We start from the raw sequence: 144,179 nt of genomic DNA, 5'->3' as shown, positions 1-144,179 counted from the left end.
ATTATTATGCCATATCGTTATAAATCGGCCCACTAAAGTAACCGGTCTTACTTAGGCCAACACGTATCAATATATCAAACGTATCAATATATCCAAACCACAGCTTGTATCAATATAAACGTATCAATATATCCAAACCACAGCTTGTATCAATATAAACGTATCAATATATCCAAACCACAGCTTGTATCAATATAAACGTATCAATATATCCAAACCACAGCTTGTTTTAGTGTTATTTAGACGTCTGTTCAGCCGTACTGGACGTTTTTAAACTAGACTGACGAATGTGTGTTTAAAAGAAGGCAGGAAAAAAGGTAACGTCCTGCATGTGAATAGCACGAAAGCTTTTTTGAAGTCACTCCACCCTGTCAACATCAGCTCTAGCTGTGTGTTTAGCTCATGCGCAGTAACCCAGGAATAGTTGAGTCCTGACACATCACAGCTGCTGGATGTTTATGGGTTCATTGCTCTCGTGTTAGCTGGCTAATGAAAACTCTAAACTAATGCATTTGGACATACTGTCAAATGTATTCCATGTTTGGACTGGATTTGTTTACCATGGGTTGTAATGTGACCGTTACGAGTATCTCTGGGTTTTAAGAAAATATACAGTGTATATATTGGAAAAGACTCCATTATATCGAGTGGGAGAAAAGAGGTTTTGTGCTTCTTCTCCAGTATTAAGACACGTTCCGGTCGTCTCCCGTCACCACCCGTACATACATGGTACGGTCAAGTGAGCCACGAATCACAACGCCACAAGGTCAAAACAATTCATGTGGATTAAAATGAGAAGACGTGTAGTACACGTTGAGTTTTTCCATGAAGACTTCTACAGAGATCACGTATCCAACATGAATCGATCATAATTACATAACAGACGTACGGTACACGTGTGTCCCAAGAACTTGAATAGTCCTACATGTATTTTCCTGAACTTCAGATGGTGGATGAAAGGGCTGTCTTGATGTTTGTTGGATCTAGAAGGATCCACTATGACACTGCCTTACATCTGTTAATATCTAGTAGTGGTCAGATAAGAGTGTGTGTGTGTGTGTGTGTGTGTGTGTGTGTGTGTGTGTGTGCTGCCCTGACCATTGTAGGGTCAGATGGGGCTTGGTATGTGCAGAGGCGGAACATTATCTCCTCCTGTTCTCAGACCTGAAGGCCTAAAGGTCACCTGACCTCATAATGCCAGGTCCCCTTACTCCATCTCTCACACTTAACAACCAGAGAACTGGACACACTGCTCTCACACACTTACCTGACTCCCAGAATCTCATAATTGAGCGAAAAGCAGGACCTAGTCTGTGCTTATTATTTTCGTCTAAACACCACCTGTGCCCTTCACTCTGTCACATCTCTGCTCTTGCTCACCTCTAATGGAAGGCTATGAGATGGTAATTGTACTGGTTAGGGCAACACGAATGGTGACAATCGCTGTATTAATACCGGCCTACCTCTTTGTGGGTGAGCATGACCTTTTTCTCTTTTTTTCTTTTTCGATTTGTATTTTTACACTCTCCCACACGTATTTGCATGCAAACATATACAGGCGACCACACACACACACACACACACACACACACACACACACACACACACAGACGATACTGTTGGTTCCAGGATGTGGCCTGTTGTGCTGTGTGTACAAAGATGGGCTTTCCCTTTTCACCGCTGCTGCATTTCCATCTCTGATCAGTGTTTTCATGTGTGTTTGAGACACAGATGAAGTCAGTGAATGAAATTGCCCTAGAGGTTTAACCGCTTCTAATTCGGTCATCTTATTAACAGCATCTTTTTATCTTTGTTCTGTTGGAGGGGAAATTTAAATGCACGCCACTGCTTAACATTTTCCAGATAAAGGCTATTAGAAATCACCTTTTATGCTATAAATATTTCATTCAGACCTGAATAAACATTTAGCTCATATTGTAAGGGTTCGTTTTATATGTGATTGTGTGTGTGTGTGTGTGTGTGTGTGTGTGTGTGTGTGTGTGCAGTTAGCCGCTAAAGAAGAGGAAGATCAGGATAAGATATTGTCATAGCAGCCGGAGCTGCGACTGGTATTTACCCGCTCGTCCTGCCAAAAAGCTCGCGTTCGCCTGTTGCCACCTCCAGCACCATAACAGCCTGAGCATTTATTTTAGACATGAGATGATCACAGTGTTTTAGGGCCCAGAGAATCACAGCGACACCCTCCAAATAAAATCAGGAAGAAAAAAACAAAAAACAAAAAGAAAGTTCCATCTTTCAATTTGGTATTTATCAAACAACAGCGTGTAGAGAAAAAGAGGTGGCTTTTCAGACCCAACCAGGCCAAAATACGTCTAGTATCAGCTTAGCAACAAAGGTGGGTTCTCTCAAAAAGTCAACAATAAAGTTCTGAGCTAGCGATCGAAAGATCGCGAGCTCTGTTTCTCTTTAAAACCTCTCCGCCGTCATCGTGATTGTTGTCATGATCCGCTTCTCAAATCGAAAACCCTGACCATACATTCAAAAGCATTTACTAGTCTAGAAAATCCAGATGACTGGTACGAAAAAAACAGACCTTTTGGTAGGTTTGGTGTTTTTCTTTTTTTCAATTCAAACACTAACTCTAATAGGAAAGCCGGTCAGTGTTAGTACTCAATAATGGTCTAGAAAAGTATACGAGTAGATGATTTGAGACACGGTGCTAGTCTGTTTAGTCAGTTGTTGGCACAGTGTCACGTGGTGCTTATACCGCCCCCGCTATTTACGTCGGGATACGTGATATGCTAAGCAAACAATATTGCGTACGTGTGCTTAATTGAGCCTGTGACCGTGTTAGCTAGCTAGCTACATTATGCGAAGTAAGGAAGTTTATCTCAGCTGTATGTACAGTATTGCTAACATTAGCAATCTTTTACCCACCCTGACATGAATAGCCACTGGAGCTTTAAGCCTCTCCAGAACAGAGTGCGGGGTTGTGTGTGAGATAAATATATCTCAAGAAAACACAAATTTGGCCTATTTCCAGGTTTAAGTGGAATTAGCAGTTCTGGGGAAGTACATCGTTATCACGGTCTATTTTATCAGCTCTGTCAAAGCGATGTGGTGTTTATAGCGTTTTATTCTGATGTAAGATGAGTCATTTTAGCCATCTTTCACCCCAGTTATGTACACCCTGTACGGAGAAATTCAGTTCCAAATACGGTGACCACGACAGAACAGTCATGTGACTGAAAAATTACGACATCGTATAGTGTGTCTAAAATCTAAATCACGTCGGATAAAAAAAAGGTGGATTCACCTAACGCCAAACGACACTTATACAGGGTCTAAATATATGAATATGAAATGATGAATTGTTTGTGTATCTCAAGCTTAACACTTTGAGACAGGAAGTTATATTTATTACAGTGTGTGTTTGTTTTTATTGTTGTTTTTTTCTCACTCTCTTTAGGAAACTGGGATCCTCAAGCGTTCGTGAAGAAGTTTGGACTTGTTGATCCAGTCGCCTCGGTCCAGTTCCTTACTCAGAACTTTAAAGATTAGATGACACCACACACCTGAATCATACCTTACACCTTATGCAACTATTCTACAATCAGGGAAACTTGTTAAAACGGGAAAAAAAAAACAAATTGTAATCGTTTTTCTCCAAGGTTTAACGTAAGGTAATGTATTTGCTTCACACTGTTGTGTATAGAATATTAAAATAGATATTTTAAATAGGGTTTCATTACTCGATGAACGAACAGAACTGTATTTTAGAGTATTTGCCCTGCCAGTGGGATTTTAAAACTGTACCTAACTGTATCCTTAAAGGCATGTTGACAAAACTTGGTCCTTGGTCTCATCACTTCCTTAAAGAGTGTATAGTAGTCAGAAATGTGGAAACTACACAGCCACAGAATGTATTTATACACATGTCTGAGGCGGTGGATTTTACACTTATTTGCATGCAGTACTAATTATATAAGAGGTTGAGTATTCACACACACACACACTACTTTTTTTTAACTATTCTGCCACTCTTGCATAATCCACCCCTCACTTCCAGGCCACTGCAGCGGTGCATTAATGCTTTCTTGGCAGTCAAACTCCTCCGGTTGCATTCAGCAGCGCTGCCTCGAGCCCGGGTTCGGGGCTTTTTCAGCTCTGGGGATTTCAGCTTTGTGTTTGAGACATCCAAAGAGATAAACAAAACAGCTCGAGGAATGGGGAATAGTGGCTAGTAGCACACTTTGGAGAGGGTGTGTGGAAATATCTGAGCTGGAGAGGAAGTACGTCAGGGCCAATAGAGGAAGAAGGGGGTGAAACCAACACCGCAAGTCAGCCGGAAGCCACAATGGAACTACGACTAAAATACTCTCACAGCTACTTTCGGCCAGACGGTCCTAGAGTGACAGGAGGGGCACAAGTTCACATCTTTTTTAACCAGTACGGTGAAGTTTTGTGGGGGGCCTTTTTATTTGTTTGTTTGTTTGTATGGTTGTGTTTTTTTTTCGTAATGGGAGAGAAACATGTCATAGTTGTGAATCTGACGGGCAAGTTTCCACTGTGCAGTTTCTGTCTTACATGCCTGAATAATTTTACGTTTATATTCGGCAACAAATTTACATGAAGCACTATTTCAAGGTGAATTTGTCTAATAATGTACAGTCACTTCGTATTCAGATGCAAAGGTTTCCAAACCGTCTGGATTTATTTTTACAACGTTAATAACGACTGGTTGTGGGGTTTTTTTTTTGTTGTTGTTTTTTTTTTTTCTTTTCTTTTTCAATCGCACCTGTGCCTGTACATATTATATTCCATTACAGAAGATTACCGAGTTCTCATTTACAAAAGATAAAGATGATTTCCCCACCAGCTTCATGAATAAAAAGTGTCTCGGTAAATGCCCCCGTTTTAACCATTTAGTGTATGTGCGTAGTCAACAAGATCTTTGGAGGTCGTGAGCTAAACCAGTCAGGCTGCACTGCTGTAAATCTCAATCCCAATCCATTATGTTATTTGGCTTTTCTTGTTCAAGGTTTAATGCTTTTACGCTGAGAAACCTTTACGTTCAGGTCACTCGCACCGATGACCTCACTCTTCACTTCCATCAGCTCGAATTTTTTAATCAATTTGTGTTCGATTACAGAATATGTACTAAATGTTAGTATGCCTGTAAGGGTTAATCTTGAAGGTGGACTTGCATTGTGCATGTCCATCTCTGTAGTTTATCCAGAAACATAACTATTTAACCGGGGAGCGTACTGTTTTAGGAAAATAATCAACGATGGAGTTACTGTTGTCAACCCGAAGTTAAAAGCACATCCCAAAATGCTTCGTTCCTTTTATACCAGAACAATTTGCCAATTATTAACTTTTTCTCTCTTTTTTTTATGCATCTGTAGTTCCTGTTATCACGTACATTATAGCAGCTGTTCCCTCATCAGCCTCACATTCTCTCTCGAAGTTAATAAGACAAAACTACCTCTGCAGCTTTATCTCTGACACTGGAGGCTCCTTCCTTCCTTAAATCCATCCATCCATTTTCCATACCTCTTATCCTACACAGGGTCGTAGGAGAACCTGGACCCTATCTCAGGGAACTCAGCGGACAAGGCGGGGGACATCTTGGACGGGAGTACCCGGAGGAGGACGGGAAGAACATGCAAACTCCGCTCATGCAGGGAGGGATTCAAACCCCAAACGCCGGAGGTGCGAGGCAGATTTGCTAACCACTAAGTCAACATTTGTTTAAAATCTGTTTGTAAGGAGCGTCCACCATACAAGTCCCGAGCACATTAATATAAACATAGAGCTGTTCCTAAAACATATATATATATATATATATATATATATATATATATATATATATATTTTTTTTTTTTTATCAACATCAACATTGTGACAAATCAGAATTGAGAATTCAACATAGTGAATGTGGTTTTATTATCAGAAAACAAAAGATATTATTAGGAATTGGCTTTCGTATGGTTAAAATGAGTTTATATACAAAAAACTCATATTTTCTCACAAAGATCTCCTCTCTAGATGTGTAAAAAATAAATAAATAAATGAAAAAAAACACCAACAACAACTGAAGAGCATCACTGGAAATGGAGTATTGGTTTAGATTCTCCTGCTCTGTCTCAGAGGAACATGGCTGTCAATACTCCACATGTTTGGGAACAAAGGGCTGGATCATTGCAGATTAGTGGTGTGTCTGACTTGGTATTGTAGATGCATATACACACACACACACACACACACACACACACACACACAGTTCACCCCGGCTGCATAGCACATGTACATTTGATCGTGCAAATGTATATAGAATGTATATTATTCCCTTTTTGTCTTCATTCCTCTGCCAGTCTTTAGTGAGGAACTTTGTGACCTTGTTGTGTGTTGAACTCAAGACAACAACTCGCTTGGTTTGGTTTATCAAACAGAGATTTCACATTTCAACACAAACGTATACTCATCTTTGTTTTCCTTTGGCTCAGATCAGACTTGTTATTGTTGGGGAGGAATTGTGAGTTCAAATCCAGACGATGTCTCAGCCAGCCATGACCGGGATCCTAAAAGAGCAAAATTGGCCGTGCTCTCTGGGTAGGATTGATGGCATACTCTCTCTCTCTCTCTCTCTCTCTCTCTCTCTCTGTCGTGTCCATCACAGTGACACTAGCCGATCGTGGGCATCTGTGAGCTCATGTATGTGGAAGAGGGCGAATAGCGCCAGTAACTCAGCATGAGCAGCAGTTCGGAAAAATGTTCTTGGCTAGCTTTATGTTTCTCGGAGGAAGCATGCGTTAGCCTTCACCCTCCCTAGGTGGTAGCTGTTATATGATGAGGGAGCTCTGGCTGGTGGGAGTGACTTGGCAGGAGGAACTTAGAACTGACAACAGATCAGGTCTAAACGTTCGCATGTGTGTGAGTGTGTATATGTGGATGTGGGCGTGTTTTTATATCTTGGTGGGGACCAAATATAACTGTGAGTACAATGTGGGGACATTTTGCCCTGTGTGTGTGTGTGTGTGTGTGTGTGTGTGTGTGTGTGTGTACACGAGCACATGTCTGCATGCCTACTCAAATAACTTCTGCCAAACAGCTTCACTGGATTGGTCCATTGGTCATATCCTGACTTCATTCATCTGCATTGAGGCTCCTGTTTGACACGATTTGACCGAATATGACATCTTAAGCATTTATGAAGTGGTCAGTCTCCTGGTTCCACTGTCTCCAATTGACCAATCCCAATGCGGCTCAATGCTCAGACCATCACTGAAGAAAGGTACAAAAATGACTGAAAGGACATTTATTTGTGGTATATACAGTATGATGTACAAATGAAGTAATACATGATAGCTTGTATAGTCAGTATAGAGTTTGTTGAGCCAATCTGTGTAGTTTAATCACCATCATGAGCATTACCGTGACTTGACACAGCTAGAAAAAGTGCAGCACAATATATATATATATATATATATATATATATATATAGAAACACAGCGAACATTCGAAGGTGCAATAAAAAGTGGAGTCTTCAAGAACGTTGTTATTTTTGTGTTAATACAGGTTGCTTTAATAACCCTATTAATGTATTTACGATGTGGCTATAACTTCCATTTGCTGTCATATTAAAGAAAAGTAAGACTGTTTTGACTTTGTATTTTTGTAATGCTAAATTTTTTTAAGAAATAACCCATGAATGAATACTCACCTGTTTTATCCAAACAAGCGGAATAACCAAACATTGTTCTGTTCCTAACATAAGTTGTATTGGAAATGTTTTTTTTGAAACAGTGTATTATGTCTCAGGTCAGCCATTGTTTAACTGTCACACATTGTTCCAAAATGTACATAAATAAACATGTAATCAAGCTTCCAGGGCTTGGCTCCGGGCAACATTAGCAACGAGGAACAGTCATTTGAATTGGCCTGAATGCAGCCTGGAAAGAAACACAACTAATTTGATTATATGCCCATGGTGGCTTTGAATTTTTCCGCCATCTCGCTCAACAGATCTGTGACAGCTGAGCAATTCCATGGAATCCCTGCATGCAAAGTGAGCTGGGGGAACCCTGGAGACAATGATGTAATGACTGAATGGCGCAAACGTTTATACAGCAGCCACCGGAACGGCCGGGCGCTGACTCATCGCTCTACAATAAAGCTAAACGTAATGTCCTGTTTGAGGAAATCAAAAAAAATGTAGCACTTTGCTAGGTGTCGTGTCATCGTTCCATCTCTAACCCTATCAATAAGTTTGCCACGTTAGAAAGTGCCTTGGTATTAATAACATTCCTGTTTGGATGGAATTCCATCACTTGCAGCTACTTTGGGGTGAACAGGGTGTATGTAGGCCAACTTCAATTTCAAGAAGTAACCACTTTATAATGGTCGTAGTGGATCCCGAGACTAGCCCGGGAATACCGGACATGAAGTGGGAATACACCATGGATGGGACAAACGTCCATTGCACCTTGGGGCAATTCAGCATAGCCCACCTAGCATCAATCCACCTACCTGGCATGTTTTTGGGAGCTGGAAGGAAACCAGAGAACCTGAAGGAAACCCGTGAAACGTACAAAACTCCACACAGACAATTTAGCCCAAGCTCAGGAATCGAAATACGATCCTAGAAATATGAGGCAGCAATGTTGTCATGTGACGTCAGAGAAGGAACTCTGGACTACAGTTCCCAGCAGCCACTGCACCACACCATCATGGCACATGACCACCTGCACCTGAATTTCATTCACGTTATCGAGCACTTACAGGTATTTATAGATTACACCGGTTGTCTTTCTTTGCCGTTTTCTCCGTCTGTTGCTGTGTTTATGGTCTTTGTTGCACGGTTATTCTTTGCCTTAGTGTTTTGCCACATGTTCTATAGCTACTGTTTTTTGTTTTTGTTTGTATTTATATTAAATCTAGTCTGCACTTGCATCCGTCTCCGCCTCCAATCATGACAAATGTAATCCACTGTACCCCCATTCCACCGTGATTTACCTTGAACCAGGATGATGTGAACCTAATGTTCTAGGTTCTGTCATCACCTACTGTATCTACATGTAAAGTGTCATGAAAGACCCTACAAGGGCAGGATAATTCAGTAAGCCTCTGCTATTATACACTTCTTTTCTTTGTGTTCGCATGAATGAAAAAGGCGTAAACCTTAGATCGGACAGGGATCTGGCAAAACTAACCTGATTTCCAAAGAAACCTTAATATCACATTTCTGCCTGCAGGACCGGAGAGCACAAGAGAAGATGTTCTTCTCAGGAACACTCAAGACCGATGCTCACAAATGACTAGTTTTAACAAGTAAGAGCCATGCCCAGGAGGGAAAGGCACCCAAGACAAGACTGAAGAATAACATTAGAGCGTAAAGCAGGACTAGAAATGTGTTGCACCTACAGGCAAAAGCCGAGCCTGGAGAAGCAACTCTGATAGGATTTTTGAACTGCACAGGGAAGAATTAAAGACGAGATGGGCACACAAGTGTGAATTTGTTCTCCGCACAGACTGAGTGTTATGGCACGTTTGCCAAGCTGTACACGTCATGGCATCAGGCAGTGGAAGAATCTATTTTTTTTTTTTTTTTTTTTAACGTTCTACTTCCTCTGTTTTGGTCTATAAAAAGTATTATTCAAATGATCAAGTCTCCATTCTCACTTTCAGTGTTTGCTGCCATGCTGCTCCAACTGCCACCCAACTGGTGCTGCCAATGGCCTTCCTTGTTCAATATGAATGAAATATCTGTGAAATGGAAAGAGCTACCAAGACGAGCGTGCATGCATGCCAAGCACTGGATCCTGGCATATCCAGATTCCTTTCTTTTTCTTTTTTTTTTTTTTTTAAATCATCAAAAATACAACCCTATTATTTGATTCTTCTTACTAGCGCTTATGAAAAGATGATAAGCTTAGGAGGAGATGATCATCGCCCACAACAGCAGAACAAATTTCTGGTGCTATTCATCGTTCGTCGTTGCTATCTCGGCTGCATCAAAAAATAGCGTTCATATCCTGATCGGATCATGAGATATTTCCGATCGTGGGGAGATGGAGAACCCATAGGAATCCCCTGATGACAAATCCTGCTGTTTCATGCTATCTTAACGCTATCACCTACACAAGTTACAGCCCGCCCATACTGTGGCAACGAGCCACTGGATTCCCCCGGTGTATGTGCATTTGTCTGTGTGTGTGTGTGTGTGTGTGTGTGTGTGTGTGTTAGCTGTTTCGTGTCTATGTTTACCACGGCCCCTGATACACTCATGATTCAGACCCCTCTCCCACTCACTCTATTTTCGCTTCATTAGGGCCAAGTCTCTAGCGTCTAGTATCTGTATTAGTGTCAATTGCCAAGGCGATTAATTTGAGAGATAGGAACGGTGTATAGTGATTTTGGCAACACTTTGGTTGTGTGGGATTAACTAGGCCAGGTGGAGGTAAAGGTCATTTAAATATAGGATTGTACCATTTAATGTAGTGGGGGATTACAGAATAGATACGCTTTAAATGGCTAGTGGAAAATGCTTTTCACCAAACTAACATTTCTGAAGGTCCAGTTACATAAACTCTGGATGTAGAAAGGTCCAGATAAGCAACTAACATGACTGAATAGTGACCGCAGTTATCTATTAATTGCTTAACCATTATTGATTCGTTTATGGCTATAAATAAGACAGTGCTTATGGTGTGGTTCACATTGCAGCTTTACGTTACCCTTTGGACTCTAAAATAAATATGTGTGCATGACTGTTTATTATGCCACTCAAAACTACTTCCACAGAACGTTTGACCGATCCTGTCACCTCCCACAGCTAGTATTTTTGACTGTGATCTTTTCTAACAACCATCATTGGTTTCATTTCTTAAAATATAAACCAATTAGTCATTTAAACCATCGTGTCTCTGATCTGATTTACTGAAGATGAACGAATGAACGCTCAAAGCCGAGTTAATGAACATGGCCTTTCTTTATCTCCGAGCTTCATATCTTAACACTAGTACTGAAATAAAAACTCTCTGGACAGAGAAGACGCATCTATTTTGAACTTGTACTTGGGGCTATAAATGCTCACTTCTCCGTCCATTCATCTACAGACTTTCTGTTTTCATCATTGACTCTTTTTTTTTTTTTAAACGGGTCACATAGTCACTTCATTAATCACACCAGAAAGTATGAGATAATCGCTTTCTCATTTCCGTACCTGTCCTTTTAGGTAGTTTCTCATCAAATGAGAAAATTTACCTAAATTATTTACATAGAGGCATGTGATTGGTTGAACTGAAACAGAGGATCTGACCAGAAACACCGCTAGGCTGCTGCTCTGGGACCTTGAGCAACGCCCTTAATCTGCAAAAATAAAAAAAAGAGAGAGATAAATATAAGTTGCTCTCGCTAATGGCTTCTGCCATAAATGTAAATGAGTTGGGTCATGATTTAGAAACCGGAGTCATGGAAATACAACCTTTTTTTTTCCAAGTACTGGATTTGTATAAGGGCGCACGGTGGCTTAATGGTTAGTACGTTTGCTTCACACCTCCAGGGTTGGGGGTTCGATTCTTGCCGCTGCCCTGCATATGTTCTCCGAAGTTTGTTCTCCCCGTGGTTTCGTCCGGGTACTCCGGTTTCCTCCCCAATCCAAACACATGCACGGTAAGCTGATTGGCATGTCTAAAGTATCCATAGTGTATGAGTGGGTGTGTGAGTGTGTATGTGATTGTGCACTATGATGGTTGGCACCCCGTCCAGAGTGTACCCCGCCTTGTGCCCCATGCCCCCTGGGATAGGCTCCAGGTTCCCTGCGACCCTGTAGGATAAGCTGCATAGAAAATGGATGGATTTGTATAAGTACTTTGATTTGAAATAATATTTCAAGTACCCTGATCCACATCCAGACCACGGTCTACTTGATGTAGATACACCTTTTGGCTACAGCTCCAAGCTAGGCAAATTGTTAGGAGCAGGCAGATTTGTTTCTCACCTGCTTAAAAATTGATGTATTCTGGGCTAATATCATAGTTCTGTCTGTAAAATGTCAGTGAGCAGAACATTATGGCATGGAGCAGAGTTTGAATATCATCCCAGTTAGATAGTAGATGTTAGTTTGGGAGCACAGGAGCTTGTTGAGGCCCTGCTGAGACACTAGTAGCCTGGGCTCGATGGCAGTGCTCCCAGGCCTCTAGGGGGGAAAAGTAGGAACTTATTATTCTTCTGTGCATTTTTTTGGCCTCTTGGTTGACAGGCTCGTAGCCGGCATGCAGATGTCAGCCTGATTTGCAGTCCAAATTGTAACTTTATCTTTCTCTCTCTCTCTCTCTCTTTCGCTCTCTTTCCATATTGCATCAGCATCCGTTCCAGCGAATGCATGGCAGCCTGGAGTTTTACTCAGTGTCGATAATAAGAGTGGCTCAGTGCCTCACTGATTGGCCAGGCTCAGGAATGAAGAATTTTAGCTGGACACATGAGCGTCCTCGTGGGATTCTCCGGCCCCCTAATTGGACTGTGTAGAGTCAAGTATGTCCATCCTACACACAGCTATATATAATAATGATTATTAGCATTGTGTCATGTACTTTTTTTTTTTTTTTGTTATTTATTTATTTATTTGTTTCTTTCTTTCTTTCTTTGTTTAGCAACAAATAATCAGAGCTATTTTTGTGTGACTTCATTTACCCACCCATACCCTCAATTTCAGTGCTCTTCTTTTATTTTTATTTTATTTTTTTATTCCACTATCCTAACTACTAAAAATAATAATAATAATAATAATGCAACTAGCCAACAAACAATAAAAAAGATTGTTAGTTTGTGTTACTTGAAATGAAAAAAATAAACGTGTCTGATAAGGGTTTTTTTTATTATTTTATTTTATTTTATTTTTTCTCTCCTCGGGACTTTAAGATGAAATATGACCCATGACGTTTGGCCTCTGCGGTTCCTTTAATGGCGGCAGGTTCCGATCTCTTTTCCACCAGGTCGCTCAGGCGGAAATACGCTGACCAAATAAGGGCAGCGAGGAGGGCGGAGCCGGACATGAACGCCTTACATGGACTTTCCACTTCAGCGTAGCGCGCGCGGTCAAAGCCGAGCCCGCTGATTGGCTGGGCGCTCTCGCTGTATTTACAATTGTTTTGGTTTTTTTTTTTTGGTTTTTTTTGTTTTTTTTCACGCCGGTCTTCCGCCAGTGCTACAAGCTCCCTGCGCTTCTCCTCTTCTCCTCACTGATGGGTTTAAGACCCAGAAATGATCTCGCAGTGTGTGTGTGTGTGTGAGAGAGAGAGAGAGAGAGATTAAAATCTGAGGAGTGGAAACTTTTTTTTGAGCAGCAAACATTTCTTCATACTCTTGTTGTGTATAATGAGTGCACTTTGGCACAGCTTGTCACTTTAGAGAAAAGTTTATAAGCGCAAAAGCATCAGATCATTAAAAATTTTTTTTAAAAAGGAGCACGAGGTGTTTGGGGTCTAAATAGCCTTGCCATGGCTTCTCAACCCAGTTTTAACAAATTCATTCATTTGTTAACCCTTTATTAGGTGATATTCACACGCGCGCGTGCGCGTGTCCTTGGATGATTTTTGGAGGAGTTAAAAAAAAAAAGTGCGCTATAAATCTAGAAATGAATTCATTTCTGTTACAACCATAGCCTATAGTGTAACTTTGTTATAGGCTAACTGGTTCAAAATGATCAAACCACATGACAACATCCTGTCAATCTAAAACGGTCATATTTGAATGTTTCCCCTCGAACACTCCATTCATTCATCCGTGCAATCCAACTGAATAAAGTGTTTACAAAACCCCCTGAAGAAAAATCAAAAGACACCTGCGCTTGCTTTGCCTTCGCATATTCCTTTCACCGGGGCTTCGTCCCAAACTGCACACCGCGTCCTAAACAGCGCCCTGGGGTTAGAATAGGACGCCGCCGGAGCGCGCGGTTGATGTTGCGGTTGTGTGTCGCGGTTTGGGACGCGGCCCCCAGGGCTCCGAACGTTCCACTACGAGGTGCTTCCATTGTGACGTCGCGCCGTAGCGGCAACAGTTCCTTTGTGTCTCCATATATGGTCATCTACGTCACGGACTTGTTCCGCCCCCCTGGTTTTAACGAGAAAAAGCGTTGGAGTTCCCTCGGCCGAGCGACACAGCGCGCGAGCAGCCAGTGCACTTGTGCAATCAGCACCAACATCATCGCTCCTTTTGATTCAGAGACTTAAAACTATCCCAGCAAGCAAGCGATGCAGAAATAGCGTACTCATTTATTTGGTTAAAAAATAAACAAACAAACAAGGAAAAAGAAGAAGAAGAAGCTTGAGCCGAGGCATATTCATTTCAACCGGGAACTTGGATACAATCATACTTTAAGGGATTGTTTTGTTGTTGTTGAATTTTTTTTTTTTTTTTTTGCTCGTATTTTGTTCTCGACTTTAGATAAGCGCGGAAGACTGGAGACCGCGGGCGAGTTAAAGCCCGCGCGCTGTCGCCGACACGAGCCACTTGATTGAACTTGCTATGACAGGTAAATTAGCGGAGAAGCTCCCTCTTACCATGAGCAGTTTAATCAACGCCATACCTGACAGCCTTTATCCTGAAGAGGACATTCCCACTTCATCTATGAACATCTTCACCAGCACGGACCCCGTCTCGCACTACTCGCAAATGAACACAGGTAACTTTGGCACTGATCTCTCAGTGTCCGATGTGGAAGGAGTTGGGATTGTCATTGTGTTTGTAGCTTATCCTACTGTGCACGAGCCTCACTCGGTATCACGGTGTGTAGCTCGCGGGTGTGTGGCACGAGCGGTTATAAGGCAGCACGTCTTTATTCCCTGTATAAGCGCACTACTCAGTGTGTGTGTGTGTGTGTGTGTGTGTGTGTGAAAGAGTGGTGTTTGGACCTCATTGTAGCGCACCGTGTGTGTGTGTGTGTTTGGGATGCTACCTGTTCACTGTCCTTAATGATGCTGAGATGGTGTTTAGTAGCCAGTCATTTATTTATCAAACCGAATGAGGTGTTAATCAAGCTAATGTCCTGTTAGAGTCTGATTTATACGAACAAAAGCACTGTCCTCGTCTGGAATAACGTTTTATTATCGATAGGCTATAGGTACACGCGTTAATGTAATCACGTGATAGGAGTCGGAAGAGGCCATCCAGGTGATAGAGTGCACGTGCTGAACAAACACAACTACTGTAATGAATGAACATATACAATGTGTTTATAACCTATAACCTGTTTGTGGGGGGGGGGGGGGATTCGTGCGTGCGTGTGTGTGTGTGTGTGTGTGTGTGTCGTAGTTATGGATCAGTTAGAAAGGCTAGAAATAATTCCCAAAATGTGCTTAATAATTCTACACCGAGTGATGACTGTGTGTAGATTAATTAAACACGATAAATTATGTAAATAAACTAGTTAATTAATCAATTAATTAATATGTAAAGGGTCATTTTCTGTGAAATGCAATTCGGTATAATGTAGCCAAGCACCAGCACCAGCATTATTATTATTATTATTATTATTATTATTATTATTATTATTATTATTATTATTGCTACAGAGTGCAATTTCTTTCTTTCTCTATCTATCTATCTATCTATCTATCTATCTATTTTGTTTTATTCTGGATAAGTCAGTGTTTTGTTATTTCGGGCCCGAGATGGAGTCGAGCTGCCATGGCGCAGGTGGGCGGTTTTGGGTCGGCGCGCGCGCTGCTTTCGAAATATGTCTCGTGCCAAAAAATCGCTTCACACGTGCACGAGGCTCCGCTTCCATGAAAGATTTTTTTTTTTTTTTTAAACCCCTGAGCTAAACATGAAATCCTCTTAGAAACTTATCTGGATATGATAGTCTATATCATATTTAATAAGGCACATTTTAGTGCATTAATTTAATGCGTTCCAGTGGGACGTCATCACTGACCATATAAGGCTCGAGCTCGAGTTGTAAAATTATTTCAGAATGTAGAAATTAGAAATAGAATTAACCCACGCTGTGCGTTTAGTGTTTTGAAATAATTTATCGACAAAAAAAATTCATTCATTTGCCAACAAGGAAAAAAATATATAGAGAGAGAGAGAGAGAGAAAGAAAGAAAATATACAATGTGCAGGAAAGTGATTTTAAATAATAATAATAATAATAAAATACAGAAACAAATAATTTGCATTATTCATCTGTAATAAGTTTCTCAATAATTAGCCTATATAGTTGCAAATTAGAAAATTGGTGATAAATCGAAACTGCTCATTTATATGAATAAAAGTAAAAACGATATGGTTAAAAAATTAAAACAAAGAAAGAAAGAAAAACATCCCGACTGTGATTAATTAGCATCTGCAATCAAAATAAATAAATAAATAAATAAATAATAATAATAAAAAAGGTGCGACGTCTAAAAACCGCAGATGATTTCATTTTCCGCTGTTTACATTTCATTTACATTGAAACGGTTTGAAACGCGTTTTTGAACGCAGCCCGAGTTTCTTGCTCAGCCTGCAAGGATTTCGGCAAAAACAGTGCTGAGTCTAATTTAATAATAACCCGAATAAGACTAAGAGTAGGCTGTATTATGTACACAAACAGTGCTGTATTCGTGGAAATATTAGGTAGAGGTGAAAATAAATCCAAAACATATATATATATATATATATATATATATATATATATATATATATATATATATATATATATATATAAATCTCAACCTGTTATGATTATTAATAATAGCCTCCTAAACTTGTCTCTGTGCTCTGTGCTGCAAATGTGATGGAGGAAATATATTTAGGAAATCCTGAATCAGGGAAAATATCCTCAGGTTTTTGGTTGAGAATAAAGTGCACAGGTTATTTGTGTGTGTATCAGGGGTTCAGTGTATAATTGGGTGGTCTTCTGAATGAGCTCCACTTTGTTACACACATTAACACGAAGCTGCTTTAGTTTTATCACATCTCTCTCTCCCTGTCTCTCTCTCTCTCTCTCTCTCTCTCTCTCTCTCATACACACACACACACACACACACACACACACACAAAACAGAGGAGAAAAAAAAAATCTCCAGTGTTAATTTAACACCTACAGTGTTTCATTCGGGTCCATCTGGACTTATAGAAGCACAATGAGTGTTAATTTGTCCTCGTGTCATCCGTCTCAATGAGGTTAAACGTGACATAAATGACAAATTCACATGAAATTAAATTAGACCTAACTGAAATACATGGTTGATCCGGATTTAGATGTTTTTCAAATACTGGGGGGGGGAAGGCATCTTGTGCCAGCTTGAATTCTTTATGTGTGCTTTATGCTTTTTTTTTGTTTTGTTTTGATTTGTTTGTTCTCACAATGAATCACGATTTGCTGTATTCAATGGAACTATGTATCAGAGCACCAAGACAAATCCAGTGTGAGGTCCTAGGATTGCATAAGTTGGCAGGAAAGATCTGTTTTTGTCCATACGTTAAATCCCATATCTAAAAATACTAGAAAGCGATAAATTCATGTCGAGGATTTGATTTCATTAATACATGACACGAACAAGTTCATTGATGATCTTTATAACTAGATACAGTGTGTGTGTGTGTGTGTGTGTGTGTGTGTGTGTGTGTGTGTGTGTGTGCACGTGCTTGATATGACATATGGTTGTACAGGGAATCCTGTATCTTCTGAAGGACACGTTGTACTTTAGAACCTGAGGGAGGGAGAAAGAGAGAGAAAGAGGAAAAGACTGAGAGGAGGAGCGGATAGTCGCTTCAGTCTCAAGTCAGCCGACAAACTTTTCCTTTTTTTTTGTCCCTCTGACAAAGATCTAATTATTGTTATTCTCGTTTTAACTGTTCGGAGCGAACGATTAGCAGAGGTATGGCGAGACGCAGTGTTCTGTAGCTAAGTCAAAAGCTCTTCTATATTCTCGCTGGAGCAGGACATATTTTCAAGCAGCAACACCCAGTTGACGAACCACTCTCAAAGATAGCAAGAACAGAAGTGCTTTTTGTGTGGCTTTCTCCTCAGTTGACCTTTCCGTTTCTTCCCACAGATAATATCATGGACTTAGGAATGGGAGGTGAGAAGAGCAGCAATGAGATCCCGTATGCTTCCAACAGTTTTCAGTCTAATCGAAGCGGGCAAACAGTGACGTATTTGGGAAAGTTTGCCTTCGACACCCCTCCTTCAGGCGGCATTGGGAGCTCAGGCTGGTGCCCGGACAACAACATCATCAGCCTGGTGAGTGCTGGCATCCTCGGCGTGTCCCCATCGCCGGGTAGCATCACCACGCAGACGTCATCATCGGGCGGCATGAGCGTCCAATCTTCGGACATTGACCAAGTGTATGCCCCGCCCCTTCCCGCTTACTCCGCCTGCGGTGACATGTACCAGGAGCAGGTGGCGTTCCACCACAGCCCTGCAGCGTCGTCATCGCTGTCCTACCCACCCTCCGAGTACCACAGTACCACCAAAGCCGTAGACGCCAGCCTCTTCTCCATGATCCCCGACTACAACCTGTTCCAGCACCAAGGTGGCGCGGGTGAAGCGGGCGCCATGGAACACAAGCCTTTCCAAAGCGTGGAGCCCCTTCGTGTAAACCCACCACCTATCACGCCGCTCGAGACCATCCGGGCGTTTAAGGACAAGCAGCAGCTGCAGCCGGGCTTCCTGGGCTCGCAGCAGCACCACATTTCCCAGCACCACCACCACCACCACCAGCCCCAAACTCTCGCCCTTAAACCCGTCCGCCCTCGAAAGTACCCGAACCGGCCGAGCAAGACGCCGGTGCACGAGCGTCCCCACGCGTGCCCTGCCGAGCACTGCGACCGGCGCTTCTCGCGCTCTGACGAGCTTACGCGCCACTTGCGCATCCACACAGGCCACAAGCCCTTCCAGTGCCGCATCTGCATGCGCTCGTTCAGCCGCAGCGACCACCTGACCACGCACATCCGCACGCACACCGGCGAGAAACCTTTCTCCTGCGACTTCTGCGGACGCAAGTTCGCTCGCAGCGATGAGCGCAAGCGTCACGCCAAGGTGCACCTCAAGCACAAGGACAAGAAACCTGCAGAGAAGGCGGGCAGCTCGAGTGCCACGGCAACGACAGCGACTCGCTCATCTCCACCTGGCTCCTGCGGGAGCAGCGGCGCCAGCGGGGCCAACGTCCTGACTGTTACAACATGCGCATAGGACTGAGAATGACACTAGTGTTTGATAAGAACGAGGGAGGAAGAAACTGAGCTCTTTCCTTTCTTCTGAAAGGCCTAGTCATTGACTCTCACAGACTCTCCCTCTCTTCATGCATTAGTTCTTTGGTTACAATGTTTTTATAAGGTGGTATAGTCACATTCACGTCAACCCTTACCAGGGGGTTGAGGGGACACACTAGTGTTTAATGGCAGGGAGAATAGCAGAGTGGGGTAGCAGCCGGTGGACAGTCAGGTCATCCCAGGAAGAAAACAAAAACAAGGCACTTTTTTTTCGGGGGGTGGGTGGGGGTGGGAGCATTACAGGCTCAGGGAGTCCTAACTTCCGGCTCCGTGGACCTACACACTCCAGTGATATTTCAGTCTATCTCAGATTAGTACGTTTTTAAAATAAGTCTAGAATCCAAGCTCACCAACTCTTGGCGTCGATTATTTTTTTACACCGCATTTCAGTTTGTCGATGGCTCGTCAAATACGAAAAAGTGCAATTTAATTTCCTCAACTTTGTTAATACCTTGTTTGCGCTGCACTTTGGTTCCTGTTGTTTTTGTGTTTAAATAATGCTCGTTAGTTATTTAATTGATGATATTTTTTTTATTTTTTAAAAAACGATGTGCCAAAATCTGTTTTGAAATACTACAGCCAATAATTTTTATTATTATTATTATTATTTTTTAAATTTTGTGTTGTCGTTCTCGTGAGTGTAGCAGGGACTTTTATAGCGAAGCTACCGGACGATCGAGTTTAAGGGAAAGCCTCGAATATTACAGCACTGAAAGGCTCAGCGAGTTTTCAGTATCAAGTGGGTGTTTATTGTGTAATTAGACCGTGTTATCTTAATATCTCAAAATCCCATCAGTACAATTAAGCAGAGCTGGACGCCTTTTGGTAAACAGTAACAGATTGCCTGTACAATACCACGAAAAAAAAAAATAAAAAAAAAAGCAAGTATGTGTCTTGGCATCCGAGCTCACTTAAGTGCAGTTTACTTATATTAGCATGAAATTAAGATAAGATATGATCTGTGGTGTTTACTTCTGCGGAGTGCAGAATCTGGGAAGGACAAAAAGCTACACGTACTCTATTTAACGCCGAGATTTATAATCGTCCTGCCATTTCATTGTTTTTATTTCTGTTACTATAATAGTGATTAATAATTTTATTCAACCAACCACCCCCCCCTCCCTCCCCCCTCCCCCAGTCTGTATGCCTGCATGCATCATGTGTTGGTAGTGTGTCTGGATTAGCACTGAAACAAAAGGACATTCCTGGGAGCAATAGCCTATGTGTGCATCTCAACCCCTCGGAACAGGGAGTTGAATGAAATGATGTGAAATGATGTCATGATGATATTTATGTTTGTGTCATTGTTGTTGCTGTTGTGTTGTTGCTAACGAGTTCCCATTGGTTTATCTTGCTACGTTTCACGCGTCCTGTTTGTTCAGCACACACACACACACACACACACACACACACAGCAAAACGATGGAAATAACAGCTTTAGAGCATTAATCTGGGACGCCGGAAAAACTTCCTGACTGAACTCAGCCATATGCATGCCATTAGAGATGTTTTTGGATAAAAAAAAAAAAAAACAAACAAAAAAAAAAACAGTTTGGACATTTGTTTGTTTGTTTTGTTGGTTTTTTTTTTCTTCTTCTCTCCCTTACAGCTCTGAGGAGCGGCAGCAGTAACGTGGTATCCTCCACGTGTTTTCTTTGTTTTGTTTTTTTTTGTGTTTGTTTTCCTCCTACATGGAACACACTGAGAGATTCTGACTATCCGAGTGTGGATGGTCTTTTGTACAGTCGCCTATATAAACACACGACACACACACACACGTGGTGTTTTCTACTAAAGAATGTACAGTTTAATGGAAAGCAATGCGCTTCAGTATTACAGCGTGTGTCCGTGCGGACGCACGCGCCTCCGCACTCCCAGATCCGACCCGGATGTGTAAAGGGTGTGTTAACGTAGGCTACATTTCTGAAGACTGTGTACATAATGTAGAATGTGTTTTTTTGTTTTTGTTTTTCTTTTTGTTCGTTTCGTTTTTGTTTTTTTTTTTTTTTTAACTGTGAGTGCGTTAAAAAGAAAAAAGAAAAAAAAAAAAGAAAAAAAGAAGAAGCATTGTCCAACAGTGTCAAATCTGATGCATCCTACGTCCTGAAATATTGTTTTTGTGCATAATATACAAAGATGGAGACACACTGAATGATGTGTTTATTAAAGAAATAAACCATAAGGTTATTTGGAACAAAAAAATCCTAATGTGTGTGTGTCAATATGTCAATATGTGCGGTCTTAATTAGCAGTCTTCGCCTCATGAAAATGCTAGATGGTAAATCGATGTACAGTACCAGCATGGCTTGCTGGAGCATTCTGTAATAATGATCACTGTTGTGTATTTGCCCGGGGCGGGGCGTTCATGGCAGGAACTGTGTTCTTATTTGGAAGTGAAACAAACATATACAGGATTATAATTGTTTCGTGTTGTTGAGACATTCTGCTCAGCTCATGATGGAGGGAGTAAAAAAAATACCCCCTTCACATCACACTCCTAATAAACTGACCCCGTTTAGTCCTGAACAAAACCCTACCACTTACAGGCATGCGTGTCCTGGCACTCTGCCATGCGTCCTCCGATTAACACGGCCCCCGACAGCAGCGCGGTTCTGTCTTCTGTCAGTTTCCCCGAATGAATGCGTGCCCGAGACCGTAGGCGTCGGTTGACGTTGGCTAATCTAGCAGCATGGATTTATCAACATGAATGGCGTCTCATTCTTTAACAGCATATGGAACGAAAGACGTGTAGACGTGTGTCTTCTTATTACAGACACAATTACAATTCTGAACCACTTAGACTATATATATATATATATATATATATATATATATATATATATATATATATATATATATTAGCATCGTCGACATGTTGGTCTGTTTTCACGTTGGTGAACAGTTTCCTACCCACAATGCACTTATAATAGTGGTGCAAGTGGGATTTATCCCTAACATCATCTCTACCTTAAGAGAGCAATGCAGCGGCACTTTAGTCTTTTAGATTTTTTTTCTACAGCGCGTGCTGCTCAAACTGATCACCTTCATCACACTCGTCGTCTCATAGATCGCTGACTAGCTGAGCTGAGCGCTATAGCTGCATTGCATTCTGGGACTGTGCTCCGACGTATCCACTACTTCCATCCTGAATTTCTTATTAATATGACGTTGCAGGGAGTCGCACCTCTGGGGTTGGGGTTTCGAAACCCGACTCCGCCCTGTGTGCACAGAGTTTGGATGTTCTCTCAGTGCTTCAGGGGTTTCCCCTGGGTACTCCGGGTTTCCTTGACAAGTCTAAAGTAGGCTGCGTGCATTGTAGGCTGATTGGCATCTCGAAATTGTGCGATTGTGCCCTGCGATGGGTTTGCACCCAGTCCAGGGTGTCCCCTACGACCCTGTGTAGGATAAATGGTACAGAAAATGGATGGAAGGATGATGTTGCTGGAAAATAGTGAGTGAGAAAACGTCCTCTTGCTCTCCTGTTTCTTCAGAACTAGCACCAAAATCTGACGGTTATCACTTGGCATTATAACCGCCGCCAGCTATAGGAACAAAGTCCTTTTTCGAAGACAATGCGGCACAAACTTCTCATGTTTGCAATAATGAAACTACAGCACCAACCAACAGCTTAAACATCTATCCATCTTCTATACTGCTTATCCTTTAGGGTGGCGGGGAACCTGGAGCCTATCCCAGGGGGCATGGGGCACAAGGCGGGGTACACCCTGGACAGGGCACAATCACATACGCATTCACATACACTACGGACATTTTGGACATGCCAATCAGCCTACCACGCATGTCTTTGAACTGGAGGAGGAAACCAGAGTACCCGGATGAAACCCCCGCATCACGGGAAGAACATGCAAACTCCACGCACACAGAGCAGCGGCAGGAATCGAACCCCCGACCCTGAAATTTAATATTAAACAATAGTTCCATGAAAGCGCTCACGTTTTGTATTTAAGGACTGGCAGAAGCTTTCAGAACGTCTCCTAGATGGTGTTAGTAACACAAACACGTAATACATATAAGACAAATACATGGGTGCTTCAAGTGCGTAATTAAAACGGTTCTTCCGATTCGATTTGGAAAATTTCCAATGAAATGTCACAAACATTTCTCAATTCAATTACAGCAGTCCCATTTTTAACCATACAGTAGGGTGTATGCTTCAAAATGCTACCGACACTGTACAGTTTTGCTTCATTTGCTCATGTGCTTGACATTTTAATGTCGAAATGACAATTGTGTTATTGGATGAAGTGAAGGGATGAGGATCGGTTTCGATCCGAAGCAGAGACGGAGAGATTTATGCACTGATGCAAATCATAATGATAACACTACTGGTGTGTGTGTGTGTGTGTGTGTGTGTGTGTGTGTGTGCGTGCGCTCTTGTTGTCTAAAATCTTTGCTGTAAGAGGAAAATCTTAGCATGAATAGGTTACGCGCTCTGATCGAAGAGGCAAACGTTGACGCTCTCTACGGATCTGGCTCCTGCGCTCCTCCACAGCTTCTTGTTCTTTTTGGACTGATATCTTTATTTCTCAGGGATGGTTATAGATGGTATGGGGAAGGGGGAAAAAAAAACAAAACAACTGTTGTTTTCTTTATTGTTACAAAAATAGCTTCTGGCATAAGTGTTCTTTCTTTGATTTGATTTTTATTTATTTATTTTAAAAAATATATATTTATTTATTTATTTGTTCATTGCCAAGAACTGTCAGAAAGCCGGGCCAAACTGAACCAGGAAAACAGAGAAGGTAGTGTTCACAGATTAGATGGAAGTGGAGCCTTTGGGTGTGTGTGTGTGTGTGTGTGTGTGTGTGTGTGTGTGTGTGTGCTGAATCCAGAGATGCTTGGGTGTTCACATGTACTGTATCAAATAGGTCAGCTTTTTGAAGGAAAAATATAGCCGTATCAAAATGGCTGACAAAATTGTGCATTACTATTATTTATATTCATTTATAACACAGCGCTGTTGAATTCTTCGTTCTGATTGGTCAGCAGGCGGTGATGCATTTTCTATAAAAGCAGCTCTGACAATAGTGACGGCTACAAGGTTTATATTAACCCTCTACTGCATGAATTATTATATTTACATAAAAATATATATATAAATTCCCTTTATTTTTATTACTTGAATTAGTTCAAATTATATATATATATATATATATATATATATATATATATATATATATATATATATATATATATATATATATATAATAGATCTCTATTTACAGGGAGTCGTTGGTAAATTGTCGTCATATGGCAACAATGTGCAATGGTGGAAAGTATCATAATATCTCTCATGAATGAATATGATGACAATAAAAATGAAAGCATGTCATCTAAAACGTTGTCGTTTCTTCTACGGTGGAGATTTAAACACGTGTTCATCCGGTGACGTTTTCTCTAAGGAGACGTTTATTTAACGTGTTTGGAAGGAGTCTCCAGTGTCAGAGGTTTGTAAGAGTCAGAGGTAAAGCTCTAACTTTACGGTTTTACGCCAAAGATGTAAATGCAGGTGTTACGTGTTCATTCGTCGCACGTTTGCACATGATGTGCGTACGGCGTACGGTATATCTCGGACGCTTTCGCTTAATACGATTTCTAAGAGAAAGCGGTTATAAAATGCGCCGTGTTGCGTGTTTGTCGATGGAAATAATGAGCACATACAGTCGCTGCTCCTCGGGTGTTTTCTGACCACGACCGCTCGTTGCCCATCTCGAGATCCTCGCCAAGCTGAAAAGCCTCTTTTATGCTCGTATGTGCAGAGCAATATGCCCGGAGGGCGCTGCACCAAATGTAAACGTGACCTTAGTGTCTCGTCCATCGGGGATTACGTTCAGCTGGAGTCCGAGTCCACGTCAGCGGTTTACACCCTCTGAGCCGCTTGCTGTGATTGATCATTAGAAACACTCTTTTGACCATTTTCTGTACGACACGCTACTCTCGCTCACTTTCCTACAGCATGAAGAGTCAACGTTCACCTGTTGATTAGACAAAAGATCAGGAGACCTCTTCAGACCTCTTTTGGTGACCGTCTCTAGCTTCAGATTTGTGTTCCAGTGTGATGTGATCTTCTGCTGTGGTAGGTAGGTAGGAAGCCCAGCCTCCTCAAGGGTTGATGTGTTGTGCATTCTGAGCTGATTTTCTGCTCACTACGGTTGAAAAGAGTGCTTGTTTGAGTGACGGTAGCCTTCCTGTCAGCTCAGACTAGTTTGGCCGTTCTCCTCTGACTTCTCTCAACGAGGCGTGTCCACGAGGCGTGTAAAAATCTCAGGAGATCAGCAGGTTCTGAAATACTCGATCTGTCATCAACAACCGTGCCACGGTGAATGTCGCTGAGATCACATTTTACCCCCGTTCTGACGTTTGACGTCACCGTTAAGAGAAGCTCATGACATGCATGCCTTAATGAAGGAAAAACAAAACACATTCGCACGACTGGTCATACCACTTTAATATTCTGGTCTGATCACTACACGTATCCGTTTCTCACTATAGTATTCATTGTCTTATGGTTTTTTTCCTTTTCGTCAGGGTTAGCACGTTTGTAGCACATTTGGGGTTTGGGATTTGAATCCCGCCTTTGCCCTGTGAGCGCAGAGTTTGCATGTTCTCCCCGTGCTTCGGGGGTTTCCTCCGGGTACTCCGGTTTCCTCCTCCAGTCCAAAGACACACGTCGTATGCTGATTGGCATTTCTAAATTGTCCGTAGTGTGTGAATGTGCCCTGCGATGGATTGGCACCCGATCCAGGGTTCCCCCTGCCTTGTGCCTCGAGTTCCCTGGGATAGGCTCCAGGCTCTCCACGACCCTGTGTAGGACAAGCGGTACAAAAAATGGCTGGCTGGATTGCATCATGTTATAAACATACCGCATCGTGACTAGTTTTCTGAATCATTATAAGTTGCATCACAGTGTCATGCTAATATTACTAACAGCTGCCATAATGTTTGACAGCAGAACAACGTTTACAAAATCACATGTTTATGAAAGATATTAGAACACATACTTTTTGATGTCTGTCATAATGCTTGGCAAAGATTAGTGTCACATTCATCCCAGAAATGTCAAGTTATGAGTTTTAGTGTTGCTGCTTAGTCTTTAGCAGCATCGTAAAAAGGACTAAAAAAAAAATCAATCAAATCAAGGACTAAAAAAAAACAAAACAATGAAACCTGGATATATTTACAAAAATGTATTTTAGGGTTTTTTTTTTTTCTCTCATGTTATTACCACAGTGCTTTTTAATACAAACATTTTGTGCAACATACACAGGAACTCGTACGGTAGGTTCTCCACTTAAACGGTAATTTTTTTATTGTTGATATGGTGCCGTTTTCTGTGAGGAGGTCTTTATTTAACATTAATGAAAGGAGTCTTCAGTGTCAGGGCTTTGTAACACACAGAGGTAACACTGTGACCTGAAAGTTTTCTGAGGCAAAGGGCTTTAGTACAGTTTTATTTTTCCGGTAACATGACAAACTACTTTTTTTTTTTGTCTTATTAATCTCAAGAGAGAGAGAGAGAGAGAGAGAGAGAGAGAGAGAGAGAGAGAGAGAGAAAAGAGAGCTTTCCGAAGTGCTGTTTTTGGTAGTCATGACCTGTCTATTTTATTCCTTATCATATTTCGTTTTCAGACAGGAAGTACATAAAACATACTGTGAGTAGAGTACTCACAGTAAAAATGATCATGTGATAGAATTACTCTTGCTAACAGTAACATGACAGTCACATCACTGGACGTTATCTGTCATGAAAACATATGACTATAGGTTTCTCAATGTATAATGACATGGTTATGACAGTCTTATAATGGAGGTTTTAACGGTTCAGTGTTATTCCCACATAATCACTCCCAAACAGTTAAACTGTTCAAAATGTGAAAGAGTACGCTGCTGAAAAAACCCCCCAAGAAACAATACAAACCCTCACAGAAATTTTAAGGGTTTCCACTACAAATACCATTACAAACCATTACCTAACCATTAAAAACTTTACTATAACCATTATTGGTTCTTAATGATATCCACTAGACAGAATGAAGGCTCTGTGTTACTGATCAGAAGGTCAGGAGTTCAAGCCCCAGCACTGCTAAGTTTCCACTGTTGGGCCCTTGGGCAAGGCCCTTAACCTTCAATTGCTCAGTTGTATAAATGAGACAAATGTAAGCTTTGCCAAATGCCATAAATGTAAAAGGAACAAGTTACCAGTAGAGACCCACAGGGACCATTACAATTCCCATTAAAACCATTAAAAGTGTTTTGTTGTTTTTTTTTTTCTTCCCCCCAGCAGGGTGGAGTGTGAATAAAAGCCAGTGTTTAGACACTGAGCATCTGAACTGGATAAACCGGCTGCCAAATGAATAAATGTACTTCTTTTGTACCAATATATCTATTTCAACTAAACGTTTGGGTTTAAGACATAAGGAAACATTTTTGGAAAAGATTTTTAAAAAAAAAATCTGATTAACTTTAAGAAAGAGAAAAGAAAGAGGCGGATGTGAGAAGACTGTTTACACCTATATAAAAAGGACAATAAGTATAACATTCTTTAACTGAGTAAAGAAAGGGTTGCACTGGACAGCTGCTGGGGTATAAGTGGAATAAAACACTAACAGGCATGCTCTGATTGGAAAATAATCAACTTCCGGGTCGTAGCAGTAGGATTATTTCCCTCAGGATTTTATTCCTTACTTTCGATAATGCCAATAGCAACACTGTTATTAAAATTATGCATTTGTGTTGTTGTTGTTGTTGTTGTTGTTGCTGGACCTCAGAACCCTGTAAAACTCAACCACCTGTTGAAATAACCCCAACTCAGCCACTTTGCTTTCCGTACTTTAAATCCTCTAAACAGCAAAATACCAAATAACTCGTTATTCCCTAACAATGACTACTACTCAGTGCATAAAAGAATGGCTTTCGCACCCTATCTAGTGCACTACTTGGTTGACTTGGCTTCCAATTGGAACGCTAACCCTGTACAACTTCCTCACTTTCTGGGTACAGACTTGTAAATAAGACAGGTAGAAAAGGCGATGTTTTTGGAAATAAACTTGTGTTTCGCGGTTAAACTGGAGTAAACACGACACCATGAGCTGGTATGTATCACGAACAAGCCATTATGAAAGAGATTTCTCGGATGAATAGTGAGCTGTTAGGGTTGTTTTGGCCCGGCTAGTTAGCTAATATTAGCGTTAGCTTGCTAGCATGTAGCTCGCCGGTGTCTTGTGTGTGTGTGTGTGTATATATATATGTGTGTAAAGTTTAGTTTAAAAGTGTTTTTTTTTTCTGAAAATGTAAACCATTTGAAAGGTGTAATATATCTTCCCAGCTTCATATTATTAATAATATTAATAATAATAATAATAAAAAGGCAAAGCGGGACGTTTTAGCTTTGTTGCTAATCCTTTTTTGGTTGTTTTAGCTCGATTAGCATGCTAACATTTCTCACCAAGTTTTAGACTGGTGTTTTGGTTAGAGAATAAATTATGCGTTTTATTTTCCTCTTGCAGATTCAATTTGAGCCTGTATTATCTGACTGTATCTCCTCTTGGACTCATTATTATTATTATTATTATTATTATTATTAATAATAATAATAATAATAACCACCCAGCTTGCAGTTTTATACGCTTGTTTTATGACTGATAGTTTTGTCAAGAAAAAAAGTAAACACATTTTCTTATCTTATCTTCTACACAGATAAGAAATAATGTGTAAAAAATAACCCCCCCCCAAAAATATCTCTCCCTAGGACCCCTGTTTCCTTGTGAGTAAAAGTAATAGAATAAAATATAATTCCTATATTATGTATTGAAAAGGGTATAAGTTTAAATGAACTGGTTAATGTTCTACAGGTCCTGTAAAAAAAAAATCCTGATTACAGAGTATGATTTCTATCGTAAAGGACATTCACATCCTTAAAAATTTTGGATTTCTTTTCGTCCGTTTTCGTGACCGAACATCGGAGAATTTTTCATTAAGATCTCAGCGCAGCACTCGTGTGTGTGTGTGTGTGTGTGTGTGTGTGTGTGTGTGTGTGTGTGTGTGTATATAATCCACGCTGTAAGTTCATGCGGAACAACACAGGTCTATCGGTAGAGGATCTTTATTGTACGACCTAACGTACAGTACGTTTCCATGGGTTTGAGACGTGTAGCAAGCGCTAGCACCGATTCTAATAACCAAAACGTGCTGTTGAAAACAAAAAACCAGAACGAACAGCGGTAAACCGAAGCCCTTTACTAGCGGCTTAATTAAATAAACACTTCGAATAACTAAAGCATAAAGAATTCGCAATGTTGTATTGCGAGGTCTGAATATTCTTTATAATTAAAAATTTGAAAGGGTGTACTTGCATTATTATGCTATTATATTATATCACTATTATATCTGTGAAACAGAATGGTCTTTGAATGACAATAATATCGTTTATCGCAATTATTTCTGGGACGATATATCGTCCAACAGAAGTAGTCATCGCGACAGGTGATGTCTGGAGCGCTGCTCAAAGCAATCACTAAATATCTTATGCCACGCTGTGGTTTACATCCTACAACTGATCTCATAGCTTTGCCAGAGCGATATGTTTTAGTCTGTATAATGCAGCATGTTAAAACGGAGCCTTTCTATGGTAGAAATAAATCAGTATAAAGTTAACCAGTGCAAGCTAAATGGCACATCTGAGAGTGACCTGAGCTTTCTCATTTTTCAGAGGATCTGCATCAGGGATCAGTACCGGCCGAAAAGGTGTCTCGATGGCTCGGTCCTACCGCTCGTGCCTTTTCTAGATCCTGCATCTCTTAATTGCATATGCTTTTGACATATCAGAGTTTGAGAAGTAGGCAGACTTGGCTTTCAGCCGCTCTAGGCGCTGGCGAGTGCAGCCTGAATCTCACCGATCATCAAAACTCTGATTTATTTAAATTATTCTACAAAACAGCAACATAACCATGAGCTAAAATCATGAAACGATGCTGTTTAAAAGCAACCAAGTGTGAAAAATGTCATTCCTGACTGATTCTGTTTTTGTAATTTAAAAAAAAAAAAAAATCTACTTACAGATAATAAGTTCAGCCTCTCTCTTTTTCTTTCTTTTAAAGTTAATGGTACAATAAAACCTCAGTTGGTGCGAAGTGCAAACTCCTGCGGTAATTTTTAAAACGTCTCACGCTCCTCCGAATATTCTGGAGTTTGCTCGATTTTGCGTTGGTTACGGCGAGGAGGAGCCGTAATGACACGATTTTTTTCTTTAATCGTTTAAGGCTCAATCTACCATCAAACACGTACCGTACGTTTCCACGGACGATAATAATCCGATATTAAGACGATACTCTGATTAAGAAACTGGCATGTAAACAGTGATTATTGCTGACCTTAATCCGAATAAAGTCATACTCGAAGTAAACACAAATCGAATTAAGACGTGTGGAGTATTCCTGTTTTAGTCGCATTATCGTGGTGTGTTACAGACGTGTACACACCTTAATCACGCTATTAACGTCGTGTGAGAGTTTTCACCGCATTGTGCGACAGGACACGGCAGTGCTCAACCGTTTGACTGCAAACAAGAGAGCACGGCTGCGTCCGAAACCGCGTACTTACCTACTATATAGTAGGAGAAATACATATATCTTGGCTACTATATAGTAGGTAAGTACGCGGTTTCGGACGCAGCCCACGCTCTCTCGTTGAAAGCACTTGAAGCTCCCGTAAAATTAAAAACTAAACGCCCAAAACTGTATACGGTCCCATAACGAAGATGAACTGTATGTCGATGCGTGAAATTCTGGAGCTACGTCAGACGATGTGGTGCGGTGACATAATGACATGTGCCATTAATCGATCTATGTTCTATAACATGTAAAACGGGAACATGAAAGGAGTATTCTAAAAGCGACTCATGTAAACACCTTAATCAGAATATTATACGTCTTATTCAGAATAAAGTCAATAATTGGATTACTGCTGTCCATGTAAACGTAGTCAGTGTTTCCATAATGTTGCCATAACGTACACGTGTGACAGCGAAAAAGATCAAAATAATGTATTAATAGTCGGGGAAAATTACACCATACGTTATAAACCCTAAAACTGTTCTTACAGTACGACGTGTTGATGCCGCAGTGGTTCAATTTGTTGTGATTTTACAAATGAAACGTATCATTAAAACGTAATATATTTATTTGTGTTAACACAATCATCTCGTGCCCTTGGCTTCAGTGTGCTTCTGACCAATCAAGAACTCAGCACCGTTAAATAATGCATTCTCTGCACCGTACAGTCGAGTGCTTTGTAAATCTGCAAATGTCAAGATTAAGTGAAGTCCTTTTTTTTTTTTTAAATAAAATTCATTGGCAGACGTCATTTAGTCTTTTACATTTTAGATTCTGGGTCTCGGGCTAGGTGACCCTGCTGAACTCGGCCCCTTAGACGTGACCTTTCTTCTTTTAAAATCATAAACGATCCCCCCCTTCTTCCTGTGAAGATGGATGGATGCAAAACTGAATAAATCGGCATCAGCGCATTATCTCTGAATAAGAGCTCCAGTTTTGCAAAAGAAGAGTGCAGACTGAGACGACGCGGACGCGAGCGTGACATCACGGCAGCCAGCTGTGACATCAGCAGCTGGAAGTAGTCGCTTCCCCATCACACACACGGCCAGTGTTGGGGCGCCGGGCGCTGCGGTCACTTGCTGAAAGGATCCTTTATGGTTCGGCGTGATCGCTGCATTCCACGCAAGCCAACCAACTGGACACAGTGACGCGGTCACCGTGACACCAGGGTCACGAGGTCGTGCTCGACATCAACTGAGCCTGTGTGCTGCTTATTGATAAGATCCCTGTGTCGGGGAGTCGGCTCGCCGGCTTTTCCAGCCGTGCTGATGTGGCATAATGCATATCGTGAGTCCAGCTCATCTCTTTACGCAGTCGCTGAAGGAACGCTTTGTTACCGCGTACGAGGAAACGTTTTGTCATCCTTTATGATGTTGGGTGTGTGGAGAAACGGTCCATATACGTGCAGCGCTTGTGGTAATAACTTTACCGGTTCCTGTCTGGACTTGCGTACATCTTGAGAAGCCCTTAGTAACAGATCGGTTAGATTTGGAGAAATACGTATCCCTATCTATGATTTTGAAGTAGAAGTAAAAGCTGCCTGATCAGAACTGTCCGGGCATGTCGGCTCGCGTACTGATTGATAACCGCTTCTCCTTGGCAACGTAAACAACTCGTCACAGCGCTAGTGCTAGGAAAGCTTGTAGGAACGCCTGAGTGGAGAGTTGAATGAAAGAAAAGTTGTGTGGTTAGCAGTCTGCTATCGCCTGGTGGCAACTAGCTTAAGAAATGGTAAATGGTCTGCACTTATATAGTGCTTTTTTCCAAAGCGCTTTACACTGGGTCTCATTCACTTACACACACACACCAATGGTAGCAGAGCTGCCATGCAAGGCGCTAACTTGCCATCAGGAGCAACTTGGGGTGCAGTATGTGGAGTCATGCAGGCCGGGAATCGAACCACCAACCCAACGATTAGTGGACAACCCGCTCTACCACCTGAGCCACAGCCTCCCTAGTTCTAGTTCTAATAAACAGTTATGGTTACGATTCTTAAGTCTTAACTGTTAAGAGAGTTCGCCAGCATGTTTTTAAAGTACTGTGTATGATCCAGTCTCTCCGCTAATTCTGGTCCCTTTCACAGCTTTTTAATAAATAAGATGAAGTGTATAGACCACCGTCGGCACACACTAACTCCCAATATATACGTATATAAAACGATCGACAGTTTAACTCGAAGCAGTTGTGCTCAGAGTCGGACACCGAGAGGACGAGCGAGCAAGTCTCTTCCGTTTCTGTTCTAGCTGATGTAAGGAAACGGCTGATTGTGACCGGTGCTTCACCTTCACCGAACAGGTATAGTCCCGCCCACTTTGAATTGGAAGGGGGGAGGGGGGAGACCAACCAAACAACAACAACATTGTTCTTTCGCTTGTTAATTCCGCACAGAAAATCTAGCTAGAATAATAAGAAGCCAATTATGAAGTGCGTCTATATCCGTGTATTCGAATCGGGGATAATGAAAACAGAAAAATGAGTCAAATTCAGCCTTCGGCATTAGAAGCTGATAACCGGAGCGTAATTCTCAGTTCCACAGATCTGTGTGCTTCATTCATTCTGTGCACCGTGACCGAATTCACTGTAATTCAGCTCCTATTGTGTGGGAGACGATTTTTGTGCATCATTTTTTTTTTCCTTCCTTCCCCTTTGTACGTTCCCCCATTCAGTCACTCGTGGCGTTCATTCATTCATTCATTCATTCATTCTTCTGACTGGATTGTTAAACGCATTCTCGGGGTCACCGGGGCAGTTTCTGTGCTGAAACACATCACCGCCGTACCTCAACAACCCCCGCTGACATTTTTCCCATCTCTCCCTCTCTCGCTCTCTCGCCGTGCCCTCTCTCAGGGCATGGGATCGGTCGTCTCGGTCTGACCGCTCGTCCTGTGTGTGAGGGCGTGTGTAAAAATGGCCCGGCCTGCGAAGACGAACAACCGAGGATTCCCACAGTACAAAAGCGAAGACCTGTCAACGCTGAACACCAACTTGTTATATGTGGGGGGGCAAGGTTTTAGATTTTAAAGCAAGCGTAACATTTTCTTAACGCCATTTAGGCCTACGTGTAACAACGGGTCTCAGAAATATTTAACTTGAGTGTGTATGAAAGAACCAAGCCATTCGAACTTGACTGCGTAATCCGTATATGAAAATGCACTTATCGAATTATAAGATTTGAAACCGATCGGTTGAGATTTGCATTAGTTAGTCTTCTTAAGCGTGTGCTTTACAGGATGAGGATGTGACGGCGTTCCTGAATTTATGGGATTTTCATGAATACCCTATCCGTACGTGAATCCTCATCCTCATCTGAATGATTTCCGTGTAAATCGGTGTGTATCCAGCTTGATAAACGAGGCCCAGTCATCACGGTGTTCCCCAAGCTGAAACGTTGGAAACCCAAATCAGAACCTGGTTCCTGAGCGTAAAGAAGCCCTCGATTTTCTCAATAAGGTTCTGAAAGCTCGGCGGAAGCACACCGATTTTCAGCTCACCGAAAGCCACAAGCCAGAACGTGCCACTTTCATCTTATTGCCAAATCCTTACACAATAACGCTAGTAATTGAGGCTAATGTGCAATTTTACCCTTAACCCACTGCGGAGTATGGATTTGCCCGGTCACGTGATCTCGCTTCTTACTTTTTTTTGTGTGTGAGGATTTAGATTGTGAAACGACTCTCGACATTCAAGTTTGCGATGGTGACGAGCCCGTTTATCTGCAGAAAAGGGAGGAGGGTGAAAAGTCGGTCGTTTATGCAACCTACTGCGTCATCGCTAAAGAGAAACAATCGACTTGAACTTCGGTGACTCTTGGTTCCGTCTCTCCCTCCTCACTAGACAGGCGTGATTGCTGTTTAGATAACATCGGCTTCAGCAATCCGACGAGTTACGCTCATCGCATGACTCAGATTTTGGACTGAAAAAATTTCACGAGTGTGATGATGCAAACTTTTCCATAATGCTGTGTCGAGGTACATGCCTTTTTTTTTTTAGTCTTCCTGTCAATGGGTCCCAGGACTCATCATCATGTCCATTATCGAGACAGACAACCTCCTAACGCTGGCGAGAGAAGAGGAAGTAAAAGCAAGCGCAAAAACCTTGCACGCACACGCACGCACACACACGCGCGAACACGTGTGATCTGTCGGGTCGTTTATTTTTCTGCGAACGAAACCCTTTCAATTAAGACTTCAACTCCGAACTCCTTGATTGAGCCGTCATCATGGAAAGCGCACACACCCCCTAGCTGACGACTCGGCGTACCTGTCACACGAGGCATGCACTAATGTAGCACGCAGCACACACACACACACACGCACACCCTTGTGCACTATTTCACACCCTTCTCTTTCTGTCTCATTAGCGCGCACACCTTTTGCTTTGACGCAGGTGCCGGCTCAGATCGGCTGTCATCACGAACCGTCCGTCGTTCTGCAGGGACGTTATTACTGTCACACCAATAACAGCCTGTGTACGTGTGTGTGTGTGTGTGTGTGTGTGTGTGTGTGTGTGTGTGTATACAGTGCATATGTGACTGTAGCGGTAAAAAATGTTTTCTCCATCACAAGGTCTCCCCGAGTTATAATTAAGCAGCAACTTTGCCGGGAGATTTGGCGTAAATATGTTCTTTTAAAGGCAGCCCCAAATCCTGATTGCTACCTTTCGCCGAACAGAAGTGGAAAATAAATAAATAAGAAAAACTTTGTCCGTAGTGTAGTGGGACTACTGCCTGTATTTGTAAGCGATGATGGTTTATAGTGGAGACTATCGCAGGGGACTCGGGGCACAAGGCGGGGGACACCCTGGACGGGGTGGCAGTCCATCACGGGGCACAACCTCACACACATTCACACACTAGGGACAATATAGAGATATAGGTAGATGCCAGTCAGACTACCGTGCATGTCTTTGGACTAGGGGAGGAAACCGGAGGAAACCCCTGAAGCACGAGGAGAACATACAAACTCCTCGCTCACAGGGCGCTCTGCACACGAATTATTATAAAATGGACTAAAAAGATGCAAGCCATGGATTCATTTTCAACTGTAGAACTCGTTACGAATTGAAATCCAGTTCGTTAAGGAGGACTACCCGCGCTATCCGCCGTCTTCCACATGCTTGAGCTCTCCGACCCCCATGATTGGCTCGTGTTGCTGTGATAGACAGGGGAGAGCGTAACGCGTAACGCCATCCATCCCACATCCAGTTTTGCTTCTTTGGCTCCCGTCAACGGATGGGTGTGATATCGCCTCCGCGTTTCTGTCGCACATGTTATAGAGGCACATTTTCTCATTCCACAGTGTTACAGTCAGGATTTCCGTGTTCATCCTGCCCGGGTTTACCTTCAACTCTTCGTTTTTTCAAATTCTTTTTTTATTTAGCAAATTAGATTTGTTATTGATCTCTGTCGTTTTAGGTCAGGCAGGCTGTACATCCTTTTCATTCACCCTTCATTTATGTAATCAAGAGCACTCAAACCTACAGTCTGTGATGTCCTGACGCTCACCGTTATAAAATACAAAACAGTAGGGATGGGCGATATGGACTTAAAACTATATCGCAATATTTTCTGGTATTTATTGCGATAACGATCAGTGACGATATAAATATAGTACCATTCACCACTGTTTTTAGCTACAAATGACGGTCCCGAGACTGTGACAGTCTTACAATGACGGTCCTGAGACTGCGACGGTCTTACAATGACGGTCCTGAGACTGCGACGGTCTTACAATGACGGTCCTGAGACTGCGACGGTCTTACGGTGACGGTCCTGAGACTGCGACGGTCTTACAATGACGGTCCTGAGACTGCGACGGTCTTACGGTGACGGTCCTGAGACTGCGACGGTCTTATGGTGATGGTCCTGAGACTGCGACGGTCTTACGGTGACGGTCCTGAGACTGCGACGGTCTTACGGTGACGGTCCTGAGACTGCGACGGTCTTACGGTGACGGTCCTGAGACTGCGACGGTCTTACGGTGACGGTCCTGAGACTGCGACGGTCTTACGGTGACGGTCCTGAGACGGCGGCGGTCTTACGGTGACGGTCCTGGGAGCCTCAGAAGCACACTGATCTAAAAGTAAAACTGATTTTCTGTAACCGAACCAGTTCCAGATTGTAGAGGAAGCTCCTCATTTATGTTTAGGATAAACTCCTCCTCACCTTCATGTCCGCCTTTCGCCGTACTCATTTTCGCTCTGCACGTGAGCTGCGAACGGGTCGCAGACCGTCACACACACACATACGTTATCAACAAGGCTTTATCGTTATTATCACGGGAAGACTACTTCTTAAAGTGGGGAGAATTTCTACCAGTATATCGCAAACGATAAGATATCGCCCCATCCCTACAAAGTGCATGTGTTTTGTCCTTTCACTCGTGTAAACCAGCGAGACCCGTACACGCCCACTAACTGACTAAGCCGATATCCCAGCTTTAAAGCGTGGGTGAGTGTGTTTTGACCTTCGTGTACACTTCCTTTTGAAATGTCATACTCTTGTTAGGACTTCTCGGGGTCTTAGTCATCCGAGCACGTAAAATGTTTAGCCTGAACTACCATTTAAAAATATAATGCAGAAAGAGATCGTTAACTCGGTCACGGTGTAGCGTGTTACTACATTACTTCAATGTATGGTGTTACACGTTAATAAGGAATTTTTTTGGTTAATATTTTTAAAGCGTGGGATGAGATGTAAGAGATGATTACACAGCTTCATTCTTCAGGTTGAGTCATGAGTAGCGCTCAGCTGCATATGTGTAAAAGTGTGGCTTCTGCTGACTTCACTCGTGTGTGTGTGTTTGTGGGTGCATTAGGGATGCCAGGATGAATTCACTGAACTAGAGGTGGGCGATATGACAAAAATAAATAAATATATATCACGATTATCAAAAACATTTCTATGATATCATGATACAGTATATAGGTTTAATTACCAGACAAGTCTGTTATTATAATGAACCAATTTATAATAAGTGTATTTTGTATTATATAAAATATATATATATAAAATATATGTATATATAATATGAGAGAGATATATAGAGATATGTCATTGCCTTGTACACCCTTCATAGTATACCTTATTGCCTTGTACACCATTGGAGATTCAGCCACAGGGGAAAACAGCTGTACGTAATGTATTAAAAGTAGATCTGTCTACATTTTAACTTGAGAAAGATCATAAAGTAATCCCCATTAAAATTACTTTTATGAGTATTTTTGATTGCGCTCTTGGATACGTGTGTGTGTGTGTGTGTGTGTGTGTGTGTGTTTGTGCTCTGTGTATACTTCTGCCTTCTCTATAGACCACATGACAGCAGGGATACTACTAATTTGTAAGCATCTGCTTTTGATGGCCTCCATATGGGACCTGTTAGAGCCACATCAGAATGGAAAGTTTTCTTCGTTGTATTTATTTGTTTCCTCTTGCATGAAAATCTCCGACAACGCTTACTAATTGCTTTCCGAGTCTACATCATAGCAACGCACTTTAGTTCAGGATACACAGTCCCATAATTTTGGAGGTTAAGTTGCCCCAAGTGACCTCCAGAGTTTAAATCCCAGTCGTGCCATGCGCCGGCTAAATTCGGAAATTTCCGGCTAAACTCGTGTAGTGGGAATGATGGGGGGGCTTCGCTCACGAAGCAGCACAGCAGCAAATCAGCATCTTCTGCTCATGTAGGGTCTCACGGAGAGTCATAGACCCGGTGTGGTCGCATATCGCAGACCGAATACTCTGCTGTAGTCAGGTGTAGGAGGAGGAGGAGGAATACGGGAAAAGCTCATTGGTTACAATCAAAACAAATGGTGAACGGGTGTGAGTGAATAGGATTGCGTTTACTTCATTAATTCCAGAAAGCACAACCCGTTCTTAGATAATCGACCGTAAGGAAAGCTTAACGGTTTTCGCTCTTTGTTTCTTTTTCCCTAGGATTCCATTTAAGATCGGGCAACCGAAGAAACAGATCGTTTCGAAGACGGTAAGCTCCAGCTCACCATGATGTTAACAGGAACACTTCTAGTCTGTGTTGTGCTTTGTTCTGTGATGGAGTCTGCATCCTGCTGTTCGTTTACACGAGCCGCCGCCTCTTGTCCATCTTATATCATTGGAAGAACCGAAATGGACTGTCCAGTTCACACAGCGACATCGACATGGCCACCCATCACCCTGCTATTCCCAGTGCACAGAAAGAAAAGAAACTTGGTATTTTTACTCTCCTTATGGCCAGACAGTGAACCTTGTCAAACTGGACAGTGGCAGGCAGTCAGGAACTCTCCACTTCAGTCACTGTAAAAGCGTGCTAGAAATGCACACTGGCGTAAAGCCTTCCCAACAAACGTCTACCCGGAACATGACCATACGCAGAGACGCTAGACTAGAAGGCATAGACAAAGCTAAGGGTGTAGTTCTGCCTCTTTTTTTCTTTTCTTTCTTTTTTTTCTCACGCTCTTAGGTTCTCAAACTGCAGTAGCGGAGGGTGAATATTCGCAAAACCCGTACAGCCGATCGGCTAATTACAGAGCCTTGCTTAAATATTCAATTGTCTTGACACCTTCCTGCATCTACCTGGAACGGAAACGGACTTACTTGGGATTATGTCACGGATCTACACAAAATACCACATAATATTGAAGTGGGAAGAATAAAGTTTGCAAGATTATTTACAAAAAAACAACAATGAAAAGTTCTGTACGCTCCCAGTCGCAGTGAAAGTAAATTCTAAATCACATCATTTGTTGACTTTTTAAGCAATTTAAGCCTCTGGTGAGTTCAGTATATATACACCTGCTCCCACGGCATTGAGTTTGTTAAAGAATGTACCTAAACAAACAGAGAGCTGTGAAGGAGCTATCAAAATGAAAAGGATCAAGTTCTGGAGAAGTGTCAATCAGGGTTTGGTTAGTAAAAAAAAACATCCCAAGGAGCACCTTTAAATCTATTATAGAAGAAGGCAGTTGACCGGATAAGGAGGGCGTTAGTCAGAGAAACAACCAAGTGGCCAAGGGTAACGCTCCACATGATGCTGCCACCACCATGCTTCATTGTGAAGATGGTACTCTCACGATAATGAGATTAACGTATTGTGTTTCCAAACGTTGCATTTTATGTCATATGTGAAAGGCTCGTTTCGGTCTCATCATACAAGGGGGGCCTTTTCCACAAACTCCAAAAAGTGTTTTATATGACTCACTACACTTCCATAGAAGCCCAGATTGTGGAGTCAACGGTTGTCCTCTGAACAGCTTATCTCATAACTGCTTATAATGGTACCAATATGGAAAAGCTTAAGAGGGATGAATGCTTGTGCATGACACTGTCGTAGCAGTCTCTTAAACAGTCGCGTCAGCGTTGTGAAAATGTTCCTGCTAATCACTAAACCAGAACGTTTCTTGACTTGGAATTCATTATAGCCCGCTCTTAGTTTGGGCAACTTCACGTAATTTCACATCAGCTTAGAAAATAACTAGAATTTCTCTTGGCATTCTTGGAGACAGACAGGACCTTTTTCACTGAAATTGACCAGAACTCTGTGTGGCATCGGACACGACGTCCTGAAAAGGCTTCCCAGTGCGCTCGCCACAAGGACGGTTCCAGAATCGACAGGACAGCGGCTGTCTCAGCACTCAAAACATCTTCCACAGGAAGTTTAATTATCGTGTGTCTGAACATTCCTACTGTCGCTCCAATAGGGCAAATGTGAGCTGTCTTTTAAGGAGGGGGGGGGGGGGGGAAGAAAAAAGCCGTCATGTTATGAAACGTCGAGCTGAGTTCCATCTCAATAAGCTGACGTCCTGTTCGCGTTTCAGAACGGATCATTTTCAGGGGACGTCAACATCTACTTTGCTTTTTGTGGACCTTGGCATGGACAAAGTATAAATGGTCCATAAACTAGCCCATTGGGCAAGTAACAACTTCAACATAGTGCCCAGGCCCGATGCTTTTGTTGCCAGAAACCTAATAGACTAGATTATCAGAGTGTTTTGTTGCAGATTCGAATGCTAAGGATAAAAACACAACTCTATACCGAATGATCTGTTTAATCAGCATTGTTGATTTTTTTTTTTTAACTTGTGAAAAATCCTAATAATATGAGACTGGTTTAACGTCGTTTTAGTCAAACAGGGCTTCACTGAAACCAGCTTTTTGTGTCTCGGACGCAAATAAAACGGTACAAGCCACGTGTACGGTCGCATCCGAGTCCATGTGTGGGTGCTTCCTGTCTCCCTGTATCGACTGGAGCAAAACCACTTCCTCTCATCACTCTGTTCGTCTGTCCGCCTCGGTCCCTTCCTCGCTCTCCTTTCTGTTATAACACACACGCAACGCAGACCCCACGAGTGGGCAGTTCAGAGGACGGGCATGTCACCGAAGCAGTCTGCATGGCTACCACGACGTACCATCCTGTAAACTGTTTATTTACAGGATGTGCCCACAAAAACCGAAGGACAGGAACCGTAAAACACCACTTCACACACACAATCCAAACACACTCACACCGGCACCGCGGCACAGACGGACAGAGCCAGGATTGCATGACTGCTCCATTTCAAAAAACGGAAAGAGGATGTTGGGGTTTTTTTTCCTTTCTTTTTTTTTTGCTTTGATTGCTTTTTGTGCATGACAGATTTGTTTAATCTTCCATTCTGTTTTCACGTCAACCCAAATACAAGCCGTGATACAAGTTATTAACAAACCTCAGCTTTTCCCGTTGATCCACGGCACTTCGCCGCGTTTACGAAAGCCAAGCATGAAAAACTAGAGCAGTTTGCCGACATATCTCTTTTAAATCTCATCTCTCTCTGCATGTGTGTGTTCTGTTTCTTCCACAGGTTGAAAGAGACTTCGAGCGGGAATATGAGAAGCTCCAGAAGTAAGTTGGCAGGTGTTCAGTGATGTGTTTCGTTAGCACTGCCTGGAAGATTTATTTTACTTTAAAATATGTCCAGTTTCTTGTTCCTGTTTCCCGAACATTTCTTGACGGCAACAAATGATGTATCAAAATAGGCTAGCTGTACTAAAAGGCGGGGGGGGGTAAAAAAAAAAAAAGTTGTGTGTCGAAATAAAATAGAAGTTTTGCTATGATGAATTCTCCTGTGAAAGAACTAACAGGCCCTCAGGCTGGCACTGGGCTTCCAATAGGTCGTGCTTAGCAGATATGTGCTATAATAATAAAGAAATGGAAAAATTCTCCCTGGATGCATACTCGTAACAAGTATAAATATGTATAAAATAAGCAAACTGTCCAGATTCAAGGTTGTAGTATAAGCCCTTTTTCCTTATGTGACATTTTGAACTTTAAACTTCAGTTATTCTCGTGTTTTTTAAGTCCCCATGTAATCAAAATTGTCGTTTTGTGGCTTTTAGTATGAACATGTCAGCCTTAAGGTGATCTATATGCTAGTGAGCTCCAAAACAATGATAAAATTCGCGTTTAGAAGAGATATATGCGTTCAAAATGTACCACCGATACGGACCGACAGTTTTGATGACATCATTCTGCACTCCAGCTGCTCGTCAGATTTTGTGTCCAATCAGACGCTCTCTGGAATCTGTATATGCTCTCTAGAATAAATATCACGTTGCCGTCGTTGAGAGAGAGAGAGAGAGAGAGAGATCATATCAGCGAGCATGGGTCATAAATGCGTCTTTGTTTGAAGTCATGCGTTTTATTCACTTTTCCAGCTGTAAGTCGATTAAGGAAGGAAATGACTTGAAATCATTCACTTTGAAGACGGAGGTATTTGTGCCAGCTCATGGCTTTCCGAGGTGAGCTTAAAAAGGGGGAGGAGCCACTTGAAATGTCCCGCCTTGGCTTCCTGTTTCAGTGGAAATTACATCGAATAACGCTGCGCTACACTAGGACTTTTTAAAGAAAAAAAAAAAAGAAGGGATGAATACTGATATCCGATATCGGTTCAGTACCGTGTTCGTTTACTCCTACTCGTACAAAATGCTCTGACACCACATGATATGTTGTGACATAAGCGTGGTGTACGTTATGGCACTAATGACACGTGATGACACCAGTCCGGACGTATTTAACGATTAGTGATCGTAATCAAGGCAGAGCAGACTGCACGGTGTCCTCCGTGAGAATTTCAAGAACATGTACCACAGCTTCCTCCAATACATGTAACCTAATGAGACATCATCTGGTGTTTTAAACGGTATCTGTAATAGAGAGCGCACAGCAGTACCGGCGCACATGAGAGCAGCTCAACTCTGCGAGCACTGAGACATACGCACACTCTTCCTTTCGTCCCGCTCGGCACTCTGCTTACAGTTCACTGCTCAATTTTTAATGGCCACACTCCCTGATACTGCACCGCTCACACACACTCAATTAAAGAGACCATTTCAACCTTCAACATGAAACTCGGCACGAGGAGTTCATTGCTAGCAGAGGCAAACATAAACAGAAATATATTCGAATGTTCCGTGACACCCCTGATTGCGTAATAATAACTAGGTCAGTCATTTCAGTATCGGTGTCGACTATTCAGTACTGAAACATTGAGTTGGCCCCGCCCCCGTCCTGTCTTTCGTCACGGCACTACACCTCTGTGCTTCAGGTGCTCGAGTAGGAGTGTGAACACACACCGATTGGTTAAGATAAACGGCCGACCCTTATGAGAGGGGATTGCACTGACACGCACAGCGTGGGTGTAAGCATGGAAGAATAAAAATATCTGACTGGAGTCACCAGCTTGGTGGTCTGATGCTTATCTGAATGATATTTAACAGTGCAAACATTTCATAGAAAAGCCAAGCTTTGATGGTAATCTCGGCTACTTGTCACAAAAGTTTACTCTCATAAAATCGTTCCTAAAGTTGTGTTTTGAGTTATGTGACGTGATATTGTGTCTTGAGATTTGGAAATGTATCATCTTGAATTCAAGTGTAGAGATTCTGCGTTGAAGATATTTCGGTCACTTGATTAGCAACTACAGTCACCTTTTAAAAATGAGTTGACAGCATGCTGTTACAGGAAATTAATATCTATAACAGCATGGTGTGATGCGGTCTGACACAAAGCTGAGTTACTCATACAACCAAAATGTGTTCTTTTCCCATTAACAGCACATCCGGGATTGTTTTATCACTCTTACACCACAGCAATTTGCCAACACAAACAGGTTTTTATTTATTACCCAGTTAGACCTTCGTACGTTTTTATCCGTATATAGCTACGCTAATGGGGTCTGCTTTACTGACGAACCGGGAATCTCGTCATCCTCTGTCCTGAAGACTTTCCCATAGCGGCAAACTTTTGTTACAAAAACGCTGACACTGACACTTCCTTTAAAATGATAAAACGTCTCCTTTGAGAAAGTGTCAAAGGTTACGTTTTTCTATTTTCACACCTGGCTCATTTAGCGCGTTCGTCTCGGAACCTGGTGTGTTTTCTCCCTTGGCTCGGTTCGTTTAGACCAGGGGTGTCCAGTCTTACCCGGAAAGGGCCGGTGTAGGTGCAGGTTTTCACTCCAACCAATCAGGAGCCACATCCGAGTCTATTGAAAGACAAGATCAACTGATTTAAGCAGGTGGAGTCAGGTGTGGCTCCTTCTTGTTTGGGATGAAAACCTGCACCCACACCGGCCCTTTGCGGATAAGATCGGACACCCCCTGGTTTAGACGGACGTGAACACGGCAGTCGCGCTCGGATCCGCACCCAAACGGTCGATCCGAATAAAAACACCACGTCGTTCAGGTGTTCTCGGCCCAATTGCGAACAAACTCTGGAGCGGTTTGTTTGTGGTGTAAAAAGCGATCCTTCCCACGAACCAATCCGTAGAGCAGTGCATGATGGGAACTGCGTTAAGTAAATATACGTGTTTGTTTTGCTAATGTCTCGCCGCATGAATCTCGGTTTAACTTGGAACAAAAACAGCGAGGTTTACAAGGTGTTGAGCGAGCGTCTTAAGGAGATGGGCTTTAATCGTTCTGTGGAAAGCCACAAAAAGCTCACGGCGCATAAACAGACGCGCTCGGACCAGCGAGAGGACCGTTTACTCGCGTGTGAGACCTGCATGAACACATTTTTCTCTACGCTTTGAAATGTTGCCTTGTGAAAGCGAACCGAGCCAAGGAAAAAATCCTTGAAAACGTTGTAACAATTTAAGTACGCGTTTCGGAACAAAGCGCAGATCCGCAGGTCTGAAAACGCTTTTAGGGTGCGTTCGCTCGTTTGAGTTGAACCCTGGCGCATTCTTAGGTGCAGGTGAGAAAACAGCAATCAGACTTAAGGTGTGGACCAAACCAACCAACAACCGTGAGGTGGTCTCTGTAGGGTTTCAGTCAAACTCTAGCACGGTCCAATCGCAGTGAGGAAGCGAGTCCATCCTGAATTGGCCCAAATACAGGAAGTGAACCAAGCATGCTGGGTGTTTTGAACAAAAAAGTAAATAAACGGTGGATGGGATACATAATGTTTTAAACCCGCATCAAGTAATACACTGAGCGTGGCTCCACGCTGCGTTTTCATCCCTACACGTCCTTCGACGTTTTTTCACGTTTCGGTTCGTTTAATCACGTGCAGTGACGAACCAAACCGTAAACGAACAAACGTATCAGTTTCAGTCTTTGGACTCCGGAACCAGATTAATAGGTGCAAAAACGCCTTTAGACTCCGCGCCTGCATTTCCAGTCTCTGCAGACCAGCTGTTACTATAGAAACAATAATGTGCTAGGGCATTAACGAGTGCATTCATATATATATATATATATATATATATATATATATATATATATATATATATATATATATATATATATAAATATAAATATAAACCTTTGAATTGAATTACAACCAGCACTACTGTATCCAAACAGTTGTTATTAAAATTTTTTTTTTTTTTTTTTTTTAATCAACCAATAAGAATCGAGAACTCAACAGTGTTGTGGTATAAACTGTTACCTGGCTTTAATCTTGTCTCCTATAAAATTTCTCCTATTTCTCTAGCATATCTAAAGCTAATATGTTAGTCTGTGACCTGTGGTAACACTACATGTCATTCACATGCTGGAATGAAGCCTGGTGTTGGCATGCTAGCGCACAGAATGGAGCAGCTGGGACGCTGGGGCTCGATTAGCACCTATCTTCCTATCTGGTGGTGGGGGGCTTCATCATCTGGCGGTCTTTCTCCTTATTTTTATTTATTTATTTATTTATTTACGTACATACACATCTCTATCTGCTTCTTTTTTGAGTCTTTACGTATCCTTGTTACGTTAAATTGAAAATAAATGTATAATATAATGTATATATATTTTGCTCTGTTTGTTCCATGATGCACTAAAACTGCAATCTCCCTCTGATCTGCATTCTCGCTAAACAAAGCTTTCACATGTGCTGTGATTGGTGTCTCATGGGAGTTTCCCAACCTCTCATTTCCTTCTTAATTGATATAATGAACAGCTCCCTCATGCACAGACGCGCGCACACACACACACACACACACACACACACACACACACACACACACACGCACGTCCGCGCGCGCGCGCACACACGGCAGACAGGCGCAACAGTGTCATAATTGCAGATGTTAGCACCCCGAGTGTGTGTGAATGGGTCACAGTGGGGAACAACCGTGTGAAATGATCTCCTTGGATCTTCTCGGAGTGTTACTGTCATGAAGAAGCATGAATGAGAATTGCTGAACTTTCGCATCAGACTCTCTTGTGTCGTTGAATTTTGTATCAAAAGCTTCCGTGCGAAAGGGTGTCGATGGCGTATTTTAAAAGAACGAAGCGTTAATCATTAGCCCAGATTTCTTTCCGTTATCATTTAGCACACAGTGAAGCTTTTATTCGTGTGAAGTGGTCCGTGTCCGAATTCTGTACGTGTAGATGAACATGTTCTTGTTTTCCGTCCTCAGGTTGGAAGACCAAACGAAGAAGCTGCATAAGGACATGAAGAAAAGCACAGAGGCTGATATAGGTGTGTGGAAACGGTTGTGCAGATATGAAACGATGCGAGGAGGTGTTCATTTAGCTTTGAATTAATTAATTAATTAATTTATTTACTCATTGAGCCCGCCCCATTTCCACCCATGCACATGGAGCTCCACCCCCAAAACTTATGGTGGTTCAAGTAGATTTAGCATTAGCATGGACTGTCATGACCTCACTTACAAGCGCACTCGAAAGCCAAGTTACAACTCGTATTTTTCTCCTCGTTCGATAATTCTTTCTTTTCGCCATGTCCACAGACTAGCTAGGTAGCTGCTCGAATCTGAGCGCGAGAGGTTACCATAGAAACGTGAGTGGTGTTCCGTTGATTTGTGTCGTGACACGTGCGCAGAGCGCCGCATACATGCACTGGCCGGAACATCTTGAAAGAAGTATTATTGTATACTGACTTTTCATTAACTTCGGTAGGCTGTACGACAAAGGAATTGTAATTGAATTAGCATTTTCTGCACGAATCTGACCGCTAGTGATGCGTCTACGTTTTTACCGATGACATGTTGGTGAAGGGTGAGACACCTGGAGAGCCACCAGATTTTTTTGGTCTAACAGCCACATGTTCCCGATCACTGGCCTAAAACTATATATATTTTTTTTTTATTACAATTTTTTTTAAACATAGCTTTCTACATTTGTTTGTGACGGTAAGAAACGACACATATTGCAAAAATATTGCGTAATGAAGAGTCCATCCACTAAACACGCTTCACAAGCAGATGCATGTGAAGTAATAAGAAAGATCGTTGACGGACGCCGATTGTGCAGCGATGCCTCTGTAGTGCCAGCTCCAATTACAGCTCACGCACGTTCCTGCCATGGCCGCTTTAACTCCGGCTGCTCAGATCAGACCCGAGAGTCTACGTCGACCCAAATCAGACTCCTGAAACATCAACCCTCGTCAGAAGCTAACCAAACAGGATCGTTTTTATTATTATTTATCACACGACTCGTCGTTTTTGCCTCCTTTTTTCTATTTCGGTCACTTAATATTGGCCGACTAATATATTAGCTTGGTTTTAGTAGCTTCTTTTAATGAAAAGTTTCAGAGCTAACCGGATCCTACGTTTGTGTATCGTTTTTTTAGCGATGTCTAAAGCGGCCGTGAAGATCGCTGGGGACTTGCTGAGTAACCCGCTGTGCGAGCTGGACCAAGCCTTCCTGGAGTCTATGATGGCTCTGGATACAGCCATGAAACGAATGGAGGCATTCAACCAAGAGAAGGTGAGAGCTGCTCCGTCACTGCTGTTTACACATCTCTTCAACAGTCAGGGTTCTACATAAACACACGCACACTGCTCACACTGCTTGGTCTTCTTCTTGTCGTTGTTGTTGTTCTTCTTCTTCCTCTTCTTCTTTTTGTTCTTCTTGTTCTTCCTCCCCTTCTTTTTCTTGTTCTTCTTCTTCCTCCTCTTTTCTCCTTCTTGTTCTTCTTCTTCCTCTGCTTTTTGTTCTCCTTCTTGTTCTTCTTGTTCTTCTTCCTCCTCTTCTGCTTCTTCTTCTTCCTCTTCTTTTTGTTCTTCTTCTTCTTCCTCTTGGTCTTCTTCTTCCTCTTCTTTTTGTTCTTCCTCTTGTTCTTGTTCTTCTTCCTCTTCTTGTTCTTCTTCTTCCTCTACTTTTTGTTCTCCTTGTTCTTCTTCCTCCTCTTCTTCTTCTTGTTCTTCTCCTTCCTCCTCTTCTTCTTCTTCTTCTTCTTCTTCTTCTTCTTCTTCTTGTTCCTCCTCTTTTTGTTCTTGTTCTTCTTCCTCTTCTTATTTTTGTTCTTCTTGTTCTTCTTCCTCCTCTTCTTGTTCTTATTCTTTTTTCTTTTCTTCTTCCTCTTGTTGTTGTTGTTCTTCTTGTTCTTCTTCCTCTTCTTTTTGTTCTTCCTCCCCTTCTTTTTCTTGTTCTTCTTCTTCTTGTTCTTCCTCTTGTTCTTCTTCCTCTTCTTTTTGTTCTCCTTGTTCTTCTTCTTCCTCTTCTTCTTCCTCTTCTTGTTCTTCTTCCTCTTCTTTTTGTTCTTCTTGTTCTTCTTCTTCCTCTTCTTCTTCTTCCTCTTCTTGTTCTTCTTCCTCTTCTTTTTGTTCTTCTTGTTCTTCTTCTTGTTCTTCTTGTTCTTCCTCTTGTTTTTGTTCTTCTTCTTCCTCTTCTTTTTGTTCTTGTTTTCTTCCTCCTCTACTTGTTCTTATTCTTCTTTTTCTTTTCTTCTTCCTCTTGTTATTGTTGTTGTTGTTGTTCTTCTTCTTCTTCTTCTTCTTCTTATTTAATCGTTTCATTTTCTTTTCAATTTCAACCGTACCTGAAACTGTACCTGTTTTGTGCTTCCTGGTTGATCTTCAAAGTTTTTCTCCTCTTCCTTTAGCATCAGCAGTTGCTCTGAGAAGTAATTACTGACAGTTTGCACCGCCGCTAACGAAGCAGCGACTGTCGTAAAAGTCCCACGCCACTGCGTCTCGCTTTAAATTCTCCAAAACACGAATGGAGTGAACGATAGGAATGTTTAACCTAGTGATCATAGAACAGCTCAGCTCTTGACTAGCTCGTTTCAAGAACGACGAGCGATTCAATATGTTTACTTTTCTGTATGAATTTTTTTTTAATATGCTGAATCCTGTTCCTGTTTAAACGTACTTCACTTAAAGACGGACCGCGATACTGCCTCGCAACATCCTCTTCGCCGTGTACTTCACGGTTGGCAGCGGAAAACATTTTATGCGAATGTTGTTTCTCACTTTGGCTGAAATAAACTCTGTTACCCTCTAGCAGATTGGGTATGAGTAAGGTTTTCTCACAACAGATCCCCCTCCTCCTCCCCACGGCACTCCTTAGGCGTCTAAACCGAAATAAATCTGCACTATTGAAAGATTCCAGCTTCAGTATTTTAAGTCTTTTTTTTCTTCACTGCAAGTGATTAAGCCAGATTTCTACGGCTGTTTATCATCATTGGAGTCCTAAAGCACCCCATATAGCACTGACAAGCACACGGGAGTATAGTAATCGCTCTCCATACAACCTGCTGACCCCGTTCACCCCGGCAGCTCAGCTGAGAGGGGGTTACAGGCCTACTACGGTAGCGGAGAAATTTTTTTTCTTAATGTCTTAAATTGCACAAGATCAGATGCTCAGCCTGCTTCAGGGACCATTGTAGTGTTACGTTTCCTGTTCTCCGGTAATCTCAGAGGAAATTCTGTGGTGTGTGGGCATCTCTTCTCATCTAATGTGGCAAAAATCCAAAAAAATAGGAACATTTCAAGGCACATCAGGTAAGATTAGTCCTTTTTTTTTTGTTTTTTCAAGAGTAGGTCTCTAGCGGTTAGATAGGTTTGACGTATGAACGGTTCACGGCCATGTTCACGAAGATCCGTCCCGAGGATCTACCGTGGCCCGTATTGTAGAGCGTCTATAAAATGACCAACAAGAGGCACGTCCGATTTACAAGCAAGCATTCTAGACCGGAAGTCCGTTTTCCAAACAGGTTTTTTTTTAAATCGTTCTACAGATCTTCCAGGTGTTTGCACAAGTAGGGAATAAAAAAAAAAATTGACGACTGCACCTTTTAAGATTTCCCAGCGTACTTGTGCAGTTTTAATGATTTTAACATTTTTTATTGTCTGATTAGAAGATATTTTGATAGGCTAGCTTGCTGAATACAAGTGATTTATGTACCAACACCTATCAAGAACCAAGGTGCCAGCATCATCTACGGTTTCGTCTTGGCATTTCCTGTTTTCGACCCCTGGCTATGGCGATAAGGGGAACGCCTGAAAACCAACCGCAAATGAAAAATTCAGCCAGTGGAACAGCCAATTCGCTGAAATGAAAAGGACGTAGGACGTGTTCCTTTTAGTTTCACGCCAACTTTCTCTAGGACGTTCTTGTTAGGAAAGTCGGTTCCTCTGCAAGAACATGTCGGATCGAACAGCTGATGGGCTTTTGAGAGCGCGTCCGCGAAAGGTTGACGCGCTTCACACCAGGTGTTGCAGGATACCTCGCAGACTACGTTGGCGTCGCCTTTATCACGTGAACGGTTCTAGTCTAGGACTAAAATTCTTCTTGTTCTCTATTAGTCCCAGCCAAATTTCGGTTTCTGGTTCCGCTCGTGCTTCTGTCAGCCAGCGTAGAGTGCGTTCAAGCACGAAAATTTCCAAAAGATCTTTCAGTTACTCGGTAACTTGTTTGTCTGTTTCTCAAAGCGTGGACGTGATGGGAATATAAAGCTGTACTTTTCCGTCAAACAGCTGAAATATGGAAGTACGTATTTAAATAATAACAGTTGCAAGGCAAGTCTGTCCTGTAGAGCTGGCTGGGATTTGCAGTTAAATGTTCACGGTTTTGTTTGTAGTGTACATCTAAGCGTTCAAGGCCTTTCGGTATGAATTAGCATGCCTGGCCTCGTTTGTATTATTCGTTGAAGACAGAAAAAAATAATAATAATATATTCACTGGGAATATAGCAACCTTTGCGAGCCATGCTATAAGTACAGCTCGATTTAACGCACGCTGCTGCGAAGCAGATCTCTCAGACAACAGATGTGATGCAAATGCGCTCTCGCTGCACTGACCCCACTGTCAGATTCACTAAAGCGAACACTCTCGGCAGCGTTGCTCTCTCCAGCTAAGCTCTGTGGCCTGCTATTCCAGTATATGGGCACTTGGCAGGCGAGTGATGCGTTAGCCGTGGGCGACAAGAGATGTTAGCACAGCTGATTTTTTTTTTTTTTTTTTTTTTTTTTCCCCGGCTCCGTGTTCCTGGCTGCGCCCGTGCGAATTACTACCCCAAGATGCCGGAATGGTTAATGAGACTTCCATGAATCAGAAGCCAAACCTGCACCAAAATCCACTTCCAGTGCAACGGCTAACCAAATCAAGCTAGCTTTAAATAAAGACAATGAAACCTCTCTTCCCTGATTTTTTTTTTTTTTTTTAAATGCGCTCAAGGGCAGGTTGAGAGAGAGAGAGAGCGAGATAGAGAGAGAGATAGAAAGAGAGAGGAGAAATGTGTTATGGTAATGAAGGCAGCTTCAACCCAGGCCTACAGTGTGTATATTTTAAAGTCCGTGTTTTAAAAGGCTTTAAGGCCTGCAAAGCCGAGTGGTTAGTGGTTAACGACTAGCGGCCATGACGGCGAGGGGGGGGGGTTTATCGATTTATTTTCAGGGTTTGTGCTTTTTTTTTTTTTTTTCTTTTCTTTTTTTGGGTTAGCTCTGTGTGTAAAGGAAAGAGAGAGAGGAAAGGGAGAGAAAGAGAGTCGGGCTGATCTTTGCCCTCTGATTCACACGGATGCTGGTGCTTGAGCGACGCCCTCAGGCTTTGCGCTTACCTTATGGAATACTCGCTACACCCTTCACCCAGCTTTCCACATCTTCAACGCTCTCTAGCTCCACCATCAGTCCTCCTGTTTCTTCTCTCTCCACCCCCCATCCCCCCCATAGAGACAGTTCACATTGAATAAAAAGGTTTGCGTGCTAATAAAACAGCTCGTACGTGTTGATTTTACATCATGTTCTGTTTTGGTTCTCTGACACCTCATGAGCTTCACGTGCTCTTCTGGTGTCTCTGCTTGCTTGTTCCTTTCACCAGGCTAAGATGGCTGACGCGGCGACGTCGCATCCTGACGCGTAAACGTAAATCATTTTAATCGTCAACCCGAGTCAGAGACTTTCAAGGCCTCAGGGTCAAGCGAGGCGTTCACCATCCTAACCCCCCCAATCTCCAATTCTTCCTTCGTCTTTAACATCGAAGAGAATCTGAACTGTTATTGTTAAAAATGTTTGTTTGCTAAGAACTTTCATGTTGTCGGGGCGTCCCACCCTCTCCTGCGCTCTCAAATCCAGCCGGGGCTTCGCTTTCATGTCTCATCCCCCGACGGTTCCGTCTTTTTTTTGAATTCGGCGCTTGATGAATATTCACATCCTCGTCCGTCCCCTTAGGGTCTCGAGCGCGATAAAGAGGTGACATCAGCGGCGCTCTCGCACCCTCTCCGTCTCTTTCGGAGGGGGCTCGGCGCTCTTTTGGCAGGCTGTGTTGTATCCTGGTACCAATTAACTTCACTGCAGAGGATGGGCTTATTGTTTTGTTGTGCCGCTCAACTTAATGATCAATGTAATTTGATATGAAGGTTGCCACTTAGCATACTTTTTCCCCCTCTTAGTTTTTTTTTTCATCTTGTTTATTGTTTCTATTCTTGTTGTTTTTTTCCCCCCTTTAGGTCAATCAGATTCAGAAGACCGTGATCGATCCTCTAAAAAAGTGAGTGTCCATTTCTTTCTCTGCCCCTTCATGACTTCATGAACGTTTGGTTCGGATTTCAACCCGATTTATGTTTACAGCGTTTAGCAGACGCCCCTATTCACGAACTCTGGACTCGTCTGAACAAGCTAGTCAGCTAACGTTAGTTAAGTGTCTCATCAGACGTGAACAGTGTTACCGATTTGACCAAATGACGTGTCTGTTTATTGATCTAAAGCAGTGTTTGTCGACCGGGGTTCGAGAGGTGTAATTGCAGGGGGTCGCTGGGAAAGTTTTTTTTAAAAAAATGTTTAATTAATATTCTATATACATATTTTTTTGTTAAATATATCAAAACATATTCAAATATATCATACGCCCATCAAATGTAAGAACAGTTTAAGATACGTTTTTAAAATTAACCAAATAAAACCAATAAAATAAAAGATAATTCAGAGAGTCAAATGAAATATAACACCAACAATAAAATGTAAAGATAATAAAAAGATAAAAAATGTTGAAATGTATAGAAATGACTTGAGTATATAGCCTATAATTGTTGTTGGGGGGGGGGTCAATGTGGATTGTTCGAAACGTGCTAGGGGTCCAGAGCTCACAGAAGTTGAGAACCATTTGAAGGTTGAGTCGGGATCAGAAATTCAGAGTTACAAGCTTTATTCGAACGCAGAACATAGGAGATTTCACGTCTGTTAGTTTGTTTGAATGAACGAATCAGAGCGAAAATTATCCTTTTTTTTTTTTTTTTTTTTTTGGTGGTTATTTATTTATTTATTTTTCCTGCTTTGGTTTCACATTATGCATAATTAGTTGAACCCGAAAAGCATTACAGGTTCACACATTCACACACTCATTCACACCTTAGGGGAAATTTAGATGAGTCAGTCTACCTACCGGTGTCATTTTTGGGATCAAACCCAGACAGATATGGGGAGTTGTGAGACGGTGATACCCTACCCCGTGGAGTTTCCTGGTTTGTTTAACGAATTGTTTGGGAAAACTCGAAGTTTGTGGACCTGACCATCACGCCCATACATGCTTTCTGAACATCCCTTTCCAGATTTAGTCCCGTTCTTCTGTTATAATAACCTCCACTCTTCTGGGAAGGCGTTCCACTAGATTTTGGGGCGTGGCCGTGAAAGGGATTTTGTGTTTCCGTTCAGTTACAGGAGCGTTAGTGAGGTCAGGCACTGATTTCAGGTGAGGGGGTCTGGGGTGCAGTCGGCGTTCCAGTTCATCCTAAAAGTGTTCAGTAGGGTTGAGGTCAGGGCTCTGGGCAGAACACTCGAGTTCTTCTACTCCAAACTTGGCAAACCATGTCTTCATGGATCTCGCTTTGTGCACAGGAGCACTGTCATGCTGGAACAGGTTCGGGCCTCTCAGTTCCAGTGAAGGGAAATTGTAATGCTACAGCACACAGAGACGTCCTGTACAATTGTGTGCTTCCAACGTTGTGGCAACAGTTTGGGGAAGAACCACATATGGGTGTCCACATACTTCTGGCCATTTAGTGTGGAAAAAAGTGCGATTACATGCCAATATGAGTAGGTACAAAAGTTAAGAATTAAGTGTGTGTGTGTGTGTGTGTGAGTGAAGCTGCTGTCCCATACGTAAGTGATCGGATGAGAGAGGAGAGAGAGTGAATGAAAGAGGGCTTCTGGAGGAAAGTTTATTTGGCCGTCCGCCCCTCCACTCCTCTCTCCCGCCCCCGTGAGTGCTATTCCGTTCGTGCCTGCTCTCATGGGAGGGGCCGGAACAGGAAGCAGACCTTAACGAGCCGACAGGAAGAGGAGTGGGAGCGGAGACACTCCTTACAAACGCCTCTGCTCTGGAGCACTCGTGCGCAAGTGTGTGTGTGTGTGTGTGTGTGTGTGTGTGTGTGTGTGTGTGTGTGTGTGTGTGTGTGTGTGGGATTTAGACGGAGAAAGGAGGAATGTTATCTATTTGTTTATAAGGAGCTGCTCGTTGTTGCCTCAGATCTTATAAAAGTTCTAAACTAGTCACTCACTAGTGTGTGTGTGTGTGTGTGTGATTAAAATTGTATTAAACACTCACTTTGTTCCATATTGGTGGAAATCTGTGTGTATGCGCATTTGTGTTATCTGTGACTAAACTCTGCACTGTGTGTGTGTGTGTGTGTGTGTGTGTGTGTGTGTGTGCAGTGGCAGGACGGAATGGTTCTCATTTCCTTTGGCCAGTGGGTGTGTGGTGGACATGTGTGTAGGCTCTTACCATGGCCCCAAGCCCAGACTTACACACACACACACACACACACACACACACACACACTACCACTTACTCATCGACAAACACCAGGTCCATAGAAAAGGCTTTAAAGATCAGGACAGGCCCAGGAAGACAAACCCGAACACACACACACACACACACACACACACACACACACACACACACAAAGAGAGAGAGACATGACCATTTAAAACTGACCACTTTTCCCCCGGTAGGAGAGTGAGAGCTTGTTTTGTGAGGAAGTTACTCCATATATTTAAAAAATAAATAAATAAAATACCGCATGCTGGCTTTTTAAGATGCGCCGCTATCCGTGGCTTTTATCAAAAACTTTCTTTTGCGCTTATGTAGTCAGCGCCATCTCACCTCCCGATCCAACGCGTCCAAACATCAGCTTTGTTTCTGTCCCGAGCCAAAATGCACTTAACCAAACCATATGCTAAGAAACAATGAAAGCCCAGATTCCATTAGTGTACGAAGAACCAGACTCGCTTAATTATTTATATTCCGCTCGCCGTTCATGTATTCAAATGACATCCTTAATGCGAGCCGCAAGAAAAAAGGTGTCGGATCTCTAATGGGTTTAGCCATCTGTTCAGCCATCAAAATCTCTAAATGCAACGATTCATTTGCGGGCTAACAAACTTTCCCTGCGTGTCTCTCAGACTCGGCACTCCATACCGCTGCTGGATCTCTTCACAATGTGCATTACTGACGCCGGCGCTGACCTTTTCCTCGTTTGCTCTTTGTTACATTAGACGGAACAGAAGCTCTCATTGATGGGATTCATACAATAATCTGTGTGTGTGTGTGTGTGTGTGTGTGTGTGTGTGCGCGCGCACACCCGTGGTGTATCCAGACACATTTACACATTGCGTTTGTTTAAAACGGACATTATAGAAGTTGAAGGGGTTGATTTTTAAATGAAACTTTTCTAACACGTAATAAATAACGAGTCTTCACTAGATTGAAAATTCTGTAATCCTGCGGCACTGAAGAAATGTCAACGCCTGACATTTCATCTTCCTGTTTGCAAATCTCTCCTTTTTTTTTTTTCTTTTCTCCCCCCCTCCCCCCCTTGCTCATTCGTTTTATCTATCTTTAATTGTGTATCTAAACCGTAGACGCTGATTACGTGGCTGATAACGAGACGGGATTACGCGATAACACTTCATAATAACTTGCAAACGCGCACATGAAAACTCCCTTCCTATTTCAATGAACGTTTTTGGTTTTTTCTCTCGTTCTTTTCCTTTGTTTTTTAGTTATTTTGTATTAAATTCCATTTTATATAGTGCTAACTAATGATGATGTACATGATGTATTAACCTGTCATTTCTGATTGGAACTTTTTTTAAAAAAACACGAACAAAGATTTCGCTAGGACTCGCCCACAAACAATAACATTCTTGTCAATAGCTTGTGATACGCCCAGTGAGCGTGCTAGTGAACATTCATAAAGAATAAAAGACAGCATAGTGTGCTGTTCTAGGAAATTGATCAGTGACGGAGTGGTGCAGCCCACTGCATGTTGTTTTCCAATAAGTGTTTTTATTGTTAACAGTTGCGATTTTTAAAAAAAAAAGTGCTACTGAACATCATATTTTATCCAGCTATGCAGTCGTTCCGTCACCAGCCCCTCCCTTTTCTCTCGGGTGAAGTTAAAAAGAGGAAAAAAAACCTGCCATGTTGCTGAGAAACCATGAAGTGCAACCCGAGAGGGAAACCGTCCTGTTACAAAGCACCGACACTGGAGACTCCTTCCATTCAGTCTTAAATAAATAAACATCTCATTAGAGAACTTAGAAAACTATATCAACGATAGTATTTCTTCCATTATTTACTAACAAACTTTTTTTTTTTTTTTTTTTTTACCTTAAAGTTAGATTATTATTAGCTTAACACTGCGTTCAAGTCACTTTGGTCGGAACAAGATGGCGGTGTACCTTCTCCTCTTAATTTAACTGCTAAATAAATAAATAAATAAATAAATAAAAGCAGCAAGGTTTTTTTTTTAAACTCCTCGAAAATGAAAAACAAAGAGTGTTTTTGCTTTTTTTTTTTTTTTTTTTTTTTTTTTAAATGTTTTTAATTGATTTATGAAGCCGCTGCAAACTTTATATATGTTTTAAAAATTGTAAATAAAAAAGCAAACGCATAATAATTGAAAACAGCTTCTGGGACGAGTGAGCGTTCAATTTCAACAAATTTACCGTCAACTACAGATGTCGATTCCACCGTGTTTTCTTAATGACACGCCCCCAACTCGGAAACTCGAGCGCGACACGAATCCCAGGCGTCCCGTTCGTAATTACGTCCTTGTGGTAAATACGATCTTTCCGGCATGACTTGAACGCACCGTTAGATTACGTGGTGAATCCCCGTGAATGAGCTGTTACTATAGAAACGATAACCTATCAGAACAAGTGTATTCATATAAACCCCATGGTTTGGATTAAAGTCACCCGTCTGACCGATCTGAATCGGGAACGCAACACTGATGTGGTATAAATTAAATTACTTCGACCTAGAACTTTCTGAACGATTTAATTATCGTATGTGTGATATTTTTGAAACATTGTGTCTGTAAGCGAAATGATCATGAATATGATCATAAATTATGTGCAGATTGAGCGCAGGCAGGATTTACTGGTCCTTGAAATATTTATATATTTTTTTTTCCCCTTAGTTAGCAGAGCTTATTTTTTTATTTTTATGAATATTTTAAATACTAAGCAATAGAAGATGTTGATGTTTATATTTCTAATCTAAAGTGTCTCAACACTGAGATATTCATTAGAGATATCTAATCTAAATCCGCTGAAGGCAATCACATTACCTAAACATGTTTTTTGTAAACAGTAGCAGAAAAAGCTAAACGTTTTCAGTTAATACCCAAGAGCCGAGGTAGAGCTCGCCCTCCTCTGTGCGTTCTCTGTTTCCTGAAACAATCCTTTCTGCCTTTAAAATAGTCAGTAAACTCCCATGGGCGAGGATGAGAATTAAAAAAAAAAAAAGGAGCAAAAACAGAGAAATGTGCGCTCCAACAGGGCGGTGATGAATTGGACCCGCCTTCGTTTTAAAAGAATTAAGCGATTCTGAATCTCACTCATCAGTCCATCCGAACCATAACCATAAGAAAAACTGTAAGCGTTATCATAATCACAATTCCAAGCTGAGAAAAGACACACACACACACACAAAAAAACGCCTTGTCGTGTTTCGTTTGATGAGCGGAAGACGTGAAGGACAAACATGACACTTTTTGACATTCCCGATCCTCACAAGTGGATGAACCGTCCCTCCTGCTCCTCCTCTGGCTCTAGCTGTAGTGGTCACGTTGTCCAGACTGGGGTTCGGGCCAACTTTATTAGGAACACCTGTACACCTGCACGTTTGTGCAATGATCTAATCGGCCAATCACGTGGCAGCAGCGTAATGTATAAAATCATGCAAGTCCAGGTCAAGAGCTTCAGTTAATGTTCACATCAAACATCCGAATGGAGAAAAAGTGCTGCAATAGCAGAAGACCATATCAGGTTCCTCTCCCGTCAGCTCAGAATCCCATGTTTAATCAAATGTTTCATCAGGTTTGATGTATTATTTTCCCAGATTAAGGCGTTTATTGCACTGGGAAGTGTTCTCATCTACTTTTATTTTTTAAAGCGGAACAGCCAGACTCTGTACTGATTTTAAGTACCCAGCCCTAGCTATGATAATACACAAGGTAATGCAAGTGTCTCACAAACGTGTGTGTGTGTGTGTGTGTGCGTGATTGCCCTGATGTTGTCCTTTACACAGCTGCTATTTCAATCTACTCTGACCAGCCACCACACCCTCAGCCAGTGTAAAATTATACACTTGACTGGTGTGTTTGTTGTGTTGTGCTGTGTGTGTGTGTGTTGTGTGTGTGTGTGTGTGTTTTTTTTTTTTTTTTTTTTTTTTTTTTTTGGTTGAACCAACTGATGTCTAGGGAAACATCGAAAGAGAACCAGGACACTTTATTATAAGTTGAGCCCAGTCGTGTGTGTGTGTGTGTGTGTGTGTGTGTGTGTGTGTACGCTGAGTCAGACAGGCCATGCCCTCGCCGGGTTGAACCAGTCTAGCCCAGATTGTTGTCTTTTTCCAGAAAAACAGCAGCAAACCCTGTCTAAGGACGATGACCAAGAAACACCAACGGTTTTGGGTAAAATTTGGGAAGAAAAGCGCCCCGGCCTAGTCCACTCTTACACAGCTCAATTAAACGGTAATAAACTGTGAAGTCACCGCACCAGACTGCCTAAACTCCTCCATCATGTTACTCGTAAAATAATAACACGCACATTGTGAGCCAGCAGTGGCCCGTGGCCATGGAATTTTGTGGGGAAGGACGACGTTTAGTGAAGACGGCCTCCAGCAAAATGAAGTTGAAAGCTGATCACACTTGAATTGCGCTAGAGGCTACGATCTAGTGAATTTTTCGGGTGACCCTGTAATAGGCAGTTGAGAATCAGCAACTTTCAGTCATCCATTATAGGGTCTAGAAGCTGTGTGTTGAACTATTTGAGGATTAATCATTAAGCAGGATTACCAACAACATTTCCAACCCAACATCTCAAATAGACCTGAAACTTGTCCAGAAAATTAGGGATTCGTTTTCTCGCCCAACCCCCCTCCCCCCTGTTTTACATGGGGAAACTGATGTATGTTCTGATGTACGTTTATTATCCCCTACATAATCCACCTTTCCCTCTCTCAATCAACCCAATATATCTTGCAATAGAAATGCTTCTGTACATCATAGACGCACTGTTTGCACTCACACGTTAGTATGGAGTAGGTAGTTAGGAGTATTTTTAATCTGGCAACCCAGTCATTAACTGTCTCGTCTGCTGCACCTCCCATCGAGCATGGGGCAGCTTCATTCCTGTCCCAATGGGCCTCTATAGCACTTGATGCAGTTCCCATTTTTAGTCATTTTTTGTGCAATAATAACTTTATGGAGTTAAAAGAGCCAGTGAGCCAGTGCTCCATGAATGTGCAACACCTAGAAAGTAAATGAAATCATCAGAACATCAGCTTATATCTGTCAAATAGTGACTTCAGAATATATATTATTGGTCTCTCTCAAAAAAATAAAAAAGCTCATTAGTATGTCAGTAGATTTTTGAGTTTTCTGAAGATTAATATTTGTTTAATGTCTTCTTTATAAATGGATGAGCCACCAGTGTTTTCATCCAGAGCTTTGAAAAGTCTCTTGTTCTCTTGTGTTGAAACCACAATTTACCACAACATTTACCACATCATTTACCACAACAGCCAAATGTTGCACTAGAAAATCGAAAAGAAAAAAAAATTGGGGGGCTCCAAATTCTATTCAAGTTGTTTCACCAAAAGAGCAACGCAACGGACGTGTGAAGCTTCACCCAAGGCAGCATTTCGGTTTCATACATCTATGGTTTTCTGCATTAGGTGTGGTGTGGAAGAAAGCATGGTTTTTGTTCATGGTGGAAATGGTGTAACGTCATGGGTCAGACATCCAGTGCGCAACATCTGTACATCATTTTTTTGCATTTTGATGTGGATGGGAAACATTTGGGAAAAGGACTAAAGTTTTACCCATGTTCATGTGGACTAGGCCTGAGATTATTTCGTGTTTGTGTGTCTCGATGTTAATGTCCTTATGTAATTTTCTGGCATTCGAAGATCTGCACATGCAGCAAGTCACGTTCACTTGGTAGGATGAAAATCGTGGGTTTTTTTGGGCTGAGTGTATAAGCCACATTTACTACTTCTGCAAGTAGTGCTAATTACAGGTGGGTGATATTTACAGAAATATGATATTGTGATATATGGAGGCAATTTTTGAAGAATTACTGGACCATCATAATAATAATAATAACAACAACAACTATTATTATTATTATTATTATTATTGTTGTAACACTACTACCAGGGGCAATTTTTTTTTTTTACCAGGGTTAAGTTGGATCTATGGAACAGTATTTTCAGTGTATGTGTTTAGGAGTTTTAAACATTCTCTGGGGAATTTAATAAAAAAAAAAAACACGTTTGTCTCCATCCTAAGAGCTTAATTTAACTACAGTTGTGTGACAAAACCTTAACTTTTCAGGGGTTTTTTTTTCATGTACCAGAAAATTACCAGACGATATTTTTTAAGATTAGGACATAAGTGGTACAGTGGAGGTAGTAAACATTTTTTATTTAAAAAAAAAAAAAAAGAACAAAAATTAACTCCTGATTACTACTATTACTGATGATGATGATGATAACTGTGTTTATAACACGTACAATTTAAAAAAAAAAACAAAAAAAAAACAACTTTTTTTATTTTTACTTTTTAATGTGTTCATTACAGTTAGAGAGAGAGATGGACTGTTTAGCCCCCCCCCATCTCCCCACCCCCCATGACTGAACAGTCGGTTAAGTGGGCCAAGGTGATGTAGTGTTGAAGGGAGTGTGTGGGTTGACGGTGACGTGTTCTGCACGATATTGTGCCGCTCCCTGTTCTAGTTCCTGTGGGAAACAATCCGGGGCTTGTCTTAACAAAACCCAGCGTACTGGGGCCAGGTCTCTCTCTCTCTCTCTCTCTCTCCCTCTCTCTGTCTGTCTGTCGCTGTCTCTCTCTGTCTTCCGCCCTCTCTGCCTCTAGGTGAGCACTTTTTCTGATGTCATAACGATGTGCTCTGTTTACATTACAATTCCTCCTTTGGGTTTGTGGTAGAAACCGCTAAAACCTTCCAGCTATCATTCATCCATTTAAAAAAAAAAAAAAAAAAAAAAGTGCTGAGCAGTCTAATTACCTTTACTCCACTTATAGTCAGGAGGATTACCTCATTATTTATTCGCTATCATTACAAGAGCTAGTCATTAAGTTGAGACAATACCAGGATGATGTTAAAAGTTTAAACAAGCAAACACACACAAAAAGAAGAAGAAGAAGAAGAAAAAAAAAAAAAACTAGTACTGGTTTTTAGTTAGTTCTGTGCTTTTGCTTGGCCACACCTACAACTCTTAAATGTTTTCATAATTACATTTTTTGTGAATTAGGCCCTTAATTCTTTTATCCAGCTTTTTCAAGTGGTGGTGGTGTTAATTGAATAATGAACCACAGCCCCAAACTAGCCCTTACTCTCCGTTCACGTTATTCCTATTGGTCTCCTTTGCACAAATAATAGAAACGCTATTTTTCTCTAGATGTTGGGTTTGTGTTTTTGGCCTGAAAGAGTCTCACGTGTTTGTACTGCTTCCCTGACGGTTCTTGGCAGTGCTAAGCAGGAGCACAGTCAGGCCTCGAACCAAACCACCCGCTCCTGTTGCTAAGTTACAGCCCGAAGTTGTTGGGTTTTTTTTTTTTTTTTTTTTTCTTTCTTTTTTTTTTTTTTCGCCCTATTTTTAGTATCCTGATAGCAGTATTTTCACTCATTTTCTTTTGGAAAAGAAACAATTAATCACACGTCTTCCTCGCTCCTTTAATTAAGCGATAATGCTGAAACAAGGTCAGCAGTGTCTGAGCGTTTTTCCAGGTCAAAGCTCTGTCGAACGATCCTCTATATGCAAGAGCTTGACTTTCAACGATCAGGCAATCGATGTCTGACACGATCGCTGCACGGCTCATCGAAAAATTCAACGTATGTGTGCTCAATTGTATAAGACTTGATGGAAATCAATAAATGAGCTGGAAAACTTTACTGAGGAGTCAACTTGAGGGAGATGTTTGTTTTTTGTAATAGTATTACTTTTTGTGTATATATATAATATATATATATATATATATATATATATATATATATAAATAAATTATGTATGTACACAGTGCTGTGAAAAAGTATTTGCTGATTTCCTCTGTACATCTCATACTAAATTGTTTCAGACATTAAAACAAAATCTAAGAGAAGTTAAAGGGAACCTGAGTAAACACAAAATACAGTCTTTAAATGATGATGTGATTTATTTGACGCAGTAACGTTATCCAATACCAACTGGGCCTGTGTGAAAATGTATTTGCCCCATAGTTACTAACCCCAAATCTATGAAACTGCATTCGCAATGAGGGTTCAGCTGGACTAGACACAACCAGGCCTGATTACTGCAAACCCTGTTCAATCACATCAACACTTAAATAGAGCTTTTTCAACAGCATGAAGCTGGTTAAAAGGTCTTACTCAGTAACACACGATGCCAAAGTTGAAAGAAATTCAACTTTGAAAGAAATGATGAGGAAGAAGGTGATTGAAACACGTCAGTCTGGGAAGAGTTACAAAGCTTTTTCAAAGGCTCTGGGACTCCAAAGAACCACAGTGAGAGACGTTATCTCCAAATGGGAAAACTCGGCACAGTAGTGAACCTTCTCGGAAGTGGCCGACCTTCCAAAATTCCTCCAAGAGCACAGCGACGACTCATCCAGGAAGTCACAAAAGAGCCAAGGACAATCAAAGGACCTACAGGCCTCCCTTGCATCAGTAAAGGTCACTGTTCATGACTCCACTATCAGAAGGACACTGGGCAAAAATGGCATCCATGGAAGAGTGACGAGGTGAAAACCACTGCTAACCCAGAAGAACATTAAATGTTGTCTGAATTTTGCCAAAACACACCTTGATGATCTTAGAATGTTCTGTGGATTGATGGGTCGAAAGTGGAACTGTTTGGAAGACAGGAGTACCATTTACATCTGGTGTAAACCAAACACCGAATTCCACAAAAAGATCATCATACCTACAGTCAAGCATGGTGGTGGTAGTGTGATGGTGTGGGGATGCTTTACTGCTTCAGGGCCTGGGCAACCTGCAATAATTGAGGGAAACATGAATTCTGTTCTCTACCAGAAAATCCTAAAGGAGAATGTCCGGTCTACAGTCTTTGAAATTCAAGCGCAACTGGATTATGAAGCAAGGCAGTGATCCAAAGCGAAGTTTGGTTGCAGTTATTGCTGCTATAGGTGGCACAATCAGATTTTAAGTTTAAGGGGGCAATTAGTTTTTCACAATGGTGATAGGTGTTAGATAGCTTTTTTTTAAATATATGTATATATAATATAGTCCACAATTTGCTCTTGATTCTTTGCAGCTCTGCATAATGTGAACTTTGTGTGTGTGTGTGTATCAGGTACAGCAGTGTGTTCCCTAGTCTCAACATGGCAGTGAAGCGGCGAGAGCAGGCCTTGCAGGATTATAAGAGACTGCAGGCTAAAGTGGAGAAATATGAGGAGAAGGAGAAGACTGGACCCATCATGGTCAAACTTCATCAGGTACAAGCAGCTTCGACTTCCCCAGTACACCACAAACTGTTTGTTTCATTACAAAACGCTTACAGTTTGTTTTTTTTATGGGGCGGGGCATGGTAGCTTAGTGGTTAACATGTTTGCCTCGCACCTCCTGGGTTGGGGGTTCGTTTCTCACTGCGGCCCTGTGTGCGCACAGCTTGCATGTTCTCCCCATGCTTCAGGGGGTTACCTTCAGACGCTACCACGCCATCGTGCACTCGACGAGCCGAGTGTAGTGGCGCTAGTACGGAAGATACCGTGTTTGAAAGACAGTTTTTCTTGGAAACTAAATGTCGTCATGTAAATAAAGTTGTACCTCAAGCATAAATTTCCCGCACAGTTCATCGACGTGACATGTTTACGGTGAAACGATTAAGATGAAGTTTACCTCTTGTCTTGAGGTCACTTTAAGTCTCGAGTGTGAATGAAGCAAGCTGTTAATTAAAATGGCATTTGAACAAATATTTAACGACCACAAAAATGTCAATTAGACCATAGACGTTACTCACGGCGTGTATTTTAACTGGCGCCTACGCTCGCGCTTGACAGTAAGCGATGACGTCACTATAATTTTCACATACCGAGATGGGGGTATCATATAAAAACTGTGTCGTTTTTAAACATATTCTTTTCGTTCTTCTTTTCGAAATTGTTCGATACAAAACCGTCGTGCAAGACGCAACCCTTTAGTTACGACTCACTAGTGTTTTATCCGTGTTTATTTTAGGTTGGTGATGAAATAAAACTCCCGATTTAACACATTTATCACTGGTGACGTCATGAGTGAACAGACACAAGGCACTTTTTTACTGGCAAGAAAAGACGAGTATGTTGAGGATGGCGTCATGGTGCTGTTTGTCACATAAAGCTGAACAGCGCTGTGTAAAGCATTTAAAGTGTCGTGTTCATGTGCTGTTTTAAGGATACAGCGCAGCGGTTCACTGAAGCACGCATCTGCGTTATACCAACTAGTTAATCTGGGCAAACTGATAAAAGCTGAGCCCCATGAAAGTCAGTGTATAATTCGAAGACCGCCCGTGACCCGAAGAAAAGTTGGACCACGCGAGCTGTAGGATTGGCTTAAAGAATCATTCATGTGAATCATTCATGTGAATCATTCATGTGAATCATTTGGATGTGACTCTTTAATTAATAGAATTGAGGAAAGTCTCAGTTCAAATGTCACTTATCCACACAGGAAAATAAACACTCATCCAGCGCTTTATCACTTACCGAGAGTCCATGAGAACACTACGAATATTTGGTTGCATGTATCAGTGTTGCTAATGTATTGTTGATAACCAGATTTCATTAGTGATGATTAGCTACTACTTTGTCTTGCTTTTTTTTTCCCCTCACTCTCTCTAATTATATTGCATATAGTAAGTAATTGGTGACGATTAATTGCAAGCACGCTTTCTTTTTAAATTCCTTTATCGGAAGCTTTAGAGGCCGGTCTCTCTTTTTTTTTTTTTCTTTTTTTTTTCGTTTCAATAGGAAATCTGTATTTTGCGCTACAGGCTCCTCGGCTCGTGTCTTCGTAGAGGTTGTTCTGATCCAGCCGTATCGGTCCTCGTATAGAGCAGGATTCGGTGTGTGTTCTGCCCCATTGTGGCTCTCGAGACCGATACCAGTCTCTGCTGGGCTCCGCTGTGCCGCCGGTGTTTTTTCGGAGCGCAGCGTAACAAGTGCTGACTGGAGCCTTTACAGAAATAGAGCACATGGATGCATTCGAGCACCCACGCAAGAGAAGCAGCTTCTCAACTCCGCTGCTGCACTTTAGAGGCTCCAGCACACGCACAGAGCCAGATAATTAGGTTTAGTGTGTGTGTGTGTGTGTGTGTGTGTGTGCGCGCGCGCATGTAAACACTAACTCGGAGACACTGTAGTAGCGAACGAGCATTTTCTCACCGAGTCGGGTGCCGCGAGGTCACTCTATGTATATGTATGCACTCAGTAGTGTGTCAACACATAGACGCACAAAAGGCTTAGGTGCAGAAAATATATGCGTTGACCACCTACACACACCGAGAAACCGGGCTTCATCAGGGCCGTAGAGTAGCACTAAACAAGCTTCTGATTAAATACCCTGTGTGTGTGTGTGTTTGTGTGCTTCTCGCTTCCAGTAATGTTTTCTCTCATGCACCGTAAAGAACAAAACCTGACTATTATGAGATTCTTTCTCACACTATCCGTCTCTCCTTTCACCACTACATCGTTGCATCACTCGTTTTCTCTCATTTTCACCACCTCCACTTCCTACTCTGTGTCATGGAATCTGTTCAGCAATGTTATTCTAGTGACAAACCACTCCAGAATTCCCCCAAAAACCTGCCTGTCTTTCTTTAGTAAAGCGAGTGCGCGTGTGTGTGTGTGTGTGTGTGTGTGTGTGTGTGTCCCTTTTAGGCAAGGGAAGAGTTGAGGCCGGTCAGGGAAGATTTCGAAGCCAAGAATAAGCAACTGTTGGAAGAGATGCCCAAATTTTACAACAGTCGAATCGACTACTTTCAGCCGAGCTTCGAGGCGCTTATCCGAGCCCAGGTGAGCCCCATACACACACACACACACACACACACACACACACACACACACACACACACACAGATCACCTGCCTTTTAGCTTTCGCTCCTAATAAATTTGGCCGTGATTTTACCGTACAGTACATTATGTTCATTACTTACGTGTGCCATTTTTGGAAAAGCTCTTGGATGTTGCTGTGGGTGAATTCTGGCACCCTGCCAAACATGACACAAAATCTGGTTTGGGCCAAATTTTATTTATTTATTTATTTATTTATTTATTTATTTATTTATTTATTTATTTATTCGCTCCTTCCGCCTTGTAATATAATATAGTTTAAATACTCCGCTTTAAGAAAATTATATTTCTCCAAGACAACATGGAATCGCTCTTTATTTATCTTCCTGCAAAAGCCAAGTGGTACAAACAGTCACTCTGCATAAAGGTGCTTAAAACGTCACTAGCTAAGTGTGATTTCCACACACACACACACACACACACACACACACACACACACACACACTGAATGTCACACTTTGATCAAGTTGTTGGATAGCTGTGTATTGGAGTGGATCAGATATAATCAGATACCAGCTGTCAAAAGCGCCACAGTCGGAGTGAAATGTTTAAATGGAATTCTCTCTCTCTCTTCACATTTGGGGGTAGTAATGTATTTCACCTGTAGCCTTCAGAATTATACCTATATAGTAGAATATGTCCAAATTTGACCATGTGAATGGCATTTTTAGTCATGATACTGCAATATGGTTGCTTTTATAATACAGGGTGTCCCAACTTTTCTTTTAAGAAATATATGGGGGGGAGGAAACATAATTTTATAGTAAATACAACAGGCAGGTGTTCTTGTGTTATTACGTCGTAAATATAAGAGCCAATTTAGCTCCAATATGCAAATAAACGTGACAATAAAAGTGCAACACTGGAGAAAGGGGTCAGGGTGTGTTGGGTTGTGGGGGCATTTACAATTTGAATATTTCATAGTATCTGGATCTGTGTGTGTGTGTATATATATATATATATATATATATATATATATATATATATATATATATATATATATATATATAGATATATATAGATAATATATATGTATGTGTGTATGTATGTATAATATATATAATATGTATAAATGGCCTGCAAAACAAGTTTTGTATTAATTTTAAAATGTCACTTGCTTGCCACTTAGCATAGCAAAGTGTATAATTAGGTACATCTTTAATTAGGAATAAATACGATGCTTAGCTGGAGTTAATTGCTTAACTGTATCACTGTCATCATCTTGGTCGGTTGTTTTTTTTTTGTTTTTTTTTTCCTATTAATTTTCTATCTGACACAATCATCTGCCTGTTTCACTGTACTTACTGGAAAGTAATTAGCTTCTCCTGACAGCATTCTTTATAGACGTACGTTCTGTTCTGGACCATCAAAACATGATGTTTGAATGGCTGATCAGGCTTGTTGGGGAAGACAACACACTCTTGATTTCTGTCCCTTTGAGACACACACACACACACACACACACACACACACACACACACAGAGGCCGTAATCCCCTCTACTGCTCTCTCCACCCAGATCTAATGTGATTAACCTTGACCACCTCGTAGAAATGGTCAAACAAAAACATGTTGCTCATTTTTTTTCCTGTCTTTTACACACACACACACACATACACACATGCACACACACGCACGCACATATACACACTCCCCACCCTCCTCCTGTCTATAACGTGATTAACCCCCACAATCCTGCTTCAGCTCAGTCTGTCACTTCAGGAAGTTCAGAATTATTTGCTTCTTTCCCTATGTGCTGATCTCTCTCTCTCTCTCTCTCTCTCTCTCTCTCTCACACACACACACACACACACACACACACACACACACACACACACACACACACAGTGTTTTGTTTTTACCACTGACTTACTGCCCCACGCACTGATGATGAGCTTTAAGTGGACGGACACATCATGTGGCTTACACAATTGTAACCTTGTGATTGTTGGTGTGTGTATGTGTTTATCTTTGGGTTGGCAGTAGACATAATGTTCCTGAGGCTTTATAAAAGCACAGGGTTTAGATACTGGGGCAGTGGGAACAGCTGTTGTAGTGTGCGCTGAAGGTTACCTCGCACTTCTTTGTTCTTTAACCCCTCATGTTACTAGCACCTTTTGAAGCAGGAACTGGCCCAATTAGGAAACAACAATATTCTAATTGGTGGGGTTGGCTGAGCAGGTGAGGTTTGTTGAGGTGGTAGGGATAGTCGAGATGGGGTGGTGGGGTTAGAATAGGTGAGGTGGTAGGGTTAGTCGAGATGGGGTGGTGGGGATAGATGAGGTTGTGGGGTTAGTTGAAGTTGGGAGGTCAAACTGGGTGGTTGAGGTTAGTCGAGGTGGGGTTAGTTGTGGTTGTGGGGACAGACTGGGTGGTTAGGGTTAGTTGAGGTTGTGGGGTCAGACTGGGTGGTTAGGGTTATTCGAGGTGGGGTGGCTGGGTTAGTTGAGGTTGTGGGGTCAGACTGGGCGGTTAGGGTTAGTCGAGGTGGGGTGGCAGGGTTAGTTGAGGTTGTGGGGTCAGACTGGGTGGTTAGGGTTAGTCGAGGTGGGTTGACGGGGTTAGTTGAGTTTATGGGGTCAGACTGAGTGGTTAGGGTTACTTGAGGTGGGGTGGTGGGTTTACTTGAGGTTGTGGGGTCAGACTGGGTGGTTAGGGTTACTCGAGGTGGGGTGGTGGGTTTACTTGAGGTTGTGGGGTCAGACTGGGTGGTTAGGGTTAGTCAAGGTGGGGTTAGTTGAGGTTGTGGGGTCAGACTGGGTGGTTAGGGTTAGTCGAGGTGGGGTGGCGGGGTTAGTTGAGGTTGTGGGGTCAGACTGGGTGGTTAGGGTTAGTCGAGGTGGGGTTAGTTGAGGTTGTGGGGTCAGACTGGGTGGTTAGGGTTAGTCGAGGTGGGGTGGCGGGGTTAGTTGAGGTTGTGGGGTCAGACTGGGTGGTTAGGGTTAGTCGAGGTGGGGTTAGTTGAGGTTGTGGGGTCAGACTGGGTGGTTAGGGTTAGTCGAGGTGGGGTTAGTTGAGGTTGTGGGGTCAGACTGGGTGGTTAGGGTTAGTCGAGGTGGGGTGGCGGGGTTAGTTGAGGTTGTGGGGTCAGACTGGGTGGTTAGGGTTATTCGAGGTGGGGTGGCAGGGTTAGTTGAGGTTGTGGGGTCAGACTGGGTGGTTAGGGTTAGTCGAGGTGGGGTGGCGGGGTTAGTTGAGGTTGTGGGGTCAGACTGGGTGGTTCGGGTTAGTCGAGGTGGGGTGGCGGGGTTAGTTGAGGTTGTGGGGTCAGACTGGGTGGTTCGGGTTAGTCGAGGTGAGATTATGCCAAGTGGAATCCAAATGAAAGAAACCCCAGGTTAAGCATGCCTAACCCTCATATCCCACTTTCTCATGATAATATACGTGAGAACCTCTATCAGGTCTGTCTGCACTACTTAAACACGTAAACAGGAAAAACAAAAAATGAGAGCAAATACATGTATGAAGGATTGCATGGGGAGACGCAGGCCGCAAGGATCGTCTGTTCTGCGAAGAGATCTCTGCACGTAGCAGTAGATGATAGCATGGGACGAGGGCAGATCCCCAAAATTAGTTTGTGACAGGGAAATCCAGGTTAAAATTAGTGTGTGTTCGACTTTAGATGTGGTGGTGGGGCCAGACTAGGCGGTGGGGTTAACCGAGGTCTCTGTGTGAGTGTAGTGTGATGCAGCCTGTTCTTCTTTCCATCCTGAATTTACTCCAACCGGGCTGAGAGAGAGCAACAAGATCAAGCGCTCCTTTGGAGCTTCTCCTGTATTAGTGTGGATTAGCGTCGTTCCTGTTGCGTCCCCCGTTTGTGTAATCTTATTAGCTGATTACCGAGGAGCCTTAGCATGAATCACTCAGTGTGCATTCAAAATGATTGGCAGAGCCTCCTTCCTGTCAGAGCAGGGAAAGAGTAGGAGGAAGAGAGAGAGGGAGAGGCTTTAAGCGAACTCTGTACATCCGTATCAGTAGAGAAGCAACTGCTTGCAGGACCAGGTTCGATTCCTCAGTTTGGCTCACGAGGAGAAAATTAAAAATTCATTGTAAATGAATAAGACGGTAATGGGGCCTGAGCTGCAGGGCAAGCCACGGTTATTAGCTGCTTTACTGAAGGAGCGATGCTGAGAAAGAGGCCCCTACAGATGACCCTTAACCAGTCAACTAGCTGTATTGGTAGCAATGAATAGCCTCATCCAAACACACACACACACAGTGTGGTGCTTAATCTGAGAGGTATGAATAGTACATCGGTTCGAGAGAGGAGAATCGCTGCGTTAAAGAGGCAGTGTGTAGGTGGACCGCAGAGACTCGCTATCACACATGCTGTATTTAGACTCACTGAGATGTGCAACAGCTATCAAGCCTGATTTCTCAACCAGGAGACTCTTATACTCAGAGATTAGCCTGTGTGTGTGTGTGTGTGTGTGTGTGTGTGTGTGTGTGTGTGTGTGTGTGTGTGTGTGTGTGTGTGTGTGCGCGCGCGTGTGTGTGTGTGCCCGCAGTCCACAATGGACATATCTTAAACACTCTGAGTCATAGATCTGCTGGAACTGAGAGTCCCCTCATCCTGCTGAATCATACACACACAGTTCAGAGATCGCCTCTGCTCAGATAGAAGCAAAACTCAACCGTTTCATTTTAGAGCTCCACCACATCACACACTGTTCCGGAACAAATATATACACACACACACACACACACACACACACACACACACACACACACTTCCCATCGTGTCATGTATGTTTAGGTGGTGTTTAGGACCTCCGTCAAAATTAGAGAGTCGTCATAAGGCCTCCTCCGTCCGCGCAGGGGCTTGATCGTCCACCATGTCTCGGTCGGGGTGTCTTACACTCTTAAGTGTTATTCACTGTCTTTAGGGACTGCGTTCCTGAGCTCCTGCGTCATTCACGTGTGTTTCAATGGTACGTGGAAAAGCCCCAGAAAGCCTGAAAACCTTTTATTAAAACACGTCATTCACTTATATGAAAAGTTTATTCGCGTTTCATCGGCATGTTGGTTTCCTACATTACCCACGATGTTATTCGACTCTTAGGCAGAGGCGTCATCTCTGCCTAAAGAGAGCAGTGCAGCGGCACTTTAGTCCTTTAGTCTGTCCAGCTCTCTCTCTCTCTCTCTCTGTGTATGTCTCTCTCACTTTGTCTTTCTCTCTGTGTCTCTCTCTCTGTGTCTCTCTCTCTTTTTCTGTGTGTCTCTCTCTCTCTCTGTGTCTCTCTCTCTCTCTCTCTCTCTTTCTCTCTGTGTCTCTCTCTCTGTGTGTCTCTCTGTCTCTCTCTCTCTGTGTCTCTCTCTCTGTGTCTCTCTCTCTTTTTCTGTGTGTCTCTCTCTCTCTCTGTGTGTCTCTCTCTCTCTCTCTCTTTCTCTCTGTGTCTCTCTCTCTGTGTGTCTCTCTTTGTCTCTCTCTCTCTGTCTCTCTCTCTCTGTCTCTCTCTTTCTCTCCGTCTCTCTCTCTCTGTGTCTCTCTCTCTGTGTGTCTCTCTCTCTGTCTCTCTCTCTCTCTCACTCTCTCTGTGTCTCTCTCTCTGTGTGTCTCTCTGTCTGTCTCTCTCTCTCAGTGCATTCTGTTCAAACAGATCAGCTTCCGTAGAATCGAATTTCATGCCAAACATCACGCTCATTGTCTTGTAGATCGCTAACTACGTGAGCCAAAAGTCTCTGCCGTACCTCTGCACAGCTCTTCATACAGCTGTGTTTACATTTGGTAACTTTAAGTCTTAACGTTTGCACCGTCGGACTCCAGAACAGGAGTAATGTGATCGCATGTCCTGGTCCCAGTCAGGAGTTTTGTACATATTGGAGCTTATTGAGTGTGGAAACACACACACACACACACACACACACACACACACTACAGATGAACTGTGCAGAGATTAGATTGAAAAGGTGACACGTTCCTTCGAGTTTCGTACTACTCTTTGAATTAAACCTAGAATTAAAAACACCTCTTGACTAAAAGCACTTGAGCGTCCTCAGTACGAGTCTTTGGCTGATTTGAAGTGTTTTCACGGCCCCTTGGACACTGAGGTTTCAGACCCTGTTAGTAAACTCGTGGAGGATGTGGCATTGTTTCAGCAATCCCTGATTGCAGCTAGAATCCTCCTCCAGGAAATGATCGCTGCTGTTGACCACGGCGGTTTAAAAGTCTTTAAGAGCCGACGGTCACATTAACCTGCCACTGTTCCGTTTACAAAAAGTCATTTGCAGAATCTATTACCGTGGCAATTTTGGTTTTAAGCAATCGTGTCTAGGCGTAGACGCACACAAGCGGATGTACGCGTAGGACTGCGCCCGTCCCCCCCACACACACACACCCAGTGGCTCCATGCTTCTTCGACCATCTCTCGGAGTGTGTGCGACGGGAGCCCCTGTGTCTCCACGCTGCTCCCACGTGCTGCATGTAAACGGATCGTCAGGCAGTGCTTGATGTGGCGAAGCTGCCAGTTAGACACATAAACAGGACAGAGCAGTATCCGTTTCCCATGAGCCTCGGGCAGGAACCGGGCTCTCGACATCACAGAATGGCACTGACTCGGATTGATCTTTTAATTAGAGCGCAGGATAATGAGCAGCGACAGAGACCGCTCGACTCCGAGTGAGTCGGGATGAACGATGCCTACTTCCAGCATCAAAAATGTTTATTAGGGGAGGGGGAAAGCCGGGACGCTCGGCCGGCCTCGTGGTCGTCCCGGCTCAGGATAATACTGGACTTGAGGTGGAGGATTGAGGGAGTTTGTTTTGTTTGAGCGTTTAAGGGGTTTTTAAACCGTATAATTCGCTGTACGTTTGTTCATTGAGCAAAATGTCGAGGAGTAATACAGTGGCTAAGAAAATGCGTAGACTGTAAAGAGTGAACATGTAGAGCGTATGTTGTAAATAATAAAATACGAAATTATGTAGTTTTTACTCTCGTTGAGTTCTGACGTCTAGGACACACTGTATAATCCGAATCAGCCGAGAGGGTCAAAAAATATTCGTAGACCCCGAACTTGGTTTGTACTGGCATGAGGGTGAGGACATGTTTTTTGATGGACACTCTGGATAAGGACATCTCCTCCTGAATGTAATGTTTAATGTTGAAAATCACGTTTTAGAGTGCACTGACAAGGCAGCAGGCTCTCTGTGAACTCTGAAGCGTGTGTGTGTAGGTTTCCAGTGGAACGACTGTATTTCCCAGCAGGTTTGCAGACAGCCCACTCCTCCTGGTGTCTTGTAATGTGATTAATGGTCTATTAATGATCTTGATAGCTCAGCCAGGACCCCTGACTCGCAGGAAGAGCAGGATGCTGAAAAACTCTTAAGCTGTGCTTAATAGACAGACACACCAAGAAACCGTCTCGAGTGCGGCTCTTTTCTCACTGCGTGTGTGTGTGTGTGTGTGTGTGTGTGTGTGTGTGTGTGTGTGTGTGTAAGAAAGCAGGACTTTATGTATATAATATGTGCTGTTCCTAAACTTCTGAGTTTTGAACATCTAAGACTAGTCATATGAATGCTTTTTTTTGTTTTTTGTTTTGTTTCAGGTGGTGTACTTCACGGAGATGCACAAGATCTTTAGCGACCTGACGGATCAGATCGATCAAGTCGGCCTGACGGACCAAGAGCGAGAACAGCAGAACGAGGTTAAGCTCAACGAACTGCGCGCTCTGTCTATCGTAGCAGATGACTGAAGAAAAAGCAGGTCTCTCTCTCCCTCTGCCAGGTTTAAAAAAAAATAATAATAATAATAATTTTTAAAAATCTGTTCTATCGTATTGTTTGTGGACGCTCAGACGGCTGTGGTATCTATGGAATACCGGCAGCGTGGATGATGTAGTGAAGATGTAGAGAACGTAACTTTTTTTTTGTTTATTTGTTTTTTGTTTTTTTTCGACCTCCGTTCAGAAGGCTGCTCTTCATCAGTCTGTTTAACTTCTCTTCGTGCTCTGGGTTAGGGTTCGATTTCCAGCTTGTTTCATGATGATGGTAAAACAAGACGAAGGCTTCCTCAGGCAGATGCACTACACTGTATGAACTTATAGGAAGAGAGCTGAATGTTTGAAAAGTGAAGGATCTCACTGGTGAGTAGAGCATCACTGGACTCACGCCTGTTCTTTATGTATAAATCGTAGCGAATGTACAGCAAAGGCATTCGTTCGGTAGGGCTTATCATTAGGAATCACGGCATGTATGTCAACGTCAAACACGTCTAGCTCTGGCCTTTGCTCGGAACACTAAACCCTGTCGTTTGCTCTACCGTCTCCGTCTCGGCGTTTCTACAGTCCTGTCCAAAGTAAAACAAAAAACATCTCTCAGTAAGAGATATCTAGTAACTTAATACTAGCATGAAGTATTTATTCATTGTTTATCGAGTATTTCAATGGTGTCTGAAGTGAATTAAATTGAAAAAAAAAAAGTGTCCGTCGTATTGAAATCTGTTACCCGGTACTGTAGCGCCCTCTACTGACCTAAACAAAACACTGAAGTTGCTTGTTTTTTGTCTAGAGTGCACGTTTTTTTGGCTACAGCCATAGAATCTCTGATTTTGGATGACTTACGATTGTATTCGGGACCAACCGTTGGGGAAGCCACAACTATTTGAAACTAACTACGTTACTTCAAGCCATAATGTTGTATTTTGAAGCGTTTTTTGTTGTTGTTGTTGTTGTTCTTTGTATTCATTCAGTGCTTCATCTCACTCTTTAATTTCTGTTGAAATATGTGCCTTTATCTTCAGGATTTGGATTGTGACTTGTGATTGTCTTGATATCTGATCATCTCTTACAGCATTCATCTCTTTATCATTTGTTTCCCTGATAAAACATGAAGGGTTTTTTGGGGTTTTTTTTTTTTTTTTTGGTGTGCGTGTCTTTCGAGAGTTGCGTTTTGCTTCTTTGATTTGTAATCCCATGTACTTTTTAATTCTTATCATTTGGTCACTTTTTGTATTTGTTTTACAAAGTCGTACAATAAATTGGTTGTTGGTTTAAAAAAAAAAACAACTGAAATCTAATTTGTCTAATTACTTGCGAATGCTGTTTTAGTGGAAGAACCTGACCGAAGACTCGCATTCAGTTCCGTTTAAACAGCGTGTCACGTGGAAGTCGCTGAAAAGGCATGAGCTGCAATCTTTTGTTTCTGCAATAAGGTGAATATTGTTGGATAAAAACAAAGCTGTTTTACCTCATCTAAAGAGTGTGAGATTATGATGACATTGTTTTCATGCTCAAAAGTGTTATGAAGCCTTTGTAGGTTATTTGGCATCGTCAGTTTCATTCTTGCAGTCAGGTACGACGGGGGGCAAGCAGGTAAGCATTTTATACTCCTGTCTATGTATGCTTGGTGCTAAGATCAGACTAAAGAGCATCTCTAACTCGATCGGGAGAAAGGATCTGGCAACGCAGGCTCAGAATATACACTATACACACTAAACATTTTACATAAACACCAATCAGCCATAACATTAAAACCACTGACGGGTGAAGAGAATAAAATCTCTCGTTACAGGGGCACATGTCAAACGGTGGGATATATTAGGCAGCAAGTGTATATTAGTATATATTAGTCAGTTCGCAAGGTTGATGTGATGGAAGGAGGAAAAATGGGTAAGCGTACGGATCTGAGCGACTCTGACAAGGGCCAAATTGTCGACCGGGTCAGAACTTCTCCAAAACGGCAGGTCTTGTGAGGTGTTCCTGGTATGCACTGGTTAGTACCCATCTATAAAGTGCTCCAAGGAAGGAGAACCGGTGAACTTTCGACAGGGTCATGGGCGCCCAAGGATCATTGATGCGTTGTGGGAGCGAAGGCTACCCGTCTGGTCCGATCCCACAGAAGATCTACTGTAGCACAAACCGCTGAAAAGGTTATCGCTTGTTATGACAGAAAGATGTCAGAACGCACAGTGCATCACAGCTTGTTGCGTAACCACAGTCTAGTAAATCTAAATATGAAAAAAGTGACGTATTTGAAGCATTTCATCCCCAACACAAAACATTTTCATGAAAACATAACACCGGACATGATGTAAGGAATAAAACACTTTGTGCTGTTGTAAGAAAAGTAATCAATGATGAGTTGGTATGATGCGCCGCAACATGATTCAGAGTTACTGTTCCAACCCCACAGCACGTCTACACCTCCTGGCAAAGAATGATGGAATCACCTTGTAATTTGCATTTCGAAAACAAACACCAGCACAAGTCTAAAAATGCAAATGAGTCTGCAGTTAAAAGAGAGTGCTTACACACCGTAACCTTGGATTTTTTTAAATATTTTTTTAAAGGAAGCATGTCGCCTACAACAGAGTTGTCAATTGAAAAAATGGAAAGGATTACAAAACTCCTTCAAGAAGGTAGAAGCCGAAGTGTTCAGCTGTCATATCTGTGCTTTGGTGTATTTGCTACGAAGTAAAAAAATAAAAAAATAAATCCAGGTGTGGTGATTCCATCATTTTTATTCTTTTTATACTGCAGCAATTCTAAATTTATCCATTTGTAGTAGCATTTCATATAGTGGAGCCTCACTGAAACAAGTTCCTGTTATCACTTACATTACAGCAGCTATAAATCGTCACTCCCTCACAAGTCTCTCTCTCTAAGGCAAAAAACACAGCTTTAAGCATAAAGTCCTAGTGTCCTGAAGACATGCAAAAATACCCTTACCTCTGACTGTTACAAAGCACTGACACTGGAGACTCCTTCCTTAAATGTTACATAAATGTCTCCTCACAAACACTCCCCATATTCAGTTATACACTTTTTTTTTTTTTTAAATCAACTCATGTGGAGCTTCCACTGCACAAATCTCAGTGTAAGTTATTACTATATAATTAAAATGATCGTATTAATACTGTATAAAATCCTGTGCTTTGATGATCTAGAAAATGAATCAACACCTTCTGACCAATCAGAATCCAGATGTATGTATGAACCCTCGTTATCCCAGAAAGTCAGCGGCTATCTTGACTAGAATGCATCATCTTTATTCATCTGCTTGGTAAGGGACGACAAATATAAAACACAGCACATCTCTACCGTAGGTGGAATTAGTGGAATATTTCATAATCTGCAGGTTTCATTCTCAATATGTACAGCTCAAACAAAAAGTCCACATTTACACTTCACACGTTTTGTTTTATAATACACGCTGCATAAATTACATGTTTATGTTCCTAACGTGAGAAATTTACCCTTGTCCGTTTTTTTTTGTTTTTTTTTTGCACTTTCCACGGGTTAAGCCTTGAACGTGCGACCTCTCCGCTTCTAACTAAATAACAACGCAGAATGTGATCAAGAACTATTAGCAAGTAAGAGATATTTAATAATAATAATTAAAAAAAAAAAAAAAAAAACCGTCGTCCGTAACGACAGCAGGAAATGGACGTCATCGTTTTCCTCTTGTAGCGGACGGATGAACGCGATAGCACCCGAGGGAGTCTTTACGCTCTACTGATTTCCGGCAGGCCAAAAAGATGAGCGTTTGGTCAGGGTCAAAGGTCAGAGTGACCTGAAGAATTGGCGCATTGGGGGGGGGCGGAGAAAAAAAAAAAAAAAAAAAAAGTCACGCATGGGTTAACAGACATTAGAATCCCTAAGCTGTTTATCCTTCACCGGTTCTTTGTGCTCGGTTATACACACAATTAGTTACAAACGTCAGAAGTTGCAGTGCAGCAGGGTTTTACTGACTGCGTGCGTCCCGGGCGTGTCTCCTGTGCGTTATCTAGTTCATGATCAGTAGTGCGGTTCCACTTCAGCACGGATTCTACAGTACAGTTAGCTAAAAGCGTTAATCATACGATTCAGACGCCCGTCCCGAGTCCCTACATGGCTGATTTGCTGTACATGTGTGTGATCTGCTCGCTGAAGACGCGGCGCAGGTCCACCCGCTTGCTCTTCAGGGTGGGAGTGAGGAGGCCGTTACTGATGCTGAACATCTCTGGATGCAGATACAAATCCTTCACCTGAAAAAGACATGAGGACGGAGACATGAGTGTGTTTTGCTGGGTTTCATCTTTAACATTAACGTTCCTGGATGCAGGAAGCTCGGATTAACGCGTACTGACGAGGAATAAAACACTTCGGGTGGTGTGACGTATGCGTGGAGTTAATGCTACACCCTGAAGTGGATTGTTTTACTATAACAGCGTGTCCTGAAGTGTTCTTTATTCCTCTTACGCCACAACAATTTGCCAAATATGATATTTTGATATTTATTAAAGAATGACGCATCACACATTTTATTCATTTATATTTAAATATAATATTGTGGAACGTCTGAGAGACAAGGATTTCCTGTTCTCACATCTTGGCTATAAACGGTTCTTCAGTTAATAATAAAAAAAATAAATGAAGTTTGCTATGTTATAAGGAAACGAGAAAGCCAGCGTGAGCGTGTGCGTGTGTGTGTGTGTGTGTGTGTTGTATACCTGCTCAAAAGACTTCAGTCCTGCTTCCTTCCCCACTGCAGTCATGTCCTCCAGCACGGCTTTCTTCACATCCTGCGGTAAAGAGACAAACAGCACACTGCTACAGCACCTCTAAACTTTAATTATGTGTGTTTTATAGTCAATATGGACAACATATTACTTTTATATTACAAAAACACACACACACACACACTCAGATATTATAACTCACAGGATTCTGACAGAGCTCGTCATACGATCCCACAATTCCTCTTTCTTTGGCCCAGTTGACAAACACTTCTGGGTCTGGGACCACGATACCTATCAAATAAGACTGAAACACACACACACACACACACACACACACACTAAATGAAATGAGTCCAAACACACTGTAGCTGACTCTATGGTATATATTAGTATGCAGAGTAATTTTATTAATGTGTGTGTGTTTACCTGTAGACTGTCTCCATGCACAAACACCTGCAGCACAGGTACACAGCGCATGTAGACGTTCTCAATCTTCTCTGGAGCGATGTATTCTCCCTGAGACAGTTTAAATATATTCTTCTTTCTGTCGATGATTCGAAGAGTCCCATTCTAATACACACACACACACACACACACACACACACGTATAATGGATGGGGCTTTTTCATTATTGCATCCAAATAATACATTTATGGCATCTTATTACTGTAAGCTCCAGAAATCAGTACTTCAGTACTTTGAGGTTTTGCCTCAATCATGAAAACCTGTTTAAAAACTTAATATTTTCTTATTTAAATCTCTAATCATTTCTGAATCCTATAATAAAATATGTATGTTCCTATTAACTGACAGCAGTAAGGATAATAAGGCGTAACACCTAGAATATACATGTTTACTACTCGTTACTGTTTATATAATATAATACAATTGATTTATTGTTTATATAATATAATAAGTGGGCTAGTGGTTAGCATGCGACACTCACACCACCGCAGCCCGGGTATGAGTCCCGGTCAGGGAACCGACCCCGACCACGGAATTCAATTTAATTACGTTAATTACAGAAAGAGCAAAAAAAAAAAAAAAATGGGGAAAATTTAGAGCAAATGCTGTAGAAACAATATTCATATATATTCCAACTCAATATGAAACTGTAAAGAACGTTTGTCTCATTTTAAAGTCCCATTCCTGAATGATGTGTAAACTGATTCGAATCCATCGTTACAAGGGTACTCACATTTCTTTTTCTTTAAAAAATAAAATAAAATAAATAAATGTAGTGATGGAAAAGTGATGGACGTACATCTGTTGATTTTTTTTTATTTTTTTTTTAGAAATTTCTCAACTTCTCCTCAACCAGGTTTGGACCTGACTGTATTGAACTCATTAAGCTGCCGTGTGTTTTGGAGTGTGTGTGTGTGTGTGAGTCTTTCACTTACCGGCAGCCACTGACCCACATCCCCCGTGTGCAGCCAGCCGTCCCTGTCCAGAGCCTCGGCCGTCCTCTCCTCGTCCCTCAGGTAACCCTGAAATACACTGGGACCCCGGATACAGATCTAACACACACACACACACACACACACACACACACACACACACACAAAAAGCAGTCGCATCTGGCAGATTAGCATACATTTACTCTCCTTTAGTTCAATTTCCTTTACTTTCATTACGAGCCACCAAAATACGTGTGTGTGTGTGTGTGTGTGTGTGTGTGTGTGTGTGTGTGTGAGAATGTGTGTTACCTCTCCCTGTCCGCTCTTGGCGTAATAGTTCATGTCTGGAATGTCGGTCAGTTTCACCAGGGAACAAGGAAGAGGAGCACCAACGTGGCCTGAGACACAATTAAAGACGCGATTATCCTAGACGTAGTCGATCCGAGCTTAACTATGGAGCTACGGCTGACGTGGATAAGAATTAATGTGGATACTGTGCGTAAATAAATCACACACTCGCCCTCAAACCATGTCGAGTTGTTTGCCATCTCACACAGATTTCTTTCTCACACTCTGACTTATTTATTTATTTATTTATTTATTTTAAATTGCTAGAAGTACGTCAGAGAGCAGCCATCTTGAATCTAAAAACAGTAAAAAGCGCAATAGCGGCCATCTTGATTATAATCATTTGTTTTCCCACAGCGTGGTGTTTGGGATTCATCTCTGGTAGGTGTGGCCTTTAGTTTGAAGGTGAAATATGTCATTTATAAACACTTTCCGATTCCATTTAAATGATCAGATGTATTCTGCCATTTTATTGTTGCTTTTCGACGTCCTGAGACAGATACAGTATGTTTTGAGGCCAGTGTGGCTGCGATTAGCTTCTATTACTTGTTACCTACATTAGCATCAGCTCCAGTGACAAACTAAACAACTAATTACACCAAACTTGGTTGATCCAGTTCAAATTGTGTAGCTTTAAACAAATCACACTTGTCTGGATTACTTACTTACTTACACACACACACACACACTGAGACACATTCGACCTTTCTGTATAGATTTATCCTGACTGGAGGCCATCGTTATCTCCTCATGAGGAGTGTTTTACCTGCGCTCCAGTCTCCAGGCATAGAGAATGTACAGCCAGCCGTGCACTCAGTCTGACCGTAGCCCTCGAATATCTACACACACACACACACACACACACACACACACACACACACAGAGTGAAGCATATTCATTAGGATGACATCTCTGAGACAATCTCACTCAACCACCTACAGTAGGGTGCAAACATCCAAAAGCACACAATATTACAAAAATAATAATAATAAAACGGAATTTTTTTTTTTTCGAGGTTCACAGTCGTAGAAAACAATGTTCCATGACGGCTGTTGCTTACAGAGGATGTGGTGTGATGGGTTTATACATAAGTACTGCTGCAAATACAATCAATCATGTCTTACTGTCCGAACTTTGCCCTTATGCAGGACCTCAGTGATATTAAGACGTTTCATCCATTTTCCTCATTTTCTCTTGACTGGAAAAGCAGCCTATTAAAGTCCAGGTGTTTCCGGAATGCGTGGGAACCCATATTCTGTTCATTTGCCTGTTTTTCCCCATAGTGTTGCTCCTCCATATATTTGATTTGAATGATAACATAAGTCATTTGTGTTCATTTTACACGTGTGCATTACCGTTCCTACTGCTTTCAATTCAATTATAAACTTTTTGTCTTCTATTAGTGCAGAATGGTGTAATCTTGTTTGAGAAATATAATTAGAGTAAATGATGTTAGATGAGGGTTTTTGTTTTTTTTCTTTTTCTAAGGAGTGCTCTGACCAGGCAGCCGAGGGCAGCTCGGAGGAAGGACAGCACTGTGGGCGAGATGGGAGCCGAAGCAGTCAGGATGAAGCGCAGGTTTCCTCCCAGACTGGCCTATAGAGAGATAGAGAGAGAGAGAGAGAGAGAGAGAGAGAGATAAAGTGCAGGTATTAGTCTTATACATGTTCCAAACTTTCTCTGTAAAGAACAAGCATTCTAATTCACTACAGTCTTAGTAATTTTCTAATGAGATGAACAGACCGATAAAACATCTTCAATCACGTCGCTCGACATTTCTGTAGCAAGGTAAAGGAATGAGCAAGAAATTAAATGCAGTCACTGGTCATTATACTAAACTAATCACTTGCGGTGAAGATAATTAAACATGTGATCCCAGGAAATAGGAACAGGCAAGACTGGGATTCTTTTGCAATAATAATTAAGAAGAATAGGAAGCAAAAGAAGAAGAGAGAGGGAGAAGAGAACACAGAGGAGGAAGACGACAAGGAAGACCAGACGAGAACTATGAAGAGGAGGAAAAGGAGGAAGAAGAAAAGGAATAAGTGGAAGTTAAAGGAGAAGAAGAAGAAGAAGAAGAAGAGAAGGAGGAGGAGGAGGAAAAGGAAGGTGAGGAAGAAGCGAACACACAGGAGGAAGACGGGGGAAAAAAAGACAAGAAAGACCAGATGAGAACTAGGACAAAGAGGAAAAAGGAAGAAGAAGAAAAGGAATAAGAAGTAGAGAAAGAAGAGGAGGAAAAGAAGGGAACACACGGGAGGAAGACGAAAAAGACCAGGAAGACCAGATGAGAACTAGGAAGAAGAGGACAAGGATGAAGAAGAAAAGGAATAAGTCTAAGATAAAGGAGGGGAAGAAGAAGAAAAGGAATAAGTCTAAGATAAAGGAGAGGAAGAAGAAGAAAAGGAATAAGTGGAAGATAAAGGAGAGGAAGAAGAAGAAAAGGAATGAGTGGAAGATAAAGGAGAGGAAGAAGAAGAAAAGGAATAAGTGGAAGATAAAGGAGAGGAAGAAGAAGAAAAGGAATGAGTGGAAGATAAAGGAGAGGAAGAAGAAGAAAAGGAATAAGTGGAAGATAAAGGAGAGGAAGAAGAAGAAAAGGAATACATGGAAAATAAAAGAGAGGAAGAAGAAGAAAAGGAATACATGGAAGATAAAGGAGAGGAAGAAGAAGGAGAGGAGGAAGAAACAGAGGAAGAGGAGGAAAAGGGAAGAGAGGAGGAAGAAGTAGTAGAGGAAGAACCACAAGAGGAGGAAGAAGAAGGAGAGGAAAAAGGAGGGGAAAAGGTTTTACTAAAAAAAAAAAGCTGAATTTAAATGAAATTAAACTCAAGAAAATAGAAAAATCATCTCTCTTTTTTTTTAAATAAAAATCTACACAGTGTAGCGATGATGATGAACCACAGTGTGATTAAATGTAAAATTAGAAATCTGTGTTTAACAGATTTGTAATGGTTTTAATATCAGGGGCCGGATAAAATAAATATCTACATACCATTTACCCAAAATGTAAATAGTCTCAAATTAAAGCTCTTTAAAACAAAAAAAATCAGTTCATTTCACCTCCAACGTGCCGTGAAGGCAGAGAGTTCAGAACGAGTCAGTGCTAACTGCTGCATCTGTGAGACGTACCTGTATCTTCCCGAAGACCAGTCTGTCCCACACGCTGTCATTCCGGACGATTCCACTGCTCAACTCGGCCTGTTTCCTGCTCACGGCGTAGTGTAGGACGGCCCTCCTCAGCACCGATGTCACCGAACCCTGGATCTACACACACACACACACACACACACACACACACACACACACACCAGAATAGCTCAACCCCTCTTACTCTGAAACAGCATGTCACATCGCTCAAGTTAAAGTTTTCTGTCTCTTTATATAAATGATAAAATCATGATAATCCAGAAGCATTTCAAGCCATATCGATCATTTTTATTTAAAGCTGAGCCAATCTGATACTGATTATCAGCACCGGGGCAAACGCTGGATCCGATAAGATTAGATATCGGCCAGAATATTTAGAGCTCTGATATTGGTATTGAATCGAAAGGGAATGAAGAGAAGTGCGCTTCCATCACATTGTGATCGTGCTTAATCATTAGCAGACCTGCCAAGGCTTCGTGCGTATTGCGTAAGAGCTCCACATTCTAACACGGCGCGCTTCTGTAGACCAATCCTGACCTTATCGTAGATGCGGGTGAGTAGGCGGGGCACCACGGGGAAGAAAGTGGGCTTCAGAGTTTTGATGTCGTCCATGAGCAGCGAGATGTCCCCCTGATAGAAGCCCACTCTCGCTCCATGACAGAACATAGACACCTGAAAATACGGACGAGCACGAAAAAGAATTACAGTGGCGCTCGAAAGTTTGTGAACTCTTTAGAATTCTCTGTTTCTGCATAAATATGATCTGAAGCGTCGTCGGATTTCCTGAAAGTAGATAAAGAGACCCCAGGTTAAACGAAAGAGACAAAACGTATCACAGTTGGTCGTCTATTTATTCAGGAAAATGATCCAATATTACAGTACATATCTGTGAGTGGCAAAAGTACCTGATGTTTTGGGTCACATTTATACAGATATATAGGAAAATTTTATATAGAAACTTCTCACAAGCACCGCTGTAATGGAGGAAAGGAGGTAAAGGATCAGCGTGGTGATTTATGTAGATGAGACACACGTTCTTTCATGGGTGTTAGTTTTATAACTCCCTTGCGGTTTTTGTCTCGTGTTGATTTTAAGGAGGTAATAACAAAAAAAGTAATAAAACTGATAAGAAGTAATAAAATGCGTATTTTGTTCCAATGATAAATCTATAGCTTTATTTTATGCTACAGTTATGACTGTCTCCTTTTATCTACTACTTTACAAACCTTTACTACGACCTTTGACGTCCGACCTGATGGGTATAAGCAAATCAAGAGTTGCAGCATAGACACAGTCAGGGGTTTAACTAAAAACGAGAGAGTTTCACCTGAATCATGCGTTCGAACATGTGAGCGAGGGGCAGGTACGAGATCGACACGTCCTCCTGGCGAATCTCGAAAAAGCCCTGCGAATGAAATGAAAAGAAATCTGGCATGGATCATCAGCTGCGTGAAATATTTGAGGCATTACATTTCACGCGGGTAATTAACTCGACCGTTTGGCACTTACAGCGACGGTTAAATGTGCAATTTGTCTTCAACGCTGCGGATTTAAGAAGGAGTTTAGAATTTACTGGGTGATAGAACACACCATTTATTTACCACACAGTCCTCAGAGGCCTACAGCGAAAGCCCGAGCGGCAGAGGGAGAGGAGCAGTAATGCGTCCCGCAGGAAATAAGCACTACTACTAATGAAGAGAGACGGAGATAAATAAATAAATTTTTAAAAAAAAGACAAATAGGAGAGAATACAAACCCACCCTCCCCCCCGACCCCCAGTATAACCTAGTGTGCATTGTGCAGTAATGCTGTGAGATTTACACACACTTGAGTTCCCTCAAGTCAAACCGACAAGTAACGAAGAGCATCTGTGTGTGCACTAGTCTTAACCTCCATGTTCACGGGACACACGGCAGCTCGTGTCTATCGTGCACTTTTCAGAATATTTAAGGTTGCAAGCTGATTGGCTCTCCACATTTCTGAGTGCTGCTTTCCAGTGAGGAAAATCAACTTCTGGACACAATTCAGACCAAGGCACATAGAAATCTTCACGGAATCCCATCTTTATTCGGAAGTTTTGTATAAATCACTTAGCGGTGAGTAAATGAGAGATGTTTGATGACGGGCTACGGTGGCCAGGTCAGTCAAATGGCCTCTTTCTGTGAAAGTAGCTGGTTCTTGGATAAATTTATTGACAAAAACGTATGAAAATCTGTAGGGAGGTGCACACTTTTCTCCATTTCTGCACTTTGTTGTTGTTTTTTTTTCTCTCAGTGCCTAGGCCAGTCTAGCGCTTGTACAGATTAGTATTTGTCTCATCGAGAATTCAACAGCGCCATGGTATAAATCTTAATATTTAATTATGTCACGTTATTATGTCTAGGACATGTCTGGCTAGTTAACGACCTAATGAAGGAAATATTTGCCTTTAATTCTTCACTTTTAATTATTTATGATTCTACGACCATTTACTAAACTTCTATGTTCATTCTATTTCATTCTTCTTGACAGATTTATGCGTAGGCTTCTTCAGAGTCTGAAGAGCCACACCAGTCTCCCGGATCCTGACTCGCTGTTGCCATTTTGTTTTTTTCTAACTCTAACTAACCGGTTTATGTTTATTTTCTGCACAGCTAGTTATTTGTGTCTCGCATAATTTGAACAACCGTTAGCAAGGAACTGATGTCTAAGAGATGGAGAAGAAATACAATAGAGAAGGAAGAAGAAACCAAGATGGAGTCGTAATGGCAAAGCTTTTTCTAAAAAAAAATAAAATAAAATAAAATTTAAAAAAAGAAAGTGTGAGCGTGTGACTGACCTCCAGAATCTTAATGACGGAGGAGGCGTTGGAGGTGATGTTGCCGTGTGTGATCATGGCTCCTTTTGGCTTTCCTAAATGAACAGGAAGTGAGAGGGTTAAAAGAGAAAGTGGTTTTCTCTTCCATCGCATCTTTCCTATATACATCTTATATACTTCAATTCACTAGTTGTGCCATAAAGGAGTGCTTCAACTGAATATGAGACATAAAGAGGTTTGAATAATTTCCAGCTTTAGGCTGTGTGACATCGGAGTGGTAAAGGGACTGCACCTGTAGTTCCACTGGTGAAACACACCACAGCCAGGTCCTGAGGCTGAGGAGGCTACGACAAACACACAACACATTTCAGCTATTATTCCAAGTAATGTGAACAGATGAAGAAAATATGGTGTCAGTCTCATTGAAGACTGAGCAAGAGATTATACAGTACTCATTTATCCTAAGCTGACACACACGTGGTGGAGGAGACTGATGGAGAACACACTGCGGGTGTGTGATGAGGTTTACATGCAGTGTTTAGCTACAGGTTGATGTTTTATTTGTTGCCACATCAGGGTATTCTGCAAGCTATATTTTTTGTTATAATATACATATTAGAGGTTAACCGATACCGATAACTAAGCTGTGCAGTACCTGCCGATAACCGATTACTCAACCGATAAGTTTTTAAAACTGATACTGAATGAAAAAACTCGGAGTAAAATATTGTTGAACTTCATTACAAAAATAAACAGTACTGACTGCACCATGAAAATATACTGTACTTTTTAAAATGCAATAAATATACAAATATTAATATATATTAACTGTATAATATTAAATAAGATATTCGTCCAAACTGAACCAAAAAGTAACACTCCAAATAACATAAAAATAGAGACGTCCAAAATGAATCGAAAAACACTACAAATAACACAACAAAATTTATCAGCCATAGTTTTTATTTCCCCTCTAGAGGCCGCTCTCCTGCTGTTTAATGACAGCGGACCCTTCTCAGTCGTTCCGCAATCGACCATCAGTGTCAATTAATCAGCAAATCTGATCACTCGGTTGACCTTAATACGTATTTTCTATACATTAAGATACAAATCTAGACCAATAATAATGTAGCGCACGTTAAAAAAAAACAAAAAACCTTTTGCCAAAGGAATTCATTGATTTGGGATGCAAAAGGAAATGACTCGCTAGAATTATGGCTAGGAACAAATCTCAAATATTTGACACACCCTACACTTTTGGAGTATAGAACTACATTTAATTCAGAAGATATTTCACTTACTACTGGAGCCTGGAGATTTTCCCTGCCCAAATCCTGCAGACATAAAATACACATATCTTTACTATAACCGTGCATTACCAGAATGAAACAGTCACTATTAACATACTTCCTTTTTTTATCTGACATTTAGATCGTTTAGAATTCCCACTATTTTCTAACCATGAGCTGTTCGAGCTGCAAAATCTCCACGCCACAGTTCCTCCCTCTCTCCACCAGGGCGGCGCTCACAGGGTTAAAGAGCACCAGACAGGATAGAGTAGGAGTCACTCCATTCTCCTTATTCACCAACAGAGACTCAGCCTTCTCCTCCTTATCACAGACCACCAGAGAAATCTCCGCTAGAGAGAGAGAGAGAGAGAGAGACGGTGGTATGTTGAATGTTTATTTACATGTTTAGTCTCAGCATTTAGATGTCTTGGTGTTAAGATATACCATTTGTTATCACAACTCATTATGACAACTCATCACTGCTAATGTCTCTTTAAACGTTCTTGAGGAAAATCACATTCATGAATAAGATGCTATTTTATAAAACCACTATAAAACACACTGTGCGCCACAAGGGGGCGATAATAACACAGGAATGTTTGTTTATAAAAAATAAAATAAAAAAGAAATTGCTCTTGTTTGAAAGTTGATAAACTCACATACTATATTCTGTTCAGGTCCATATGACACATCTGAAAAACTGCTGAATAATGATCAAATATTACATTAAATAATTAAAAAATATATATATATATATTTGAATCGTTTTTATAAAATTTTTTTTTTTAAAAAAAGTATAAAGTTTACTGATACAGTACCCAGGCCCTTTTTTTTTTTTTTTATAAAGGAAGAATAATAAAAATTTGTTGACTTTCCATTCTTAGCTTCCATTCTTACACCCGCCCCCCTCCCAAAACACATACACACATCATCGTAAGTATCTCTAAGCATGTGAAGGGCTTTTGCACCTCGATTTCCTTCAAAATTGTAGAAATTAGAAACAAAAGAAAAGCCCGGTTGTCTGTTACGCAGTAGTGAACGTGAAGGTTAAATCCAGTGAGAAGCACTTACCCAGGCTGAGGATGTGCACCATGGCCTCCAGGCCCAGTGTGTCATACAGAGGCACCAACGCCATGGAGAAGGTGTAGCAGGCCATCTCTGTAATAACCCACTGCAACCAGCAGGGGGAGACAATGTTAGTGTCAGCACAGTTACTGTCCATCATGTGAGCTCACACACCTTACAACTGCTTACACACTGCACAGTTCTTATTCCACGTGCTTATTTAACAGAGTATTGTGCAAAAGTCTAGAAGACAAGTTTAGATGCTTGGATTTGTGTTATCCTTGCTAGCATGTATAATTACACCACCGGTCAAAAGTTTGTGGACACTCGACTGAAATGTTTCTCGTGATCTTAAAAACCTTTTGATCAGAAGGTGTGTGATTAAATGTGTGAAATCGGTGTCGTAGACAAAAATATAATCGTGCCAACGTATTCATTTCTTTCATTAGAAAACGAACATTTTATTTAAAAAAATATATTTTTATATTAAACGGACGACTCAGAGCAAAATATTACGAAAAGCAGCCGATAAGCGTCCGGTGTAGGTGGGAACTCCTTTAATACTGTTTAAAAAGCGTCTCGAGGAGATTCCTCAAGAAATCGGTCGAGAAAACGCCAAGTATACATTTCTGCAAATTCTCAGCAGGAAGCGTGTCTACTTTGAAGATGCTAAAATTTTTAATTATTTTGATTTATTTGGGATTTTTTTGATCACAACATAATTCCCATAATTCCATCTGTGTTACTCCAGAGTTTTGATGACTTTATTAATATTCTAAAATGTGGAGAAAAAAAAATGATAATAAAGAATGAGTGTGTATAAACTTTTGACCGGTAGTGTACATAAATGATAACAGTGATGTGCATGTGTTTCTATAAATTGTGCTATGGTCCCATAAGAAGAGATGTAAATGTAAACATGTTTCCTTTTGGTCATGGAGGTTACGTTTAGGGGTAGGAACGAATTAATTAGCTGCACTAATAATTGCATCAATGGAAAGAGAGAGAGAAAGTGTGTGTGTGTGTGTCTGTGTGTGTGTATAAAGTGTTGTTGTTTTTTTTTTAACTTCTAGCTTCTAGAGTCAAAATATTTCCTTCTGGTTACGGAGGCTAGGATTAAGGTAAGGTTTAGGTGTAGTCATTAATTAGCTACAGTAATCATTATGTCAGTAGAAAGGGTGTGTGTGTGTGTGTGTGTGTGTGTGTGTGTTGTACCTCTGGCCTGTTCTGAGCGAAGATGCCAACGAACTGTTTAGGAGTAGGCTTGCATCCTTTGGCCAGCAGACCGGAGCCCAGCACCTGCGCCCTCTCTGCCACCTGCAGCACCACAGGAAATGACCATGTTTAATAAAAAACAAGGTGCAGTGAGTCCATCCGGTGTGTGTTACAGCTTACATAAGACATAACACCCAATGATGGATCCTGATAGCAGAAAATAACAGAAGAGGCAGAGGTATAGCTAAAAAAAGGAAAGAAAACAAACACATGCTGGTTTCCTGCTCTCTGGGAACTTCATGGCTGGTGATCTCTCAATTATAACCTGGCCATGTATCAGCATCTTACAACCAGAGGCTTTGGACACATTCTGCTTACTCGTAACTAAATAAAACTGACATATCAGTTGGCTATTATTATTATTATTATTATTATTATTATATGATTGTTGTTATGATTAACATCTCATACTGATCTTTAATAGTCTAGTGTAGAATAAGTTCTGTGTAAATCCATGTCCTTCATTGTTCTTGTGTTAACACAGTAAAGCAGATCGCGAAGTGTGAATATAGGCATAACCGAAAACCGTCATTTACACTCATTATCAATTATTTAGACGTGCGATTACGACATTTTTGTATTTTCCATGGATATGTTACTGAGTTTTTCCTAACAAGCCGTAGTCTTACCTCGGTGTAGGAGATCCACTGGTATGGCTTTCCCGGTTTCCTAAAGCCAAGGCACGGCCCATCACCTGCCGAGCATGACAATCTCAGAAGCTGGACGCTTTATCAAGCGGCATTCACACACAAATTATTCACACCCTTTCTTCCTTTTTCCATCAGTTTTGCATTACAGCTCCATTTCAGTGTAAAGCTCTAACGTAACACACGTCTAAATACTTCCTTGAATGCACTGTAATTGTGTCAGAAAACCCCGGTCCCCGTCCTGCACATACACAGCATTCCCAGGTCACGCAGTGAAATCCGAACCTTTACTGGCTGCATTTAGCATCTGCCAAATGGCTTCTTTTCTTTTCACACTGAAACCAGCTCCATCACGGTCAAGACAATATCTAATACTTCAGTGTTCCTGCTGAACAGATCTGCCTGTGACTTATTGTGGCATCTGTCAGAAACTCCATTTATATGTGGTGCTGGTGTGTGTGTGTGTGTGAAATAAAGACATGAATACAGCTTCAAGGGGTAGTGCCTCTAATTAAAGACCTCCCTTTCCTCTTGAAGACATAAGTGCATTTTTACGACTTAGCCGTGAACGCTTTTGGCCAAAAAGCTCTGGTCGGATTGTCCAGATGGAAATCTGTGATGTGCAATTTCCTGCTGCCTCAAGCAAGATGCAGTTAAGTACAGGAGATGAGCGCTATTACAACCCCGCTGGCTAAATCTGACCTGCTGTTTCTGTAGTGCTTTAAACTCCATCCAGGCTGCTCTCGATGAAACTCACCTGCGATTCTCAGGCCTCTCTGAAACATGTCATACACTGTCTTCGTATCCTCAAAGTAGAAGTCTAGTAGATTATCATCCTTCAGCAAGGCGGACCGTCTGCAACTGGCATCTCCCTGAAAACGTGCACACACACACACACGCTGGTCAGTATTGGTATATAATAATAACAACTCAAAAGTAGCACTGCATACACTAAAAAAATAATAAATCATTTCGAGTTCATTTGGATGGTTAATGGTTCAGACTCTGTTCCCGAAGCTAAACCCTCTAATACAAAATTAAATTGATAATTATTCATTCCCACGGATAAAATATACTAAGGGGGTGGCTGGAGGACAAGGGTGAGGGGATTCATCTGTTTTATACATGTTCTACAGATATTTTGGAGTATAATGAATAATGAGTAGAAATAAAGACTAAGAGAGAGTATTATTGACTTAACATCATATGTAAATGGGGGGGCGGGGCTTTTAGGATGCACAGTGGTGTAATGGTTAGCACGTTTGCCTCACACCTCCGGGGTTGGAGGTTCAAATCCGGCCTCCACCCTGTGTGTGTGGAGCTTGCATGCTCCCCCCGTGCTCTGGGGGTTTCCTCCGGGTACTCCGGTTTCCTCCCCCTTCCCCAAAGACAGGCGCTGTAGGCTGACTGGCATTTCCAAATTCCCCATAGTATATGTGTGTGTGTGTGTGTGCGATTGTGTCCTGCGATGGACTGGCACCCCATCCATGGTTTCCCCCGCCTTGTGCCCCAGAATTCCCTGGGATAGGCTCCAGGCTTCCCGCGACGCTGTGTACGATAAGCATTACGGAAAATATACGGATGGATGTCTATGGGGAGGTGAACTTATAACAAATGATTAAAGAACTAAATGAAAAACAAACACCTCGGATGAACATGGGGTTATACGTATTTAAAAATAATTAAAAAGTAACAATAAGTGTCTTGCACGATGTTGCTTTTAAATATTACAGTGCGGTTCGCAGTAGTAGCTGTTTGTGTATCGCATTTGGAAGGTGCAGATCCGGAGTACCGTGTTTGTGTGGGCTGCTTTTATAAACCGGTCATGGCGACCCTGTGAGACTGAGGAATGAAGGAAAACAAAATAACAGCGGCGTTGGTAGTGGAAGAGGCACAAATGCGGCAGAGAAAGACGTCGGTTGTGGTGTTGGTTTATTTTGCACTGTGAGTATGAGGAAATGCTACCTGCACAGGTATGGACTGAGCCTTCAGGTCACATGGAGGCCGGATGGAGCGAGGTCGGGTCGCCAGCCAGTAGGCCGTGAGCGATGCCACGGCGCCGAGCCCGAGGAGAGAGGGAGGAGAGAGTGCCAGGGAGGGAAGCAGAGTCCTCAGATCCGCTACTTCAGTGCTCCCTAAATCACCACTGCTGAGACGAAAGGAACGCAACCACTCCTGTAACTGCATAGCTGAGTGGAAAGAGAGAGAGACAGAAAGAGAGAGAGAGAGAAGGTAAGTTATACTGTGTATCCAGAAATGTATGATTCGCCCTTCATTTGGATTGAGTGGTTTGAACTATTTGAAGTTTGCATCACTAGATGTTCACTTTGTGTAAAGTAAAAAAACAAAAACAAAACATTCCTTATTAATTAAAGCTCCTTTAAAGGCATTCGTTTCAAAGATACAGTACAATATTCCATCTCGGATTATTGCATACGACTGAACTATACACAATTGAACTCATTAATCTAACAATAATAGCCGGTACAGTCCCTCACATTATACACGCAGAACTGTCAATCATCTGTAAACAAGTTTCTAAAAAATAAAAAAAATAACTTTTAATAAGGACATTAATATTCCGGCCAGACCTGCACATGATGCTGCATGTTAATGAGAATGTGCTCAACTTGTAGAAATGTATTATTTGTATCATTTGTCATTTTAGAGATTGCATTGCTATACCATCCTCGTTAGAAGTGTGTTTTCTGCTTCTTTCTCCTGACACGTGGTGAAATTCTTCTCTGTGGTCACCTCCAGATTTTTAATTACAGAGGAGTTCTTTTTATTTTTCCCGTGAGACAGGTGTTAGCCTTTTACAGGCTTTTATAACTTGACCAATAATCTCAGGCCACAGGCTGCAGTTCTCCAAGCCCTCTTAGATTGCTCTGAGGAACTGATGCTGATTGGCCGAATCAGAACAGGCGTTTGGGTTACTCTCGGCCGTTTTGGGGCCGACAGAGAACCCATACGGTCACACACACACACACACAGTGCGAGTTCACGCTGACATGTCAATGGATCGTTCCAGGAAGGACAAGAAGCAAAGTGGAAGTGAGGAAACAATTAAAAAGAGAGCGAGAGAAAGAGAGACAGACTTGGTGGGATGATGGGGTGAGTGGGAGGTTCCAGCATCACTCCATAAACCTTCTGTGTTTGTGCCAACAACTACATTCCCCAATGACCGGCCACAACCCCCAACATACACGTGTCTGTGTGTGTACACATGTGTGTGTGTGTGTGTTTTAGACCTTTGAAGATCAATGGTGTCTGTCACGGAGACACACATGCAATGTGCCTGGATCACACAACTAAATGAGTTTGCACGACAATGCAACATAGCGCAAAGGATCTTATATATTTCCTTATAAGTACTGAGGTTAAGGTTAAAGTTAGAGTTTACATACGGTAGGGGTAGGTTTAGCATGATTTAACTAGAGTAACACAGTGTGTGTGTGTGTGTGTGTGTGTGTGTGTGTGAGAGATATAGAAATGGGTCAGCTCATTCCACACAGTCCCAAGAGGAAACCCAAACAGTGTAACACTCATCTGCAGCCATTTGTAAGCCTGTAGTGTTCCCTCTCTCTCTTACCCTCACTGTGCCATTCGTTCCCCCTCCTTTCACTGTCTCTGACTTAGTATTCAACCACACACACATACACACACACACACCCTCCATTCACTCCACCCCCTGTGTTCACCTCTCACCCAATTCCTAGGCTCCTCATCTGAAGAGTGGCAAATAAAAGGGTCACCTCCCTGCTCCTGTAGTTCAGCCTCCTTTCTCTCTCTCTCTCTCTCTCTCTCTCTCTCTCTCTCTCTCTCTCACACACACACACACACACACACACACACACACACACACACACACACACATGCACAAAAGGTGGTGTATACTTTGTTACCAGAAAAAGTTTATATAACACCACATAAAGTGTTTTGATTGGTGCTTTGTCGGTGCATTCTTTGTAACTCACTAAATGCCAAATAGACATCTAAGTTGAGAGAGAAAAAAGTCAGAATTGCGAGACGTTATCTCAAAGTTCTGAGGAAAAAAGTCAGAATTGCGAGACGTTATCTCAAAGTTCTGAGGAAAAAAAGTCAGAATTGTGAGACGTTATCTCAAAGTTCTGAGGAAAAATGTCAGAATCGCGAGACGTTATCTCAAAGTTCTGAGGAAAAATGTCAGAATTGCGTGAAGTTATCTCAAAGTTCTGAGGAAAAAACAGTCAGAATTGCGAGACGTTATCTCAAAGTTCTGAGGAAAAAAAGTCAGAATTGCGAGACGTTATCTCAAAGTTCTGAGGAAAAATGTCAGAATTGCGAGACGTTATCTCAAAGTTCTGAGGAAAAATGTCAGAATTGCGAGACGTTATCTCAAAGTTCTGAGGAAAAATGTCAGAATTGCGTGACGTTATCTCAAAGTTCTGAGGAAAAAAAGTCAGAATTGAGAGATGTTATCTCAAAGTTCTGAGGAAAAAAGTCAGAATTGTGAGATGTTATCTCAAAGTTCTGAGGAAAAAGTCAGAATTGCGAGACGTTATCTCAAAGTTCTGAGGGAAAATGTCAGAATTGCGTGAAGTTATCTCAAAGTTCTGAGGAAAAAAGTCAGAATTGCGAGACGTTATCTCAAAGTTCTGAGGAAAAAAGTCAGAATTGCGAGACGTTATCTCAAAGTTCTGAGAAAAAAGTCAGAATTGCGAGACGTTATCTCAAAGTTCTGAGAAAAAAGTCAGAATTGCGAGACGTTATCTCAAAGTTCTGAGAAAAAAGTCAGAATTGCGAGACGTTATCTCAAAGTTCTAAGGAAAAAAGTCAGAATTGTGAGACGTTATCTCAAAGTTCTGAGAAAAAAGTCAGAATTGTGAGACGTTATCTCAAAGTTCTGAGAAAAAAGTCAGAATTGCGAGACGTTATCTCAAAGTTCTGAGGAAAAAAGTCAGAATTGTGAGACGTTATCTCAAAGTTCTGAGAAAAAAGTCAGAATTGCGAGATATAAAGGAAACCAATCATCTTTGTGGTGCTAACAGTAACTTCATTTCATGTTGATTATTTTCTCATGACAGCATGCCCCAAAGTGATTTATTCCTCACATAAAATACATGCCAGTTCTGATCGTAACTAATAAACTATTACTTAAAATGAAGACGTTAAGTTGTCCTTATACAGTTGCAATCAAATTTCTTCAAACCCCATTGGAAAGACCAGGTATTTCAGGTATTTTCTGACCCTAGCCAGTTCAGGTATTTCATGTGTTCCAGCTCAAGCACATCTGGTGCAACTAATGAAGCCCTTGATCAGTTGCATCAGGTTAGCTTGAGTGAACACCTGTTTTGCATATTTGTGCTGTTGTGAGGGATTATTCTCTTCAGGGTTTGAATCATTTTGAAACCGGAGAAGTCATTACAAGTTGCATTTTCAGTTGAATTTGGGGAAACCGCTTGAAGCACTCGTCTATTTCGATTACTTTCGTCTGATCTGTTCGTTGCAAACAGCTGGAAGTCTGAAAAACTGTATGTCTTCCCTAGACATTATACCTGGAGGAGAGTGACGTTACTTTAAGTGTCCATATTGCGCAAATATTTTTCGCATGAACGAACATGGACGCAATCGAACGGAAAGCTCGCGACATCATAACCAGAGAACTAAATAAAAAAAATCACAATATCCGTCATCTTCAGCATTTGGAAAGAAAAAAAAAACCCAAAATATCTGCAGTTTTTTGGGAATCTTTCCTTTTTTTTTTTTTTAGTTATCCGTCTTCTGTCCCTCCTCATGCTCAAAGACATGCGACGGTTCCAGATGAAAGAGCTCCTCGGAGTTTGTATCTGAAATTGATTACACAACATTGACAAGAGAGGATTCTTTCCTTTCTCTCACGCTCACACACGCCATTTCACCCAGGCCTTTGTGGAGCGGCAGACAGGCGCTATTGTGTGCCTCTCTCGCTCGCTGGCTACACAAAAGAGGACTGACGGACAGGAGCTATTACTCAAGCTGCTGATAAATGAACATTACCGAAGAAAAGACAAAGAATTTGCCGCATCCGTCAAGGAGCCGGACACAAAACACAGCACCTGTCAATACTGACAAGACGGAGATATAAAACGCTCAGGGGACGAGAAAATAAAAAAACAACACAACTTAAAAGAGAATCTCTCACATTGTCTTTCTCCAAGCTGTCCGTTTGGATTAAAGGAAATATACAAATCGATATTTTTAATTGGACGACTTACTGAGGTGTCTGCCATATATATATATATATATATATATATATATATATATATATATATATATATATATATATATAAAATGTTATTAAGCTACGAACACTATCCACACATGCTGCCTGATAAACAAGTTATCCCATTTATCAGCGAAAACTCTCTCACAAACAGCTATTACTATCTACTTTACCATCTTCAAGTGTCTCCAAACAATCATGAATCACTTTTTTTGAGCACCAGGGTGTTGTCTTTCGTGATGAAATGATGTTTCTTTATTAACATCTTACACAGGAACTTGCACAACTGACGCACAAAAAACAACAACAACAACGTGGATATACTTGCTCGTATAGGGGAGTCTTCTGTGAGGAAATGTTTCTTTATCATTTTTTTGGAAGGAGTCTCCAGTGTCAGGGTATCGTAACAATGCTGTAAGTTTTCTATCAAAGGGAGACAACTAACTTGTTTCTTGGACATTTATACTGTATTATACGTAACTAGAAATGGATCAAATCGCCGCGGTGTAAGAGGAATGAAACACTTTCAGATGTGCTGTTATAGGAAAACAATCAACGTCCGGTTGGTAACAGTGACTCCGCTACGTGTTAGGCCACATCACACTCGTCATCAGCCTGTTGATGACTAGTTTACTATAACAGCTCGTAGAAAATGTAGAAATTCGATTCTTCAGGGGTGTTCTGGATGGTTCACACACTCGTTTTGTTCTAAGGGTGGGGGTTAGGGTTTGCGGAGGAACCCTGTCTGGGGAACCCATAACTTTTCTGCTATGGGTTCCACAGACAGTCAACCAGAAGAACCCTCTTTAGGATGCAAGAACTTTGAACTCTTACGTAGACGACACCTAGGTGTCAGTGGGACGACCGTGGGATTTCCTGTGTGGTAATAGCCCTCCTGCTTTTCTCCCGACTTTATAAGGTGGTGTAAAAAGCCAGAGGTGAAATACAGACAGAGGACGCCACGGCCCGAAGTGGCACCTGAACCCTTCTGCTGATTCACGTCAACTCACCGTAGGATAAACACATTCCAGGTTTAATCAATCGCTTTCTGACTCACATCCTGGATAATCCAAGCAAAACTGTTTGAATTCATTTTCTGCACTGGTTTCATTCCAGATGCTTTCATTCCAGACTAACAGCTGCCGGGTGGGTGTCAGACCGATAAAAACGATTCGCTGAGCTCGTCGGTCTACACAAACGCTGCCAGGTGTCTCATTAACAATCATTTTCAGAATACAGGGCATTAATCATCATGATTGTAGAGGCGACAAAAACAACGCTACAGTCAGAAAGCTGTTCTGAAAGCTTTTATATTTGGGACATATTTGAAAGGCTGCAGTGGTGCAATAGGTAGTGTGGACGCCTCACAGATTTAGAGTCCCCGGTTCAATCGTGAGCTTGGTTTACTGTCGGTGTTTCACATGTTCTCTCATTTCCAATTGGGTTTCCTCTGGGTTCTCCCAAAAACACATGCCATCGGTGTAAGATCAGATGTGAATGAGGGTGTGAATGTGTGTGCATTTCAGTAAAGGTGACACTGCATAAGGCTCTCAGTTGGAACAAGAAAAAAATATCGTCACGAGATTGCGAGTTCGAATCCTGACGGCCATCAGCCATCCCTGGCCAGGAACTACGACAAGCCGTGCTCGCTGGGTAGGAGGACTGGCGCTCTCTCTCTCTCTCTCTCTCTCTCTCTCTCTCTCTCTCTCTCCTGCCAGAGACACGAGCCAATCATGGGCGTTTGTGAGCTCATGTACAGTATGAGAAAGAGGGAGGCAGCACTTGGCTGGCTTCACGTGTCTTGGATGAAGCACGTGTTAACCAAACACGGAAAAGCGTCTGAATCGAGCTTGAAAGTACCGAGAAACTGACTTCACTGAGATTATTTGGATTATGCATTAAACATAAACTGCATTATGGAAATGGGTGACATTTCTACACCACCATTCATTATCACATGTTTTTAAAATACGCTTGAGGTTGGCCAGATTCAAAAGAATTCAAGAGCAGTGGGATTATGGAGTGAGCGTTGAGAACTTCTGCTCTGCTCAAAAAAGTGGAAAAATTGCACTAATGGTCAAAACATTTCACTTTGGAAAGGACAAAGTGGGTGTCCTTTCTCACAGTCGGAAAAAAAAACCAAACAAACCTGAAAAGCTAGTAACATCTCCATATGGACTATGAATAATATTTCCAAATGGATAGGACCTAAGCTTTATCGTTTTTTCCCCCACAGAAATTTCCATTTTGGAACAAGAAACTGTGTTTTTGAAAATCTCAAACTTAGACTTTTGTATGTTTCCTTCTTTTCTGTCTGCAAACATAATATGAACAAAAGCCCAACGAATGTACGCGCACTCGTTTTGAAGTTTGTTTTTTTTTGCATTGCAGAGCCGCACCCTTTTGACACTTTGTTCTTAGCACACACGACATGAACATTCCAGAAAGGTGAGTACGAATCGTTTCACCGCGAAGAGTTCTAACATCTTCACAGTTGCAGAGTTTCCACCCATAACATGTCTGAACCTTGTTGCTTACAAACGGCAACATAACCTTTGCACTGCCAGTCCAATGCAGGGCACAACAGCTACACCTATTCACACCTATTCCAGACCACCTGGTTAGAAACCAGAGAACCTCGAAGAAACCCGCATGAACACACGGAGAACATGTATTGCTGAGCTCAGGATCAAACCTGGAGCTGTGAAAAAGCACCACTTATCCTTCTCCCTGTTCCATGATCCCTAAATGACGTGTGAAGAACGCTCAGTAATGATTGGTTTTCGTGAAAGGAAGATACGAGGGATGAGAGAAGAACAGCACCGGCGATGAGAAGAAGATGGACAGAACTTAAGTCCAAACCTACATCTGTGAAGAAGAATGAAAGAATGAAGCAGTGCTCTTGTTTCCGTATCAACCTGCTTTGAAGCTAGTGGCCGTATTTCCTAGGTGAGAGTTCTCCCTCCTGACGTTTCAACTCGCATCCTGTTTTACAACAACCCCCCCCCACCCATCCCCCACAGCAAAACGGCTGATTGGTATGAAACTGGCATCAACTTCAGCACTACATGAGCAGGCATGTCTGTTACTCGGTCTCTTTCCAAGCTACTCTCTCTCCCTCTCTGCTTCCTCCTTTATTATTGTTTACAGTCTACAGCTGCATGTACACCGAGCTCTTCCTGAAACACCGGCTGAATCACAAACGGCTCACTGTTAGGCATGTAGCAGACGTGTAGAAGCCATTAGGACAGTGTAGTGCACTTCTACAGAGTAGTACAGTGTTATATTAAGCACACAGTCTAGGGTATAGAAGTCATTAGGGAATAACTTGCACAGCGCATTTACAAAGTCAGCAGGAAATTGAATCCCAGTTAGCTTTCTATTGGACAATCAATGTTTCGTAGCACAGTTATGTAGGGTACGGGTGCTGCCTCAAAGCTCTGGGGTTCGATCTGGAGCCCGGGTTACCGTCTGTGTGGAATTTTAAATGTTCTCCCTATGTCTATGTGGGTTTCCTTCAGGGTCTCTGGTTTCTTCCTATCTCCCAAAAACATGCCAGTATTTGGACTGGCTATGCTGAATTGCCTCTTGGATTCGATTGAGTGCGTGTGCATGGTGAACTGCGATCCCTGGTATCCCATTTAGGGTGTATTCGCACCTTGTACCCTGTGTTCCTGGGATTGGCTCTGGATCCCCTTGCAATCCTGACCAGGATAACGCTCTTACTGAAAATGAATGAATGAATGCTATAGGGCGCATCTCGAATAGCTGGAGAAATACTGGAGAATTTCAGAAGCTGCTGACCTCCTGGGATTTTCAAGCACGACAGCCTCTAGACCAGTGGTCTCCAACCCTCTTCCACGAGATCTGAATTCCTGCAGGTTTCATCTCCAAACAAAATCTAACACACCTGTTTTAGCTGATCAAGAACTTCCTTCAAGAAGGCAATGATTGGGCACGATTATGGTTGGAGATAACGTCTTCAGGAAGGTAGATCTCCAGGAACAGAGTTGGTGAGAGTCAGGCAAAAAAAACAGCTTCGATGAGAGAGGTCGGATGAGAATGACCCAGACTGGTGACAGGAAGGCCATGGTAACACAAATACTCACTCTGTACAACCGTGGTGAGCAGAAATGCGTCTCAGAACGTACAATACATCAGACTTTGATGTGGATGGACTACAACAGCAGAAGACCACATCAGGTTCCAATCTTCTCAACCAAGAACCGCGATCTAAGGCTATCAGGCACAGACTCACCGAAACTGGACAGATGAAGACTTGAAAAAGACCAGGTGAGGTTTTTCCCCCCGAATCCTCAACAGTCCAGTATTGATGACTTGGGTACTACTCCAAGTTTTAGGTGCACTATGAGAAGCAAGAATCTGAAATTATGAACGAATTTAGGAGGACAAAAGCAGTACTGGATGTCACATGTAGTCATTATGAAGCAGTTGTAGGAATCCCAAATGACTCGCTACTGAATCTATAGTACACAGCGCACACAAGGGCCCTCTTTTATGAAAATATAGCCTAGTTATACAAATTTTCCTTCAACGGTCCAAGTCCATACTTCGATGAATTCCGTCAAACTATTGTTCTTCCACCGTATTGTATTCACAGTAGCGAGAAAATCCACTTTCTAAATGTCACTAATGTTTTGTTGACGCATCGTTAACAATCCTAAATATCCTCACACGTACCGCGATTCGTAAAACGTATTGCGATATGATGCGTTTGGCAATACCGCCTTTACTCTCGCGCTGTGCATTAAACGCAGCTGTTTACCGGAGCGCGTGCACGTGTCACGCGCTGGCGCCACACACACACACACACACACACACACAAAAAGAAAGAGCGCGCGGCTGGAAAAACGTGAACGTGTTTTTCTTTCTTTCTTTCTTTCTTTGTTTTCTTCAAGATTTTGTGAGAGTCTAATGACGGAGAGTCTAATTATGTAACGTTGGAGGTGCTGGACGACTCGGAACATTGCGTCGTGAATGAATGAATGAACTCACATCAAAAAGACCAAAAAAAAAAAAAAAAAAAACACCGCGTGGCTCAGCTGAGTAAACACTTCAGAGTTTGAGGATTTTCTCACGGTATTTTAAAGTGATCTATAAATACATATAAGTTGTAATAAGAAGTTGTCTTACCTGTGTTGGAGCTCTTCACAGACTCGAACTTTCTCCACACAAGCCGGAAAGTGAACTGAACGGAACTGAGCTCTTTCTCGGACCCCTCACGCGCACCGGACCCCCGGCATGACACCGCCCTCGCGCCTCTTTAACTTGCCGCCTACGTCATCAGTGCCTCAGTGGGAATGGGACAGTGACGTCACTTTCCTTTGGTAACTCGTTCTGGCTTCAGTTCAATTTCTTTCCATTTCAATATCATTTTTATGGGTGGAAATTCAGCTGTCCGTGGTGAAAGTTTATTGCTTGGTACATAGCCTAAAAAAATTTAATCTAAATTTAAAAACTTTTTTAAAAATAAATAAATAAATAAATAAATAAATAAACAAACCATTATAGGCACTTTTTCTAGAAATAATTTTCTCGAATTTAATTCGATAAAAGTACTTTTATTTTTAATATGCGAACATTTACTGTTAAAATGCACCAATAGAAATGTAATTACAAGCAGTAGGCTAAAATTTTAATACTACTAGTCTGTGTGCGTTACTAATTAAAAAAACTTTTACTCGTAATGTTATGTAGGGTTTTTTGTTTTTTTTTTAAGTTGGGTTTTTTTTGGTACTAGTATCAGTTCTTAATAGTATCCATTCTAATTGCATAATATAACAAATATAAAAATATTTCTTTATAACATGAGAAGTTTGTAACATGGAGGCTAATTAAAACTTTTACAAGTAAGAGTATGTAGGTGTTTGATTTTATTAGTAATAATCCTAATTTGATAGTATGATCAATATAAAAGTATTTCAAATTTCATTTTTTACTGCTACAAAATGCAACTTCTGCTAAAATTCTTGACACCCGTTTTGACAACATTAACCTTTTTTTTTTAATTAGTTTGCCAGAGCCATATCAACCTGCAGTTCTTGCTTGGTGTTCCACTGAAACTAAGCAGGGTTGAGCTTGGTCAGTCCCTGGTTGGGAGACCTCCTGGGTAAAACTAAAGTTGCTATTGGAAGTGGTATTAGTGACGCCAGCAGAGGGTGCTCACCCTGTGGTCTGTGTGCGTCCTAATGCCCCAGCATAGTGGCGAGGACACTATACTGCAAAAAAATACAGCGTTGACTTTCAGATGAGACGTTAAACTGAGTCCCTGACTCTCTGAGGACATTAAAAATCCCATGCCATCCCAAAAATCTCACGAAATTCCCCCATTGGCCCTTCTCTATCATGGCCCCCTAATAATTTCCATCCCTGAATGGGCTAAATTACTCTCTCCTCTCTCACACTATGACTGCCGTTGCGTCATCCAGGTGGTTGTTACACACTGGTGGTGGTTGAGGAGATTTCCCACATACAATGTAAAAGCACTTTGAGTGTCTAGAAAAGCGCTATATAACTGTAACTACTAAATTTTACGTCTCACCTAGTCAATTTCACTAATTGTTCTGGTACACACACACACACACACACATACATATATATATATATATATATATATATATATATATATATATATATATATATATATATATATATATATATATATATATATATCATTGTTCAAATTCTTTCACCAGCTAAATCCAATGTTCACATATATCAATTTTTCGGAAATGAAACTCAAACAGCTGGGGATGTAGCAATAACTTTCATCATTTAACCTGCTTTATTTAGCAGCTTTTTCTAATCAAATGAAAACGTAATGAAGCACAGTGACCTGTTTAACCCTTTCATAAAGGAACTAATTGTGCGTCAGCTTTAATTTCACATTTAACAGATTTAGTAGGACGATAACAGATAACTTATCCCAAATCACAGAAACAGAGGATAATTAGATGTAGTCGGATAGAAAAGAATTTATATTCTCGTGTATTACATTTAAGGTCCGTATCTGACTGGCTAAAAATTCCATTAACTGAAAATGTTTTTTCATAACAGTCTTTTCACATAATCCATCATGTAACGTCTGACCAATGGACAGATCAAAAGTCTTTGTCCCAGTCTGAGTCATCTACTGGCGTTGAATCAGTGTGATTCTCACTGCAGGAATGATCCAAAAAGTCTTGGACCTGCAAGAAATGAAAACAGCAGGGTGATGCGATAACAATGCTATGAATCATTTCAAAGCGTGCGCGCTCTGCTGTTCTTACATGTGGTAATATAGGTGGAGTGTGTGAGCCTTTACACACAGCATCCCAATCAAATCCTTCAAACCACCTGCAGAAACACAGGAATTATATTAAAAGAATCTGCAACCTTAAAAATAAAAAAGTCCTCTTTTTACCAGTTCTGAGCTCTTACTTGTGTGCTTGGATGTCTCTGACCCCATTCCTCTGGCCCAGTCTCTCTGTGGGATTCTCCCTGAAAGTGGCGTGATAAATGACATCAGCTAAAGGCGCACAAATCCACTGAATAAAACAGAGCCGTGCAGAACAAAGAGCGAGGCTATTCTGAGAGACATGGTAGTGTGTGCAGTGGCTTGCATAAGTATTCACCCCCTTGAACTTTGACACATTTTGTAGTGTTGCAAGTGAAATGGACTTAACTTAATGGGATTATATGTCATAAATCGACACACAATTGGCCATAATATCAACCAATCAATCAGGGTTTGGTTATAAAAAATAATCCAGAATATCTCTCGTAGCACAATTAAATCCAGTGTTAAAACATGAAAAGAATATGGCACAACAGTGGGGGAAAAAAAGAAAAGTTAAGGCTTTTTTAAAGAGGACATGAGTAACGAGATTTAAGTTCCAGATTGTAACATTGTACAATGTGGAAAGGTTCACTGGGATGAATACTGATGTAAGCCATTGTATACTGTATCTCTGTATGGAGAGACAAAAAATTCATTCATTTTGATCAGAAAAGACGCCGTAGACAAAACTTCAGTGAGTTTCCCTTTCTTTTTGAGAAGCTGTTAAAAAGCTTTCTTAAACGTTCCAGAGCGATGTTTAATATCCTGTGATCTTCAACGACAATCCTAGCAAATAGCACAGAGATATTCGGTTTCTGTCCCTTGCAGTCTCACGAAATGGTCTTCCCCGGAGGTTAGTTCTGACTGGACTTAGTGATTCGATCTCAAGGCTTCTCCTTCTAGTGTTATGCTGACGACACATAACTTCCTTTTTGTTGTCTAGCTCACAGGTTTCTTAGAAAAATATCCAACTATTCTTCATTTGTAGGCCCATCAAAACGCCCCTATCCTGGACCTTTCAATCACAACGAACACTCTCGGCGTCCATCTAGAATTCAAGGATGAAAATATGAATCGTGCGATTTTATTGATCACATCACATGAACCGCCAGGTCCTGCAGATTTCTTCCTCAAACATAAAGAAGAATAGGATTGTTTCCTGCTACAGAATCCACTCAGATGTTGACGGTGGTATTAGCATGAAAAACTAAAGCTTTGGAAGCTGAATTGTTTGAGCAGACTGGACAGATGACAAGGTGAGAGCTGGAGAGACTACAGGACTAAAGCGCTGCTGCACTGACACCACTATCAAGCAGGAAGTCGATCTGCATTGTTCATTATAAAATAAATCCTGGAGGCCATTTAAATTATAACGATTAATATGCACATTGTTCAGGCTGGATTTTTCCTTTAATGCCTGGAATCCTTTTACAGCAGAATATCGATAATGATCAGCAATGTCTATTCTAGCAACGATAGCTTACAGGTGGTGTTCGAGCAGCTATTTTTTTGGAGAAAGTTGTGGCCCAACATAGTGAAGCTTCTGCCTCAATAATGAACTCTCTTGGTGTTTTTACCTGCAGATCTGTTTGATGAAATCAGCCGCAGGGTTGCTGATGGCCTCTGGGAACTCTACGGCATCGATTCCCTTCAAAACCGCTGCACAGATCTTTAGCAGATCTGGGCCTGAGAATGGAGGACTGCAGGGGATGGGATACACAGATATAAAAGTATGCATGTGAGATATTGTATAAATTCTAGGCTAAAAAGAGCATACTGAGGATACATATTGAATACGATTTACAAGACACAAATGACCATTTCTTGATTAAGGTTCAAATATATTTGAACTCTCACCTGCCACTGAGTAATTCATATACAAAGACTCCTAAAGCCCAGAAATCTGCCAGCGTACCGTGACCCTTGTGCAGTATGATCTCTGGAGCCTGGTAAGCTGCTGAGCCACAGAATGACCAGGTTCTCCGGAGAGAACCAAGCAGCTTAGCAGAGCCGAAGCCTGCCTGAGAGAGAGAGAGAGATATGTTGAGAGAGAGATGTTGAGAGAGAGACAGAGAGATGTTGAGAGAGAGAGAGATGTTGAGAGAGAGAGAGATGTTGAGAGAGATGTTGAGAGAGACATAGAGATGTTGAGAGAGAGAGAGATGTTGAGAGAGACATAGATGTTGAGAGAGAGAGAGAGAGAGATGTGTGAGAGAGAGATGTTGAGAGAGAGATGTGTGAGAGATAGAGATGTTGAGAGAGAGAGAGACATGTGTGAGAGAGAGATTTTGAGAGAGAGAGATGTTGAGAGAGATAGAGATGTTGAGAGAGAGAGAGAGATGTTGAGAGAGAGATGTTGAGAGAGAGAGAGAGATGTTGAGAGAGAGAGATGTTGAGAGAGAGATAGAGATGTTGAGAGAGAGAGAGATGTTGAGAGAGATAGAGATGTTGAGAGAGAGAGATGTTGAGAGAGATAGAGATGTTGAGAGAGAGAGAGATGTTGAGAGAGAGAGAGATGTTGAGAGAGAGAGAGAGATGTTGAGAGAGAGAGAGATGTTGAGAGAGAGAGAGATGTTGAGAGAGAGAGAGAGATGTTGAGAGAGAGAGAGATGTTGAGAGAGAGAGAGAGATGTTGAGAGAGAGAGAGATGTTGAGAGAGAGAGAGAGATGTTGAGAGAGAGAGAGATGTTGAGAGAGAGAGAGAGATGTTGAGAGAGAGAGAGATGTTGAGAGAGAGAGAGATGTTGAGAGAGAGAGAGAGATGTTGAGAGAGAGAGAGATGTTGAGAGAGAGAGAGAGATGTTGAGAGAGAGAGAGAGATGTTGAGAGAGAGAGAGATGTTGAGAGAGAGAGAGATGTTGAGAGTAGCTGTTGATGCAAGCTTTTTTTATAGTATGTCCCAGCCTATCATTTTCTATTCTATTCTGATGAGGAGTTGTTGATGAATTTTCTGTAGCAGAAGCTCAGACAGTTGTTCCGGCTGCAAGGTTTATATTAATGCACTTGTTCTAGTATCGTTTTTAAAAAATCATTTTAATCATCGATTAATCATGATTTAATCATGGGGACGCATTTTGTAAGGAGTCTCCAGTGCCACGGGTAAATCTGTAACCGTACGACATTTAAAGTTTTCAGACACAGGAAATGTTACAGGATTTTGTAGCTTCTCACTAACATGAAAAGCTGTGTTTTTGTGTCAAGAGGTAAAAGTGAGGCTGGTCAGAGAATGGCTATTTATAGTTGTTATAATGTAAGTGATAATAGGAACTAACTTGTTCCATCAAACAACATTAAATGTAACTATAAATGTGTCAAATGTATGAGGTGTCATTCTTTAATAAATAAATAAATATTAATGTTGGCAAATTGTTGAGGTATACAAGGAATAAAACACTTATTATGGCACGGATTTTTATCCTATAACAGCACATAGAGTTGTGTTTTATTCCTTACATAACACATGCAAAGACTTATATTTTGTGCTTATATACAAATAGATGAACTTGAATGCTTGAATAACTGATTATTTAGCATTATATACAGTTACTATCTATCTATCTATCTATCTATCTATCTATCTATCTATCTATCTATCAATACTTTTGAGAAATAAGATGGAGTCTAAATACTGTGAGAGAAAATGATCATCCTTTCAGCATTGGTCTGCTGAGAATGTGAAGAAGAGTACACTGCACCAGTTTGGCATATCCTTTCTGATCCAGCAGCACGTTCTCTGGTTTCAGGTCTCTGTGGATGATGCCTTGGCCATGGAGGAATCTCAAAGCCTCCAGAACACAGGTTGTATAGAAACGGGCTGCATTGTCATCAAACGGACCCCTTAAAACAAACACTCAAGGGATATCACTTTCCTCAAGGTACAGTAACACACCACTGTAGAATTCATTTGAAGACAAACTTGTCGTAATTGACAATGCTATACAACAAAGATGATACGTATTATTTTTTGTATTGTAAGAATACACTCACTGGCCACTTTAATAGGAACACTATACCGAAACTAGTCAGTTGAAGGCTGGGAAAGCATCTCGTGGGCTTCTTTCAATCTTCAAATGTCCAGTTTGGGTGAGCCTGTGCCCACTGTAGTGTCAGATTCCTGTTCTTGGCTGACACAATCAGAACCCGATGTGTTGATCGGACACGTTGTTTAGTGTGTTCAATGCTTTTCTGCTCACCACGGTTGTAAATAGTGATTATTTGAGTTAGCATAGCCTTCCTGTCAGCTCAAACCTACTCAATGAGGTGCAGAACTACTGTTCACTGGAGGTTCTGTGTACACCATTCTATGTAAACTCTATAGACTGGTGGGTGTGAAAAGCCCAGGAGATAGGCAGTTCCCGAAATAGTCAAACCAGGTCATCTGGCACCAACAAACATTCCATGAGATCACATTTCCGCCCTCCAACCCTCCCCCATTCTGACACTGAATGATTGGATAGTGCATGAATGAGCAGGTGTACCGGTCGTCCTATTAAAGTCGCCACTGAGTGCATATACATAAGTTTATTAATATTAGTTCATATTTTTATCCAGGAGTTACCTCTGTCTTAGCAAAGTCCACAGATCTCCACCCAAACACGCCTCCTTCAACATGTAGAGGCACTTTGCGTCTCTAAAGGTACGATACAACCTGACAGAAGACAAGATATGCTTTTAAAAAGACATGTCAATGCACATACGATGACGCATTTCTATTTTCAAACTCTGAGGCTCTGAAAATATCTAACATAGTTGGACAGAAAGTCCTTGGTCGTTGTGAACAATAAGAGGTGACCTCACCTGACAATGAAAGGACAGCGGGCGTCCATCAGGATTTGTTTTTCGGCGAGGATGCGTGCTCTGTTGCCTGAGCTCACTAAAGCATGTTTACTTATGACCTTCAGCACGAACACACGACTGGTGTCATTCTTCAAATGGACCTGAAGAGAAAGACGAACAGAGTGTGATGAGAAAGTGGAAATCCTAACACATGCCAACTTATTTCATTAGAATGAACTCTCAGGAAATGGCTCACTACATCACTGATCAGTGGGTAGCAGTAACATGTGATGCACCTTTAATAGCTATACAATTAGCACTCCTTCATTCTCACCAGTTGTGTGTGGCTGTACTGTCCTTCTCCGACATTACACAGCACCTGAACGTCACGGAGTGAGACATGGCATAGTCCGTCACCTCCGTCTGCAGTCCTGCAGATTTCAGATCCATGTACAGTATAAAAGTAGCCTGTACATTTTTAAAGTCCTCAGCCAGGTGGAATTGCAATTAATACATGCATAACCCTTCCTTTCGCTCCAAATGACCCGAGCTACTTTGGAACTAGCTCACCATTTGCTATTATAGAAAATTATCCAATTCTGACCAATCAGAATTGAGAATTCAACAGCACTTCGGTACAAGATATGATTATTATTGATTTAGAAGCACTTACATAAAAATAACAAACTGCACTTGAATGTGTATGGCGTTTGGGGCATACCTGGCTTTTGCCTCATTGCTTCCATTCTCCTTTATGTCTACAGATGCTCCTGTAAACCTCATGACAGTCCTAGGAATATGGTAATAATGCTGATTCTTCCATTTGCCAGAACCTTCCCTTATATATGACAGCTTGTGCTTTATATATTGTGATTTAGAAGTATACATAGGTTGTATGATAAAACAACGAAATACTTACTGTCTGTTTATGACCAGACATGTGGCATCACCTGCAGAAACAACACTCAAAGACCTAGATACCTCTCTGCAAAAACAAAGAAAACGGGTATACATGTAACATGTAGTTAAATGATGTACAAAATGATGTTAGTACATGGTAGATAAGCATTGAACAAATAAACAAATCACAGATATGACTCAAAACAATTTTTGTTTAATAGCTGAGCGTTCTGGCTTCCTGAAACATACCTTAGACAAATTAAAGGAAATGGTTTTAATTAATGGCATATTTTTTTCCAGCTCAATCAGAGGAAAAAAAATTATTATAAATTATAAATAAATATTATTTATTAAAAAATTTATTTTAAATTTCCACCATTTTCAAATTTTTCAGTGGGATTGAGATCCGGACTGTTTGCTTGCGATGTCATTGAAGGCATTGATCTGGCTTTCCTGAAGAAAAGCTTTAACACTCTTTGCTCGATGGCGAGATGCATTATCATCCTGAACAATGGTTTGATCATCACCAAACCTATTTTCTATCGATGGAATGAGAAAAGTGTCCAAAATTTCAGTGTACACCTGTGCACTGACTGTTGGGGTCTCACCTGGTCCTTTACCTGACATGCAGCCCCATATCATCAATCAGTGGGGAAATTTGATTGTTTTCTTCAGGCAGTCGTCTTTATATGTTTCATTAGAGCGGCACCAGACAAAAGTTCCAGCATCATCTCCTTGGCCAATGCAGGTTTGCGCTTCATCACTGAATATCTCTTTCATCCAATCATCCACGCTCCCTGATTGCTTCGCTGTAGCCCACTGTAACCTTGTTTTCTTCTGTTTAGGTGTTAGTGCTGGTTTTTGTTCGGGTTTTCTATACTTAAATCCCGTTTCATTCATCTGATTTCTTACAGCTCTGTCACAAACATTGACTCCTGTTTCCGCCCTTTTGTTTTTCATTTGTTTTATTGTGCATTTTCTATTTTCAAGGCGTATCGCTTTTGTTTTTCATCCTGAGACTTTGCCGTCTTCCTAGGTCGACCTGTATGTTTTCCTTTTATAACCTTCCCATTTTGTTTATACTTGCACCCAGGGATGTAAACTGGCCTGGGCTTAAAGAAAAAAGATTTTTTCTTTAGCCCCGAATAATTCTCCACTTGGAGCGGTTTGTCACTACGGCGAAGACGGTGATGTTGTAATTTTATATCTTCAGTGAACGGAGGTGAGACCAATCAGACAGGGTTTACAGGAAAATACATGGAAACACTCGCGTCTTATTGGCTGAAGGCTCTCAATTCTGACAAACGCTAGCTCACACAGTCAGTGTGAGGAAAAAATGGATATACGCTGATTTATATATTTATTTATTTATAAACCAGTAAAGGGGTTGAAACGGAAACAGTAGCATCCTCTGATGCTGAGCGGGAAAACAAGGTGTATAAATGTCTATATGAGTTCCAGTTTACATGAACGTGATAGGAGCAGAGCATAAGGAAAGATAATGTATTTTGCATGGCACTGTAGCAGCTAAACCCATAGCTTAGTTGTGCCTCCTCTTGGCTAGCGATACCAAACTAGCCTAGTTAGAAAAGTTTTATATTTTATCGGTCTAGTAGTCCTATAAACAGTGACAACACAACTTTTTCTGATCACGTCATACATTGACAGCAAAGTTACCTCAGCATCCATAAAACAAAACTTAGGCTACTAGCTGAGCTGGAAAAAATGCGTGGAAAAGAATCTAGGCTCAGCCCCAGATGATTAACAGTCCAGCTAACGCCCGTGCTTGCACCTAATTTTAGACACAGCTGACTGGGAATAGCCGAAATCCTTTGCCACACTCCATGTTGGATTTCCTTCTTGATGGAGTTTTATAATCCTTTCCATTGTTTCAATTGACAACTCTCTTGTTGGGGACATGCTTCCATTCAAAATACCCAAGGTTAAGGTGTGTAAGCACTCTCTTTTAACTGCAGACTCATTTGCATTTAGACTTGTGCTGGTGTTTGTTTTAGAAATGCAAATTACAAGGTAATTCCTTCATTTTTTCCTCAACACTGAGTGATTCCATCATTGTTTCCACTACTTGATCTGGAAAAAAATAAAACCATGCCATTAATTGAACTAATTTAATTGAACTTGTTTGAGTTATGTTTCACGAAGCCAGAACGTTCAGCTATTAAATAAAAATTTGTTTTGTGTCATATGTGTGCTTTGTTTATTTGCTGCAAAGTAAAAAAAAAAGTGAACATCCTCTAAGTGTGGCGATGCCATCATTTGCTCCAGGGAGTGCGTAACACTGTTATATTTGGACATGCCTTTTCTTTTTTTAGCTTGGTTTCAGATTGTAGTGCTTTTCTCTAACAGTGGAGTCTCTCTAACTGTATATTGACTGGCCTTTTTTTTTTTTTTTTTGAAGGATCTTAATGTGGAGGACTTTAGCATTATGCATAGATAAATGCACACACAGATGCAGGTAATGTATCCCGCTGAGTCAATACCAAAGTCCAGCAGAAAAAAAAAAAAACATTCAATGAAATCTCTGTGCCTGAAGGTGAACGCGTATACTCTAGAGTAGAGCGAATGTAGGACAGAAATTTATTCATAATCAAGACTGCTCTCACAATCACAAACCTGAAGAACACTCTCAGTGAAGTGCAGATTTGGTGTTGGGTTGGCTTGGAGAAACAGCTTAGTGCATTAGAAAGAAATCTCTATAGTAGGGATTTGCATTAGGACTGGTATCCCACAGGGGCTAACAAAAAAGTCCTGGGAGTGGATGTTTTTTTTACTTTTATGCTTATGGTTGCAGGTGGTCAGATACAAAAAGCTCATGGAACAAAGCAAAACCGCATTCATTAACATGAAAGTGTAGTGGATATTTGTGTGGTGCTGTGTGACTTATTTACTACCTTCATTCATTCACTCTCAGTAATAGGGGTGTAACACGATGCCACTATGTGTATCTGTATCTGTTTAGTGCTCCAAATATCTGTATTAGGATTTAAACCTGAAGTGGCCTAAACTGGAAGTTTTATGTATTTATTTGAATTAATTGTAAACCTTACCACTAGGGCTGGGGATTGGGACCAATTTGGTGATTCGATTCGATTTGATTTCGATTCAATTCAATATGGATTAGTTATCAATATTTCATTTAAAATGTTAGTTTTGCAGACATGGAATCCATATTTTAATATAAATGCTGGTCACTGAAACCCTCCTACTTAGCTATATTATTGAAATAGACATTTACGTTAACAATAGGGCGCACACAATTATGTTTAAATACTTTTTACTTTTACTTTGAGTAACAAACACTGTAACCAGAAATCATAAGGTAAGCACAAACTGCACATTACTGTAAATAAATAAATAAATAAAAACACTGCAAATGTGCAACAGTGAAATTCATTAACAGCTTGAAACGTTTAAGAAATAAAACCGTTTTCAAAATACAAAACATGAAAGATGGCGACATCTTCAGGACGAGAGGCGAACTACAGATAATATTCACATGCTCTCGAGTAAAGCACGCGCATTAAGAATCGTTAAATATCGTTTGTTTAAAATTGAAAATTGATTAAAATGGGAGAATCGATATTTTTTTTACCCAGCCCTACTTACCACTATTCCCTCAGAAAAGCCCAGAAGTAGAGTTGCCAGCAGTGTCAGCTTTAAAGTTCTTCAACCTCAGCAACCTCACTCCAGATGATCATCGATCTCAATCTCCATTGATCTCGATCTTGTCATTAGTTGGCTCTATTTCTCAAAACAGAAACAAACTAGCATCCTAATATAAACCTCATCGACCCTGACCAGGCGGTTACTAAGGATGAATGAATGAATGCTGTATGTTCATGTTAATGAACATGGACTTTGTTTGTACCGCAAGCTTCATATCTGACCACTCCCTCTCATGTCCATGAAAGTAAAAAACTTCCCACTTGGGATTGCAGGCCGGTTCGTCTCATCTTTTCTGGCAAGAAAAAAAAAACCTTCAAAGAAAGAAAGAAAGAAAGAACGTATAGTACGCCACTATTTGTATCTATTTAGCACACATTATCTGTTTATTCTGAATAATGCATTAGTTTTCGGTAACATTCCTGCTGAGTAACTGTTTACTGGCTTAAATGTGTTTAAATTTATTATTTTGTTTACATTTTGGAAACAGATCCAATAAAATTCCTTAGAAAATATCTGTTTGCAGGCAGGTGCAAACAAAAATAATAACTCCAGGAAGAAGATTTAACCCTCTGTACACCTACATCTACTCTGCACCTTCAAAACTGTAAAGGAAAGAAGATTGTGTTGTCTCGGCATGGTGCAGTGGAGGCCATCGCCCCCTGCCGGTTGCTTACTTTATTTGAAGGTTTCTTACCCTTTCAGAGCTCTATCCCCGAAGCTGTCTCCTCTGGAGAGGATGGACACACACACACTGTCCTCACTGACCGAGCGCCTCTCCAACACTCGCAGCTGATGGACAATCAGACAGACACGTAATATTCAGTATGCGAATCCAATCTAGTCTTGCTCTGATTTATTTGAATGGTTCGGCCAAAATCAATACATTACTAGCCAACATGCCTCTGATATCAGTGATGTGTGAAGTCCCATAATTTCAACACCAAACTAAACACTATGTACTCAGCTCCCTCAAACTCCCTCCCTCGCTCCATCCCTCCATCCTTTCTTTCTTTCTTTCCCCCAACCTCACACTCCCTTCATCCCTCCTTCAATATGCTCTTCCATCCAGCCAACCCTCCAGTCTTCCTTTCTTTGTTTCTTTCTTTCCACCAGCCTCACACTCTCCCTTCTTCCCTCCTTCAATATGCTCCTCCATTCATTCATACCTCCATTTCTTTCTTTCTTTCTTTCTTTCTTTCTTTCTTACTCCCAACCTCACACTCTCCCTTCTTCCCTCCTTCAATATGCTCCTCCATTCATTCATCCCTCCATTTCTTTCTTTCTTTCTTTCTTTCTTCCTCCCAACCTCACACTCTCCCTTCTTCCCTCCTTCAATATGCTCCTCCATTCATTCATCCCTCCATTTCTTTCTTTCTTTCTTTCTTTCTTTCTTTCTTTCCCCCAACCTCACACTCTCCCTTCATCCCTCCTTCAATATGTTCTTAAATCCATCCATCCCTCCTTTCTTTCTTTCTTTCTTTCTTTCTTTCTTTTTCCCCAACCGTACACTCTACCTGCATCCCTCCTTTAATATGCACTTCCATCCATATATCCCTCCTTTCTTTCTTTCTTTCTTTCTTTCTTTCATTCTGTCTGTCTGTCTGTCTGTCTTGTGACTCTTTTTTGGCAGCGTTTATGTTCTCTGCTAGTGACCAGAAGGTTGTGAGTTCAAATCCCTTGTCTATAATTTTAAATAGTTTTAGTGAAGCCTCCCTGTCTGTGAGAAAGACCCTAAATCATTGTTATTATTTCTGCATGTGTAATTTGAGGTTTCTCACCTGGCCACTGCTCACGATGAAGAAGATATCTCCGGGAGCGCCATGTCTCACAACGTAGTCACCATCGCTGTAATGACACTGCCAGAAAGGTGTGTGTTGTAAAATAAATAAATAAATCATGTAAAACTAGTGAACTGGAGCTATGGAGCTAATAAATCTGTCCGCCCCAAAATCTTTCTCATTAGCACATGTCCAAATCTTCAAATATTTGTATAATTACATATAGACTTCTAGCATGCAGTAGATACAGAATACTGAAAAGCTTACCTCTTGCAGAGCAGCTGAGATTTTAATGAGATTATCCTCTGGTAAGGTGCAGAGCAATGGCACACTGAAAAAGGAAATAAAAAATGAAGAGAAGTAAATGGAAGGAAATAAACAAATGGCCCTGGCCCTCAATGCCCCTTCACTGCGTGAAGTCTGTATCTCTGCTTTAGAAATATTCCAGGAAGGTTTAATAGAAAAGAAACATTGCAGTGATGTTTTGTGTTTGTTCATGAATGGGTTGTTCCAAGGTCTGACATTGTGCAGCTTTCTAAAAGAGCTACGATTAAAGTTCTGACCTGCGGAGAACATCCACAGACTGAGTGATGCGGAGAACGCTGCTCCTCTGCATGACTCTCTGAAATGTCTGACGCTCGATCACCCACAGCTTACTGCTCGCCAGTGCTAGAGAGAGAGAGGGGGGGCGGGGGGTTAAATAAAATTTGGTTAAAGTTGGTCTTAGCTTTCCAGGCCCAAATTTCCTTTCCTTTTTTCATTCTTTCTGTCTTCCTTTCATTCCCAAACTCCATCCTTCCATCCCACCAACCATCCATTCTTTCTTTCTTTCTTTCTTCCTTTCATTCCCAAACTCCATCCTTCCATCCCACCAACCATCCATTCTTTCTTTCTTTCTTTCTTTCTTTCTTTCATTCCCAAACTCCATCCTTCCATCCCACCAACCATCCATTCTTTCTTTCTTTCTTTCTTTCTTTCTTTCATTCCCAAACTCCATCCTTCCATCCCACCAACCATCCATTCTTTCTTTCTGTCTTCCTTTCTTTCATTCCCAAACTCCATCCTTCCATTCCACCAACCATCCATTCTTTCTTTCTTTCTTTCTTTCTTTCTTTCTTTCTTTCATTCCCAAACTCCATCCTTCCATCCCACCAACCATCCATTCTTTCTTTCTGTCTTCCTTTCATTCCCAAACTCCATCCTTCTATCCCACCAACCATCCATTCTTTTTTTTACTTTCTTTCTTTCTTTCCCAAACTCCATCCTTCCATCCCACCAACCATCCATTCTTTCTTTCTTTCTTTCTTTCATTCCCAAACTCCATCCTTCCATCCCACCAACCATCCATTCTTTCTTTCTTTCTTTCTTTCTTGCTTTCATTCCCAAACTCCATCCTTCCATCCCACCAACCATCCATTCTTTCTTTCTTTCTTTCTTTCTTTCTTGTTTTCTTTCTTGCTTTCTTTCCTAAACTCCCTCCTTCTATCCCACCAACCATCCATTCTTTCTTTCTTTCTTTCTTTCTTTCCCAAACTCCCTCCTTCCATCCCACCAACCCTCCATTCTTTTTCTTTCTTTCTTTCTTTCTTTCTCTTTCTTGCTTTCTTTCCCAAACTCCCTCCTTCTATCCCACCAACCATCAATTCTTTCTTTCTTTCTTTCTTTCTTTCCCAAATTCCCTCCTTCCATCCCACCAACCCTCCTTTCATTCTTTCTTTCTTTCTTTCTTTCCCAAACTCCCTCCCTTCATCCCATCAACCCTCCTTTCTTTCTTTCTTTCTTTCCCAAACTCCCTCCCTCCATCCCTCCATTCTTCCTTCCTTTTTCCCTAACCTCGCACTCTCCCTTCATTCTCCCTTCAATATGCTAATCCATCCTTTCTTTCTTCCTTTCTTTCCCAACTCCTTCCCTTCGTCCCACCATCATTTCATTTTTTCTTTCTTTCTTTCTTTCCCAAACTCCGTCCCCCGATCCATCCAGCCATCCATCCAGTCTCCATTTTACTCTGAGATACGATCTCATCAATGCCGAGTTGTGGCTCTTTTGACAGTGACGGGATGAGCTCATCTACATCGTTTCACTGTGATATATGAATCAGATAAGGTGGTGTGTGTGAGCCACTGGACCATCACTCATTTGCAGTTGGGCTGACCTCTGTTGGAGTTTGACAATATACTGTACCTGTACCGCATTATATTATAGTAATGGTATCGTACAGTATATTAATGGCCTCTATATAGCTGAGATATCCTATATCTGTAATGGAAAAGTAATCACTGACTGTGTAGCATGTTGCAGCCTGATTCAAAGCACAAACCCCAGCAATTTGCCAGCGATTAGCACAAGCTCATTAATATAAACCTGTGATTTGAATTACAATTGGCACTGCTGTCAGAGCTGCTGTTTAAATAATCACCACCTTCTGACCAGTCAGAATGGAGAATTCAACAGCACTGTGCTATAAGCTCCTATAAACCTGAAACAATGAGTCTGATTACACATACTAATATAGTGACAGAAGGTTTGATGTGCTTTTCTGCCAGATGACTAATAAACAACCGTCATGGAATGTTAAGAAACACAGCAACACTGTGAAGGAAGAAATGAAGACTTAAAACCCGGCACTCAGACATCAGCAAATCAGCAAATGCAGAAATTATTTTCTCTCTCTCTCTCTCTCTCTCTCTCTCTCTCTCTCTCTCTCCACACTGACCTCATTCTGCTTTGCTCCCATTCCTACACATCTAAAGAGAACAGTCTGTGAACAGAGAGCGATTGCTTTTTCTCTCCTCTACTCTATTCTCTCCATCTTCACTTCCTGACTTCTGCTTAAATTAATAATGATTCAGATTAATTGAGTCTCCTGAGTTCAGGGGAAGAAATATTACACTTCTCTTACCTCCTGGTTTCCTTCCTTCTTTCTTTCTTCATGTTCTGTTCATTAATTCATTCATCCATGCTTTCCAGGTCTAGTTTCTTTAATTTGTTCTTTCTTCCTTTCTTTCTTCCTTTCTTCCATTCTTTCTTTCTTTCTTTATTTGTTCCTGTCTAGTCTGTTTGTTTCTTTCTTTCTTTCTGTTTTTCTTTCTTTCTTTCTTTCTTTCTTTCTTTCTGGTTTTCTTTCTTTCTTTCATTCTTTCTTTCTTTCCTGTCTAGTCTTTGTTTCTTTCTTTCTGTTTTTCTTTTTTGCTTTCTTTCCTGTCTAGTCTTTGTTTCTTTCTTTCTTTCTTTCTTTCTTTCTTTCTTTCTTCACGTTCTGTTCATTAATTCATTCCTCCATGTTTTTCGGTCGAATATTTGTGTTTATGATTCCTTCTTTCTTTCTTTCTTTCTTTCTTTCTTTCTTTCTGTTTTTCTTTCTGGCTTTCTTTCCTGTCTAGTCTTTCTTTCGTTCTTTCTTTCTTTCTTCATCTTCTGTTCATTAATTCATTCATCCATGCTTTTCGGTCAATTCTTTGTTTCTTTGATTCTGTCTTTCTTTCTTCCCTTCTTTCATTTTTTTCTTCCTTTCTTCCTTTTTATCCTGTTATTTTATTTTTATTAATTTATTTATTTCCCCCGACTTTCTCCTTAATTTATTCATGGCCAATTCCCTCCCATCAGGCCGCTCTCTCCTATCACACGACAGCAACCGACCATTCTTCCTCCAAGGCACATGAAGCCAGCCGACCGCATCTTTTCAAACTGCTGCTCATGCAGCGTCCGGGTGCGGTGTAACACACTCGGAGGAAAGCGCTACTCTCCCACTTCCACATGCATGAGCTCACAGACGCCCGTGGTTGGCTAGTGTCGCTGTGAGCGATAGGGGAGAGAAAGTATGCCGTCCTTGCCTCCCTGAGAGCACAGCCAATCTCCTGCGTTTGTATATTCATTGCGATATTTAATTCCAGATATTTATTTAGTTGCTTTTTTACTTATTGAATTAGATCATTTTTGCGCTAATCGTATTTATTAACACTCCCTGTACTGCTATTGTTTTATTTTGATCATTTAAAAAAAACAATGCTCTTTATAAGACACTAGCACAAATGTGATGCCTAGTGCTGAACCAGAGCCGGTTCTGAAATGACACTAAGATTCTTCATAACACAAAATTCATCATTCATTCAGCCATCTCTCAGATAAGAAGTCTAATAAAATGTCTTCTATTTCCATAGCAGCTGAGAGCATGTCCTGCTGAAAGGTCATCTTTTTAATAAGCCCATTACATTGTTGTGTGTTGCATTATTAAGAAGCGCTCTGTTTGCTACACTTCTACAGATGTGTATTTATTACAGGCTGCAATGAGACTTTCTCAGCACATTGCTTATGCGGGAAATTCAACTCAGTCAAATGGAAGTCATCAGGCTATGGATGAAGAGCGCGAGGCGAGGCGAGAGTCCCCAAGGCAACACCGTGTGAGACCTCCAGGTGATATACAGAAACAGAAGGAGAAAAAAAAAATAGGCAAGGATAGAAAGAGGGCGGATATAGAATATTATGTGGAGAAAAAGAGACAGACGAAGAAAATGCCTTAGAAACAAAGTAAATTAGGGAGAAGAGAACGAATTGCAGAGAGAATGGAATTAATATAAGGAAAGAAGTGGCACAAGGAGAGAAAAGATACAATATCTAGATAGACACAGATCAAATGTAGAATTGAGAATAAGACCTAGAGAAGGAGGATCATTTAGAAAGAAATTGACTCAGAATGTACATGGACAAAAAGTTCAATAGTTTTGTAAATGTAAATAACATTAAACCGAAATGAAGAGAAAGACAATAACAGTGGGAATGATGTGTAAGAAATGAAACACAACAAGACACACCGTCATGGGAAAATAATCACCGACGGCACTCCTGCTACCACCCGGAAGTGAATTATTTACCTATAACAGCACATCCTGAAGTGTTTATTCCACTTGTACAACAGCAATTTGCCAACACTAACCATGATTTATTTATTAAACAAAGAGACACCGTACTTTTTATCCATTTATAGTTACGTTTAATATTATGGAATGTCCACAACATAAGTTAGTTCCTGTTATCACTTACATTATAGAAGCTATGAACCCTCAGAGACCTGTGATTTGCTTTGCTGCTGTTATGAAACATTAATCAAACCTTCTGACCAATCAGAATGGAGCATTCAACGGCACGGTGGTATGAAGAGAGAATAACAAACAAATCACACAGTCGGGGTTGTTCATCCATCCCTGTACAGATGAACTGAAAGGCAGGGACGAGAGAGATGTTCAAGTAATAGATTGAGAAATTTTTCAGTGAAATACAGAGGGAAAGAGAGGGAACGAGGGGAGGGAGAATCGCAAGATAAAAGCACCAGACAATCAAAGTAGACAGTTGCTGACTAACAGCATACAGAGCGAGCGAATGAGAGAGGAGATGTGACATAATGAACCGATCGAGTGGAATAAAGCATCGGCACAGCGGCACTGCTCAATTCAGGCTCAGTCTGTGGAAAACATTAACCCATTCTCTGTCTTTCTCTTTCTCCCGCACTTTCACAATCTCAATCGGGCTTTCTGTCAGAAAGCAGGCCAACGCCCCGAGTTTCAGCTCGGAGAACGTGGAGAAAATGGAGATCTTCGTGGAACGAGAAAAGCGAGAGACTGATTGAGAGTAAAAAAGAGGGGGGAAATTACGATAACCAGGAAATATACATTCAAAACATAAAGAAATTTGGCTTAAAGTATCAGTCTGGTTAAAGTAATAATAATAATAATAATAATAATAATAATAATAATAATAATAATTACACCCCAAGTGTACCAACTATACAAGCCAACTGTATTGTGTATATGCTGCATGCGAGAACCAGAATCACTCTATTCAAAGACATAATAGTAAAGGATATGCAGATGATAATGAACAGATAAGTGACTAAAGATTAAAGAAAACCCCATCGTTAAGTGTGTTAGTGAGGTACTAGGCCACTAGGAACCACCAGAACAGCTTGACACAGATTCTACAAAGTCTCTGGAACTGTAATGGTGCGATGGACTTTACTTAAAAAAGATTTTCCTTTCCTTTCAGTTGGTGTTTCGCATTGGTGATTGTGATGGAGAGCGCGCTTGCCGTCTAACACCTCACTCCAGTTCAATTGGTATGATATCAAGTGACTGTGAAGGCCAGAGCATACGCTTTACATCATTTTCATCCTCCTGACATGTGGATGGGGGCGGAGTCATCCCCACAGAGACCAGGATAGAATCTTTGCCACCTGATATTGGTTTTTCCTTTCATTTGCCACCTTTCTGTATCAGTTAAAGCAGAGGTGTCCAATCTTATCTGCAAAGGGCCGGTGTGGGTGCAGGTTTTCATTCCAATCAAGCAGGAGCCACACCTGATTCCACCTGTTTAATCAGTTGATCTTGGCTTTCAATAGACTTAGGTGTGGCTTCTGCTTGGTTGGAATGAAAACCTGCACCCACACTGGCCCTTTCCGGATACGATTGGACACCCCTGATTTAAAGCAAGCGTATGTATGGAAAAGAATTTGGGTGAACAAATGTTAACGACATTGTACATGTTATCATTCCGTTGTCAGCAGTACTAGCTTCGTTAGCATTCTGTGATTTGCATTTATAATAGAAGAGCAAACCATGCCAATAAAAAAATTTAAAAAAACATGAATTGAGCTGAACAGGGAAAGATAGAGAAAATAGAAAGAGAGCGATAGAGAGACCAATTACTCAACGCTCCTGACTGTGTGTCCACCTGAAGGGTTGAGTGAACATCCATAAATCTTTTTGGCAGAATTTCCCCCCTTTAAGTTTAGATGAGGTAAGACAAGGACAAGAGTGTTGAAACTAATGATTTCAACATGTAAGAGAAAAGGACTTACTTTCACACTAAAAAAAAAAAAATATGGCCTATGCTCTAAATAGCCATGGTCTTGGTTTTCCAGCGAAAAATAAATAAATAAAAGAGCTAATGTCCACTGATCCCGATGACAGTTCATGTAACACATCTGACATCGGCTCATGTAAGGCTTGATAATGGCCTAATCCATTAGGTGTAATAGAGTGGCACAAAATTGCTCAGCAAATAGAACTCCTGGTACTGAGAATTACTGTACACGGGTATAAAGATTTGAATCGATGCAGCAGTCTCAGTCTTACGGAAGCTCCTGCACGGATTCAAACAGTGTGTATGAGGTAAAATAGAAGGTATGTCTTGGTTTTTTGGGGGGTTTTTTCGAGGTACGCTTTTATTTAGAAATGTTATCAACTGCAATTCTCTCGATTTACTTTCTCTCTCCAAGCAGAGATAAAGCCTCCAAAGCCATCAGTGAAGAAGGTTTGTCTTCTATGCCTGTCCATAAAGACGTATGTATCAGGACTGGGGTCACATAGGAACTAACATAAGATTTGAGGTAGGAGGGGTGGAGGTTTGTACCCTTTTGGAAAACTAACACAAAACCGTTAAGCAATTCAGTACAATTGCTAATAAGAATTCTTTAATAAATACATTTCTACCACCAACAAAACTAAGTACACTATATGGCCAAAGGTTTGTGGACACCGGACCATCCCATTCATATGTGCCTGTTGGACATCCCATTCCAGATTTACCCCCCCTTTACTGTTATAATGTGCTCCACACTTCTCTTTGAAGGCTTTCCACTAGATTTTGGAGCGTGCCTGTGGGGATTTGTGCTTTAGTGAGGTACACAGGCAATGATGGTGGATGAGGAGGTCTGGGGTGCACCTGACGTTCCAGTTCATTCTAAAAGTGTTCATTGGGGTTGAGGTCAGGGCTCTATGCAGGACACTCGAGTTCTTCTACTCCAACCTTGGCAAAGCATGTCTTCATGGAGCTCGCTTTTTGCACAGGAGCACTGTCATGCTGGAACAGATTTTGGCCTCTTAGTTCCATTGAAGGGAAATTGTAACGCTAGAGCATACAGAGACGTTCTATACAATGGTGTGCTTCCAACTTTGGGGTCAGCCCACTTAAGGAAGTGATGGTAAGGTGTACCATATAGTGTACCTCTACAGCCAAATTTGTAAATGTTGACTCAGAAATTCAGAGAGGTACCACCATCACAGTATGTGCCACAAATCTTGAATAATCCCTTACATTACAGAGGACCCTGTTTCACTTGTGATGATCTCCATGAAAAGCTTGAGCCTGGGAGGTAAAAACACGAGTCGTTTTTCGCCCTCCTCGTTTTCGCCTGTTTACTCTTTCGGTATGTATTACACGATCGCTGTTTTATCTCACACGACTGCAATGCCATCTTCCACAATCCAGAGAATGAACGCGTACTTGAGAACGCTGCAGTAAGCAGATGGAGCGTGTGTGTTTGATAGTCTGTGCGCTGTGCGTTTTGGGAGCTTGTGGACGTGTTTGGGGAACTTTGATTTGAAATTCCACTGATCTCGCCATAGCAAAAGCCAAAGCAGATCAGTGCTGATGGGAATAATCTGCTGCTCATTGTGTGCTTTTGGGCTGCTCATGCTAGTACATGCACCGCATCTCAAATATGTATGTGTTAGAAAGAGAGAGAGAGCGAGTGAGAGAGAGAGAGAGGGCGAGAGAGAGAGAGAGAGAGAGAGCGAGAGAGAAAGATGACCAGCTGCCCTGTTACTGCATTCGTATGCTTAATATTGGATTAGATTTTTCCAGATATAGAGTGTTGTGTGTATATGTGTGTGTGTGTGTGTGTGTGTGTGTACCTGTAACAGTAGAAGAGCAGGTGTAGTTGTAAAGCAGGGCCAGCTCTCCAAAGAGTGTTCCAGCTTCAATAATGTGCAGCTTCTGGCCAGCTCTGGATACCTCGAGTTTTCCCTCTGAAAGACACACGTTTGTCTTACTATCTTCATGAGGACCTTCCATTGACATCATTATTAATGCAGCTAATTAATACTAATTAATAATAAATCTAACACCAACCTTGACCTCAGTAACCAAAATGAAAAATTTTGATCTTTAATTAAATTTTCTTAAAAAAACAAACAAACAATAAAAGCAGTTATCCTCGTAAGAACCGACCAGACATTTGGTCCCCACCAAGCTATGAAAACATGTCCACGCAGACACCCCTTAGAGATGTGCCCTCCGTCTCATGTTGGTGGCGTTGCCAGGGGCAACCACGGCTGAGTGACAGATTATCTAAGATGTCACAAATTTCAGTCGGACACGCCGTCATCTCCAGAAGTGATGCCAGCTCACGGCACCAGTCGCATCACGCCAGTGGATCAGCGGCGCCGAAGCTGCTGTATTAATAAGCGCCTTTCTGATGTTCTCTCCCTGACACACACTCCAGCTCTTTATCTTCACACACATTTCACTTCATGTTTCTCTCCACAATATCACACAGTGACATTATCTCCCTCTCACTTCGCTTTTTTATCTCTCTCTCTGTCTCTCTGTTGTCAGAACCCTGGAAGCTTCCCATAAGACAGATTCATATATTTTAGTCTATTATAACACAGTGGAATTAGTTCAAATGCCTGTATACAGAGTGTGTATTACAGGGTGTGACATTACATGGCTTTAATGGTATACCATGATAAGGAAATGTGAAATAGTTACACCATCACTGTTAGAGAATAATGGTCGATGACATAAACACACACAAAATAAAATATATCATTAAGAATAATATAAGGTGCAGGTGTCTCATAACATGTGCTATATATATATATATTTTTAAACAGGGTCACGTGATTTTTTTGATAAGCATGATCATGTGTAGGTCAGGGAAGAAGCAGAGAAGATTTGAATAAACCTTTGGCAATCTGAGGAAAACCTGTTAGAATTCTGTCTGAAAAATCAGGTTTTGACCATTTTTATTTCTGCCAATAATATAATTTCACACGTCTACTTTAAGATTATGTATACAGTACTTTACAAACATGTTTTAATTATTGCTACTTTCTGTGGTCTTTCTATTTTCATGTCCTTTCATGTTTCATACTCTAGACTAGCAGGGGTCCATGCAATTTGTGGTCATTATATTTCTGTGTCAGTAACAGAAATTAATAAATAAAACATGATTTTTTTAAAAAAATTTATTTTATTATTGTTTTCAAAATACAAGCAATGAAATATATATATATATATATATTTTATTTTTTTTTTAGTTTTTATTATAATTAAAAGCAGATGCAAAATTTAAAAGCAACATGTGTTTGTTTCTTTTCCTTCTTTTGTTAAGTTAAAAAAACTGAATAATAAATTAACCAAAACAGAAAAAGGATCAATTTTTCTGAAAGCTTTGGCTGCCAGTGGTCTGGCTTTAAATCATTACGTCAAGGTCAGCCAATACACCTCTGACTCCTTTAGCTAGTTTTAGATACGTTTTGTATCTGGCGTTGATTGTAGTAAACGTGAAAATCTTTTGTTTCTCCTTCCAGGATTTGAAAACAATAAGAATTATTTTTTAATCACTGTTCCTGACATGACCGAAAAGTGCATGGACCCCTAAAACTTTGCTAGTTTCGAGTGTTTTTCTCACTCAACTTTGATATCGGCTTATACGATGACTATACACCTCGTCGCACATAAGTAATGCAATTCTAACGTAATGCAATCAGACACTGGATTTAAAAAAAAACAAAAAAAAACCAGACATAAAATATGAGGTCAAACGAGAGCAAAGTGGGTAAAAATATAACTACAACCGGCATCGTTTCTGAATCCGAGCCCCCAAAAAAGAGAAAGAGAAGGTTGGGGAAATAATATACTGGTGATCTATTAAAGATCATGGTCACATCAGTTTGCCTGAGAAAGCCGCTCTGCTGATAAATCATTTAGACCAGACCTTGAGCTATAACAGCTCACCTGTATATATGAGGAGCAGAGGGGATTTAATAATAAAAGTACTCAGATATGTGGAGGGGGTGGAGGGGAAGCCAAATAGTCAACTATAGAGGACTCTTTATACATATTTCACTAAGAATTAAAAAAAATGTATCATTTTATTTATAACATTATATGAATGGGAAGTGATTAAAAATGAAATAAGAAGGCGGTCTGGAAATGAAAGAACCTCTGCTTATGAATAAAATATGAAATGAAGAACGTAACCATACACTATAGAGGATGTTAGCAATGGTCTCATAATAAAAATAAATAAATAAATAATAATAAAGCATTTCCATGTAGTCAGAATTTTTTCCTCAGGCCATAAAGGTAATAAGCAAGCAGCCATCTCACATCCGTCCTCTGAAATGCCTTCTCACACACTGACATCTATATAATGTGCATGAAATGATATAACACATATAGCACTTATATAAATGTTTGTCTCTACATATTGTTGACATTTATACCACGGCACTTTTGAATTCTCTGTTTTGATAGACGATTGGCGTTGATTAATTTTCTACACCAGCGCCTATGACAGTAGTGCTGACTGCAATTTAAATCACAGATTTACATTCATACACGTGCTCTGATGCATTATTGTTTCTCTACTAACAACACGCATCAGGCACGGGTATGATGGATGGTACACATAATCTAATAAGACTAATAATAAAAGTATTTAACAAAGAAAAACGTAGCATCGTTGATATGGTGACATTTTGGAAGCAGTCTCCAGTGTTCCTGACCGATCACGTCAGACTATGTACCTCCCAAACTCCCAGAAACTATGGAGAATTCCACACTCCCACTACCCCCTCTCATAATATAGTATCAGTTTACGCATTTTGCATTGTTTTCCATATCGTTATACGGTCCATCCTGGAGTTTGTGATCGCAGAAATTAACGCAAAATCAAGCGGATTCCGCAAATTCAGAGGAGCTTGCAGTTTTTCTAAATTAACGCAGATTTGGGCCGAGACACGTTGTGACATCATCACAACACACGTTCAGCCAAAGCATGCTTTGATTCACGTGCGTTGAACACGAGTACAGCTAAAAGGTCTCATTTACCAACAGACATCACTGCGAAAGGCCGTGCAAAACAACTTCGTGCCACTGCGATTTTGCCAATTCAAGCAATGCTCCACAAACACTGCATCACAAATTTTGAAAAGCAAAATCAAGCATTTTTGGCCGCAACAATCACAAAAACACCTCAGCGAAATCCTGTACGGACTGGTTATTAGATAAGATTTAAGTTGTGAAAATCAAAGCAAATGATTTGTTCCTGTTTTTAAAGAAATGTGGATTTCTTTACCTTCTAGGATGAAGGATTGAGACGCCTCATCGCCCTCTTGAACGAGTCGGGCTCCCTGGGCGGCCGTCGTTGGGTACGCACAATCTACTAGGTCTGATAACTCGCTCCCTACATACTTCAGCCACTCGTTCTCCCTTAGCGCCGCCTCAATCACTCGCTGAGACCTTGGAGACAGAAAATGACTGAGAGAGAAACACATTATGTGCATCAATAGCTTTGTGTCATTTTGCTATAACTGCTGCTGGGCCGGGATCAAATTTTCCAAAAACATCGTGACAACCCCTTCAGCATATTTCTCTCTGTGGGTGAAATCCCAAACACAATGACTGCATCTACTGGACCTAAGGGCACAGATTTATTGTATGCCATAAGGACAGAACAAGAGTGTACACTCTGAGAATTATAGGTACCAGACTATACTTTAGTACAGTTACAAATAGAAACATGATGAAAGAGAAGGAAAGGTGAGATCAGCTGTGGGACTCACTCCTGGTTCTTGCTGTGGCTCATGGGAGGATTCTGTAAGATCAGATTTGGGTCCAGGTTTGTAGGCTCTGTAATAACTGATCTTCTCTTCATCCTTACAGATGAAGCACAGTGTTGCCCTGAGGAATGAAAAACAAAGCCCCAAAGTGACTTAGAAGTGAGTTAGAGTTCAATCCAAGCATAAACCTGAGCAGGTGTGGGTCTGGAGGGTTTTGCCGAGCAGCAGTGTTCTGACATCTCTAAGGTTTGAACTTACAACCTTCCTTGTACTAGCCCAGAATCTTAATCAGGAATAACTGCAGAATCCGAAAGAGATATCTGTTTTAGGCTCTGCACTGTAAATCCTGTTAAATGACCAGAATAGTCAAATAACTAAATAAATAAACCGTAATAAACTGATTATTTGATTAGACTTACAGAGATACTAGTGCGTACTAGTGCGAGATGCTAGTGTGAGGAAAAGCAACCGCCATTGTAAAGGATAAAAATATTGCATAGACTATCGTAAAAAAAAAAAAAAAAACCACATCATGGTATCACTTTTGATGGGATTATTATTAAATGACTTCACTATGCTGTTATTACTTTGGATTTAGGATATGTGGGTTAAGAGATATGACAGTTGTGGAAAACGTCATGGAAAAGAAAATGTAATTAAAACAATACCACTTCTCTCCGTGACCTTTCCCTTCAATGTGATATATATATATAAAAAAAAAAAAAGAAGAAGAATCTGAAGGTCCTACGTGCCCAAAATAATAGCTACCTGGACTTCTGATACGCCTCAGTGAGCACCGTAGCTGCATATCTCTATTTCTCATTCTCACTAGGCAAAATTTCACCACACCAATTGCTGTTGTATCATCAAATGTTTCTAAATCCTTCCGAAAATGAAGCCGGGTACCTGTGGCAGATCCGGGAGCGCTGAGAGTAACCCTCAGGCGGTCGAGCTCACCCTGCAGACGCCGGATGAGATCGTCTTTGGTGTCAAGCTCCAGCTCGAGTTCGTCGATCAGAGCGTCTCTTTGACGCAGCTCTTCGATCTTCAACTGGAGCGCAAACTGAAGATCTCTGAGAGTACCCATGGTGTCTCAGGCTAACAAGAATGTATCAGTAATGGATTGGTAAACATATAGGAAGTCCCCCCCTCTCTCTCTCTCTCTGTCTCTCTCTCTCTCTGTCTCTCTCTCTCTCTCTCTCTCTCTCTCTGTCTCTCTCTCTCTCTCTCTCTCTCTCTCTCTCTCTCTGAGTGTTTATGAGAGAGTAAGTGGGACAGAAAATTACAGAGTAGGTCACGTCAGTAATTAGTCAGTGTAGCCGAAAGTGATGGAAATTGAAGATGCCAAACGAAGGATGCAGCTTAATTACAGAGAAAAGTACAACTAGGATGAAATGTACCTAGTCAAACATGCAGAATATCCACGTCCTACACTTACAGCGCGTCCCTAAAGAACAATCAGTGTCCATACCCTTTGCAAGAGATAAATATGAAGCTACAAAGAAACAAAAACCCCTTACCTGCTTTGAATTCACGTGTTGCAAACACTGTATTATTTTCCCTCTTCGGTAACAACGAAGAGAGAAATTCGAACAGTGTTTGGAGCCGAAAAGATCTTTTACAAGACCATCGTCTGCTCTGGCTGCAAAGCGAGTGTGAGAAACGCACACTGCTGCCTGAGAGGAACGAAAGAAAGAGAGAACAGGAGAGGGAGAGGGAAAGAGGGACAGTCAGAGAATGAGAGAGAGGAACAGGGAAGGAGGAGGAGAGAGAGAGAGAGAGAGAGACAGAGAGAGAGAGAGAGAGAGAGAGAGAGAGAGAGAGAGAGAGGGAGAAATAGATAGGAAGAGGGAGAGAGGAGGGAAAATGAAATGTAAGGAATGTATGAATAAAGAAGAGAACAGCGATAGAGAGATAAAGACTTTGTATTAAAGCTCACAGGCACAGAGACACAGGACGTAATGAAGCGTGAGGTGCAGTAGCCCTTATCATACATACATTTGTAATGGAGCTCCATCAGTCGTTGTATGAAATAAAGATTTCAGCTGTTTTTAGAAATCCGGGGTAAACATATAACACTCAGTGAGCAGAGCTGCACTGATGCTCCTCTAAAGTGTGTAACAATAAAACAAACTTTATTCTGTGGTCAATTTGGCATTTTTATTCATTTTGCTGTCCTTTCTTTTCATGCTTTCTTATATACAATGCGTACTTACTATATCTCAAGTATGCTTAATTAATTATAATGTGTTTACAAAGATTTGTCTTGCACAAATTCATAACACTATTGATGCTTTTTGGCTCATGCATGCTTTTTTTTTTTTACATGCTTTTTAAAATACATACTACAATTTTGAGTATGCCTACTTATTTTGCATACTATCATTTTGAGCAGGTATACTTATTCTGAACACTCATTTTTTTGGAGTATGCATACTTATTCTACATACTATTATTTTGAGTATGCATACTTAATCTGTATATCCTTTTGAGTATGCATACTTTTTCTGACTACTCATTTATTGAGTATGCACACTTAATATCACATATATAATATTACATACCATTTTGAGTATGCATACTTACGCTTTCATATTTTAATCGGTACAGTTTATTGGATACTAATCATTTTAGTATGCGTACTTATTTTAGGTTTCCGTGCTCTTGTATTGAGCGATGAATGTGTAATAACGTTTGGGTATGTAAATTGGTTGAAATGCACACCTCTATATTTCTTTCTTGCACGAACATTTATTTAATGGCAAATTCAGAAATTCATACTAGTGTGCTAGTATGCACATATGCACAGTATGCAAGTGTACTAGTAGTCAACTATGCAAGTATTCAAGTGTAGTAGTGTGCAAGTATGCACATATGCACAGTATGCAAGTGTACTAGTAGTCAACTATGCAAGTGTTCAAGTGTAGTAGTGTGCAAGTATGAATTGTGACTGTGTTAGTAGGCATATATGTTAGTATGCACTAGTATTTATATATATATAAGTGTGCAAGTATGCCAATATACAAGTATGTTAGTATGCATGTATATGTGCAGTGTGATAGGAACAAAGTGTGTTACTATTCATGTACACTATTATGCAAGTATGAAGTGTGCTAGTATTAAATCTTACTGGAATTTTAAGCGGAGTGTTTCTCTGACCCGTCGAGGCATGGACTCCACAAGACCTCTGAAGGTGTGCAGTGGTATCTGGCACCAACATGTTAGCAGCAGATGTTAAGTTAGAATACATATGCAAATGTACTAGAATACTCATGCTAATACACTTGCATACTATAATGCATGCACACTTGCAATGATAGAATATCACATATTAATATACTTGCATAATATAGTGTTACATAATAGAATACTAGACTATTTATAAGCAAGCACATTTCTAAACTAACACACAAGCATAGCACATAGCACAAACACTGCTGCTACTGAAGAATAATGAACAGATGAACAAACATTCTTCAGATTTCTGTAGAAAGCCTGTGTGGATGAAAGCACAAATCACACAGTGATAATTCTATATAAACCATCCTGTGAAAGATGCGTACTCATTTTAAATAAAGTATACTTCACATGCATACTTATTCTACACACTTATTTTTGAATGTTCATACTCATCGCAAATATTATTCTGAGTATGCATACTTGTTTCACATACTATTATTTCGAGTATGCATACTTATTTTGCACACTAATATTTTGAGTATGCATACTGGTATTTTTAGTGTGCATTTTAAATATTCATGCTCTTATTGGCCAGTGTATGTATTTTAGTCATCTTAAGCAAGCACACTATTGTGATCAAGGTCACGATGGATCCGGAGCCTGTCCCAAGAACATGTGAGGTGGGAGAATTCACACCAGATGTAATGCCAGTGTTAGTAGTATAACATGCAGGTTCAGTAGTATGCAAGTATGGTGGTGTGCAGGTATGCACTTATGTTATCCTTACCAGCATCATTTGTCTTTAAATATATATCTTGAAAAAGCCTGTGTGGATGAAAGCATAAATCTTTATGAAAGCATAAACGCTTTAGCCTGAAACCAGTCTCCTCACGTTTGTGCAAAGTGACACGATAATTGAATCTAAACCATCTTTTGTAAGCTGTATACTAATTTTGAATAAAACATGCATCGTTTTTATTCTTACTTGAGTTTTCTATTCCAGTCTTATTCTTTCGTTTCATGTGTCTTCATTTTCCATGCACATTTATCTCAAGTATGCTTAATGGATTATGCAAATTTGTCTGTGGAAATATTTGTGCAATGTTTTGTGTATATACTAATTTTTTAAAAAAAAATACTTCATTTTGTATTCATACTTGAGTTCTCTATTTAATTTCATCCTTTCATTGCATTTTATTTCCATTTGGATTATATTCCTTTACAGATAAGAATCAAGATCATACTGAAAGCGCAGCATGTATTTTGCATTTTGCATACTAATACTTTGAGTGTGCATACTAAGATTTTGAGTATGTATATATTTTAGATGCTAATTTTTGGAGTATGCATACTTCTGTTAAGAATCCATGGACATTGATTGACCAGTTCGTGCTTTAATGATATTTGGTTATGGAGAAATGGTTTGAGATGTGCACATCTATACTGATTTCTTACAATAACTTCAGCAGGAGCATAATGTTTATTTTTGCATGCATGCATGCATACTTTTATGGGCTCATTTTAGTTCAAAATATAAACAGTGAATGAACTTAAAATGTCCCAGAACATCACAGGAAGTGAGTGCACACCAAGTCTTGATGCTTAATAGCTGTAATTTGAGAATATCAGCGACTACTAGCACACTTTTATACTAGAATACTCTTATGCCATTGCATACCTGCAAACTTGCATACTATAATACATGCATACCTGCACACTTGAATCATAGAATGACATACTTGCGTACTAGAATGCTTCTAGCACACTTTCAGACTAACACAGATGCATCGTAGCACACTGCTTCAGTTTAAGTATAGTGAAAAGATGAACAAATATTTCAAATTCCTCACAAGCCTGTGTGGATGAAAGCGACAAACACATAGAGCGGTAATCCTATATAAACTATTGTGTGAAAACTAAATACTAATTACTTCATTTTGTACTGCATGCTTGTTTCAAATTACATCAATTTACTGAATTAGGCCTACACGATTATTTTTGAGTATTCATACTAATATTTTGAGTATGCATACTACTATTTTAAGTATGCATACCTTTTTTTTTGGCATACTATTATTTTGAGTATGTATTTGAAGTATTCGTGCTGTTATTGACTAGTGCATGTTTTAGTAATATTTTTTTTCATCTTCAACAAGCACACTGTCCTGATCAGGGTAGCGATAGATCTGGAGCCTGTCCTAAGAACAGGTGAGGTGGGAGAATTCATACCGGCTGGGATGCCAGTGCTAGTATGTAAATTCAGTAGTATGGAAGTATGCTTGTGTGCAGGTATATAAGTATGCAGTTATCCTTATGTTATCCGTACCAGCATTTTTAGCAAATCTTTATGAAAACTTTAATCTGAAACCAGACATCTTCACTTCACAAAGTGACATGATGTTTGTATCAAAGCCATCTTTTATATGCTGCTACTAGTTCATGATTAGTACATGCCTTAAGTCATCATCATTATGCCTGAACACTGCATGCATACTAATTCTACATACAAATTTTTGAGTATGCATAATTTTTCCCCATCCAAAGGTTTAAGTATGCATACTTATTTAGCATGCAATTATTTTGAGCATGCATACTTATTTTTGCATACTAATATTTTTAGCATGCATAGTTATTTTAAGAACCCATGCTCTTTTACTGACCAACGCGTGTTTGTAGTAATATTTGGTTATTGTTTGAAATGCAAACTTACTCTCACTGGTCACTTTTAACAGGAACACCTGTGCACAGTAGTTATCCAATCAGCCAATCATGTGGCAGCAGTGCAATGCATAAAATCATGCAGATACAGGTCAATGTTCCATTCATACAGTCAACTGTTGCATGGTTGTTGGTACCAGATGGGCTGGTTTGAGTATTTCAGAAACTGTTGATCTCTGGGGATTTTCACACACAACAGTCTCTAGAGTTTAGACAGAATGGTGCAAAAAACAAAAAAAATCCTGTGAGCAGAGGGTCTGCCGGCTGAAACACCATGCTGATGAGAGAGATCAGAGGAGAATGATCAGACTGGTCTGAGCTGACAGGAAGTCTATAGTCACTCAAATAAGCGCTCTTTACAGCTGTGGTGAGCAGAAAAGCATCTCAGAAAGCACAACACATCAAACCTTGAGGTGGATGAGCTACAACAGCAGAAGACCACATCGGGTTCTACTCCTGTCAGCCAAGAACAGGAACCTGACGCTATCATGGGCACAGACTCACCCAAACTGGACAGATGAAGACTGGACTATTTTTTTTTTTTTTTTCAAATATTCAGCTGTCCAGTTTGGGTGAGTCTGTGCCCATGATGAATCACATGCAGATCACATGGTTCATTATACTGTATGCACTTCATTTGCTCTACGGAACTTTTTTTTTTTTTTTAATTCCTTAAACTGCCAGTAGATGTCACTTTGTCTTAGGTGTGTATATATATATATATATGATGTCTCATATTTGTAACAGCCTCTTTATTTAAAGCTACACATCATATTATGTGGACTAGTCCGACACTGACTTTGGAAATCAATCCCTTCTAAAATGCCAGACACTACCTTATTAAACTGCCTTTGAAGTCTTTTTTTAAATAATATATGCTGCATTGTAATTAGGTTTCTTCTTGCATTTCCCTTAGACTGTTTTGGAGAAACTGAACCAGCCTATAGCCTACAACACAACAAGGCAATCCATCATTACATCCCTCTGTAAGTGGCATAAAGAGAAACAAAAACAACATGTCAAATAGGCTGCTCAAAAAGATTAATTAAAAATAATCACACTGCACTAAATCGAAAAAAGAACTGACACACAGTTAATCATATTTTTAAGCATTGCTATTCAGCCATTACCGGGTGAATTATTTTAAAATGCCTTTAAAGCACCTGAAGGGATTTTGTTTAATTAAATGCATGATGTTAAACCAACCGTGAACATATGACACAATGATCCATATAAATTTTTTTTTTTTTTTTTTAAGTTATATAGTCGAAGAACTTAATTTTATCTTCTCCAAGCCAAGTCAATTGCTTAAGGATGTAATACAATTAGCATAAATTAATAATATAATATATTCATAAGTATAAATTATAAAATGTCATGGTTATATTGTTTGGGGGTTCTAATATTGACCTCCTGCCTGTTTGGGAAACAATAAATAATTTTTCTTTTGTTCATTGTGCCTGTGTGTTCTGTGTTGTACATATATTTATGAGTGTATAATTATTTTACATACATTGGTATTGAGTCCACATGTGTATTTTGCATGCTTTGTTTTTAAGTTTGAATACTCATTGCTGAATGTGCATGTGAATGTGTATTTATCCAGCCATTCTCATTTATGTACTTTGTTTAGTAAGCAGTTTAGAATACATACGTCTTTATTAATGTACTATGCACACTAGTCTCAAACTTGTGTGAAATCTTCTGCCTAGAACAGATTTAGATGAGACAATCTGAGCTCTTGGTTAAACATTTACCTTCCATATGTTATCGTAGTGTTTTTTTGTTGTTTTAGAATAAAATTATCAAATATAGATATTTACTTATTTACTTGTTTATTTGTTCATTTACTTATTTATAGATGAAAAATCAACAAAGATTATTTTACTTGCTTTTGCTTTCACTTTTTTTTTTTGGAGGTGGAGCAAATGAGAGCCAAGTGACACAGAACCCTCCGGTTTATCTAATGTCTCCTCCTTCCTGGTTTTCCCCTGTGTTTCCATAACGCTGTAAACATTTTTTAGCACACTGAATAATGTCCAAAGCTCGTTCTTTTAAGCAATTTTATTATACATTATAACGTGTGTGTGTGTGTGTGTGTGTGTGTGTGTGTGTGTGTGTGTGTGTGTTTGTGTGTGATTTGTGAAGTCTTGCATATTTCTATGCTAAACCATGTTCACCCCTGCTTTCTAGTTCCTTGTTGTTTTTAAATCATCATTGGGCACCAGTTAGTTTCACTTAGTCCCAGAACACACAAATTAACACATGAACTTATTGTGTCAAATATATATATATATATATATATATATATATATATATATATATATATATATATATATATATATATATATAAGGGCTATATGTTTTAGCTGGCTTCCTAGACATTAAAAGTACAACACGTATTTTCTAAATAAGTAATAAATAAGGTATAAATAAGCACAACACATTAATAATATATAACTTCAGTCCACATTCAACTTTATGGCAAAGGCTCATTAAAATACAGTACTATACTCAAACTATTAACAGGGGAAAAGGAGTAAAAATATAAACTAACAGTGCCTCATTCACCTCACTTAGCATATCATGAAATATGCACGGTCTAATAAGGAAAACAAACCCTCACCCTTCCCTCATCAATTTTGGAACTGGTTATCAAATCTATATGTTGGGCCCTTGAGCAAGGCCCTCAACCCTCTCTGCTCCAGGGGCGCTGCATCATGGCCGACCCTGCGCTCTGACCCCAACTTCCTAACATGCTGGGTTATGCGAAGAAAAGAATTTCACTGTGCATATGTATATGTGATCAATAAAGACTCATTACTCATTATATAACAAATGAGTGGCGGGCTAACGCTGGACCACACCTGCCTCGCTCGTCTTAACATCACACCACTTTGGAACAATACATTCGACTCAATCGACTCTGGTTGTCATAGCCACAATACAATCTTGGGCAGATCAAGTCAGATCTGAAATGCCACACATTTCATTTATTAGACGTGATTGTTTGTATTTGGGCCATGCTCAGTTTCTCAGTTTATCAATAGGATGTATATAAGTGGGTCATGTTTGGCCACAAAACACATGTCATTGGCATGTGAACCTGAACTTAACCGTATCAGTCATGGAATTTTACCTGCTGTCTTGAAAATACCATGCTACTATACAAAAAATTAACAAATTAAAATTCAAGGTGGGTTCAAACTCAAATCCGCCACCCCAGCTTTGCTTACAGTCGTATAAATATACAACATATGTGTCATTAAGTAGAGGTGTAGGGTTTTGAGTCAAGTGTTTACATGATTCTAGCATTGTTGACTTGTACATGAACTAAACATGCCTCAGCTGACATGTAGGCTATATTATGGAGATGTTACTTTTTTAAAGTAATATATTTTTCATCATATTTTCCTAAAACATTATTTTTTAAAAACATCAGGTTCCTCGTTAATTGAACTGAAAAGTATTGAGTTAAGTGAGTATTGACGCAGCAGAGCTCACGCTAGGTCACGTGATTTCCTGTAAAACACACCGCGCGCGCCCTGTGTGCAACACAAGAGCAAAACCTTCAGGCGCGATATCTGCCCGGTAACAGCAGCGCGAATAATTCCGAGTGGTTGTAAAATCACCTGAGAGGCGGGGTTTAGTTGTCCTTATTTATACGCGATGTGGTACTTTCCTTTCAGTTTGCACTGACTCTTGATCGGAGCGGTAGCGTTCGGGTGATACGGAAAACTCTGTCCAGAAGCTGATATTATTTTTACAAATTTTTATTCGGCTGTTTGAGAAGAAAATATGAATTTTCTGCTTTCTTTCGTCGTTCTCGCTGTTTTCAGCGCAAGTGCCTTTGCTAAGGAGTGTAAGTATATGATTATATGGCCAGCTTCTACAATAGGCCTCACACTGTGATGTTTCATGTCATTATTATTATTGTTATAACTTATTAATTATTCTTGTTTTGTATTACTGTCATAGTTGTAAACATTATTTAGAGACATAGTTAATGTTTTATTGACCGCAGTTGTGCCCATTTTGAAGTGCGCGAGACACGTAAACAGGAAGACACTTCACTGTGTATACAGCTGTTATCTGTACATCTGTTAAAATATTTTTAATACATAATAAGTATTTATTAATTAGAATGCTTGTTTTTTAAAAAATGTTTTATTTGACTTTTCACGGTCTAGTTTGCAACTTACACGAGTGCTGCGTTTGGAAATCCCCTTCCGTGTTTACTTTCACTTTAGTATTGAAGGAAGTGTTTTGTCTATAATGTCAGTTTTATTTAGAAAAAAATTAAATTAAATACAAGACAAACGCGCAGTTATGTTATTAACTAAAAATAATTTGTAATGTTCAACCAAATATTTTTTTCCTTTTGCCCCCCCCCCCCCTTGCACTTGGTAATAAAGATCAGTAACCTAAATCTAAATATCTAACCAAAATAATATATATATATATAATATATATGGAAAACAATAATTGTTTCGAAATTTACTAAATAATAAATTTGGTAAAACAATGACGTAACATGGAGGCCTTCCGGACTGGACCCATATATCCATCCATGTATCTATCTATATATTGATCTATCTATCTATCTATCTATCTATCTATAAGTACAAAAGTTATACCCGTGATGGTACCACCATAGCAATAAACCAGTGGAGCCATATTTTGAAAAAAAAAAAAAAGTAGATTCAGAGATTTTATATTCAAGATTTCTTTAAAAAAAAAAAAAAACGGGGGGGATGTGAAAGAATAATTTCTTCATATAGTAACAGTTAAGATATAAGAACACTGCCACCTGACGATAGTTGACGAGTAGGTCATGCTGTTAACGCTTTGCGATACTGATATCATATCATTGTACCGCCCAGGTCTATCTACCAGATTCTGTATTGAAATCATATACATATTATATGTGCATATTATTCATGCATGTGTATCTTCATCTCTAGCTCCACCAAAAATCCAGGTTTACAGTCGTAACCCTGGTGAGTTTGGCAAAGCGAACACGCTGATCTGCCACGTGAGTGACTTCCACCCCCCAGACATTACGATCGAGCTGCTGAAGAATGGCGAGGTGATTCCAAATGCAGAACAGACCGACCTGGCCTTTGAGAAGGGATGGAAGTTTCATCTGACCAAGAGCGTCTCCTTCACTCCCACCAGCAGTGACAAATTCACCTGCAGAGTCAGACACCTGAAGGATACGAAGAACATCTCCTGGGGTAAGACTGACCTGGAGTCTGTGTTAAATAAACCTTCACGCATATTATGTTACTATTGATACGCTTTCGGCTTTCAGTAATGACGGCTTTGTCTGAACACTCTGTTTTCTTTCCTTGCAGAGCCAGACATGTAAACCTCCTGGGCTTCGTAAGTAAACACTCCTATACAAAGAGAAAATGTTGTTGATAGCATCACTTGCACTTTGAATAGTTTATTCTGTTTGCACAAATGTAGATAAATATTACAGTTTTCTATTTTATTTCTCCACAGATTCCAGCTGGCGACTCTTTCTTTCCATACTCGCAGCAATGATACTACTTTTTGACCATCAAACAATCTCTCAACAGTATAATGAACTTCTCTGTATATCTCTCATTATAGGGCTGGGTGACATAATAAAAATGTGATTAAAATAAAGTCATGTGATACTTAAAACACCTTCCAGATATACAATATGGTGTTTAGTTTCACTTAGGTTTTGCTATCAAAGAGCCAAAAATATTTAATGAAAAAGCATGAATTATTTGATTCAACATTCACTAAAGATTCAAACAATTAACGAGGTAATGGATAGAAATGTATTTGTTACAGTGAGCATTAGTGGCGTAAATAAATTAACATAAAAGAAGGCAACTATATATATATATATATATATATATATATATATAGTCGTATCACCCAGCCCTATGTGTCATCCACTTTTTAGTTAATCAAGCAATATCTTTACAATTTAGAATAAACTAGAATTTTATGCGGTTTGGATAAATTACTTACATAGCTAATGTAAGTTTTCTTTTTTTAATGGTGTATAATTCTTGCCTATCTTCTTTTCTTCTAATCCATTATCTTGTGTAAAGTTTGATACCTGTCTCTATTTGTTTTCATTACCCTTATTTTATGCTCCTTTAAAATGAAAATGAACTCTAAATATTGTTTTCTCTTGGAGTTTGAATAAGTGCTAATTATGATGTAAAAGATAATAAAATTCTGTCCCTCTCCCCAACTTGATTGTGGTGTGTGTGTCTGTATAAAAGAGAGAGAGAGATTTGTGTCTGCAGTACAGAATGTAAATGAACCTACCTAATTTGTTTAGTTAACAAACAGGAAACAAATACAAAGAGAAATTTGATATGATACGTTATATCACAGCGCTGTTCAATTCTTCGGTCAGAAGGTGTTCGTTAATTTTCCGTAAAAGCAGCTGTGACAGTAGTTCAGGCTGCAAAGTTTATATCAACACACTCATACATAAAAATGTGCGTAATTGTTGGTACAGTACGGAGACGTTTATTTATTTTTGTAAGGAGTCTCCAGGACTTTGTAACAGTCAGAAATAAAACTGTAACTAAGTTGCCAAAACATGAAAGTCTTTGCACTTCGTGTGTCTTGATAATATGACAGGCTTATTCACTAAATAAATAAATCAAAATAAATTTTTCTTCAAAATAAAAATGCTATTGAAATATTGACTCTTTGGGGCTGCTGTAACACAAGTGATAACAGGAACTCATTTGTTTCACGGAGGTTTAACAACATTAAATGTAACTATAAATGGATAGAAAGTATGTGCTATTCTTTAGTTCATTTTAAAAATTGTAATTAGTAGCAAATAAACCCATCAAATGTGCTTGAAGAGTAAACAACTTTGGGGTGATAACGTCTTTCCGTGACCGCATGGTTGATTATTTTCCTATAAGAGTGTGCCCTGTCGATATTTATTTCTTGCTAAATGCATACAAAATAATCCTGTATTCAAATTAACTCAGAAGTGTGAAACCTGAACATATATTTGTCTAATGTTCAACCTTCAAAGTGGGGGTGATCATGAATTTATGATGTATTTAATTTCTCAAAACAGTAAACCGTACACGTTGAACCATGCGATGCGCCTGTGTTGACTTATCTAAAGCAAATACTACTACAAATATTTTAATGTAGTGCAGTGATATTTACTGCGTGAGCGGCCATGATGACGTCACTCGCTGAGCACAGCAGGGTTGAGGACGCTGTAGCGAGCTACTCGACGCGCATGCGGGGTGTAAATCAGGTAGCCCATAGACATATAAATATTCTTAAGTACATATGTTTATAGGGGTAGCCACAGACGCCTAACCAACTAACCAGGTTGAAGGAACGTTTTATTTTGGTCCCAGATCTGAGTTACGCGTTTTAGTGGAACTCAGCATACGGGTTAATCGAGAATATTCGCTGACACCGTCGCTCCACCCAGTTCACGTTGTTTTTTTGTATTTTTAATCCACAATCATATTTGATAAATCCCGCCTCCTGCGCTCGGATTGGCCTGTAGATCTTATAAACAGCTATCGGTCCAATCGGTGAGCTGAGTTTGCTGTACTAGCCAATCCCAGGCCAGGAGGTGGGGCGTTTGTTTAATAAAAACGGGTGGGACGATAAATTACGAATGCGCAAAAGCAGGCCACTATGTTTGACGTCATATCCGGCGGAAGCAGTTATTTGGAAGCTAACGTTGAAGAATTTGCTGCAATTAGAAATTTATTTATTTTTTGCTATATACATATATATATTTTTAAACAGATGTCAAGATGCTCCTTACAGTTAAACCGCTTCAGGGGAAAGAATGTAACATTCAGGTGGGTTTGAACATCGAGCTCTGCTTATCTGGTTAGGGACATGACCATTCCCGTTGCTAGCTAGCTTAGCTAGTTTAGCTAGAAGAAGTTGTGTACATTATCTAGCTTTCCGGCTAACAGGTTAGGTGTAACTTTATAGAGACATTGAAGCGGGTCAGTAGTTGTGCAGTTTATATATTATTCTGAATATAGCGTTTCATTGGACATGTAGTGCACTATGTAGGGTGTAGGAGACATTATTCATGTTGGTTCAATGTAGTGCACCAGTACATTGTGTATGGGGGTCATTTAGAATTCGGCCATGTTTTACAACGAGCTGAACCAAACCTAACACTGGCGTATACACTGACCAGCCATAACATTAAACCAACCTGCCTAATATTGTGTAGGTCCACCATGTGCCAACAAAACAGCTCTGATCCTTCAAGGCATGAACTCCACAAGACCTCTGAAGGTGTGCTGTGGTATCTGGCACCAAGACGTTATCAGCAGATCTTTTAAATCCTGTAAGATGTGAGGTGAGGCCTCCATGGATCTGAACTTGTTTATCCAGGGCATCCTACAGACACTGGATCAGATTGAGATCTGACGAATTTGGAGGCTGATTCAACACCTTGAACAATTTGTCATGTACCTCATACCATTCCTGAACGATTGGTGCAATGTGGCAGGGCGCATTATCCTCATGAAAGATGCCAGTGCTATTAGGGAATACTGTTACCATGAAGAGGTGTACTTGGTCTGCGACAGTGTTTAGGTAGGTGGTACGTGTCAAAGTAGCTTCCACATGAACGCCAGGACCCAAGGTTTCCCAGCAGAACATTTCCCAGAGCATCACACTCCCTTCACCGGCTCGCCTTCTTCCCATAGTGCATCCTGATGCCATATCTTCATCAGGTAAGCGAGGCACACGCACCTGCCCGTCCACATAACGTAAAAGAACGCGTGCTTCATCAGTAGGGTTGTCACGATACCATAAACATATCCTATGATACTATACCAGCTGAAGTATCACGATACCCCGCAATATTGTTTATTCATAATTCAAATCTACAAAATGAACCAAGTTTACAGAAATACATAGATATAAATGAAAACAGACAAACCAGATTTTCCTCTCAATACGTTATTAATGAGAATGAATACCTGGCTGTTGGAAAAAACTCAAGAACAATCATACAGTTGGCAAGCAACTAATTCAACGTGCCACGTATTTCATCGATTGTTCCCTAGAGCGATGAAATCATGCAAATGGAAATTGTCCTCAGTAGTAAGAATGAGCACAATATTTGGCAATGACCTCCCAGTACAGTTTCGGCTGTACTTGCTTGTAAAATGATCACTCGGAGAGAACGTTAGATCTGAATGAATTGGGGTGATGCAGCAGGGAGTCATATTTTGAGTGAAAGGATTGTATTTGTGTTCTCTCGAAAATAAACACTTTAAAGTTATTTAGCGATTTTCATATATTATTGACTTCTTTTTTTGGGGGGGGGGGGGGTGACTTCAAGCACTT

General features: G+C 40.9%; 7 protein-coding genes across 11 annotated transcripts in view; 5 read left to right on the top strand and 2 right to left on the bottom strand.

The window, feature by feature from the left end:
* LOC128607441 (phosphatidylethanolamine-binding protein 4) overlaps positions 1-3,809 on the top strand; it is a 104,688-nt gene extending 100,879 nt beyond the window's left edge. The window contains exon 7 of the mRNA XM_053624302.1: positions 3,431-3,809. Coding sequence (XP_053480277.1) covers positions 3,431-3,522 — 92 coding nt within the window. The 3' untranslated portion in view covers positions 3,523-3,809. The remainder of the gene's footprint in view (positions 1-3,430) is intronic.
* A 62-nt stretch (positions 3,810-3,871) lies between these two features.
* egr3 (early growth response 3) lies at positions 3,872-19,810 on the top strand. 4 transcript variants are annotated; one of them, XM_053624298.1, is made up of 5 exons: positions 3,872-4,410; positions 5,534-5,676; positions 7,076-8,146; positions 12,331-14,647; positions 18,008-19,810. In XM_053624298.1, the coding sequence occupies exons 4-5, from the start codon at positions 14,491-14,493 to the stop codon at positions 19,144-19,146; spliced, it is 1,296 nt and encodes a 431-aa protein (XP_053480273.1). In that variant the 5' UTR covers positions 3,872-4,410; positions 5,534-5,676; positions 7,076-8,146; positions 12,331-14,490; the 3' UTR covers positions 19,147-19,810. The 4 variants fall into 4 exon arrangements, with proteins under 4 accessions (XP_053480273.1, XP_053480274.1, XP_053480272.1 ...); XM_053624299.1 differs by lacking the exons at positions 3,872-4,410; positions 5,534-5,676; positions 7,076-8,146 and adding an exon at positions 5,876-6,576; XM_053624297.1 differs by lacking the exons at positions 3,872-4,410; positions 5,534-5,676 and having other exon boundaries at positions 5,876-8,146.
* An 8,380-nt stretch (positions 19,811-28,190) lies between these two features.
* bin3 (bridging integrator 3) lies at positions 28,191-78,263 on the top strand. The gene is made up of 10 exons (XM_053624295.1): positions 28,191-28,339; positions 38,790-38,838; positions 41,690-41,730; positions 46,742-46,803; positions 47,917-48,053; positions 53,017-53,057; positions 64,410-64,551; positions 66,973-67,107; positions 74,709-74,866; positions 76,209-78,263. Exons 1-9 carry the CDS (start codon positions 28,332-28,334, stop codon positions 74,853-74,855), a joined length of 762 nt encoding a protein of 253 aa, XP_053480270.1. The 5' UTR covers positions 28,191-28,331; the 3' UTR covers positions 74,856-74,866; positions 76,209-78,263.
* Positions 78,264-78,511: 248 nt separating this feature from the next.
* On the bottom strand, positions 78,512-103,789 carry acsl2 (acyl-CoA synthetase long chain family member 2). Its single transcript, XM_053624294.1, has 21 exons — positions 102,967-103,789; positions 93,534-93,757; positions 92,326-92,440; positions 91,551-91,615; positions 90,862-90,963; positions 89,653-89,752; positions 88,753-88,931; positions 88,594-88,626; positions 87,585-87,636; positions 87,314-87,387; positions 85,823-85,900; positions 85,033-85,167; positions 84,478-84,612; positions 82,846-82,941; positions 82,112-82,184; positions 81,307-81,395; positions 81,001-81,117; positions 80,027-80,170; positions 79,803-79,904; positions 79,592-79,663; positions 78,512-79,126 (listed from the first exon to the last, which is right to left on the bottom strand). Exons 2-21 carry the CDS (start codon positions 93,753-93,755, stop codon positions 78,986-78,988), a joined length of 2,124 nt encoding a protein of 707 aa, XP_053480269.1. The 5' UTR covers positions 93,756-93,757; positions 102,967-103,789; the 3' UTR covers positions 78,512-78,985.
* An 817-nt stretch (positions 103,790-104,606) lies between these two features.
* On the bottom strand, positions 104,607-130,120 carry prkg1l (protein kinase cGMP-dependent 1, like). Its single transcript, XM_053624296.1, has 18 exons — positions 129,819-130,120; positions 128,919-129,042; positions 128,432-128,595; positions 124,977-125,090; positions 116,856-116,961; positions 116,560-116,623; positions 116,293-116,370; positions 115,209-115,303; positions 110,847-110,912; positions 110,649-110,717; positions 110,262-110,358; positions 109,949-110,088; positions 109,710-109,799; positions 108,847-108,988; positions 107,009-107,172; positions 106,729-106,851; positions 105,253-105,312; positions 104,607-105,168 (listed from the first exon to the last, which is right to left on the bottom strand). Exons 1-18 carry the CDS (start codon positions 130,000-130,002, stop codon positions 104,934-104,936), a joined length of 2,115 nt encoding a protein of 704 aa, XP_053480271.1. The 5' UTR covers positions 130,003-130,120; the 3' UTR covers positions 104,607-104,933.
* An 8,371-nt stretch (positions 130,121-138,491) lies between these two features.
* Positions 138,492-141,054, top strand: b2ml (beta-2-microglobulin, like). Its single transcript, XM_053624293.1, has 4 exons — positions 138,492-138,675; positions 139,778-140,050; positions 140,171-140,198; positions 140,322-141,054. The coding sequence occupies exons 1-3, from the start codon at positions 138,612-138,614 to the stop codon at positions 140,182-140,184; spliced, it is 351 nt and encodes a 116-aa protein (XP_053480268.1). The 5' UTR covers positions 138,492-138,611; the 3' UTR covers positions 140,185-140,198; positions 140,322-141,054.
* Positions 141,055-142,423: 1,369 nt separating this feature from the next.
* Positions 142,424-144,179, top strand: part of ubl4a (ubiquitin like 4A) — a 6,511-nt gene continuing 4,755 nt past the window's right edge. Inside the window, exon 1 of one of the 2 annotated variants that reach the window (XM_053624291.1) lies at positions 142,424-142,663. In XM_053624291.1, coding sequence (XP_053480266.1) covers positions 142,616-142,663 — 48 coding nt within the window. In that variant the 5' untranslated portion in view covers positions 142,424-142,615. The other variant, XM_053624292.1, reaches the window with a different exon arrangement.

The sequence above is a fragment of the Ictalurus furcatus genome, chromosome 5 (genome assembly GCF_023375685.1).
Source record: "Ictalurus furcatus strain D&B chromosome 5, Billie_1.0, whole genome shotgun sequence".
Classification (NCBI taxonomy): Eukaryota; Metazoa; Chordata; class Actinopteri; order Siluriformes; family Ictaluridae; genus Ictalurus; species Ictalurus furcatus.
This window is presented reverse-complemented; position numbering and strand designations above follow the sequence as displayed.

Coding starts and splice junctions, on each gene's coding strand:
- bin3 (XM_053624295.1), top strand. Junction 48,054..53,016: donor AGGCATTCAACCAAGAGAAG/GTGAGAGCTGCT, acceptor TCCCCCCTTTAG/GTCAATCAGATTCAGAAGAC. Junction 64,552..66,972: donor TCATGGTCAAACTTCATCAG/GTACAAGCAGCT, acceptor TGTCCCTTTTAG/GCAAGGGAAGAGTTGAGGCC.
- b2ml (XM_053624293.1), top strand. CDS start 138,612: ATGAATTTTCTGCTTTCTTTCGTCGTTCTCGCTGTTTTCAGCGCAAGT. Junction 138,676..139,777: donor AAGTGCCTTTGCTAAGGAGT/GTAAGTATATGA, acceptor CTTCATCTCTAG/CTCCACCAAAAATCCAGGTT.
- prkg1l (XM_053624296.1), bottom strand. CDS start 130,002: ATGGGTACTCTCAGAGATCTTCAGTTTGCGCTCCAGTTGAAGATCGAA. Junction 108,989..109,709: donor TGGACTTTGCTAAGACAGAG/GTAACTCCTGGA, acceptor GTTTGTTTTAAG/GGGTCCGTTTGATGACAATG. Junction 106,852..107,008: donor TATGAATTACTCAGTGGCAG/GTGAGAGTTCAA, acceptor CATCCCCTGCAG/TCCTCCATTCTCAGGCCCAG.
- acsl2 (XM_053624294.1), bottom strand. CDS start 93,755: ATGCAGTTACAGGAGTGGTTGCGTTCCTTTCGTCTCAGCAGTGGTGAT. Junction 88,627..88,752: donor TGCAGCTCGAACAGCTCATG/GTTAGAAAATAG, acceptor TTATGTCTGCAG/GATTTGGGCAGGGAAAATCT. Junction 87,637..88,593: donor AAAATCTCCAGGCTCCAGTA/GTAAGTGAAATA, acceptor TGTTTGTCGTAG/CCTCCTCAGCCTCAGGACCT.
- egr3 (XM_053624298.1), top strand. CDS start 14,491: ATGACAGGTAAATTAGCGGAGAAGCTCCCTCTTACCATGAGCAGTTTA. Junction 14,648..18,007: donor CTACTCGCAAATGAACACAG/GTAACTTTGGCA, acceptor TTCTTCCCACAG/ATAATATCATGGACTTAGGA.